The sequence below is a fragment of the Aulonocara stuartgranti genome (assembly GCF_965226115.1).
Source record: "Aulonocara stuartgranti genome assembly, chromosome: 19".
Classification (NCBI taxonomy): domain Eukaryota; kingdom Metazoa; phylum Chordata; class Actinopteri; order Cichliformes; family Cichlidae; genus Aulonocara; species Aulonocara stuartgranti.
In genome coordinates this window covers 20,955,815-21,076,463 of record NC_138955.1, presented here as the reverse complement: position 1 = coordinate 21,076,463, position 120,649 = coordinate 20,955,815, and the positions used below count along the sequence as shown (strand labels likewise).

General features: G+C 43.5%; 6 protein-coding genes and 2 long non-coding RNA genes across 13 annotated transcripts; 3 read left to right on the top strand and 5 right to left on the bottom strand.

Moving 5' to 3' along the window:
* Positions 1–3,223: 3,223 nt before the first annotated feature.
* Positions 3,224–4,088, bottom strand: LOC309694844 (interferon-gamma-inducible GTPase 10-like; the record flags this gene model as incomplete). The annotated part of the gene is made up of 2 exons (XM_082515086.1): positions 3,224–3,399; positions 3,533–4,088. 2 exons carry the CDS (start codon positions 4,086–4,088, stop codon positions 3,224–3,226), a joined length of 732 nt encoding a protein of 243 aa, XP_082371212.1.
* Positions 4,089–8,603: 4,515 nt separating this feature from the next.
* LOC309695837 (uncharacterized protein) lies at positions 8,604–63,994 on the top strand. 4 transcript variants are annotated; one of them, XM_082516751.1, is made up of 24 exons: positions 8,606–9,105; positions 33,825–33,957; positions 42,183–43,438; positions 44,802–45,820; positions 46,328–50,395; positions 50,870–53,409; positions 54,432–54,470; positions 54,545–54,663; positions 54,880–55,057; positions 55,172–55,311; positions 55,721–55,847; positions 56,155–56,190; positions 56,788–56,942; positions 57,162–57,288; positions 57,400–57,545; positions 59,631–59,757; positions 59,842–59,868; positions 59,970–60,082; positions 60,436–60,568; positions 60,651–60,790; positions 61,822–61,945; positions 62,219–62,377; positions 63,024–63,186; positions 63,393–63,994. In XM_082516751.1, the coding sequence occupies exons 1-24, from the start codon at positions 8,756–8,758 to the stop codon at positions 63,479–63,481; spliced, it is 11,508 nt and encodes a 3,835-aa protein (XP_082372877.1). In that variant the 5' UTR covers positions 8,606–8,755; the 3' UTR covers positions 63,482–63,994. The 4 variants fall into 4 exon arrangements, with proteins under 4 accessions (XP_082372876.1, XP_082372875.1, XP_082372877.1 ...); XM_082516750.1 differs by having other exon boundaries at positions 8,604–9,105; positions 46,331–53,409; XM_082516749.1 differs by having other exon boundaries at positions 8,605–9,105; positions 46,328–53,409.
* rtn4ip1 (reticulon 4 interacting protein 1) lies at positions 63,805–90,496 on the bottom strand. Of its 2 annotated transcripts, none has more exons than XM_082516805.1 (9): positions 90,017–90,496; positions 85,769–85,920; positions 84,495–84,563; positions 81,474–81,598; positions 80,096–80,144; positions 79,536–79,672; positions 79,277–79,460; positions 74,609–74,701; positions 63,805–64,381 (listed from the first exon to the last, which is right to left on the bottom strand). In XM_082516805.1, exons 1-9 carry the CDS (start codon positions 90,297–90,299, stop codon positions 64,256–64,258), a joined length of 1,218 nt encoding a protein of 405 aa, XP_082372931.1. In that variant the 5' UTR covers positions 90,300–90,496; the 3' UTR covers positions 63,805–64,255. The 2 variants fall into 2 exon arrangements, with proteins under 2 accessions (XP_082372931.1, XP_082372932.1); XM_082516806.1 differs by having other exon boundaries at positions 90,379–90,493.
* LOC309695854 (nucleic acid dioxygenase ALKBH1-like) lies at positions 64,404–69,349 on the top strand. The gene is given in 7 exon segments (XM_082516809.1): positions 64,404–65,363; positions 65,829–65,937; positions 66,421–66,583; positions 67,530–67,549; positions 67,552–67,613; positions 67,746–67,939; positions 68,017–69,349. Coding segments are annotated over 7 exon segments (1,146 nt in total). The 5' UTR covers positions 64,404–65,207; the 3' UTR covers positions 68,459–69,349.
* A 44-nt stretch (positions 90,497–90,540) lies between the features above and the next one.
* Positions 90,541–95,452, top strand: qrsl1 (glutaminyl-tRNA amidotransferase subunit QRSL1). Its single transcript, XM_082516799.1, has 11 exons — positions 90,541–90,662; positions 91,999–92,158; positions 92,235–92,333; positions 92,418–92,514; positions 93,353–93,514; positions 93,595–93,770; positions 93,938–94,050; positions 94,246–94,438; positions 94,514–94,631; positions 94,738–94,943; positions 95,175–95,452. The coding sequence occupies exons 1-11, from the start codon at positions 90,639–90,641 to the stop codon at positions 95,369–95,371; spliced, it is 1,545 nt and encodes a 514-aa protein (XP_082372925.1). The 5' UTR covers positions 90,541–90,638; the 3' UTR covers positions 95,372–95,452.
* Positions 95,453–104,002: 8,550 nt separating this feature from the next.
* On the bottom strand, positions 104,003–105,506 carry LOC309695983. The gene is made up of 3 exons (XR_014273284.1): positions 105,492–105,506; positions 104,903–105,113; positions 104,003–104,555 (listed from the first exon to the last, which is right to left on the bottom strand). It is a non-coding gene; the product is annotated as an uncharacterized lncRNA (long non-coding RNA).
* A 10,291-nt stretch (positions 105,507–115,797) lies between these two features.
* LOC309695025 lies at positions 115,798–116,857 on the bottom strand. The gene is made up of 2 exons (XR_014273023.1): positions 116,729–116,857; positions 115,798–116,224 (listed from the first exon to the last, which is right to left on the bottom strand). It is a non-coding gene; the product is annotated as an uncharacterized lncRNA (long non-coding RNA).
* A 1,762-nt stretch (positions 116,858–118,619) lies between these two features.
* On the bottom strand, positions 118,620–119,540 carry LOC309695031 (uncharacterized protein). Of its 2 annotated transcripts, XM_082515390.1 has the most exons (3): positions 119,432–119,540; positions 119,150–119,196; positions 118,620–119,119 (listed from the first exon to the last, which is right to left on the bottom strand). In XM_082515390.1, the coding sequence occupies exons 1-3, from the start codon at positions 119,492–119,494 to the stop codon at positions 118,828–118,830; spliced, it is 402 nt and encodes a 133-aa protein (XP_082371516.1). In that variant the 5' UTR covers positions 119,495–119,540; the 3' UTR covers positions 118,620–118,827. The 2 variants fall into 2 exon arrangements, with proteins under 2 accessions (XP_082371516.1, XP_082371515.1); XM_082515389.1 differs by having other exon boundaries at positions 118,620–119,196.
* Between the last annotated feature and the right edge of the window lie 1,109 nt (positions 119,541–120,649).

Below are 120,649 nucleotides of genomic sequence, written 5' to 3'. Positions count from 1 at the left end.
TTTTAAATGAAATATATTTTAACATAGAGAGTTCTTCAGCTCTCTCAGCATTGGTGAGTTGGACACACTGTTATCTCTGAACAGTCTTTGAGCAAATTAGTGAAAATTCATGAATCTGCAGTCTGTCACAACTTTGTTTTTTTTTAATGTTTCTAAATTCTCATTCTTTGGTTTACATAAAAATATAAAACAATTTTACTGAGATCTGAAACATTTGGACCTCAAACTATGTCCTGTTCCAGGATAATAATTGCTGAGTTTATTCTGTTATTTGATATTTTTGTTATTTAATTATTAGTTTTAGTCTTTTTAAGAAGACTCTAAAAGAATCTGATGGCGCTTTGTGTTCACTTTAAAAATAAGATGATTTCACTTTTTCTTAATCACTTTGGCTCATTTCTCACAGCAGAAAAATAATTCTCACCACTCTTCCTGCACTTCTCCAAACAGTTTTTCATAACACAGTCACCTTTGCAAAAGACACTCCAACAATCTAAACCATTTTCAGGTTTGGCTAAACTGCAATAAAATCTGAAGTCTTTACAGTTTTCATCATCTTAATATCAAAAATGTTCTTTTACATTCTTTATGCAGAGTGTATTTAGTTACTTTGTTACCTGCCGGACCAGTGGTTGGCCACCTGGACTGTTTTGCCAAAAAACCCTCCAATATCGTTGAATTACAACACTACACAGTGCTGTAAGAGACTCATTGCCAGCAAACAGGGCTGGACTGGGACAAAAACATCGGCCCGGGCATTTTGACTAGAGACTGGCCCGCCAGGTATTATAGGACAAACCATAAAGCCTTTGAATGAAAACAAACGCTGTATATATATCTATATATATATATATACGCTGTCTTGTTGGTATATATATATATTTCTTAAACCTACACCATCCTCCCTATTCTGGTATTCTAAACAGTACTTGGCCAAAACCCAAAGACTGCTTGGTCCAGTTAACCTTCTGAACTATCTACAACACATGGTGGAAACCTGAAATTAAGACAGAGAAGACTAGAGGTGAGACATGATCATTACTGAATATTAAAAATAATAAATGACAGATTTAGATATATTTTCATAAACCATTCATTTGCCACATCAATAAACAGCATGGTAGGGCAAATATTTTTTCTAACATGGCAACCTTTAAAAAGTGAAAGGAGACAGAAAGACAGGTGAGAAAGAATAAAACTTAACTGACTTTTTGATGGCATTTTACACACAGTACTGGTACAGAATCTAGAAAATGTGGGAAAATACTGGCATCATGTACAGTACTTACTTCTGAAGAAATTATGATGGGACCCTGAAAAAAAATTACTACGTACAATAATGGATTTCTATATATTTTACACCAGATAAAAACTTTGGTTGTAAGATCCAGATAGTTATTTATTAAAGCTAGACATTTCAAATGCGAATAAGAAAATAAAGTATTTCTTTGTGCCCCCCTCTCCCTGTTAATGCCCCACCTGCCCCCTGGCAAAACTTTGCTAGATCCGCCCCTGTACAGTTACCAGCTGTCAGCTACAAAAGGATCCTGGTGTTCTCTAGCAAATCGAGACTATCTCTCCTGGGGATGGGTATCGAAACCTTGTTGAGAACCGGTTCCCATTGATTTAATTCCTTGGAATTGTTTGCCATTTTTGCAAACGATTCACTTATCGATTCCAGTCGCCCCGAATGATGTCACCACGTTGCATCATTTACCTGGCAGGAAAGCGGCTCAAACGCTCAAATGTTTGGTTATACTTTATGAGAACGGATGACAACAGGGCAGCTTGCAATACTTGCAAAGTAGATATTTCATCGCGTGTTTTGACCTTAAATGAATGTCGTGTTTTTAAATCGCTCCGGACTCGTGAATCTCAACCCAGCAGCAGCGGTAACGTTTGCACGTCCTCTCCCGTTAATGCGACAGGTAAATAATCAACTAACAGTGCATATTATGTTAGCGCGATCTGCCTTATTACAAAACCTGCCATTACTGTGCATTTAGGTGACCATGATGAGACAGACAGACAGAGTCTGGCTCAGATGCTGGCAGTTCTCGCTGCAGTCTACCGGTAGCGTCTCCTTTCAAGCCAGGATAGACGAATGTCACCAAGCAGTGACTAAGTTTGTGGTAAAAGGCTTGCACCCATTTGCCACAGCAGATGATTTTCAGTAAGTGAATGTGTTTAATTGTAGGCAGGGACATTACTGGATATTCTTGTGTAATTGCTACAGAAGAATATTTATTTTATTATTTTACATTTACAATTTTTTTCCTGGGGACCCTGTGATAGGGAGCTGAGTGTAAAAGCGAAGCTCTCAATTTACCGGTCGATCTACGTCCCTACCCTCACCTATGGCCATGAGCTGTGGGTAGTGACCGAAAGAACGAGATCGCGGATACAAGCGGCAGAAATGAGCTTCCTCCGAAGGGTGGCTGGCCTCTCCCTTAGAGATAGGGTGAGAAGTTCGGCCATCCGGGAGGGGCTCAGAGTAGAGCAGCTGCTGCTCCACATCGAAAGGAGCCAGCTGAGGTGGTTCGGGCATCTGACAAGGATGCCCCCTGGGCGCCTCCTGGGTGAGGTGTTCCAGGCATGTCCCACCGGGAGGAGGCCCCGGGGCAGACCCAGGACACGCTGGAGAGATTATATCTCTCGGCTGGCCTGGGAACGCCTTGGTGTTCCCCCGGACAAGCTGGAGGAGGTGGCTGGGGAGAGGGAGGTCTGGGCCTCTTTGCTTAGGCTGCTGCCCCCGCGACCCGGCCTCGGATAAAGCGGATGAAGATGGATGGATGGATGGATGGATGGATGGACCCTGTGATACCCCATTGAAGAGCCGTAGGCTGGATCTCTTAAGATCTCACTGTTGGGTTTGTAAGGCCATGTTACTCCTACATTTCTGTCTTGTTCAAAGAGAAGATATAAAACAAAGTTCTGAGCTAATCGACCTTAGTGTTCTCCTTTTTTAAAAAGAATCGATAAAGAATCGAATCATTAAACAGAATCAAAAATGGAATCGGAATCGTGAAAATCTTATCAATACCCATCCCTAATCTCTCCACACCGTTACATATTCCATATCTACGGGGTACAACCCCCCTTGGTTGTGGCGTGTGGATATTTCTTTAAGACAGTATGACTTGAGTATGAGTATTGAGTATATTAAGACTTGAGTATGCTGAACAGACTCCAGTAAAGCTGTAGACAATGGCTGACAGTACAATCATACCTTGAAAGCTTCTTTCTTCTTGTTGATGATCTCGCGGCTGATACTGGGCGTGGCCAACAGCAGAGCATCTCTCTTGACTTCAGGAAGGCCGCTCTCTAAGGCTTTGTGTAAGAGGGAGAAGTCATACTGGCGGAGCTGAAACCTGGACACTAGCAGCATCCTCCAGCATCCTGCAGCCACACAGTCATAAAACTAACAGAGTTTAACTGTCCAACCGTGGCCTGAACTCTCCAACAACTGCATCACCATCATTAAATCCAGAAACTGGTCTCACTCACATAAATGATCTCATGTGACACTCACCTTGAATGCTGTCTTGTCTGATTTGCGAAAGAGTCTTCTCCACCTTAAACTCTCTCTGACTTCTTTCTTCAGCTCGTAAATCGTTGTCAATCTTTGAGCGAACAAAGTAGAACTTCTTCTCCATCCTCTGAATCTCCTGAGCGAGTTTCACGTCATTTTCTCTGAAGCGAACAGCTGAGATGATGATGAAGAAGTCAAACTTCTCAAATCCAACAAGCTCCAGGTACTCATCAGCTGGAAACTTGGTGGTGCCGATTCCAGGGAGATCCCAAAAAGTAACATTGGGATAGTTTGGATGGGGGTACGGTGCGACCTCTGAGGTGGTTTCTGTAACACCAGTAGGAGCAGCTCCCTTGTCACCATCGGACAGGTCTCTGAGAGCGTTAACAAAGGTGGATTTACCAGAGCCAGATTCTCCTGTGATGGTGATATTTAGATGGGTGTTGTTGTCCTGTAGTGACTCCATGATCTTTCCAACATCTGATGGTCTGTCGGTGTGTTGCAGAGCTTTCTTCATTTCTCTTGTAACTGATTCACGCTCAGGCTGAAGACTCATGCTGGTCCCTGATGGCTGTAGAGAAGAAACTACCCGTGTTACATTTTTGTTTTCTACAAACAGTCTAATGTAAAGACTGAAGACTGTTTCAGTGAAACATGATTTAAACTTTGTGTTTTTCCTTATTTTATTAAAACTATAATTTCCAATCTCTGTTAATCACAATATTATTTCCTTTGATCTGAAAGGTGATGTAAAATAGTTTTGTGGTCAGATTGTTTCGTATTTGTGTGTGGATTGAAGCACGCGCTTGTGAGTCCTCAACAGTTACACACAAATGATTGTACACATCGTACCTATTTGAGACAAACACGACATGTTCAGAGTAAGAACAGGTGAGATGATATCACAGTCTGTGAGGCAGACTGTGTGGAGATGAGAGAGGAGGCACAGACACACGGCGATGAGGTGGGTATTGACGAAAGGCGAGCCTTTACATTGGCTAAACAGAAATACTACAAAGCAACAACGACGGGGGGGACGGAAAAGCTAAACTAAAGAACATGAGGAAAATATAAAACATTATAAAAGCCTGGAGGAAAGCAGAGGACGAAGAACGGGATGATGAACAGATGAACCAGCAATAAACAAAGTAGACATAGGGCCGCAGAGAAGCAAAACTCAATACACTGAACGCAGGACAGGGACTATCACAATAAAACAGGAAGCATGAGACTTTCAAGATGGCGCAGACTAGACACTGAGACATGGAAACATGAGGCGAGGCACAGAGACAGAACAGAAACCAGGAACAATAAATATAATACAACAGAAAACCATCATTCAAAGAGTAAAACGTAAACTGACCGAGGACCGTCACAGTAGATACTGCAGACAGAACTTGGAAAGTTGATGGAGGTTTACCTGCGTGCTGTGCTGATGAGAAGTACTGCATGCAGCAGTGAGTCTGATGGTGGAGGTCAGTCTGTTATAGAGCTTTAGAGTGAACTCTGTTCCCACCTGTACATGTGACCTGTAGCTCCGCCCCCTGAAAACAGCTCACGATGATCTTTGCTCGTCTCTGTAGCTGTCAGCGGTTCTAAAATGATCACTGTTCTAAAACAAACATACAAACATACTGCAAACACGATCCTGCAGGGCCTGAAACACTGAAAGTGACCTGTTAGATGCTGATGGATGAGCAGCAGCTACAGGTGGAGCACAAAGAGCTGCAGAGTGACGCTGCTCATGTCAAACAGCAGAGGCCTCCTCCTGTGCTCTTCATTCCTCAGTACAACTTTGTTCACTTTCTGATGAAGAGCAGCTTCATCACAAAGTGAACAAAGTTGGAACTTTTGTGTTAGACTTGAGTTAGACACTGAATTTATTCTTTACCAACATAAAGGTATAGACCAGCATGCTGCACTCAGCCAATGATTAACAATTAATAACTGCAGTAAAACCAGGTTTTACAGCCATCTGTGTAAAGGCCATTTAGATACTTATCATAGCTTGTAGTGTGTCAGACCAACATCTATATGACAGCTGTATCACAGACAAACAGCACCACAAGCAGGGCAGAAGCATATTTACACAGAGCACCCAACAACGCTGCTCAACAACGCTGAGTGCAGGGAGTTTGAGTAAATAGGAATGACTTGTCCATAAATAAGTCACGTCCACTCTGAGGCTGGAGGATACAGAGTGTCTCCTCCGTCTATCGCTGACCAACAAGGACACATTTAATGACATTTACATTTGATTCAGTTTGATTTCACGAGCTGAGACCACATCCTCGTTTAGATTTGACCGTGACTGATAGAGAAACAGGAATTGAGAAAACAATTTGGGGAAGGCCATCACTCCTCATGGCCAGGCAGGTGTCAGTTCAGACCTGTTGTTTACCTGCCAGACAATCACCTGATCTTCCTCAGCTTTGCTGCAACATCTTCCTCCTTCTACTGGATTCTGCTTCGTTACCTCTTTGTGTTACTACAGAGTCGATATTCGGTTGCACAGCATTGCCGTTTTAACCCAACTTCGTGTGGTTGTGGTTACACCTGTTCAGGCATGTGAAGATTATATGTCACACTGATCAATTTTTACTGTACTCTTGACGTTATGGTGGCAAGATTATATTTAGTACAAATTCAATAGCAGTGGCCACGATAATTACATCCACCTGTATTAAGAACATTGGTGTAACTTTGTGCTGCACATTTGGGGGGGGGGGGGGGGGGGTCAAGATCTCTGTCTAAATAAATAAGTAAATTTGGGTAAATTCCCAGATGATTAAACATGCAACTATTTTGCTGGTAATACCTGAAATGAGTAAAGAAGATCAACAGCCTAATTATGCGAGATAATTCATTATTTTATTGGGGGAGTTATATTGGTTGGGTCTGATTATTGGGGGGGTCATAACCCCCCGTAACCCCTCTGGAATGAGTTAAAGGACTGTTCCACTGTTTAATTAAACAGTTTTGCCATCATGTGCTATTTAAGGTCTACAGTGGCCTCTTGTGGACATTTTGAGTTATTGCTGGTGCCAACAAATTGACGCTGGTGTGACTGTTTCTGTAATGATCTATGACTCCGTTGACTCCATTCAACTATCTCTGCACTGAATTAAGACTGGAAAGAACTTGGATGTAACCAGTGCTTCTGTGGGACTTTATTAAAGGCAATTAGTCCAACTCCTGAACTGCCCAGTTAGACCAGACCTGCTTACCCCAGTACTCCAGCATGTTGGTGCTGTCACACACATTATGTACTTGGTCTTAATGTCTCATTTCTGCAGAGACTCTCTGACAGCATGTTGTGCTGTTCACCACTGTCTGCATCAAAAAACCTCCTGAAGGCCCCACAGCTGCACTGACGGCAGCAGAGGAAGCACACAGTGACTGCAGCATCAGTGGCCCTCTCTTCCACAGCAACCTACAAAGACTTTATGATCATCATGCCTCCTGATGATGTTCAGGAAGTGCTTTTGAAAAAGTTCTGGATCTGAACACCTCAGTGCAGTGATCAGTGTATCAGAGGCCTCGGCATCATTCTCTCTGATCAGCCCAGAAACAACAGAGTCAATCCCAGTTTTGAAATCCATCCATCTTCCGGGAATCTGTACACTCAAGTTTCAGCTGATGAGTACCTGCTGAAAAAGTCTTTTGTGTCTCAGAGACGACAGCGATGTCAGTCCTGAGGTAAGAATGAGAGAGTTCAGTACAAAATCAGAGAGGTGCGTTCAAGGTGAGCTTCTCATCTGTTCACTTGTATCTGTGTGTGATCAATATTTGGACTTAAGTGTAAAAATATTCACACTTAAGTTTAAATGTCTTCAATATAATATCTATTTATATATAATCGACCATTAAAAAGCATCTCTTGTATAACAGGTGCAGGTCGTGGACTCCTGCATTGAGTTTATTTCAGCCCCAGAGGTTGGCACTCTGACTCTTTTTGGGCTCATGCTGCTGCTGTGGAGGTCAGAGTGCGCGACACGAGGAAGCTGATGGCTTCACACTCAGTCATGAACTGTCCAAAGAGAGTTTCTTTGGCTCTCGGAGCAGGCGGACGCATCTTTCCCCTCTCTCTCCCTTATCGTCCCTGCTGCTGCTTCTATGTGTTCGTCTCGTCTCGTCTAACTCTAACCCTCAAAGAGTTTCTCAGTCTTGTTCTTTAAAACCTAAAGAATTATGGATTTGATCAACTGGTCCCGTAACGGAATTGACAGCTTCCTGGGCTTGGGAGAGCCCGATTGTCCTGCGGAGACATTTGCTGCCGGATACTCGATGCTCGGTTGGGTCGTGTGTCTGGTGACACTCTCGATGGAAGACATTGAACGACATCTACCAATTTGGAACCACAATAACAGAGTTCTGGCTGAACGGAGCTGGCTCAGACCCGGCTTATCGAAGAACAAGCAGCGGCTATAGCTGTTTGAAATCCCACAAGGCTGCCCGACATGATAGACGATTGGCTGTGAGTACTCAGACTGTGTTTTGAACGCCATATGGATACGATTGAGATATTGAGATAACTGGTGACCAGTGACGAACATTAGGCCAACTGTGGAAATTGGATGCAGTTGTTCGCACTAAACCCAAACATTCACCATCTTCACTCATGCAGCTATCCCACTGGCGCCAGCTGAAGGCCTGCCAAGGTGGAAGCTGATTGGAACAACAAACTTTCATATTTTTAATTAGCATTAAAAGTTGCACTTCCTGTAGCATCCACCGGAGGCTCCAGCAGTGAGTCAGTCCCACAGTTTAAACTTCACAGCAGAAAGAAACACGTTCAGTCTGATTTAAAAAAGAAAAACCTGATTTGGTCTCTGTAGATAATTTCTACCTTTATGACACATGTTTGTTTATTTTTTTAAAGTCATCTGTTTAAAGTTCAACTTTATTGTAAAGTTTCAAACATATAAAAATTACAGTTGGTGATGGTGCCTACTTCCATCTTTTATATACAGTCTATGATAGGCGCGCAGAGAGAGAATAACAATAAAATATGATTTTATTTGAACTGTCAAAGTCTGAGGTGCAGTCTTGTGTTTTCCTTTTGAGGATCTCTTATTGGTTCACCTTTCTACCTGATTGCGCGCACCCGGTGTGGGCACGTCCGTGCGCTCGCGGTAACCCGCTCTGCAGGTTCGCCCGGAGAGTCAGTGCCTGAGTGCTCCTGCAGCGAGCAGCTGTGCTCCTGCTCACACAGCGGACACCATGAATAAGTCCAGCACGCTCAAAGTCCGGAAACTATTCAGCCTCAAATCACCGGAGAAGGAGAAGAAGGAGCTGAAGAGGTCGGGGTCCCTCAAAGATGTAGTGGGTGCAGGGACCAACCCCGCGGACATCCCGGGGGGGCTACCCTGGAGCCCCGGCTCTCTCAGCCCGGGAGACAACCCGACTCTACCCGGGGACTCTTCACTCAATTCCCCGAAAGAAAAGAAGAAACGGCGGCTGCTGCCGTTCAAGCTGAAACGGAAGAAATCCAAAGACAAAGACCGAGGAGGAGGAGGAGGAGAGGTGTTCTTCCCTGACACCGATGAGCTGGAGAGCTTCAGCAGCTACAAGTAAGACAGGAACTTTCACTGAAGTTATTCTGAGCGTTCAGACTTCAGCTGTAAGCGGAGGTCACACAGTCCGCAGTGATGCAGCTTTGAACGCGCGCTGATGCAGGTCACAGTGCCAGACAGTGTTCTGTTTAGCCCACATGTGGCACACACGGGAGCTCCTTACCCGGGTTAGATTTGCACTGTCCCACATCCATGTTTGTTTTTGTTTTTCGTTATTTCACAGATTCACGTGTTTATATTATGATCATGTTTGTGCTTTCCAAAATAACAGACATGTCTCTGTCCCACATCTGCATCTTTGGACACATTTGGGTCAAACGTAGTGGAGATTAGGCCAAAGTATGTCTGTTATCTGGCATCTGTCTCTTTAATGTTTTTAGATTTGCTCACATTTAGACTAATTTAATCTATTTGAAGATTTAATTGTGATCCAAGGCATCAGGGCAGCCTGTTGGTAAGCAGCCTGTACTGTAAGTAATGCTTGAATATATTGATCTTCTGTATATCGATCTAAAATCTAAATAAGACCCCCGGTGCCTGGCTTTGGCCCCTCACTGTCCCAGGACCTCGCTGTTGGTAGTTACAGCTCTGTGTTTGCAGAAGCGAGGGAGCTGCTGAAGTGAGCGTCTCAGAGTGGCTGTTTACCGCCTCTGGCGCTTTTTTGAAATCAGAACGCAGCAGCTCTGAGCTGAGCTAGTTTAGTCATGCACGGCTTTGTGTGCATCACCAGAAAAATGTCGAGGGAGTTAAACAGGCACCGCAGGAGAAAGGTGGAGGTTGTGTTGTAGAAATATGCAGATTAAATGGTTAATTTGACACACGAGGTCTTCTCTGTGTGGGACTGTGATGAGTGACTGACCCGTGCCCTCAAATAACTCATTCAAACTCAAACTCTTCAGGTCAAGGTGGGCCTGGGGTGGTACTGACCCCCTTGTACTCCAGCACTCAGTGGAATAAAACTGATTTTGCTTCATTAGCTAACATTTACGGAGCAGCCACGTTTCCTAATGCATGTTTATGGAGTTATTATAACACGGACCTTTGTCTGAGAGGATGGTAGTGAATCTGTGGCACCCTGCTGGTCTAGTTCTTGCTCGCCTTGAGTAGCTCTACGAGCAGTTATCCCCTCTGAGTCACTGCTCCTGGTTAAATTAGAGTTTCAAAGATAAACCACTCGACCTCAAGTGGTTACGATGACTTTCCAGCTCTTTATTTAACCCGGATATTTCTGTTCTCTGTCTTTTCTCTTAAGCACGCTGATGGTTGGAGCTCTGAGCTGTTGTTGTTGCACATTGTCAGGTTACCTGCAGCATGTTTGTTGTGAGACAGTAATTAGAAAACATTAAAAACCTGCCGTGCAGGGCATGACACGTTTACCTGTGAAGTCCAAATATAGATGGTGCTCGCCACATTGTCTAAGAAAGTACTGAGTAACGAGACGAACTGAATAAAGCTTCATCCTGATCGTTGTTATGATGTAAACTAAATCAGGCCGTTCGTGCTGCTGAGTGTTTGGTTGGATGATCAGTAGGATCTGATTGTTCACCATCAGGAGCTGAAGTGTTAACGAAGCCTGTTTTTGTCTCTGTAGATAATCTCAGGCGATTTGTTTTATAAGTCACCTGTTTAACTTGGAATAAGACTTGGGGGCGTGGCCACATTATCTGATCAATAACATGGCAGCTGTGCTAACAGACCTGAGCTCCAGTTTGTCTCCAACAGTCTCCATAACCACACTGATGTGATAAAGATGAGCACCATCCTCTTCGTCAGACCTGGGTATGGTGCAGCATCCGGCCCTCGCGCTCCGTGTGAGGTTAAAGTGAAACTAAGGTTCAAACATAATCCAAACCACGCAGCATATTAATGACTGACCTCGTGCTATGATGGATCCTCTCAGACGTTCTTGGCTGAAGTTTGGTTTGTTTTCATTGTCTTCTTCCTGTCATGTGACGGCGTTTGTCTCGTGCTGTCAGGGACCCTCGACATGAAGTTCAACCCCGTCCTCTGTCTGCCCTGTTCTCATGTGCTTATAGCTCTGTGGCTGATAACAACTTTGCACATTATTGTGACTCAGGTTTTCTTTCTAGTTCATTTTGAATGTTTATATCATCTTTACATGGAAACTATCAAACATCCTGCGAATCTCATAATCCTCTACCATGCATGTCTAACATCTGGAGAACAGAAACACTGATCGTTTTATTAGAGCTGAAAGAATCTGGATCATTTTTAACTCAAACTTTGGCCTTTGGGAGCTGAATGTACTTGGACCCGGATATAATAATGAAGTAATTCCCCTGCCTTTAAATGAAGCCTGCACACCTGTCTCACAGGTGGATTCTGAAGAAGAGGACAGACTTTGGTATTTTTCCTCTCGACACTAAAGCTTTCCAAGTTCCTCGTGTTTCTCTCTGACTCTGAACAGGCTGCGACTTCCTGCTTCCTCCAACCAACATGAAAGTTTCAAAGTGCTGCTCTGGTTACAGATTCCAGCAGGAATTCATCAGCACTCGGATACAGGTCTCATCTGTCATCATAAACATACCAGGGTCTGCACGGTGATCTCACTGCAAGGCAATCTATCACTGACAGCTTCACATTGTTTCTGTAACAGGTGAAGAGTGCAGGTCACGTTTAGACGAAGGCTTCAGGTGTGGATGTCACGGCAATCCTTCACCCGGCTTTCCTCTCGGACTGATTCAGGGATTATATTTTATCCTCACATGCAGACATGATTCACGAGTGACCTGCATGTTTCCTCCTCATACATTCGTCTCATGTCTGTTTTGGGATGAGTTTTGAGGATCCACGAGGATCCAAAATCAGGAGAGGTTATTCAGGAAAAACAGCCACAGCACATCTAAGTTATTCCTCTGCTTCTGTCGTGTTTACATCAGAGGATAAAAATGCATCTATCCTAAAACCTGCAGCTGTGTACCTGCCGCAGTCACCACGATGTCTGTAGAGAGATTACACAGTCCTTAAGAATCGTAAACATCTCAGCTCATCACTTCCTTTCATCATGGCGGCGTTTTTGTGACAGCAGCAGAGCAGTGACATGATGACATGAAGCACCAGAGTCACACGCCGGCCTCTTCTCTGCTCTGTTTCGATGTCGCATTGATGCTGAAACCTCTGTAGGACAGATATGCATCACTGCAGTTATCCTGCTGATTCAGTCAGAAAGCTCCACCAGGTGTCTGTGAGAACTGATCTGTTCATTTCAGTTCTATGTTGGTTTACTGTGCCATACAATAGATGGACTGACTGTGAAGATCACCGATGTTGGCGTCTTGTCACTCTGGATGTGACAAATCGGCGTATCTGGCTGTGAAACTGGACACGCCTCCTTTTTGAAACAAAGCATAACCAAAACTTACTAAATGGATTCGACGTGCGGAGGCGTTTCAAACCTGCCAGACAGAAAATGTTCTCAGTCGTTTCTACAAACCAGAGAAAACCAGGGAGAAAAAGACTCTCCAAACACACTGAAAGCAGATGAGTTCTGATGGAGTCAGAAAAGCAAAGTTTAAGTTGAGTTTGATGTTTCCTTAAATATAAAAGAACAGTTTTGAAGGAATAAACCTTCTTTTATCTTTGCAGATATAAAAAGACGAGATCTAGATCCTGGAAAAGCATCAGGAATCAGAAAGAACTGAGCCTATAAACAGAATCAACAGTCGCTGAGTTATCTCTAAAATCTGATCTGTACATTTGTCTGTGTGGAGTTTCATGCTCGCAGCGTCCTGAGGCGATCTGATCTTGCAGACTGGATGAAGGCGTCACGCCCTTCAGTGGGAGCCGCTCGCACTGAGCGCACAGCTTGATGTGAGGGCGTGGAGGTTTGACGCCAGCGTGAGCGAGCCCTGTGGTCTCAGTGCAGGATTTAACAAGTAAACCAGGCCGATGCACACACTCGTAGCTGCTTGTAGATCGAGGTGAATTTTTGTGACTCATCAGTTTGTGTAGTTTTGTAATGACGACTAATCTTTCTGGGAAACGAGTTTGTTTTTTCTGTGTTTAATTCATCGTCACTGAGATGATTCTGATGTTTGTTGTTGTTTCTGAGGATAAAGATGCTTCTCATAAATCTGATCGATTTACTGGGACTAAAGATCTTTATCAAACACGACTGAGTCACCACCTCATGACTCGTGCACAGCAGGGATGTGCTCGGAGAGCTGACTACATCTTTAAATGCTGCTTTGTTTGCTCGTTGGCACCAGAAATACTCGGCTGAGTGTTTTACTGTTATTTCATTGATGTACATCAGCAGATTTGACATTAACAGCCAAGATAACCTGTGATGTAAGAAAATAAAGAGTGGTTGTGTGTCGGCTTTGTCAGAATAAACTGGAACATCGCAAAGAAACCAGAGCTGCTGCTAAGGTTAGCCTGATTCTGCAGGCTTGTGTGCGTGTTTGCAACGTCATACATGACACATGTTACAGAAACATTTACAACGATTGATGAAGAACTGATTAAAATTCCTAAATACTTTATGAAACACACAAATATTTAAAGTTTGCTAAATTTTAATGTTTCCTGAGAATTTTGTCTTTTAGTTTGATCAAAAAGTCATTTTTTTTTCTCTCTCATTTAAACAAATGAGCGTCCCTGTGTTCAGAGTTTAACACGCTGCAGCCAAATCTTTTGTTTTAAAGTTGGAAAATCAGAAGTTTGAGCTCAGTGTTTCCTTATTCTTGTTGATTTGCTGCATTTCTAGTTTGGATTTAGTTTTTCTCTCTACACATGGCACGGTCTGTTCACTGTCACTTCCTGCTCCTTCTTTTGCTGTTATTTTTCAGACTGACTGGAAGACAGAAAATCGTAGGTCCATAGATTCCCTGCAGAGGTATCGATTAAGCTTAAAGGCTGTAATGTGTGGTTTTTTTTTTTTGGTTTTTTTTCTAGAGGAAGGTAATCCAGATTAGAAACGTCAGACTATAATTCTGACTTGTAGTAAAACCATCTGAACCTCAGATTTTACGATGTGTAAACCCTCAGGTGTACCCGAGAGAGGTGAGAGCGTGATTTGTGGATTAGTCAGTACATCTCGGTTCTGAGTTTTAAGTTTCACAAAATTGCTGTATCAGCAGATAGTGTTAGGCCACACCCCCAGCGAACACAGAAACTAAAACCGCTGCTGTGGACGCAGGGTTACTCACCTCAAAGAATCAGTTTGGGGTGAAGTCTGATTAGTTTCTCATCTTTTTTTCTTCAGTGATGTTAGAAATAGTTTCATGCTGTTGTCGTCCTTCATCCAAGGACGACAACAGCATTGGGTCAGTGCAGTACAGCGGTCGTGGTAGCAGCTGTGCTGAAGGCCGCAGCGAGCACTCGATCAGTGTGCAGATGATCGTTGGTGGTTCCCTGGAAATGAATCTGTCAGACTTCTGCAGAGTTTGCTGGTTGTGAGTGAGTCATGTGAAAGGCTTTTGGATGTGTTCCCATCACATGTACTGCAGTCATGTCTCTTCAGGTTTTATCGATAGTGATAATAAATCACATATTTGCTGAGAGGGGATTTCCATCTGCTTTGAATATTAAAATTCTCACTTTGGATGAGAAAATATTTCCTCTAAAGGAGGAAGAATCAAGAGCTCACAGGTGATCAGTCGATGCTGTCAGAGGCTAAATCAGGGACTTTTTTTTTTTCTTTCTAGTAAGGTCAGAGGTCACAGACGAGTGAAGCTTGAACCGTCTCTCCAGCTGAAAAGCGTCTACATGGTTGAATTTTCAGCCCTTTTCAATTATTGTACCATAATTCAGACTCCAGCATTTGCATGTTTTTCTTATACTGCATTTTATTACCTCCGACTTAATTTGACTGAAGCAAATCTTAAAGTGGGGAAAAAGTTCATAAAGCTCTAAATTATCACTCATAAATAAATATGCAGTCCTGTACCCAAACAGAGCAGGGCGATATGACAGAAATAGTTATCACGATATACATTTGAAAATTTGCAATAACAATATAACTATTGATGTAATTGACACGAGACAAAATACTTTACAACTCCACAACTTTATTAGTGCAAAAAAACCCCATCAATGTATTTTCACTTAAACAAGCAGCTGTTTTTTATGTGCATTAAAGTTATATAAAAATTTAACAGTGCAAATGCAAATTCGTTGCTGACAGTTTAACCAAAAGGCATTTCCAGTGGAAACTGGCCGACATATCCTCAGCATAACCATGTATAATATCCACAACACTTAAAAAGAGGTTATACACACAAAATACGGTAATATTATGTTGAAGCACAGTACGTATCACTCCGCCAGGCTCCTGCCTACGATAGCCGTAATGCTCCGACAATCCATCAAGCGGTGCGGCTTCGTAGCTTAGCAAAGTCGGACTAAAACATTTTGACAGATTTTCGAGCGCCGTGTACATAAAATAGTTTTGAGGTCAGTAAACACAACCAGAGTTCATACATAAGGCACACGGGATTATAAGGGGCACTGTCGATTTTCAGAAAAATCAAAGGATTGATTTTAAGTGTGCCGTATTTTCCAAACAACACTGTAATAACGTCGGCCCGCTAGCATGGGCTACCAAAAATAGTGCTTTGTTGTGTATCTGACGGACGAAAGCTAAACCAGTTCCACACCACTGAAGTTGCAGCATTTTTACAAACCAGTTCTGGTTCATCGTTTCATTCAACGATCCGCTTTCACCCTTCTCATTCTCCATCGCCGCCACGCTTTTTCCGCCATGTGCGTATGAAAACAAAGGCACTGCGCATGCGCGTTTTACCCGTATTCTATCACAATATCTCATTTTCTTATTGTTGCCCAACATTAAACCGGTGTTACTGTGAACAGCAGGATATGGCCCAGCACTAGTCCAAATATCCAGAATATTCCTGTTATTCCTATTGACTGTCTGTCAACACTGATATTTCTGCTCTGTATTAAACCACATTTACACTAACAGTAAACTACAGCACAGTAACTTACAGGTTTTTGTCTCGTGTATTCGGCTACAGTTGAACCTTTTCAGGCTTCTCCCTTCTGTCAACTTTTAATAGGTTTTTGTTTTGTTACTGGACATTTATCGTACCAACTTAATTTTGGGTTCATTTTTAAACGAGACAAGTTGAATAAATAAAATCTGATTAAATCTCACGTTTTTTTAAAGCTTCTATTTGGTCATTATTCTGTGCAAAAAGTTAAAAAACAGAAAAGAAAACAAGATTTGGAGGCTCAGACCTGAGTTTCAGCTCGCAGCTGAATGCATGCAGCACACCTGTCCACACCTGTTCATTCATATAACACTGACGAGACACAGCAGGAAACACTCTGTCACTGCGACTGGTGCACAACAACCTGTTCACATTATAAAATGTTTATATTGATTTAGATTGCATGGTTAAATGCTGCTTGTATTCTGAAGCATCAATGGTAGAACTGACTTATATGTGATGTTAGACAGCAGAGGTGGGACCAAGTCATTGTTTTGCAAGTCTCAAGTAAGTCTCAAGTCTTTATCCTCAAGTCTCAAGTCAAGTCTCAAGTAATGTCAGGCAAGTCAGAGTCGAGTCTCAAGTCACTGGTGTAAAAGTCCGAGTCAAGTCACAAGTCTGAAACTTTGAATTTCAAGTCCTTTCGAGTCTTTAAAAAAAAAAAAAAACGAAAAAATAATGTTGCAGTTATGCTAAATGTAAATATTAGACCATGTAATTTTAAAATCTGTGTTTTTCTCAACACATGACAAAATAGTGAACTTAGAAAATATACACAAATTGTGAAATTGCACCTCTTTAAAATGCAGCTCAATTAAACCTAGCTCCAAGAATAATTTTCACCGACAGTTCTGAGATAAGCTGCATGTTATTCTTGGATGCGGTTGTAGGACTGGCTTTAAAATCGCATGACAAAAATATCATACACATTAAAAAAACTGTATCACCAACGTAGCCTGGACAACATTTGCTAGTTAGATGAAGTCAGCTATCTCATCGTAGCATATTTATATGCATATTTATAATCATACGGTTCTTGGAGTGAGTGCATACACTCATGAAGTTTAGTAACTTCAGGTCACTGCAACAAGCCCAGGTACAGTTTACCGACGGATGGGTGCAAGACCTTGAAATGCACCGTGTAGAACGAAAGACCATCGTACGTATCATAAGTTTACCAGTCTCACAAATCGTCGTCATAAATACACATTCCTTAACCGTTTATTAATAGGACCTTTGAGCTCAACGGTAATTAATTAGTAGTGGAAATAATTTCTGGTACGCGTTACAGAAATGTAGCAGTGACAATAATATTGTATGCTGTAATCGTACTGGGCAATTGGTGATACAAAAAACCTGTTTTATCCTGTGAATAAAAGTATATGTTTTTGTCAATGTACCATAATAACAGAAGCGAAACGCAATATTGTGTCAGGACAATTCACTATTTATGCACAATAAACAAAGGAGCATAGCGTGACAATTTCTGTTCAGCGCCAGACTTGCTTGTAACCTATATCACCAGTTATGTTAAGAAAAATGACGTATTAACTACAACAAAACACTGACCTTTGTGTAAATGCTTGGAGCAGACTAACCTGTGAGCTGGAGTGTTCTGGGACGTTATATTTGATCTTTGAATGGCTGCAATCCAGGCCATCCGTCGCGTCTTTGTTACTTCGGAAACATGGCTCGAACAATTTCTCTTCAACAACGTAATCCGATAACAACCGATCTCTTTACCCGTCGGCTTCCCGTGGCTGTCATGCGACCGGCTATTGCAGTTAATAATACAACAGCTTCTTGCCATTTTTGTGTTTCTTTTTATCGCTGTGTGACTGATTTTAATTGAAAGCCTGCGTGCGCTACTACCGCTTGCCACGAGTTCCCAGAATCCTTTGCGGTTCTACCCGTGAATGACGTCACATTTTCAATCTCTATATAATATGCATGTTAAATTTTATATTTGGGGTAAAATATCAAGTCTTTTCAAGTAAACCGGTTCAAGTCCAATTCAAGTCCCAAGTCATTGGTGTAAAAGTCCAAGTCAAGTCACAAGTCTTAGAACATTTTTTCAAGTCAAGTCTAAAGTCATAAAATTAATGACTCGAGTCTGACTCGAGTCCAAGTCATGTGACTCGAGTCCACACCTCTGTTAGACAGTATTGATTGGAGCCATCAGTAAATGATGTAATGACACGTGGATTTTTCTGCAGTCATCTCTACAGTTGTTGTCTTTTCGTAATGAACGTATTGATTTCTGCTTCCTTACATGCTGACTGAGCTAATCTTTGACCCAGTTCTGATAGTGCAGATTGATTGGGAGGAAGAGGGTGATGAGGCGATGACTCGGGTTAGCTGAAAACAAAAGAATCAGCTCGTATGTCGAGGACGTCGCTGCAGGGAGCAGGCAGTGAAACGTGGGGCCTGAAACAGGTTTTGAACGTTGAGTAATACGTCCTGTTTCTGCTCGTAGAAAGTCACCTCTGTCATGTTGTTCGGGCTTCTGAGGAGCTCCATAAAACATGATTTGTCTTGACATAAAACCACCTTCTTAACCACTTTTTGACGAGCCAATTAGGCGGATATTGTAACCTTTGTTCTGGCCTAATAATGCAGAAGGTTCTGAGAAACGTCTCTTGTCCTGCTGCCAAACTCTATTGTTCATGTGGGATATAGGATCTTTATTTTAACTGACACAGCTGAGAGGGAGGAACAGCCGTTTGATCCACATTACATGTTTTTACATGATAGAAGAAGAGCTCAGAGACACATATATTGACTCTTTAATTCCTTTGCTTGAGTATCTTTTTGGCCACTGGTCTGCACAACAGGTGGAAACGTTTTATTACCAACCTCGATGGTAAAGAGCTGCCGTAGCGAATCTGCTCTACAAAGACTGAATTGGTTCACCAGCAGATTGAGAACTATTACATTTCCGGGGCCGTACTGAAATATTATCACACATTTGAGGTGCGGTCAGGAAAATGAAGGCTCATCTTCTTGTCCAGGTCGGCATGATGTTCTTGTTCTCTGCACGTTTTGTTCGATTTAAAGAGCGTGGCTGCAAACACAGTGGTTCTGCAGACGTCTGTGGTAAAATGACCCTCAGCTCTGACCTCTGAATAGTTTCCTGATCAGTTTTGGGCTCAGTCACTCATTTCTGGTCATATTGAAGAAAACATGAAGCCCGTTCCCTGAAGTTTGGTGATTCTGGCTTTCAGAAAAGACGATCACCCAGAGACCAGTGGGGAACCTCACGGTGGTGATGTCCACCTTTGACAGGATTACTTGCCACAACGATCAGCTTCTCCTGCATTTTGATGCTAAACCAAACGAGCGCCCACCTCACTCGTTCTGGATGTTTGCAGGAAGCGATTTGATTGGTTAACGGTAGCGCTCGAGTGTTTGAGTGAAAGCTGACAGCTGTGGTGGCGTTTGAAAAGTCTGTCTTTTCTCAACTTTTCAAGAAAGCAAAGAAACAGAGCCACAACCACAGGAGTCGCCCCCTGCTGGACATTCAGAAGAATGCAACCCTGAGAAACTGCTATGTTGGCTTCTCTTTGTAGACACTTTTCGTTCCGACAGCTTTCAGTCTGTTTAAGCTTTTTCAGCTCTTCTGGTTGTTTCCACTGTGACTGCTCGTCTTAAACGTGTTAAACCTGAGAGCTGAATGCAGAACTACAGATCGCTGCCTTTTCCCTTGGAGGAGCATCTGTGGTTAAAAGTAAGAGCTCAAGTTTGTTTATTTTGCGTAAGCACTGACACAAAACCAGTTTTGTAAAGGATACTGGACGGGTCCTCCATGTCTCTGTTCAGTCGCTGTTTTGATTAGACTACATCACCACGCCTGTGTGCAACAAAACAACATTTTCTGGTATGCTGCAGATGATAATGGTTTAATGCAAGTGAAGAGGTGGAGGTGTGATAGACAGAAGAAGTCAGAATGAATTGTTCTCATCAAAGGGAGATGTGAGGCCATTGTTCTCCGACCATAAATATTTTCCTGTTGCTGTCAGCATGTTGGTGTTTTCACAGCTTTAGAGCTGGATGGCCAGAAACTGTGAAACGATAACTCGGTTAAAACTCAGTCAGTGGAAGTGTGATATCCTTGGAAGCAGGAAATGCACCTGAGCAGGTTCTTGTGATTGTGCATGATGATGCTGTCGAGGCCATTGAAGGAAAAGACTGTGTTAATATCATTTTCCATGTTTCACAGCTCGCTGAGCTCAGCAGCCTGTTAAAGAGTATATGCTACAATCCCTCACCTCGATACAGCATCTCTGGATCAGTCTAGTGAAGCTTATGAGACTAGTGGGATTTCTAAATATATTTATATACTGCAGTGCTCCTCGACTCAATCACAAAGTAATCTAGTATCCACAAGTTCAGTCATGTAGGAATTGCTAGCAGCTAATTCGGCGTGCTGTTATTGTTGATGGAACATGAACAGATTCAAGCTAAAAACATGCGACTGAACTTTCTGCCTCTACAGCAACACTTTTTGTTTACATCCTCCAAAATCTTCGGATTCTAGGAATCAGCACATTCCAGGTGGAAGTGCCCGTCGGACTGTAAATAAATCCAAATTACTGGATTTTGTGTGCATATTGTTGCAAAGTGCGCTGCTACATGACAAAACCAGCTCAGATTGTTACAAAGTCATCTGATAAGCTGGAAACACGCCTGCTGCCAAAGTTCCAGCTTCAATAATAACTGGATTACAGAAGAACAACAACAGCAACTGGTAAATCTGGAAATGCATCTTCACCATCAACACAACCTGCTTCTGTGAACCAGCATCAGCTTCACACTCCTTTGTTCAAGGTGTTGATAATGTTATAATGGCTCGATAAACCAGGAGGATTATTGGTGTAAATGTAATATTGTGTGGAGGATGTTTAGGTTTGTAATGTGGGATGGAGTGGAAGCTTTGCTTTTATTTTCAGCGTGTGTCTGTGTTTGTGTACCTGCAGCCACTATTGTTGTTAACATGAGCGATTAGCCTCTGAGATTGGATTAGTCGAATACTGAAAACATTCATTGTTTGTGTGATTCTGGAGGATGGATTATTTTAAGGAGGCTGAATGATGCCGTGTGTGTTTTTGTCTCTTTCTGTCACAGCTTGTGTGTGCTGTGTGTTGAAAGGCTCTCAGGTTGGCTGAGTGTAACTCCAGCACAAACACAACATTGTTGCCCTGTTTTGTGTTGTGTGAAACTGGAGTAAATATGACCGTCCTCCGTCCTGTGACACATTTGCTGTTGGACTTGTGTGACCCCGTTCATGAACACAAAGGCTTAAGTGAAGCGTGCTCTCGTGCAGCACGCCCCAGGACTGTAAAAGAAGCTGTTTCCAGCACATTTGAGATCATTTTGTACTACTGCACAAAATCTATGTCATGTTTGATTGAGAGGGCAGGATACACTCACAGGTACACAGGTACGCCTGTTTAACTACTTGTTTGCACAAATATCTAATCAGCCAGTCACATGGCAACAACTCAGTGCGTAGAGGCATGAAGGCATGGTGAAGATGACCTTTGACCTATTCGGTGAGCAGCAGTTCTGAGGAAAACCTTCCTTGTTGACGTCAGCAGTCAGATGAGAATGGGCAGACTGCTTTGAGCTGATAGGAAGGCAACAGGAACAGATAACCACTCGTTAACCACTCGCACAACACATCAAACATTATGGGCTGCAGCAGCAGACGACTGCACTGGGTACCACTGAGGGTATAACAAACCCAGACTGGGCGATGGAAGGTCTGAAAAATGTTGTGTGCTGAGTTTCTGTCTGCAGAAACGTTTGAATGGTAAAGTTTATATAAATGATGTGATGGATCCATCCTGCCTTGTTTCAATAGTTCAGGTTGCTGAAGGTTGTGCAATGATGTGGAGGATGATGGCTCAGTTTAATCTCTGCAGCCTACCTGAGTGTTGTTGCTGACCATGTCCATCCCTTTATAACCACAGTGTACCATCTGCTGATGGCTGTTTCCAGCAGGATAATGCTCACTGTCCCAAAGCTCACATCATCTCAAACTGGTTTCTTATCTCTGAACCTTTGGGATGTGGGGGAACAGGAGATTCTCACCATGCAGCTGTCAAATCAGCAGCAGCTGTGTGATGATGTCATGTCAACATGGACCAAAATCTCCGAGGAATGTTTCCAGCACTTTGTTGAATCTGTGCCATGAAGAAATGGGGCAGATCTGAAGGCAAAAAGGGCTTTAACTGATACTAGAGGTGTACCTAATAAAGTGTCCGTAGCAACTGCAAACATGAGATGAGGCTGCCCTTCCCCAAAACAGTTCCAGCTGGAACCTCCCTTTCTCTTATCGCTCTGCTGCAGCGTTACGAAAGCTCAGACACAGAATAAATTCTGACTGTGAAAAAGGTGAAATCTGCCTTTCATGCATGTCGAAGCTTCAGTAACTCTGAGTACATAACACAAGCATGTGCATGCACAAACTCCCACCAAACTAGCAGAGTAAAATGAATCCACAGCAGAGATTAATATCTGTAATGTTAAGAAATACTGATCAAACCAGCAGCAGCTACTGAATAAACTAAACAAGGGATGGACAGGATTCAGCGGCTGACTCAGCCTCTGTTTGCTGTACGAGGGCTTTAATGAGTCACCGGGAGCTGCTGATGGAAGATGGACAAAAAGTGAAAGAATACAGGCCACAGTGGAGACGAGAGCTGGGCTGGAGCCTTTCTCCAGGGTGAAGTTGCCCAATAGAAACTTTGAGCTGAATACTCAGCTAAAGTGTGGCGAATGAGCCGCCCTCTGCTGTGCTTCTGTTTGCTCAGAATAATTCATGTTAAAAGCTGATAGACGAACCCAAAGTGCTGTATAGAAATACAAACAGGCGCTTTGCTCTGAGAACCCAAACCAGCTGTTGTTTGTGAAATTGGCTGAGCGTTTAGGGAGTGCCTGGAACGACCGCTGCAGGCTGAATGTTTGCCAGACACGGGGCGGGTCTGCAGCAGCCAGTAAGCTGCAGCCGCTCTGCTTCCACTGCTGCCGTGGCGTGCAGGCAAAACCAGGCCAATTGTTTGTGAACGCATTCGAGCATTTTAAAGTGCAGACATGTTCCATGTTTGGAAAACGAATCCTGTTTTCACCCGTGCATCTCCGTCCTGCACAGGAATAAAATACAGAGAACACTTCCTCTTTGGAAGAAAAACTGTCAGTACGACGAGAACACGCTGCTAATAATGCTGACATGTTGACTTTGGAAAGGAAGGAGGAAACACATAATAATAAAAGCGTCTACGGACGTCTTTGTGTTTCTCCCCTTTCTATAGAAGGAACTCAGAAAAAGATGAAACTTTATCACACCACCGAAGAATTCAGAAAACCACAACTTCTGACTTGCTCTGTCATAAAACTAGCTTAAAAATGCAGTGCAGCATTTTTTTTATGTGGTAAATGCAGCTTATTGTCAGTGTGACGAAAAGCATAACCTAAAAAGGAAAATTATTAAATATTTTATAATGATATACTAATTTTTAATGAGTAAACACAGAAAATGTAACTATTTTTAGATAAATATCATGGCTTGTGTTAAAATACAGCTGTTTTAAAGAGGTGCAGACATGAAACATACATCAGTATCAAAGTTTTGGTGAATAATTGCAACACGACTAAATTAACTCAATTAAACAAAAAAATAATTTAAAAATGTATTATATATGATTAACAAAGTCTATCAAAACATCCTTTAAAAAATCATATCCAAAGCATCCGTGCGTTGAGGAGACGTCAACTAAAGCTGAACTAGGTCCGTGCAGTACTTCCATGTAATACCAGATTGTACCAGGAGATGGTGCTGTGGGCCAATCTAACTTTTATTTAACAAGCAAAAAGAAGAGCTTTTATTTAAAATGATGAAAAGCAGAGCCTCTCAAGAAAAAGATGAAGTTAAAAGTAAATATCAGGAGTTAAACAGCAGCAGTCTGAAAACATCTCAGACATGTACTGGAGAAACGCTGCCCCCTGCTGGTGACAGTTTCAGTTGAAATTTGCAGAGGTTGACTACAAAAAGCGTCTTTCACAGCATCAGAGTCTGTGCGCATGTAAAATTTAACCTGAAGTTTATAGAACAAGAATAGATCATTCTTGATAAGTAATTAAACTTTAAAAATAATCATTTAAAATAAGCATGTTTGCATTTCCTGTGCTGATGAAAGTCAATAATTATACTCCTCTTAAAAAACCCTCCTCGTGGGTCGGGGGGAGCACTGGTTTGAAGAATGAAGCCTTTCTACACCCGCTCGACCTCCACCCGCCTGCTGTTTAATTTCTGCTGTTAATAAAATCTGTGAATTCTAACCCTGACACACTGACATCTGTTGCCTTGGTGTATTAAAATCATAACAGCACACATTGTTTTTTAACATCAGTAACAGTAGATCTTTGTCTGCTGCAACAAAGAGAAGATTCACACAAGTCGGGGCTGGTTTGTGCCGATCGCTGACAGTGTGGGAGACGCATTTCACCCTCAAGTCATCCTTAACAGCATCAGAGGTTACACTCACTTTTTTTAAAGTAAGGATGCACATCTCACAGTTTCCCCTCTGTGTGAGGGTTCTTTGTTCTCTGACATCTGTTCACAGATTTTTCCAGCTGTGTGGAAATACAGGCAGGAGGTGGTGTTGGACTCGCAGCAGGCTGCAGAATGTGCAGGACACACAAAGCTGTCTCTGAACTCAGTCATGTGACCTGTTTTTGTTTATGGAGTCATTTTGGTTTAATTCGACTGAAGTTCAGCAGAAACAGGAGCACATCTGCAGACCGAGCTTCCACGCTGTAGAAAACGAAGATCCTTTACATGGACGAATCAAACTGTCTCAATACATAAATATGTTTGAGGAACATGCAAAGTGTTGTTAGCAAAGCTGTCATGCAGCCGCTGCATGACAGCTTTGCTCATCATATGAATCTATTTATGGAGAGGACAAATATTTGACCTGCTTCTGTTTTCCCCCTGAAGGTTTCCTTCTCTGACAGAGTGCAGAGACCGTGAACAACCCTCCTGTTCTGGTGAAACCACCTCCAAGTATGTACATGTCGCATCACTGCAGGGCACATCTATCTGCTGCCGCAGTGACGACATGACAGCCAGTGAGTGAAATCCCACCGCTCCACGTTTTAAATCAGCTCTCGTGCTGGAGGCGAGCACAGAGGGGCTGCAGAGATGCTGCTTCCTCTCTCCGTCCACATGTGCCGGCACGATCACACTCGAGGATTCGGTTCCCAAAAGGCTGATTGGAGGCGGCACGTCGATGCTTGTCTGTTGATGAGATGTTGAGACATTTCAGGAAAAATGAGGAAACCCCAGACAGGCTGAGGCGAGACTGTTCAAAGGAATCTCAGTAAGGCTGTGAAGTCTTACCTGGACATTTTACTCAGAAGACGTTTTGCCTTGTTTGTTATTCTCGTCAGCCATCTTTGTAACAGCTCTTATTTTTAATAGTGATGCACCGATCGACCGGCCAGGGACCGGAATCAGACGATTTCCAGTGTTCTCGGCCCGACCGGTGACCGGCCGGTCAGTCTCACACGTGTCCAATCACAAAATAACAAGTCGGTGACCTTTCAGTGAAACTTTATAAAAATGAAAATATTTCCTGGCAGAAGAACGTGCTGATTGGTTTGGACAGTTTGTGGTGAAATAAAGTTTTTGCAGGTTTTTCAATGATTCATCCGTTTCCCCCCCAACTACCTTAAACCTTTCTAAGGTTTATCAATAGAAAGCTCCTCACAACAGGAGTTTGGATCAGAGTGAACAGATTGTCTTCATCAGACACATGTAACATCACCTGGCGCTTATCAAGGAGCGCTATCAGCCTGTTTTATCAGGTTTCACACCACAAAGAAATAAACATGGATCAGAGTGTGAAGCACAGACGAGTCCCACCTGCACAGCTACACGATTCATTTTAACTTTATTTACAAAGACAGGAGTCTGTACGTGACGACGAGGTCACGATACAGTCAGAGGTAACTGCACAATCTGACCGACAGACAACAAACTGAGTCACGTTACCTGATGTGAGTTCCTGCAGCAAGCAACAGTCAAACTCTGCCTCCTTGTGGGTTAAGAAGGTATTACAGCCACTCGTGTCCTGCTGTTTGTGTTTGAAACCTCGCAGTGTAGCAACTTTATGAACAGTTGTTGTCATTCGTTATTGTACTGCTCATTTCCAGCTCCATGTTTTTACACTTGGACTCAACCAGAGCAGCTTTGCATGAGTCACAGTTCAAAATAATCCTTCTTTATCTTATACTGGGCTTTGGTATTGCCCCTTAGTACATCCTCTGTCTGAAACAAGCTCCTCCCACTTTAAGCCAGCTGTCTTCTAGAAGTTTATTTCATCACTTAGCAGCCATCTTGGTAACACCTTTGGGCAGCTAAAGCACAGTGTCAAACTCAGTTTGATTCAGTGAAGAAATGAACAGATTAATTTAAAAAGCAGTTGTGAGCTCAGGACAGCTGCAGGTACAGAAAGATTGTTGTGGTCAGATGATGTCGACCAGACGTTCTTTCACTGATCTAGAGCTGAACTTAAGTGTTAGACGAGACTTTGGGAGTCACATGAGGGAGCAGCTGAAGGCTCATCCCGTTCCTCCTCACACAAAGGAGCACATACCATCCTCCATCAGCATGATCCTGCTGATGGAGGAGGTCCTTTCCAGGTCCCCCCCCCGTATGATGAGCTGTCTCCTGGCATCTCCTCCTCACTCTGCAGACTGTGCTCAGAGACACAGCAAACCTCATGATGACACCCATGGATGTCCTCGCCTGTTCCACCTGAGAGGCTGCAGGTAGCGTCTCATGCTGTCAGCAGCAAAAAGCAAAGCTAGAGAAAACTCAGCAGGGATAAAGAGAGCGCACACAATGTGTAGCATCCCCGGTTGAAAAGATGGTCTCTCAAACTGATGGTTCACAATCCTTTTATTAAACAGCCGTGTATGTGAACACACCGTAAGAGCTACAACATACAGAATAAAAGACTATTAGTAAATCAAACAGTGTGTTACCTTTAACCTTTTGACTTATTCATTAATCACAAATTAATTCTCCTTACCTTACATAACAAATAACACTAAAACTTGTAAATTATTGCATATAACAGGGAAATCGTTGCATCGCTGCCTAAACATGACGAGGTACGTTAGCGCCCTCTAGTGGGTGAAAACTTAGCCTTTATGCTTAGTAGCGGTCAGCAGCTATATGCTCCGTAAAACAACAAAATACATATCTACAGGACAAACTTTGTTACAAACCTTGTTCCCTCATCAACCAGGTGCTAAGAAACTGCTTTCGACTCAGTGTTGCACCTTAATAGCCGTTCTTTTTCCCATTCCCGTCCATTAACCATAGAGCACACCTTCTCTCTGTGCATTAAAACTCGCGCTTCTGCCATATGGTTTACGCCACTTGATTTACGGCACCTTGTCGCTCTGTGACTTTCAAAATAAAAGCATTCACTCCAACAATATAATAGCCACTCATAAGTTTACAAAACACTTTACCAAATATTAATGAGGTCATTTACACTCCCACCAAATCATTAAGAGCTTAACTGGGAATTAACTGAAGCGATAATGATTTCCTAATGAAGAAATGACCCGTAACCATTAAACTGTATGATAACACATAGTTCCATTGAACCTTAAACTTTAGAATACAGTTAAACAGTCTCTAATAGCAAAACCAGTTTCTGCACTGGGCGTTCCACTATAGAACGTTTACTTGAACATTGTCCCTTCTCAGTCTTCCTTTCTCCGAAGCAAATCCTTACTTTTCTTACAAGTCCGTCTTTGTCAGTTACTGTGTCCACTACACGTGCTAATCTCCATTCATTGCGGGGTAGATCATCCATCTTCTCCATGACAACATCTCCAACTTTCAAGTTTCTCCTTGGAGTGTGCCATTTCTGTCTTGTTGCGATGTTGGATAGATACTCCCTTTTCCAACGTGACCAAAACTGTTCTGATAAGTACTGCACCTGCCGCCACCTTTTACGTGCGTAAATATCCTCTTTGATGAATGTGCCTGGAGGGGGCAGGGATATCTTTGATTTCATAGTAAGCAGGTGATTTGGCGTCAAGGGCTCTGGGCTGCTTGGGTCACTTAGGTTGTCCACCGTTAGAGGCCTGCTGTTGACAATCGCCATTGCCTCATAAAAGAATGTCCTTAACGATGCGTCATCCATTCTGCCAGATGAAAGTGAAATTGTGAAGCGCAGAATGTTTCGAACTGTCCTGATTTGTCTTTCCCATACACCTCCTGTATGGCTTGAATGAGGAGTGTGCATTTTGAAGTCACACTGCTTCTCTGCAAGAAATGTGGTAATGCGATTGGAGTCCACTTGTTTTAAAGCTTCTTGTAGCTCATTTTTGGCTCCGACAAAGTTGCTTCCTTGATCGCATCTAATCTCACTGACTGCTCCTCTTATGGCTATAAAACAGCGGAGCGCATTGATAAAGGCGTCTGTAGTCATGTTGTCCAACATTTCTATGTGCACTGCTCTGCAGCAAAGGCATGTAAAAAGAAGTCCATAACGCTTGTGCTCTTTGCGAGCTTGTTTGGTTAGAAAAGGACCAAAACAGTCCATTCCACAGAATGTAAAGGGTGGAGATGGATCTAAGCGCTGCATTGGGAGATCAGACATCTTTTGTTCCTCTGTGCCTCTTCTGAGTTTGCGACACTTCACACAGTGGTGTATAAAATTTTCTACGGCCTTGTTGATGCCTGGAATCCAAAATCCATTCACTCTGATCTCATTGATTGTAAAACCTTTCCCTTGGTGCTGCACCTTACTGTGGAAATGATCTATTATTAGTTGAGTGACATGGTGACCTTTTGGAACTATCACTGGGTGTTTCAGTATTGAGGAGAATGAAGCATCTTTAAGTCTTCCTCCCACCTTAAGGAGTCCATCAGTATCAAGAAAAGTGTCCATTTGAAACAGTTTACTTTTGTGTGGAAGTGGTTTCCCGTTCTTTAGCAACCTTATCTCCTCTGCATATTCACTTGCTTGTGTGTCTCTTAGAATAACACATTGTGCATTTTGTCTTTCTTGTACTGTACTGTGGCCTGTTGTTTTGTCTCCCTTGGCACAGCGAATGAGTCGAGCTATGGCTTGGGTGGCTTTGTACCATGAGGAAAACTTTGTTAACTTGTCTGATAAACCTTTTTTCTCTGTTTTGAGCGTGTTCAGTGCCTGCACCTTCTTAACCTCTGGGTCTCCAAGTGGTATGTTCATGTCGATGTCAGCAGGTGGAGGTATTTCCTTAAATGGAAGTGGCATTTCATAATGGCCTTCAGTGTTTTTGTAAATTCCTTCCTTTAACATGTTCAGAAAGAGAATGTCATCTTGAGACACTGACTTGTTATCCTTGTCGTTATCCTTAAAGTCAGAGTCAAGGACCTTGATTACATCAGCTGGAGTCACTAGGGGAAGCTCTTTAACTGCAACTCTGTGACACACAGTAGACATGCTAGAAGAGTCACCATAAGATGATGTCGGGCCTACAATACTCCAGCCCAATGCTGTGCGAACTGCATAGGGTTCGTTCTCGCCTCCTAAGATTACCTGCTTTGGAGCTAGTGCCTTAGAGCAACTGTAGCCAATTAAAAGGCCGACTTCACATTCTAGCTGTGGAGGAATCTCGTTCCTTATTTCCTTGAGATGATTCCACCGCCTTGCCGTTTCACAGGTAGGAATGTGAGAGCGGTTAACTGGTATACATTCTTTAGTGTAAGCAGGAGGGAGTTCAATCATTTCTGAGGAGTTATAGCCTCTTACCTTGAGACCTGAGATGCGTTCGCTTGGCACAACAACATCCTTACCAAGCAGTGTAGTGAGCTTCAACCTTATTGGGGTAGCCTTAGCTTGGAGGTTATTAGACACATCTTGGTCAATGAACACGGTGTCACTTTGCGTGTCTAGGAGGGCATAAACAAGCCTTTCTGTACCTGGATGTTGCTCTGAAGAAACCCATACTGGTAGAATCATGGAGGTGCTCACGCACTGTTCACTGGCTTCTGCATTCAGAGACAGGGTGGTTGCAGCCTGTTCTGTGCTGATCTGAGTTTGTGGCTGGTTTGAGGCTGATTTATCATTGTTATAGTTGAAGTCGTGCAGACAGGTAGGATGTTTTTTCTTACACACTTCACATACAAGTCTGTAATTACAGTTCTTTGCGCTGTGTCCGGGTTTAAGACAACCATAACAGAGTTTTTTCTCCTTTATATATTTCCTTCGTTCCTCAAGCAATATTCCATTGAACTGTGGACAACTGTGAAGTTTATGTCCGTTGTTTTGACAGAACATGCATGGGGCCTTAACATTTGGACCTTTATTTTCAGTCTCAGTTATCGCCTGGGTATGGAGAACACTAGAGGTGGGCCTTTTGTCCTTTTGGCAGCCCTTACCAGTGTCTGTGGTGAAGTTTACAGAGTGGAGAGCCTGAAATGATGTAATCGGGTTGCACATGATCTCTGCTTCAGAAGACATGAACTTGGCAAAGTCCTTTAAACCTGGAAACTTCCCACTTTCTTTCATAAACTGAGTGGCCTGACGATTCCAACTTGCAGCCGCCCAGTTTGGCAACTTTTGAACGAGTTTTTGGTTCTCCTCACAATCGTTGAGAATGCTTAAGCCTTCAATGTGGGGCATGGCCTCGTGACATGTTTGAATGAAATCAGCAAATGCCCTGAATCCTGTGGAGTCATTTGTTTGGATCTTTGGCCATTTTGCCAGTCTTTCTCTGAAAGCCCTCTGTACCACAAATGGATGTCCATACCTGTGGTTGAGACGCTCCCATGCATCTCTGTATGCTTCACTGTCGTTTCTATAGAAGATGCCATCAAGCGTTTGTCGAACTGGACCTCCTATGTATTTCTTTAAGTAGTGCAGTTTGTCAGCAGGTGAGATGTTCCTTTTATCAATGAGAGCAGTAAAGGAAGCTTTCCACTCTATGAATTGTATTGGGTCACCTGTGAACGTGGAGGGCTCTGGCACTGGCAGTCTGTTCAATGCAACACTATCCAGTACTGCTTGTGCTAAGTAGAGGACATCTGTTTGTGGAAGTGAGGCAGACACTACATTGTTGTCAGGGACTTTACTGAGATTAGAAACTGTGGGGGCTTTCTGAGCAGTGTTTCTATAGTCAACATCAGAGGCACTGATTTCACTCTTTATCTCAGTGTCATAGGTCCTTAGTCTAGCTCGTGCAGCCTTTAACTCCTTTTCAGCCTTCAGTTTCTCTAGCTCACGCCTTTGAGATTCGAGCTCCTTTCTTTGCCTTTCTTCTAAAAGCTGAATCTTTTCCTTTTGTTTTTCCTCCTCTAATAACACCTCATACTCTGCTTCTTTGGCTGCTAACTCTGCTGCAGCCTCTGCTCTTTTAACAGCTACTACTGACATTGCAGAGTATGACTTACTGGCAGAAGAGTTTTTACTTGAGTGCGTGACTGAGGAACTGTAAATGGACTGAGCATAGTCTGGCTCAAGAAGCTCACGGAGACGTATCTTTACCTTGTCCCTATCATAGTCATCTATGCCTGAGAGTCTTTCATGAGCAATCTTGATAATGTCTCTGGTGACTGCTTCACATGCGTCTATGAGTCGCCTTGTGCCACTCGAGGGAGTAATGTTTTCTCTAATTTCCATATACAACTTTATGACATTCTCCTTTTCATTCTCTAACATGCCCATGAGTGAAGCAATTTGATTGCTTGTTAAGTCTCCTTTTAATTGCTCTCGTGTTTTACGTACTTGTTTTTTCCATTCATCATAAACTTTGAGAAGCCGTTTTTCTTTCTTGTGGGCCTCCTCCTCCTGATACGCTTGCATTTTTTCAGTAGGCCTCCTTCGACGAACAGAGTGTGGAGGCTCCTCTTCCTCATTGGCCTTGGGATCCTCCGCAAACTCTGTCTCTTCTTCAGATGCTTCCATGCTGAGGACGGGGCAATTTAGTTGACCATCAGATCCCAGAAGACTTTGTGTGGAGCTGTGGAACTGGGACCTCGATGCTGAGCGTGGGATGGAGCTCTTCTCAGCTGGGGTCAAGCTCTTACTGTAGCATCCCCGGTTGAAAAGATGGTCTCTCAAACTGATGGTTCACAATCCTTTTATTAAACAGCCGTGTATGTGAACACACCGTAAGAGCTACAACATACAGAATAAAAGACTATTAGTAAATCAAACAGTGTGTTACCTTTAACCTTTTGACTTATTCATTAATCACAAATTAATTCTCCTTACCTTACATAACAAATAACACTAAAACTTGTAAATTATTGCATATAACAGGGAAATCGTTGCATCGCTGCCTAAACATGACGAGGTACGTTAGCGCCCTCTAGTGGGTGAAAACTTAGCCTTTATGCTTAGTAGCGGTCAGCAGCTATATGCTCCGTAAAACAACAAAATACATATCTACAGGACAAACTTTGTTACAAACCTTGTTCCCTCATCAACCAGGTGCTAAGAAACTGCTTTCGACTCAGTGTTGCACCTTAATAGCCGTTCTTTTTCCCATTCCCGTCCATTAACCATAGAGCACACCTTCTCTCTGTGCATTAAAACTCGCGCTTCTGCCATATGGTTTACGCCACTTGATTTACGGCACCTTGTCGCTCTGTGACTTTCAAAATAAAAGCATTCACTCCAACAATATAATAGCCACTCATAAGTTTACAAAACACTTTACCAAATATTAATGAGGTCATTTACACAATGGTTTCTGCCTCACTGTCCAGTTAGGAACAGTTTAACTGCCTTTGTGTTGCACTCTGATGATGGAGTCAAACTCTAAATGAAGACGAGCACAACACATGGAGGCCTGCTGACGTCCTGCACGACTGCAGCAGCGTTCAGTCTGTAAACGCTGCATGAAACCGCTCCTCCTTGAAGTACTTACATCTCCTCATGCCTCACACGTGCTCTACAATCCTCTGCGGCGCTCTAATTGCTCGGTCTGAGCGGCGTGCATGCAGGGAGCGAGCGTTCCTCGTCAGGTGTCATTTTTCTGGCTCGCCTGTTCGTTTGTTTAACCTCTAAAACAATCAGAGGTGTGAGAAGAAAACCAACACAGCAGCTTTGACGTGAAGCAGCACGTGTGTTTGCGTGTGTGTGTGCGCGCGTGCATGGGTGTGTGTTTGCACTTGAGGACATTAAGTAAAATATGCATACATGCTAGTCTAATATGGTGCTTTATCTGTAGTGTGGTGTTAGCAGGAGAGCTGTCATTATAATGACAGATGTAGTCACCGTGAGGTTTTATGCAGAACTTTGATTTTAGGCGGGAAATTAATTTTAATCCTTCATGTTTTTAAAGTCCATCATTTTTCAGAGTAATTGGAAATCTTACCAGTGATAATGGGAAAGAGAGAAAGTGCAGCTGCTGTGCACAGCTGTTCATGTTTCTGTGGTGTTGTGTGTTTCAGGAGGAGGACAGCAGGACGTGATGGCTGGGTGGTGTTTCTATCACTGCGGCATGTTTGTGTTTACTTCAGCTAACTGCTGAGTTTGGGGTTCAGATTGGAGGATTTGAGGATGTGCTTTGCTTAGTGGTTCATCTCCTGGGACGTTGTTGTGTTTTTCTGTTGTGAACTGTGTGTTTTAATGAACACACACACACAAGCACAATGAGAGCAGAAACAAAGGTCGGTGACATAACATCCTCTCCCCTCTGTTTCCTGCCTCTGTGCACCAGGAGCCTCGACCCCGACCAGATGAGCGTTTCCACAGAGTTCAGCTACCAGACCGAGTCTGACTGGACGTCCGTGATCAGCCTCGACATGAACGCGGCGCCGGGACGCCCGATGTCACCCTCCAAACACTCCAAGGTGGGTCTGAGTTAATCATCAGAGATTACAGATGCATACCTACGTGTGCATAACGTCAGAGCAGCTTATATTCCACCCTGAGAGGAGAAGCAGATCAATATTAAACAAATATACAAAATGAATTTATCTTCACGTCTTTATTGAACTCTGTGAGTGCAGAAACTCTTAGCTGCTGACAATCACTCGGATTCTGGGTGATATTGATCGATCAGCTGTCGGCTCATAGGTCAGGGGTTTGTTCTTGTTGCTTCCTTTGGATCATCAGTTAATCCTCTCTGTGTAGTTTGAGCTCAGAGATGCTTCAGAGCTGGAATGAAGGTTTTAGTGTTTAGTTTTTTTGTCTCATCAGTTAGAACATGTGGAACATCCTGGTGATCGATGGAAAATCTGGGAGTCAGATCATTAGGACCTCTGCCGTCTCTCACAGGAGAGTGATCTTCTACACTTTCACTCCAGATGTTGTCAAATCTGCTTTTTTTTTTTTCTTCAGATTTTTATTTTTAGCCGTTTTGAGATTTTCTGGTTTGTTTCTCGGGCGCCTCGTCCATGAGGTCCAGATGAAAGCAGAGAAGAGATTATGTGTCGTGGTTTCAGCTTCAGCTCTGTTTGCATTACTTTACTGGTCCAGTTATTTAGTTTTTGATTTCTTGAGGCCTGGTTCTTAGTTTTTATTGTTTGTCCATAACTGTGATTTAGATGAAAATTAGTGGCTAAATCTGACATATTTACACACTGAATTTAAGTCTATTCATAGTCCTTTTTAAATAAACAGAAACATGAAGATGGTTCAGAGTTTATGTGACTCGATCAGCTGATTGATCACATTGTTTCATGAGCCATCATGTTTGCTGCCAGCTGACCGTGTCATCGTATTCAAACACGAGCAGATGTCTTTATAAATCGTCACTGTTGGTTTAATAAACGGCAGCACTGACGGCTCTGCGAGGGCATTTCCTCCAAATCTACCTGTGCAGCACTTCTTTGTTAGACACTGTTTTATTTAAAAATCTGCAAGACGTCAGAAAGTTTGAGACTTTGGAAACATAAAAACGGCAAGTTCAGACGCGCGAAGTGGAAGAAATGGATCAGAAGTGCATCCGGAGCAGATTAGCTGCATTAGCCGTGTTAGGCGGTCAGATTTCCTATGATTTTATCTTCATTGAAGCAGCAAACGGCGCTCGGCTGGATTTGACTGACTAACGAGTTCAACCTGCTGACATTGTTCACTTGGTAAAAACACAGCTCCAGTTTCCTGCAGAACATTTGCTGAGTCAGCAGCTGTGATAGTGGGAAAAGGAAGTGAGGTCGTTATTCAGAGCATCAAGGCGGCACTGCGTGGAAACACTGTGCATCCAAACATTCAATTCAATTCAATTCAATTTTATTTATATAGCGCCAAATCACAACATAAGTCGCCTCAAGGCGCTTCATAGATACAGAGAAAAACCCAACAATCATATGACCCCCTATGAGCAAGCACTTTGGCAATAGTGGGAAGGAAAAACTCCCTTTTAACAGGAAGAAACCTCCGGCAGAACCAGGCTCAGGGAGGGGCGGGGCCATCTGCTGCGACCGGTTGGGGTGAGAGAAGGAAGACAGGATAAAGACATGCTGTGGAAGAGAGACAGAGGTTAATAACAGATATGATTCAATGCAGAGAGGTCTATTAACACATAGTGAGTGAGAAAGGTGACTGGAAAGGAAAAACTCAATGCATCATGGGAATCCCCGGCAGCCTACGTCTATTGCAGCATAACTAAGGGAGGATTCAGGGTCACCTGGTCCAGCCCTAACTATATGCTTTAGCAAAAAGGAAAGTTTGAAGCCTAATCTTAAAAGTAGAGATAGTGTCTGTCTCCTAAATCCAAACTGGAAGCTGGTTCTACAGAAGAGGGGCCTGAAAACTGAAGGCTCTCCCTCCCATTCTACTTTTAAATACTCTAGGAACAACAAGTAAGCCTGCAGAGCGAGAGCGAAGTGCTCTAATAGGGTGATATGGTACTACAAGGTCATTGAGATAAGATGGGGCCTGATTATTTAAGACCTTGTATGTGAGGAGCAGGATTTTGAATTCAATTCTGGATTTAACAGGAAGCCAATGAAGGGAAGCCAAAACAGGAGAAATATGCTCTCTCTTTCTAGTCCCTGTCAGCACTCTTGCTGCAGCATTTTGGATTAACTGAAGGCTTTTCAGCGAGTTTTTAGGACATCCTGATAATAATGAATTACAGTCGTCCAGCCTGGAAGTAATAAATGCATGAACTAGTTTTTCAGCGTCACTCTGAGACAGGATATTTCTAATTTTAGAGATGTTGCGCAAATGGAAGAACGCAGTCTTACATATTTGTTTAATATGTGCGTTGAAGGACATGTCCTGGTCAAAAATGACTCCAAGGTTCCTCACAGCATTACTGGAGGCCAAGGTAATGCCATCCAGAGTAAGAATCTGGTTAGATACCATATTCCTAGGCTTTTCAGGGCCGAGTACAATAACCTCAGTTTTATCTGAATTAAGAAGCAGAAAGTTAGCAGCCATCCAGGTCTTTATGTCTTTAAGACATTCCTGCAGTTTAACTAATTAGTGTGTGTTATCTGGCTTCATGGACAGATAGAGCTGGGTGTCATCTGCATAGCAGTGAAAATGTATGCTATGTCTTCTAATGATGCTGCCTAAGGGAAGCATGTATAATGTAAACAGAATTGGTCCTAGCACTGAACCCTGTGGAACTCCATAATTAACCTCAGTGTGTGAAGAGGACTCTCCATTTACATGCACAAACTGGAGTCTATTAGATAGATATGATACAAACCACTGCAGTGCAGTACCTGTAATACCTACAGCATGTTCTAATCGCTCTAATAGGATATTATGGTCGACAGTATCGAACGTTGATGGTTTGGAGGAAGTAATTATTGAAGTTAACTCAGAAAGATCAATTAGAGAAAAAGAGTCTAACTTAACATCGATGGTACTAAGAGTAGCTGTAGATAATATTACATCTGTGGGATGATTATTGGTAATTTTTTCTCTAATGATAAAAATTTTATTTGTGAAGAAGTTCATGAAGTCATTAATAGTTAACGTTAAAGGGATTGTTGGCTCAAAAGAGCTCTGACTTTTTGTCAGCCTGGCTACAGTGCTGAAGAGAAACCTGGGGTTGTTCTTATTTTCTTCAATCAGTGATGAATAGTAAGATGTTCTGGCTTTGCGGAGGGCTTTCTTATAAAGCAGCAAACTATTTCTCCAGACTAAATGATGATCCTCTAGATTTGTGACACGCCATTTCCTCTCCAGATTACGAGTCATCTGCTTTAGGGTACGTGTTTGAGAATTATACCACGGAGTCAGGTACTTCTGATTAGAGACCTTAGTTTTCACAGGAGCTACAGTATCCAGAGTCGTACATAGTGAGGAGGTGAAATTATTAACAAGATGATCGACCTCTGTTGGAGTAGTGTTCAGATAGCTGCTCTGCTCTGTGTTGGTACAGGGCATTGAAGATGATAACAGTGGGTGGATTATATTCTTAAACTTAGTTACAGCGCTTTCAGAAAGACATCTACTGTGATAAAGTCTACTCTCCACCGCTGTGTAATCAAATATTGTAAATGTAAATGTTATCAGGAAATGATCAGATAGGAGAGGGTTTTCAGGAAACACTGTTAAATGTTCAGTTTCTATGCCATATGTTAAAACAAGATCTAGAGTGTGATTAAAGTGGTGGGTGGGTTCTTTTACATTTTGAGAGAAACCAATTGAGTCTAATAACAGATTAAATGCCATGTTGAGGCTGTCATTTTTAGCATCTACATGGATGTTAAAATCACCCACAATAATTATTTTATCTGAGCTGAGAACTAAATCAGATAAAAAGTCTGAGAAATCAGACAGAAACTCTGTGTAAGGCCCAGGTGGACGATAGATGAACATCACGACAAAGATGGACGCTGTGGTCTCAGAGGACGAGGAGTCTCTCAACTTCTCAGAGATGTTGATTTAGGACTGAACCGAAAGCTTGCAGCTCATCAGAGATACACAACCAAGAAAGTTCACAAAACTGGATCAACAAAGCCTCCGAGTCTGAGATGATCTCGATACCACGATGGTTATTAACGTTCTCTGTTACACCGGGCTTGCAGATTCAGGATCTATGCACGCTTGTGGGTCACGTGACCTTTGTCCTGCACAAAATGCTGCTTTACTCCAATCAGAGACATATGCAGATGGTGATGATGAAAAGATGATGATTAAAAGTCACAAAAACGTTTAAAGAACAGAGAAGATCAAACGGTAAAATAAAACACTGAGAGATGAATGTTGCAGAAAATCATTAATCTGCTGATTTCGTGCTCGCAGCAGTAAAATAAGCATTTACATTCAAGCGGATGAATTTATGTCTGAGCGCGCTCAGTGCTGCTGTTTATTGGTGACAGGTGAAGCTTACAGCTGTGAGACTGGATCCATGTAAAGCAACAGTCACTGCTGTTTGTTTCAGGTAAAACAAACAGTGACTGAGCTGCTGTGTGTTCTGTGTTTCCAGCATAATAACATTTAGACTTCTGCACAGGTTGTTTACGGCCTAACATCTCACACACACACACACACACACACACACACACACACACACACACACACACACACACCAGATGATCTATATCAAACTTCAAACATGCTGTAAATAAAAGAATCTGTGGAAGTCCAATTTTAAAATCCTGATCATAGCCTGCTCCCGACTTAGTGATGTGTTCAGTATCAGTTACCATGGTGATTAAGTCAGGTAGCAACTCTGAGTTTAACCTTGACGCCATTAATCTGACCTGGTGTTACACCCTCTGATCTCTGCGCTCAGTAAACTGATGACTTCATGTTCTCAGCTGCTTTCAAGTCGTATAGAGTCAAACAGGAAGTGACAAAAACACAGTTGGATATGTGTTCATTACTGTGGAAGACCAAAAATGCTAAAATCATCAAATAAATGCAGATATTACTCAGCTCTGATTGTGACTTATTAGGTGTTGTTGCGTTTAATGACACATTCGTTCATTTGGGACTTTGTTCCTCCATAGATCATTTTCCTGATGTCAGTCCGGACAAATATTTTATTACAGACTTAAAGAATATGAAGAATGTTGTTTGTGGACATAGTTTTTAAAAACAGTTACTGTAACAATGTGCTTCTCCTTTAAAATGACATGCATATAATCCTGTTGGATCCTATTGGCCCGGAGCTACTTCCCATAAACAGAAACCTGCCAAACCCGTCCTCCTGTGCTATTTGTGTCTGTGGGAGGACCAAAACCTATGGGGGACATAAAATGCCAAAATTACTAACAATAAAAGCCCTCAGTAAATAAATGACGTTGGGTTAAATGCATAAGATTCATATAAAATAAATGCCTTCATTAATATACAGTATAATGTATATTTATAAGGCTTTTCATATGTAGTGTGTGAAACGATTGCAGTTCATTTCTAACTATAAGAAGCTTTAATTAGCTCGTGTGTAAAAGCTGAAGCTCAGGCGTCCTGCGCTCTTTCATTTTGATCTCCGTTATCTTTCCCGCGTGTTTTTATTACAGTCTAAGAGATAAGGACGTGGGGCATAATTCACACTGATATGGAGCTCAGTCCCCACCTACCTGACATTTGTCCCTGCTTTGGGTAAACAGAAGGGCAGCGGTTGGTGGACTAATACATGGCGGGCAAAGGTGGAAGGAGAGTAATCCCTCCGGGTTTCGACACACTCTGGATTTCAGGCCCTTAAAGTAGGTAAAGTAGCCGCACTTCCACTTTGTTTTCCGTGGTTTGTTTCTGTTTGGATATGAACTGGAAAAACTGAGCCTGAGGCGGCCTCAGCTGCTGTTTGCTCAGTGAAAATATGGAAATGCTGGAAAGCAGAGTGAGGGTGTTGAAATGGGTTTGTCTCCCAGAGAAATGCTCCTCCGTCACAGCCGTGTGGTTCCTCTACACGACACTGAGACCTAAATGATCTGTTCGTGAAGCCGGCAGCAGATAACAGGCGTCCCATTCACACGCACGCTTTAGAATGAGGAAGGGTGTGCTGCTCTGCGCCAGCCTCGTCCACACCCTCTCATTTTTTACTGGATTGAGAATTCCAGCTGGCTTTCACAATATTGTTTTTTTTCACACACTGTCTGTGATGTAGGAGGCAAAGCCCACGTCTCAGAGCCGTGACACGCTCAGGTAGAGGCAGTCAGTGCTGCCCGAGGAGGAGGAAGCTTTAAGCGTTTGAATTCTTCTACAAGGTGTGATTAGTCGTCGGTTCTCGGCGCAGTTTTGTGTGATTTTGGGGACTAACTTTGACACAGAACTTGGATTTCTGCAGTTTGGACTCCAGGAAGTCAGGATGGTGCGTAGCTGCTGTGGCTCCTGCTTCTTGTTCTAACATGTGCTCTTTGTTTTTTGTGACAACTGCCAGCTTTAGTTTTGCAGTGCGTGCATTATGAGCATCCGGGCTTCAAACTGGACTGTGGACGTCTCTGCTGTTCTTCCACCTGCTCCGATATTCCATGTTTGTTTTCCGGGTTTGTTCTGAGCCGTTTGAATCTGTGAGCTGTGGGAATGAAAGTGTTTGTGTCTTAGTTAGTCATTCAGTTTTACTGCTGCGTGTCATTCACTGCAGGGTGTCTGCGTTTAGTTCAGCTTTTCACTCTTTACACAAAAAATGGTGAAAAATATTTCATAATAAGAGAGAATAAAGATTTTAAGAGAGGATTTGCTTTAACAATGCTTCTGCTTTTGTTTGACCTTCCCGTATTTCCCAACTTTTGTTATAAGCAAAGTAAATAAGCTCAAAATAAAACAAATATCCAAAGTAAAGGAACTCAGGTGGTTAAAATGTAACAAAATGCTGTTTTAAACATGAGTATGAGTGAAAAATGAAAGTGAGGTAACGATAAGCTGTTATAAGAGCTTGTGTTCACAGTGTGGCCGTGCTGACTGTACAGCTTACCTCACATTACACAGAGAGCTGCTCCTGTTCAGAGTCACTCAGCCAGTCCATCCATGTGTTTGTGAGTAAATGAAGCTGATAAGATCAACCAAATCTGAAACGTTTCAGCTGATGATTTTAGTTTCTACATTTTGGGCAAACCTTCAAAGCTCATGTGGGATAACTGGCTGCTTAAAACCAGTTAGTTTATGAAAGATCTGTTTTTACCTGCGTCTGTGTATCAGGATCATATTCTGTCCAAATTATAAAACATGTTTTCAGCTGAAATTGAAAGAACTCTTATTGATTGCAGTCGCACCTTTTAAAGGAAGGTAAATTCCAACGATTTGCATTTCTGACTGAGGAAGAATATTTATCTAGAAAATCTTTCAGGTATTCTCGTCTGTGACTCAAAGGCATGTCGATGAAGGCACCTGCCAGTTTTCATTTCTACAGAAAAGCCGGCTCGTCTCGTCTCAGCTCGACTGAGAGATGAATCCGAGTCTGATTTTCACTTATTAAAGCATCAGGATGAAAGAATCGGCTGTTCGATTTTTATAAACACACCGTATGAACAAACACATCCATCAGTCTTCTCACAGGGAAAAAATACAGAAATACATTTAAAGTCTAATTGCATGTAATCATGTAGAGAAAGTCAAAAGCTCAGAGCGTAATTATCTGTTCAGTGCTTCTGCAGAAATATCAAACTCAGTCTGTTACTGTTAATCCTGCTGCGACAGTTACTTTACATTTATTTCCAATGAATGGCTGCTGTTTGTTTTTGATGATGTTTCCCCATCGCCGCCTCCTCTCTGGCTGCCATGTTGCAGTTCCTGCTGCTCAGCAGTGATTTGGATTAGTTGGAGCTTCTGACAAACACTCGCTCCTTCTCATCTTCTCAGTTTGCCTGACGAGGATCGACAAACATTTAAAGCTTCAGTTTTTACTTGGAGCCAAATAACCTGCAGACTCTTCTTTCTTGTTCTTGGCTCTGATTATATAACAGGATCTGTTTTCAGGGGATTTCCTTGAACTTCAAAAATGATTCAAATGTATAAAAATAGATGAAAAGGAAAAATGAGGTGATGGTGGTGGGATAACTTTAGGCCCAGACTGTATTTGTGTTTCAAGGAGTCCAGGACAGGCAGAGCGCACGATGCAGCTCAACCTCAGAGGAAGTACACCAGGTTGTTTTTGTGCACATTTCATTCTTAATGCAGTCTTACATCTCAGTGTTCATCTTTCCTGCCTGTCCTCTTTTCTTTTTAGAGTTCGGAGGAGAAGAAATCAGTGTTCGGCCGTCTCACCAACTTCTTCAGCTCCAAGAGGAAGAAGAGCAGCAGCCGGAATCATTCGAGCACCTCCACCGACAGCTCCCCGGCATCCCCCTTGTCTCCACGTTCGGCCCAATCTGAGCCAGAAAATGGGTTAAATGCTGAGCACAGCGACACTGTGAGCCAGAGCTCCAGCCGGAGCGCCTCCAGCAGGGCCTCGCAGGTCACAGTAGAGGCGGACTTGCCGTTTGCAGACAGTAACAGCACCGGGAGAAGCAGCGTGAAGGAGCTGGATGCAATCATGACTTCCACAGACCCTGCATCTGCCACCGAGCCAGATCCAGATCCCGGTTTGAAGTCAGAAGTGGGCTTCGCTGAATCCGTGGTGGAGGAAGTGAGCAAACGGCTGCAGGTGAATTTGGAACAAAAAGTACTGAAGAGACCAGAGAGCAGCAGTGAGGATGATATCATCAGCCCGACCACACTGACGTCACTTCAGATCCCACTTTCCAAGGCTGTGGAGTCCCCAAAGTCTCCTAACCTAACCTCCATAAGCTTAGCATCAAAGAAAGCATCGGTGAAGGTTGGAGAGAAGGGCCACAGCACGGCGCTGAGAGGAATAACTTTGTTCAAACAGGAGGGAAAGCCTCCGGACCGGAAGAGGGAAAACTCAGGAGGACCCAGGACGAGCACTCTAATATCCACCAGCAGCCTGTCGGGAGAAAGTGCAACCACAAGAGAGGAAAAACCCCGAGGCGAGTCTCCTGTCTTGTTCCACAAAGCCATATGGGTGGAGACACACCTGGGAGAGGAGGAGGTGGAGTGGGAGAAAGAAAGGGATGTAATGAAAAAGGAGGAGGGCTTTAGAGCAGACTCGCCTCCTCTTTTGGCCGTACCTGCCACAGTAATTCCAGAGGACGACTCAGAGAATGAGGGAGCACCAGAGAGCCCTCCCACCCCCTCAGAGACTCCTCCGCTCAGTGGCAGCCTGCCACATTCACTCTCCTCCCTGTCACAGACTGTGGGGGAGGTCCAGACCCCCACGGAGCAGCCGGAGGGGCCGGACACAGACTCAACAAGGAGTTCTCCTCCGGTTCAGGAGCGACACCGGACAAGATCAAGCCGGGTCACACGCAGGACTGTGAGTCTGCCTTCGAAGAGCAAAGCTGTTGCCGAGGTGCACACCGGCCCCGAGCCGAGTGTGGACGAAGGCTCAACTTCAAAGAGCTCAAACACAACAGAGGCGAAACCGTGAGTGTCTGTCTGTTTTCATTTTCCTCTGCTTTTACAGCCTCTTTGATCCAGAGAAACAGAGCTCAGCCTGCATGCAACCCGAGCTCCGAGTTCCCATGGTGCTTTGTGCCAGGGCTGAACAATGGGGCTAAAACCTGCAGGGAGGCGCTGAAATATTCATCCACCCAACATCCAGCCACTCAGAAACACCTTCTTTAAGCTTCTGACACTTTACTAGATTTATCAAATGTAGGTCAGCTGTTCTGTGTTAACCTTTGGTGTTCGTTCACTACCTCCAGTTAGTCATTACAACCAGCAGGTCTCATGTTTGACCTCAGGATGCCGTGGAAACGCTCAGCCTCGGGAGGAGTGCTTAAAGTTTCTACACACGGTTGATTCTGCAGGTGGTTTTACAGACGGCACAGTTCATCCAGGTTTACCGTCATCGTGCAGGAGAACAGTGGAAACTCTGCATGTGTGAAGCATTTTTATGGCATGATTAGAAAAGAGACACAAAATGTTTGAGCGATATTTGAACTTAATCAGGTCAGAAAACACTACAACATGTGACCTTTCACATGAAGACTCGCAGATGCAGTTTTTCCCTTTGGTCGTGTTGTGCAGGTGTAAACTGAGGAAAACATTTGGCATTTACAGCTGCTGCTCTGATGTTCGGCTGAAATCTCCCTGCTAAGCGTCTGATTTATAATTTTAAGGACAACACAGAGTTTTAAAAGTAGTTTTCTTATTTGCTGTCTTAAAAGTGGAAGCTCAGTCAGGCAGAGGCTCAGAAATTCCATCCATGTATTGGACAGTCAGGTGGATTTACCCACTCTGGGAGGGGAGAAGGGCTTGTGAGCTCAGCTCCAGGTCTTCCTTTGTCCTCGTCTTGTGTTGCTGTAATTTTGGCTGTTTTTCTTTTCTCTGCTTCATGGCTGCTTTGTTCTTTCTCATGTCTGTTGCGTCAGCAGCTCGTTGGATCTGTGGATTTAGAGCCAGTTGGCAGTAAACTCTTCTTTGGACTCGTGCTTCACTGTAATAGTGCTAGCATTAGCTATCTGAGGACCCTGAGGATTCAAGTTGTAACAGTGACTTCACCGGGGGGCTGTAATATCCAGGATATCTTTTCCTTCTCTGGATTTTTAGCCATAAATTTATCTTAATGGCCTCCAAAGGCACAACTGATGGTCTAAATATGCTGCATTTAATTCTTTTTCAAACATTTTTTTTTTTTTATCATTTATGCAACAAAGTATTACAAAGCCAGAATCTATTTTGCTATAACACTTGGTGGTTTTCACAGCGTAGGATCTATCTACTTGTGTGGATACATAAGGTGTGTCTACAGCTGTCATTAAATGTTTTCTGTGTTTTCTGACAGACGGCTGATCCTCCAAAACAACAACGATGCTGATTTTAAGGACACAACCCTCGATCGGCCCACACGAGAAGACGAGTCTTCACCCTCTGAGGCAATTACTCCGGAAGCCATAGTTAAAGGTAAAACAGACTTGGAGGCCTCAGACTTCGATGACACTTCTGCAGCGTCAGACATGTACAAAAAGAAGCCAGCAGCTGCAGAATCAGCGGCGAGAGGCCAAGCAGCCGACCAGGCTGCAGCCCAGAAACGAGGAGTTATAGGAGCAGCAGAAAGCCGACATACCACGGCGAGTGGAACAAAGACCCCGACCTCTGCAGCTGGAAACAAGGCCAAGAATGTCCCAACAAAGGCAAAGGGCTCCACAGAGGGCACAAAAGTGGAAACTTTGTTGCCAGCATTAAAAGACCAAACCCGCGCTCCCTCCGGTGCTGCGGGTTCAAAGTCTAAAATCCCCAAAAGATCAACATCAGACGCAGACGTGAAATCGCCAGTGACACCAGATAAGACATCGGCGCCGGACACCTCAGGGCCCAAACTACAAAAACAACCTAGGACCAAAGAGACTCTGAAATCTCCAACAACTGCAGCCAGACCTGGAAGGAAACCAAGCTTTGAGGAAACCAAAGGAGGAAAATCGGTGTCGGGGAACATTTCTCCCACGAAAACTAGGACCGGAACAAAACTCAGTAAGGACAAATCAGATGAGGACTTTGAGTCTGTGAACTTGCTAAATGACGTGGAAAATGAGGAGAGAAGCGGTAAAAGTGGACACCCACCACATGGGGAAAGTCCGGACGTCAAAAAAACACAGCAGCAGAACGATGTGGAGAGCCGGCTGCCCGTTTCATCTCCGACGAGAAAGAAGGTTGATATAACCCATAGAAGGGTTTCATCGGGTCAGATGGACTCGGACAGACCTAAAACAGTCCAGAAGACAAGTCGAGAGCAGAAAGATGCAACAGCTGACGAGAGTCCTGGGAGTGAGACGCCGCCACCGCTACCCGAAAGTCCAAAGAAAGGTAAGAAAGCTCGAATAGCATGTCGGACCAGGCGACATGAGGGGCGGTGAAGGAGGACATATGAAACCCAGGGGCAACTAAAATGAACAAGCGGGGTTTCATACAGAGATCTTGATGAAAATACAGACTGTTTTTCATCTGTTGGATCTGGACAAACATCTGGTTTGCAGATGTTTCTGCAGAAAAACCAAATATTTAGGTTATTATTATTATCTGAAAAACAGTTGCCTAAATATGGAATAATTGCCAATAAAATGCAATCAAATAAAACATATAAAGTTAATAATAGACATGCATGTATTACACACAGTTTTCCATTATCCTGTCCCACCTGTTCCTGAAATTACAAAGTTATTTTTGTGTTAAAAATATCACTGTAAAGCTCTGATACAGTTACTGGTATTTACTCCTAATATTTTAACCTGTTTATTTTTTATTTTGGCGGTGTCTCTGCTCCATCATAAGATCCATAATTTCCTGTCTGTCTGTGTTTTTTGTTTTTCCCAGCAGGAAATGTCCCACCAGTGAAACCACCCAAAACCTTTTCTAAAAGAATCCATGGTGAGAGCGATACTCCGACCTCCAGCATCTCTCCACCTCCCACCAAACAAGAGAAAACCGTCTCATCAAGGATCTTTAAATGGAACGAAAACATCAAACAGCACCAAAAAATGCCTGCAAAAGATTCCCCTGAGACTTCGTCGTCTGTGAGCAAACTTCCCACAAGAGGCCAGAGAAGCTCCAATAAACTAAAACCCAGACAACGTTCCCAAAGTGGGAATTCTGAGGACTCAAATCACAACACAGAGACGGATGTAAAAGCACCTGAAAGCGTCACGGCGAAAGAGCGTGACAGTAAAGACGTATTTAAATTCAAGTCGGAGGGAGAGGAATGTATTATAAAACACACCGATGAAACCAAAGTGAAAGAAAAAGAGATCGGAACCAGTACAGCAACTGAAGACATTTCAAACATCCAGTGGTTGCAAAACAGCGACGCAGTTATTACAGAAAGTGCTCCGGACACAGGAGCCGAGGTGCAGTCGAACTGCGAGATCGACAAAGCAATTCAGTCTCAAGTTACTGATGGAAGTCGAGCGGAAAACGTGTCTGTTATTCAAAATAAAAACACAACACGAGAACCGAAATCCCCGTCACTGAAAACACTGAAGCTAACAGGAAACATAAATAAAAACACGGCACCACGAACTCACGACACAAAACAAGCTCCTGAGGATGAAGCTGACATGCTAAGCAAACCCGCTGAGGGTGACAGCGTTCAAAGGGAGATACGTGGACGTATTCCTGGTAATAAAATAAAAGCATTCACTTCCAAGCAAAAGATAAACAGCAGCAGTTTTCCTGCTAAACTGATGTCAAAGGATGACTCAGATCAGTCTAAACCAGCCAATACAGAGCAGCAAAAGGATTTATCAAGGGAGGATCAATTAACAAACGATAGGGACACGTCCCTGACATTAAACAGGGCCTTAGCAAAAGATGTTGAAGTAGAGGAGAAAAGCAAAGAGGAGGGTGGCAGGAAACCAGCAGAGAGGTTGGGCATTCAAACAGAGGCTGTGACTGTTGGTGAATTGTCCAAGAATGTTGAAAATCAGTTGCACAAAGAGGCTCTTTTACTCGCAGGAGGATCTGAAGGGAAAGGCTCAAAACCAAATGAAACGCTCAGTGACACAGCAGTGGAAAGCACTGAGTCACAGAATAGTTGCAAAGAGGCGCTCAAGGGCATAACCGCAGAGAGAGCCATAAGAAATTCAGAGAAATCAGCACATCTGTCATCAGAGGACAGAGGTTTATCAGCTGAATCCAAGGAAGAAACACAGACAGGGATTACAAACGCTCTGAAAGAACAAACGAGGGAGGAGCGAGCAATACTCCATGAAACTACAAAACAGCAGCCTGAGATGTCTTTGAAAGAAAACACCGAGAGCAGCGGTGTGAAAACAAAAGCATCAGAAGTGAAAAATGAATCCAAACTGCTTCTGACAAAAAATGAGGAAGTCGGAGGTGAAGACACAAGTCTGGACGACAAACGTGACAGAGATGTAAAAGAAAAACGAACTCCAGAAGTAAACGACATGAACATGTTCGATGCTGAAGCTGATAAAGAAAAGAAGACTTTATTGAACGTGGCTCAAGAAAACAAGAAGGCGGCCGCTGCTAAAGACCAAGGTGAGGACATTACAACAAAGGCTAATCTAAATCAGGACCTTGCAGAGGTGAAAGCCTCAAAGAAGACATCAGAAAAACATATTTTAAAATCAGATACAACTAAAGAAGTAAAAGCTGCCAGCACTGAAGCTACAGAGGATTTGTCAATGCATAGCTTGGTGAGTGTGACTGAAGCTGTGAATGCTGACATTAAATCTAACATCCAGGAAGACCAAAAGTCCATAATTGTTGGAGACCTGGATAAGGACACAACAAAACCAGTCAAAGATCCAGATGATAAAATAGACCAGAAACCAGAAATGGTAAAAACTGGAGGTCAGGAGAAGATGCTGAAGAGCCGGATTATGGATGTTATTCAAGACCAGACTTCTCTAAGTACTGAAGACACCAAAGAAAAAACCAAAACCAGTGACCTGTCAGTGGACAGTCTGGGGAATGATGCAGTGACTGCAGATAATGAAGTTGAACTTCGAGGTGAAAGTATAACAAAACCAGCCCAAGAAAAATCACTTCAAGAGAAGACATTGGAGAGCCAAGAAAAGGTGATAGTTCAAGAACTGATCTCAGTAAACACTAGTACAGAAGGTACCAGAGAAAAGACAGAAGTCAGTGATTCATCAGTAGAAAGCCTGAAAAAGGAGATGGGCGATATGAATGCTAATATGAATGCTAATAGTGTTAGCAAACAACAGACTGACCAAGATGGAAATGTTACCAAACCAGAGATTAACCAATCAACAGGTTCAAAAACCAAAGAAAAGACAGAAAACAAGGATGGTAACAAATCTGGTCTAAAATCTGGTCTGAAAAAGCGAGTGGGAATAGTACAACCAGAGTCTGTCGTGCAGGCAGAAATCCAGATTCAAGACCTAAAGGCTGTCTGTGTGGAACCTAAAGACAAGAATGAGACCAAGGATTCATCAGCAGAAAGCTTGGTGAACAAGCCAAGAACTTTGGGTACTAACAGTGATGCTGGAATCCAACAGGACCTGAAGTCTGTAAAGGTTGAAGTTGACAACAAAGAGGAACTGACCGAATCTAAACTTTATGAATCTGAACAGAAACCAGAGACGGTCAGAGGACAAGTTGAGGTTAAAACAACAGAGATCCAAAATACAGACGCAACCCAAGAACTGACCTCGGGTGGCTCTGAAGGTGCCAATGAAAAGACTGAAGTCAAAGTTGCATCAACTGCAAATGCTGATAATGATGTTAGCAAACAGCAGGTCCAGGCTCCTGTAACCCTTAACAACCAAGATGGGAGCATAACGAAACAAGAGAGTGACAAATCAGCAGAATCCACAAGTCCAACATCTGCTCTAAAAGCAGAATCTCTGCAGGAGGCAGCAGAAAGTCAAAATCAGGACCTAAAGGATGCGGATGAAGCTGAAGAGAAAGGTGACACCAAGGATTCATCAGCAGAGAGCCTCGTGAGTGAGAAAGAAACTTTGCAGACTCATAGTGATGCTGGAATCCAACAGGATTTGAAGCCTGTAGAGGAAACGAGCTCAACCACATCTGAAATTCAAGATCATGAAGTTAAACAAAAACCAGAGACAGTCAGAGCTGAAAGTCAGCAGAAGACAGAGATCCAAAATACAGATGCAACCCACGAACTGACCTCGGGTGGCTCTAGTGCTGAAGGTGCCAATGAAAAGACTGAAGTCAAAGTTGCATCAACTGCAAATGCTGATAATGATGTTAGCAACCAGCAGGTCCAGGCTCCTGTAACCGTTAACAACCAAGATGGGAGCATAACAAAACAAGAGGGTGACAAATCAGCAGAATCCACGAGTCAAGCATCTGTTCTAAAATCAGAATCTCCACAGGAAGCAACAGAAAGCCAAATTAGAGGCCTAAAGGATGCTGATGGAGCTAAAAAGAATTCATTTGCAGAAAGCTCAGTAAATAAGACAGCGGCTTTGCAGACTCATAGTGATGCTGGAATCCAACAGGACTTGAAACCTGTAAAGGCTGAAGTCCAAGACCAAAAAGAGCTGACTGAATCTAAACTTTATGAATCTGAACAGAAACCAGAGACGGTCGGAGCAGAAGTTCAGCTTAAGACAACAGAGATCCAAAATACAGACGCAACCCAAGAACTGACCTCGGGTGGCTCTGAAGGTGCCAATGAAAAAACTGAAGTCAAAGTTGCATCAACTGCAAATGCTAATAATGATGTTAGCAAACAGGAGGTCCAGGCTCCTGTAACTGTTAGCAACCAAGATGGGAGCATAACGAAACAAGAGAGTGACAAATCGGCAGAATCCACAAGTCCAACATCTGCTCTAAAAGCAGAATCTCTGCAGGAGGCAGCAGAAAGTCAAAATCAAGACCTAAAGAATGCTGATGAAGCTGAAGAGAAAGGTGACACCAAGGATTCATCAGCAGAGAGCCTCGTGAGTGAGAAAGAAACTTGGCAACCTCATAGTGATGCTGGAATCCAACAGGATTTGAAGCCTGTAGAGGAAACGAGCTCAACCACATCTGAAATTCAAGATCATAAAGTTAAACAGAAACCAGAGACAGTCAGAGCTGAAAGTCAGCAGAAGACAGAGATCCAAAATACAGATGCAACCCAAGAACTGACCTCGGGTGGCTCTAGTGCTGAAGGTGCTAATGAAAAGACTGAAGTCAAAGTTGCATCAACTGCAAATGCTGATAATGATGTTAGCAACCAGCGGGTCCAGGCTCCTGTAACCCTTAACAACCAAGATGGGAGCATAACGAAACAAGAGGGTGACAAATCAGCAGAATCCACAAGTCAAGCATCTGTTCTAAAATCAGAATCTCCACAGGAAGCAACAGAAAGCCAAATTAGAGGCCTAAAGGATGCTGATGGAGCTAAAAAGAATTCATTTGCAGAAAGCTCAGTAAATAAGACGGCGGCTTTGCAGACTCATAGTGATGCTGGAATCCAACAGGACTTGAAACCTGTAAAGGCTGAAGTCCAAGACCAAAAAGAGCTGACTGAATCTAAACTTTATGAATCTGAACAGAAACCAGAGACGGTCAGAGCACAAGTTCGGGTTAAGACAACAGAGATCCAAAATACAGATGCAACCCAAGAACTGACCTCAGGTGGCTCTGAAGGTGCCAATGAAAAAACCGAAGTCAAAGTTGCATCAACTGCAAATGCTGATAATGATGTTAGCAACCAGCAGATCCAGGCTCCTGTAACCGTTAACAATCAAGATGGGAGCATAACAAAAAAAGAGGGTGACAAATCAGCAGAATCCACAAGTCCAACATCTGCTCTAAAAGCAGAATCTCTGCAGGAGGCAGCAGAAAGTCAAAATCAGGACCTAAAGGATGCTGATGAAGCTGAAGAGAAAGGTGACACCAAGGATTCATCAGCAGAGAGCCTCGTGAGTGAGAAAGAAACTTTGCAGACTCATAGTGATGCTGGAATCCAACCTGTAAAGGCTGAAGTCCAAGACCAGAAAGAACTGACAGAATCTAAACTTCATGAATCTGAACAGAAACCAGAGACGGTCAGAGCACAAGTTCAGGTTAAGACAACAGAGATCCAAAATACAGACGCAACCCAAGAACTGACCTCAGGTGGCTCTGAAGGTGCCAATGAAAAAACCGAAGTCAAAGTTGCGACAACTGCAAGTGCTGATAATAATGTTAGCAAACAGCAGGTCCAGGCTCCTGAAACCAAGGATTCATTAGCAGAGAGCCTGGTGAGTGAGGTGGCAACTAAAGTTAGCGACAAGCAGAATGCAGACATGACAATACCAGAACTGAATAAGTCAACAGAATCCAAATGTCCACAACCTGGTCTACAACAGGGACCAGAGACTGCAAAGACAGAATCTACAGATGACATGGAAAGCAAAACTCAGGGTTCTGTGGAAAATAAAGGGAGTCCTGACTCCAAGATCTCATCAGCAGAGAGTTTGGAAAATGAAAAGGCTAACAGTGAAATTAGCAGTCAAAAGGACCAGAAGAGCACACCTGTCAAAGTTGTGCAAATAAAGAAACCAGAGACAATTACTGAACCTCACACAGCTCCAGGTACTAACCAGGAACCGGAATCAAAGGCTGTAGCAACAAAGGATCTGAAGAAAACAACTAAAGATCCTGAATTAACTGTAACATCAAGTGTTTCCATGGCTGGAGCAGCTGGCAAACAGGAACAGAAAAACCTCATTAAAGAGGTTGTTGGAGTGGATGAGAAACTAAAGGCTTCAAAGATGAATGCCAAGAAAGAATCACCCACGGTTGGTTCCAGCGAGGTGTTCCTGAAGGACAAAGACACAAAAGAAAAAAGAGAAACAGATGTTCTAGGTAGTGCTTTCAAAAAAGGACTACAGACTGCAGAGAAATCATCCACTTCATCCCCAAGTCTGCAATCAAATGCAGACTTTCCTTCCAGCTGGTTAGATGTGGAATCTCATCAGAAGAAGAGAAGGGTCCACAAAAGAAGATTTAACACGTCCGCTAGTGTGGATGACCCTCTTGATGCCGATGATTTTATCAGGAACATTAAGGAAGGTGGGATGCCTTTCGCACTGCCTCCAAAGAAGCATGTTCATAAAAAGTCTCAACCTCCACATTTTGTCTTGCCGGCCATTAAGGAGGACCACTTCGAGAAAACGTTCGATCCTGAGGAATTCCAGTTTGGCTTAAGGAAAAATGGACGAACCTTTATTGACCTTTTACCTACGACAATTCTTAAACAAAAGGGAAATCAAAGGAATGGCCAAACTCTGGAAAAAAATGCCACACCCACTCTTGAACAGCAAGCAAAAACACTTGATGAGGTTGAAGGTAAATCTGCACTCCAGGAGGGGGCCAAAGCTGAAGCAGGAAAAGAGGGGCAAGACAATGGAGAAGAGCCTGTGAAGCTTACGTCAAGACTTAATAAGATTTCCATCCTCTCCAGCTTACTTACCACTCGTTCCACCAGGAAGAGTACAGAGGAAGTTTCCTCTGCCTCAAATAGCACACCTTCCTCTGACCAGCAGCAGGGCATGCCCTCACTCAGAAACGTGGAAGCTGCTGATTCATCAAAGCCTGAGGCCACACACATGGGTGGGATGGGCGTAGATCAAAGCCCGGTCACAGGAGGTGGTACAGGAAGAGTTAGTGAGTCAGTCTTTAGCTCCTCCTCTCCTCCTCCTCTTGTGCTGCCCTCGTTCTCTGACATAAAGCTGCCTGAACATTTAGAGAAATTACTGAAGAAGAACAAAAAAGAAACGGAGACCTCCACAGCGCAGACAATTCAAACTAACCAGAATACAAAGGAGAGCATCGCTATGGACCAGGACCTGATAGCAGGTCTATCTAAAGTGGATCTGAACCTGAAGAGCCCTGAAGAACTTCCAATCACCAATTACATCCAGCAGCGCCCTCCAAATGGATTTCAAAAGACAACTTCAAAGCCAAAGGTAGGCACGAGACTTTAAATGATATCTTTGCCTGTTAGCAGGAAGGATTCTCAAAGCCTGAATGGGTTTTAATCAGCTAAGAAAATCTGCAAAGCACTCATAAGTTCCTAGTTTATATCCATGGCCACACACGCCCCACCTTCACACTGTTATGTGATGCTGTTGCAACCAAACTGTGAATCATTTACAAGTAAGGACAGGAAAGATGAACGTGTCCTCAATGTGGAATTCTCAGAGGAAGTTTCTTCCAAGATCGGCTCGTCTTCCAGGCTGAGATGAAGTATTTGCATCTACAGGCAAATAAAGCAGACCTATAAAAAGAAATGTGTCTTTAAATAATCACACTGTTTGTTTCTCTGCCGCGGGCATGAAAGGAAACAGGAGCACTGGAAACTGATCAAAACAAATTAATGTTTGCTGTTGACTTTAAGGTAGAACAAAATGAGGCAAAAACATTTACTGCACAGATGATTAAAATACCAAACTAACAGTAACTTTAACAGACTGCTAAGAGTACACTTTACACTAATCTTGCTAAAAATGTAGCACGTTTACATCTTTTATTTCTGTTGACGTCTCTTAGCATGCACTGCTCCTGTTAGGAAGTCTAAAATAAAACCTGAACTAGGGAAAGAAAGAAGCTCTTGGGTAAAAGTATTATTGTAACTGTAACTGTTAAATGAATGGGACTTCACTAAAAGTAATGAATTAATACTTAAAGTTGCTGTGTGAGCACTCCGGTAACTGACAGCAGGTTACTCCAGGGTAACCAGGGTTAAAATAAGGAGGACTACCATCCCAAACCTGACGTGGAAACCAACGACTGCCTTAAAACTAAAAACTAGAGGTGTCAGCAACGTGTTTACTGAGGTCACACAGACAAAACGGTTCTAGAATAAAAAAGCATTCGACTCACATGGCCAGGGCCATCAGGACACACTCAGTTCAGATGACCACTCAAAGTAATATTTAAAATTCAGCTTTAAGTTTGTAACCTAAATCTTTTCCAACTCTTCTTGCAGATTCCTGCAGTAAGAGGGTTCCACAAAAGACCTGGAAAGGTACTGCAGTGTATATCTAAACATAGATTGAATTTCTAATGATGGATTCCAGTGACATGTCTGTCTTGATCTAGATCATCATACACGAGCATGCTCAGTTTGGAGGAGAGGCCTTTGAGCTCTACTCTGATGTAGAAGATGCCACCACCATGAAGCTGTCCCCCATCATATCAGTCAGAGTCATCAGAGGATGGTACGCATTAGCATGCATCCACGCTTCAGTGTGATGATCACACGTTGACATAGTTAATGGAAAAACACTCCGTTTTGATTTAACCCCAAACAAACTTTACCATTGTAACGTAGCAGCACATTTTAACTTATCCAGGTGATGTGACTGAACTTTCCTCTGAAACCTTTGGTGCTTGTTCTGTGAAAAGTGTAGAATTACGTGATTGTGTCTCTTTAGCTGGGTCCTGTATGAGAAGCCTGGTTTCCAGGGCCGTATCATCGCTCTGGAAGAAGGTCCTACAGATGGCATCGTGAATGTCTGGGCAGAGGAGGAAACTCCTGCAACGCTAGATGAGATAGGTGAACCTATTCCCACAGCGCCTGTGGTCATCGGCTCCATTCGACTGGCAGTGAGGGTGAGTTGGGTTTCATTTAACCTGATTCAAAAAGCTCAGTTTTCCAGGCTTATTGTAAATGAAGAAATGAACTGTCAAAGCTCTCACACAGTGTTATTTTTGTGTGTTTCATAGGACTACAGCATGCCCCAGATTGACCTGTTTTCGGAGGTGAACGGCTTGGGCAGGATGGCGTCCTACTTTGATGACACCGTAGAGGTCAGCTCCTATGGCATCCCACAGACCACCGGCTCCATTAAGGTCCATTCTGGAGTGTAAGTGGAGCCTTAAATGTCCTTAAATGGGAATTTGCTGTTGTTGGTGGTACAGGCTCATTACAAATCTGAGATTAAATGCCAGAAAAAGAATGTTTTAATTTGTTTACATTATTAGTTATGATGTCTGAACCGGAGCAGGAACGCTGTGGAGGTTCAAGAGCACAGAAAGATAAAGTTTGATGGGAAATCATCCATCTGAGTTCTGTGTGTGAAGGAATGCAGGCAGCAGGCCGGAGCTTGTGGTTGTCCCAGTTAACTGCAGCAGATTCCTGATGGGTGGAGGGAGTAGTGAGAGTGCTCATTATTCCCTCCATTGTGTCAAAGATTAACGTTTTCTTTCAGGAAAGTAACCCTTAAATGTTGAAATCCTGCTCAACTTTCCTCCCCGTCTCGTGTCTGTCTGCAGCTGGCTGGTGTACACCGATCCAGGGTTTGGAGGGTTCATGGGCGTGCTGGAGGTGGGAGAGTATCCCTGCCCGGAGGCCTGGGGCTTCCCTGAGCCCTTCGTAGGCTCGCTCCGACCCCTCCGAATGGTAAAGTACAGGAAATACACAATATGATGCTATGCAGTCTGATCAGCCACAACATTAAAACCGGTGAAGTTTATTACAGTGGAGTGTGTCAGGGTCGGATACATCAGGAAGCAAACTTGATTTCAAACATAAAAGGTCAGAAAATCATCTGTTAGCAGAAACATCGCTGTGTTTATTTTAGTCATAGAACAATGTTTAATCTCAGTTAGCACAGGTGGTTCTAATGTTGTGGCTGACCTGTGAACGTTTGCACTTTACTGTAATTCTTTGAGTTACCTGAGTCTGATAGAGTGCGTCTTTATTACAGGGGCCGATAAAAGTGGAGCGTCCCAATGAAGTCAAGGTTTGTTCTGTTCTACGTCACATCTGTAAATACCTGCTGCACACATCAGCTGTGTTTCCTGAGAATCTCAGTCGGACCTAAAGTGACGAGCTTAGTTCAGTCCAGACATGTTTGGCTGACACGATTCATTATGTTTGATGACTTGGCTCAGATTCAGTGGCCTGGGGAAGAATTCAAAGGAAAAAAGATGAATTTCCTGTTACAGATCTCACTGTGGTTGAGATGAGGCTGAATTCCTGTGAAGCTGTTGGTTGAAGGAGAATGTGCTATGAAAAAACACCAAAAAATAGTCCAATGATGTCTTCACATCATGTTTCCCCAAAATGTATTTCTTTTCCTACGAGTTTAGTTGCGATACCTTTAGGAACAAGCCAAAGAAAGACCTCCTGTAACGAGCATGCTCAGGCATTTTCCCCCATCAGCTCCTTGTACGCTGACAGCTCCAAGCCTACAGCCTGAACTTTAGCCTGTTTCCACTGACGGATGTGAAATATGTTACACTACTAATCTGTGGAATGAATGGGATTGTACCTTTAGGCAGGAGTGGGGTAAAAACACACAGAGGTAAAAACTCCTGCTTGTGTGTCTGTCGTGCAGGCCTTACTGTACGAGAAGCCCAACTTTGACGGCGAGTGTTTAGAGGTTCACAACGACATCTACAACGTACAAGAGCCGGACGAAGAATCCGACGAACCTGCTGTGAACAAGAAGACGCTGTGTGCAGTCGGGTCTCTGAAGATCCTCGGCGGCCTGTGAGTATTTATCAGGGGCATCGTCATCATTCCAAATCCTAAATGTCACATTCTTAGAAGCTGGCTCACTTTGTCAGGTTACAGTCGTGTTGCACATCGAACACATGGAAAAGCTGCACAGTGCACTTTAAACAGGGATCTTTAAAAGGCTTTACTGTTATACGTGCTACAAATATCAGTTGGAAAGGTCTGTAATGTGTCTTTGTATCAACGTTGAAGCTGGGTGGGCTACCAGGAGGCAGATTTTGAAGGCCAGCAGTATATCCTGGAGGAGGGGGAGTACCCTCACTGCAGCCACTGGGGGGGATCTGAGGATGGGCTGCAGTCACTTCGGCCTGTAATCGCAGTACGTATCACCTGAGACGCTAACCCGCAGGCTCCTGGTTGGAGGGCGTTTCCATCTGATGCACTGATTTCTCTTTTTTAAACTTTTTGTCTGTGTCGCCTTCTTCGTCAGGACTTCCTGTCCCCGCACGTTAAGCTGTTCAGCGAGCAGGACTTCGGTGAGCGGAGCCTCAGCACCAACCTGCTGGGACCCGTCGTCAACCTGGAGGAGACCGGCCACGGTGCAAAGACCCAGTCTGTCGATGTCACTGGTGGAGTGTAAGTCAGACACACAAGAAGAAAGAAATGAACACAAAGCTCAAACTCATGTTCTCTCTCTCAGGTTTCGGGCGTGTGCTTCTCACGTTACAGTGTTTTATCACAGCGCACGCAAACATACACGCCTACAGCCTCAGAGGATGGATTATGGACGAGCCTGTGAAACGGATCCATTCATGGAATTGATGAAAGGAAGCTTCCCGAGGGCGGAGCTTTACAAAAACAGAATTTAGTTACTGTCAGAGGGCGTTAGAGGCAACTCGTAGGATGTGAAAGTTTAGAGTTCATGAGTTCGTGATTACAGTATAAAGCACTTTAGGTGACTGTTGTTGTGATTTAGTGATGCATAAATAACTCTAGTGATAACTTAATAACTTTAGTGATACATAAATAAATGGAATCAAATTGAACTGAAGATAAAAGTAGCGTGGTATGTGCTGATAATCAGTAATGAATATCTGTGGGTTTCTCTTTTTCCAACACTTTAAAGGGCCAGTTCACCCAAACCACTCCCACAGTTTCTCTCCAGCTGATCGTTGAGATGTGCCAGCGCCAGAGATGGGCAGTAACGCGTTACTTGTAACGCGTTACTTGTAACGCGTTACTGTAATCCAATTACTTTTTTCAAGTAACGAGTAAAGTAAGGGATTACTATTGCAAAAACGGTAATTAGATTACCTTTACTTTCCCGTAGGAACGCTGCGTTACTGCGTTACTAAAACCGTGATTTTTTTTTTGCGAGAATGTCTCACGACAGTGACGTAAGCGAGTGCGCCGTTAGTGACAACAGCTGTGTGCAGATCAACAGTGGATCATATATCAAGTACGGGAGAGAGTATGAGCGTGCAGCATTTAAAGCGTGGAAGTACTGACCTTACTTTGAGTTTGATTCCATAAAAAGTGACAAAAACATTAGCGTCCATCGTGCGTGGGAAGAAAACATCTTTTTACAGCGAAAAAAAACCCTAAACTTCCAAGCAAGCACCGAGTAGCTACGACGTAATGGGAAACTCACAGAGAAACTGCCGTATCCTTCCACTGACTGCTGCGGCACACCTGCACCAGGGTAAACCTCCGTCTACCCAACTCCTGCTTTACAGGTGAAAATAGAGCAACAGGACCGCTGAGTCTTTGACTTTATTTATTTTCTGCTGTGTTTTACTTGCATCTATTTGAAAGACTGAGTGTAAACACAAAAAAAAATATTTTATGTGCTGGAATGTGCAGAAAATAGGTTTAAATATTAAACAAATTTCTTCCAGTCAGAGAATGTTGCATATAATTAAATTTTTGCTTGATGCATAAAGTTAAAAGATTAAAACTAATGAAACAAGTTAAAAAGAGACTTTTCCATTTGATTACATTTTGTATGATGGATTATGTAGAAAAAGTAGAATTGGGCTGAAAGATCTATCACTTTATCACCTCTTCAGGTTGTAAATCGTGTTTTTAAAAAGTAACTAAGTAACTAAGTAATTAATTACTTTTGAAAATAAGTAATCAGTAAAGTAACGGGATTACTTTTGGGGGGAGGTAATCAGTAATTAGTTACTGATTACTTTTTTTCAAGTAACTTGACCAACACTGGCCAGCGCTGATTAAATATTCAAAACTCGTGCGATACAGGGCTAAAAAACTCTAAAGCAAGTCTGTTAGTTTTTACAGGGAAGATTTCTTTGTTGGTTTTCAGAGCTGGTTGGATTTGTTTGCCCAACACTCTGCTGTTAGCTCTGCGACGGCCTCGCCTGTCATTTTACAGCCTCTGAGACGAGACTCAGCCTGTTTATACAGATAATGCTGCAGCTCAAGTCATTATTCAGAGAAACCTGAAGATGTGCTGTTTGCAAGCACTTCCTTGATTTTAGAGCAACAATGGCTTTTGTTTTGGTTTCTTTGGAGTTAGGTGGTTTCCAGTTTCAGCAGACATCCCTGTAAGAGTATCCTAAACATAAACTTCATCCATGTAATGAGTGGGTAAATCGTGGCTCGTGTGCTTCTCACGGTTACAGGATTCACTGCATAGCTTGTGATGCAGATGAAAACATGGAGGCTGTGGTTTCATTTCTTAGCTGGTTGTCGTTGCAGGTGGGTGGCCTTTGAGAAGCCTGGGTTCAGCGGAGAACTCTACGTCCTGGAGAAAGGCATGTACGCAAACCCGGAGGACTGGGGAGCTCAGAACTTCAGGATCGCATCCATACAGCCCGTGTTCCACGTAAGAAACCATCAGCATCCGTTAATCACACAAAGGCTTAACGTCATAAAAGGTGCATCTCTAACAACTCTGTTTGTTCTGCAGGACAGCATGGGAACCACAAAATTCAAGGTATCGCTCGTTCGTGTGCAGCTCGGCATCAATCAGAAATGATGAGGAGTCTCTGTTAGTGTGTGCTGCTGGGTCGCTGAGGCTGTTTGGATGTGTTACAGGTCCAGCTCTACTCTGAGGAGCACTTCCAGGGACGGCTGGTGTGTCTGGAGGACAGCGCGGCAGCTCTGGATGAAGACTTCACACCCAGGTCCTGTAAGGTGCTGGCTGGCAGGTAAACAACCACCACAAGCCTGTTTTAGGGAATCTTTGTCCTTTTCAGAGTACTCTCCTGTAAGACGTTCTCATATAGAACAATGTTTGTTTCTGTTCCTCAGGAACGTCAGGAATTAAACTCTTATCTTCTGATTTTAATGCTCAGAGTTTGTTAAACAAAAAAGATTGACTCTTGGAGTGGGTGGAAAATTGATTTGGTTGCAGTTTATCGAACTTCAAATGTGTTTTTATCAGAATTGAAGTCATGTGGTTATCGTCTGTACTTATGAAGTCATGAGGGGTCAGAAATGCTGCTGCACGAGGTAACATTTTTGCATGGCTTCATTCAATATACTGCATATTTGTTGTCAGCTGGGTGGCACATGAGGGATCCCAGTTCACGGAGAACATGTACATCCTGGAGGAGGGGGAGTACCCCAGCACAGAGGCCATGGGCTTCTTGTCCTCAGACTCGAGCTTCCGGTCCATCCGGACTGCAGGACATGTGAGTGTTTGTTCTCCCTGGACGTGTCTTCAGCCCTCTGTGGTGCTCTGTGTGAACTCAACCCTCTGCTCTCCACCTCCAGGAGTTCTCTCTGCCGTCCATCACCCTGTTCACGAAGGTGGGCTGCAGAGGTCGCAGGGTGGTGCTGACACACGAAGCTGTGAACCTGCATCAGGCCGGCCTGGACGCTCGCATACGCTCCCTGGTGGTGGACGGAGGAATGTAAGTGACAGAGATGAACGTTTGAGCCTCTGCTGGTTTAAAAATGTGACAGACACCTGCCATCGGCACCAAGGTTTTATATGCAGCAGGTTCTGGTTCAGAATGGACCTTTCAGGTGTGTCTGCACACCTGGTCATAGAAGCGTAATTATGCAACAGTGAATGAAAATATTGTTATCTTATAACAGTATTCAGCAGTTCACCACAAAGTACTGAACTTGAATTATAAGTCAGCCCAGTGAATGTTTTGTTTCATCCAAATAATTGGACGCATTTTATTAGCAGCCTTTTGTATGTAAAGTCATCACTTCCTGTGACCTGGAGGCTTTCAAACTGTGTGATGGGGCCCCCAGCTGGAGCAATACAGCCACTGCAGGGAGCTGACAATGAGGGGACAATATAGAGTGAAGCTAATTGAAATGAATGGGATTTATGATGAATAAACAGCTGAGATTTGTTTCACTAAAAGTAGATTTAGATCTGTTTTTGTAGGTTTTCTTTATATTCTTCATTTTCTAGAAGCCTCAGTATTGTGATATTATCCTGACTACCGCTTGTGTCTGTGCTGCCAATAGACCTGTGCATGTATTAGACTGATTATAACTGATAACCAGCTTCGTGTGACCTCTTAGCCTGATCCATAATGGTGGGACAAGAAAAGCCAGATGATAAACGGATATCCTCGATATGCTGATTTTCCCGATTTCCCAGTTATTGCCATTACTGCCAGCTTTTAATCGACCGCTTTTATATCTGCACATATTTTAATAACTATAGCTTTGCATGAATTTTGAAGTTTCACCACCAGGTGTTAGCATTGTACCAGTTTTAGTGTAGTTACACACCCCAGCCGGCTTTACATTAAATTTTCCCTTTTGCCACAAAGTGTTTATTTCAGCGCTTTAATTAAAACTTTCAGTCACGATTGGATCATAGAAAGGTCCATAAACAGTGCTTCGTGGCTTGTTTGGTGGACTGAATGAAACGATGGATAAAATCTGGCGAGCTAAAACGATGTCCGTCTGTCTCCAGGTGGGTGTTGTATGAGGGCAGTAACTACAGAGGTCGACAGCTGATCCTCCAACCAAGCCAAGAGGCTGATTTATTTCAGCATAGCGGCTTTCAGCGGATTGGATCCCTCCGGCCTTTACTGCAGGTAAGTCCTGACTGGCCCATTTAACGCCAGCACCTGAGATGTTTTTGGATTGGTGTTATTTGAGACTTTGGTCATGTTTAACATGAACATCTACCACAGGAACAGGAGAGGCAGAGTAGGTCCTCTTTAAGTGAGAGCGACTTCTATTTATTTCAGTAGAAATGTTAAATGTGTTTGTCTTTGCATCGAATGCCAGACTGATGCTTCGTGAATCTCTTCCTGACGTCCACTGTGACTAACATCTGTATTTTGTACTTGTTGCTCCTAACACAGAAACCGATGTACTTCCGCCTGAGGAACAGGGAGACGGGATGCATGATGTCTCTGACGGGAACGCTGGATGACATCAAGCTGATGAGAGTGCAGGCCGTGGAGGAGTCGGGGGGAGAGGAGCAGGTGTGGCTCTATCGGGACGGATATCTCACCTGCAAGGTACGCCGGCGAAAACTGCTGAAACTGACAGCTGCACAGTGCGTTTATCCTGCGATGGACGGGTTCTCACATGAGCTTATTTACTCTGAACCTCATTCACACAAGCACGTTTTCCATGCTCATTCCCTGCAAGTGCTTCTAACATTCACACACATTCAGACTCCAATTGAAGTATCTTGGCGTTAGTATCCTGCCCAGACCGCATGCCAAGGATGTTTGGCGTGCAGATTAGTAGGAGACCTGCTCTACCACCTGAGCTACAGCCACGGTAGCACTACGTACAGCTAGATTCGGGCTTTTAATTCGGTGCTAAATTCTGAATTTCTCGTACTTACCTGCACTTGGGTTCAGTTTGATAATCCGTCCTACTTCTGCTTCTGTTTATAAATCTTTGGGTTTAAGGGTGCGTCTCAAATGTTTTCGGGTCTCTTTGTTCTGCACTTGTTGGCTCTTCTCTTTTTTGCTTCCTCACTTTGTAAAAACTCAGCGTCTCCCATTGAAAGAGCCTTTATCCTCCACCCCTTCCCACCTGCTGGTTCATGTTACAGAGGGAGAGTAGAGCATGTTCAGCAAGTTCATTTTAATCATTTTCAATATGAACTTGTTTCCTTGTTAATGCTGACCACTTCCTCCTCTGCGTCCTCAGGAGGTTGAGGACTGTTTCCTGGAGTCCTCGGGCAGCGTGATGATGGCGGGCAGCCGTATCTGCGTTTCTCCCGAGCGAGGCAAAGATAGCCAGCTGTGGAACATCAGACCGGACGGTGTGGTTCACAGCAACCTCAAACCAGACCTCATCCTGGAGGTCAAAGGTCAGACACCTCTATTTTTACACCTTCAGTTCACGTTACTTTTTTTTCCCTTTGCTGTTCATTTTACGTTGAGCTGATTAAAAAGTGATAACTAATTTTTTAAGAAAACTAAAACGCAAAATTAAAAGTTGACTGAAATAATCTGAGCGCGTGAGCGTCACGTGCTGCAGTGATGACTGAACTCGAGCTGTGTCGTCTGTTTCCAGGTGGGCATCAGTACGATAAAAACCAGGTGATCCTCAACACGTTTGATGAGCGAAAGCTGAACCAGAGGTGGAGTCTGGAGCTGCTGTGACGACTCTCACGGCCTCCTGACGGAGCTCCGTCACGCTGGGCCCTCAGACGCAGCTCAGCCGTGGAGCCCACACCGATGTTCGCTGTCGTGTTTGCTTGGAAAGACGATGCGCTGGATTACGAGCTCACGTTGATGAACAAAATGTTTTTAGCTGACCTTTAACCCAAAGACTGTTTACTTCAGCGAGACCTCTGCCCTGTTTCAATGCTGCACCTTTTCCTGTACGGTACTTCTCTTACACTCCAGAAGCTGTTTGTAGATCAAAGTGATCCGCTGTAAAGTTTTTAATTTTTTTACACACACACACACACACACACACACACACACACACACACACACACTGTCGTTTGTACAGAACCACTGAGTGTAAAGACCTTGAGTTTAACTCTGCTGCCCTCTGCTGGTTGTAAATGTGAGAATATTGTTACACATTAAAGTAATAATGTGATGTCTTTATTTTAGTGAAGAGTTTCCTTTGAGTCACTGAAAAATAAAAGCTTTTTTTTAAGCTGACAGCAGTTTTAGTGCTTGTTATTATTATTATTAACCTTTATTTAACCGGGAAAATCCCATTGAGATTAAAAACCTCTTTTTCAAGGGAGACCTGCTCAGATCCTCAGCAAACAGTGGAAAAGAAACAGCCACACAAACCTGATGAAAAGGTAAACAATGTACTTTGGATAGAAAACAAAGTGCAATGTGTCTTTGGTTTTGTGGGCGGAGTCTATAAAAGCATTGACAGCACTCAATAAGAAAAGCCCACGATGTGCAGAGCTATACGTCGTCGCCCCCTTTGCTGATCTGGACTACCGTCTTTCCTCGGGCGTGACCCTTCTCCACCTTCTCAAAGGCCTGAGGCACTTGTGAAAAGCTGAAGGTCTCCTCCACCACGGGCCGGATCTGAGAGGGAGGAGACAAATAAGTGAGCAAGTTCTCTTAAAGTGTGTTTCTCCTTATAGTCACAGCTCCTGTTCCAGTGAGGATGTTCACATTAAACGTGGCCAAGTCAGTATATGGCTGTATCCCAATTCAGGGTCTGCAGCCTTAAAGGCCGCATTTTAAGGCCGATTACGTCACCGCGACGCGACGAAGGCTGTCCCAATTCAAAGGCTGCTCGAAATGCGGCCCTGAAATGCGTCCTTCATTTCCCTGAATTTTAAGGCTGTGGCGGTGTAGACTTCGTGGCCCAACATATCCCAGAATGCATAGCGCGGCGGTGGTGTGGATAATTTTGCCGAAAAAAAACGGCGGATGAGGGGCGCCCGAAGAGTAAACTTTAAGTACTGAATATTATGTCACTTATTTATGTGCAAATGTTTAATAACGAAGAACATTAAAACATTACTGTTGGCCACATGTCGGCAAAGTTATGTGACATTAGTGACGTTTGTACTAACTTGGTTTTAAAGCCTTTACTTTAAAATATACGCCGTTCAATAGCTGAGCTTAATCTTACAGAGAATGATCAAAGCTCATGTAGAAACAAACAAACAAATGAACAAAAGATTTTCACAAGCCTCGCACTTCCGGCCTTAGCGGTCTTTAAGTACGCGGCCCTTGAGGATCGTTGAGGCTGCGCACTTTAAGGCTGCAGACCCTGAATTGGGATACAGCCATAGAAACATGTTACAGTTAGTCTCTCCCCGCTCGCGCTGTTAACTGTTTAAATATCTGTTTGTTTGTTTTGTTCTTTCATTTTTGTTAGTTTTTACTTCCGGAGCAGGGCATGCAAGACAGTGACGTCATGGCTAAGATGGCAGCCTCCATGGTGGAGGGTGGAGAGGATTCGTTTCGGAAGATATTCAAGTTTTACAGGAGAAGGAACCCCCCGCCGGACCTTAGCGACGTCATCGACTTTTCCAGGTGTGCGCCCGGTGAACAGGTGAGAGCAAAGCGCGCTCCCGGCGTTTAGCAGCCATCTTTCTCCTTGTTCTTCTTCATGGGTCAGTTTGAAGTTTGACTTCTCTGACCAACAAAGTGAACAGTTCCACAGGTTACCTCCACCTTCCCTCACCTGTCCACTTTCATTTCTGATCAAACTCACCTGGATCGATCATTTCATCGATCATACCGATGACTGTGTGTCACAGAGGGAAGTTTGAAGGTGATCGAAGCAGCAGACAGGTGTGAGGGTCAGAGTTCAAACACGAACAGTCTGAATCTGCAGATCACCTGAATCCACCTGACTAACGTCACAGTGGACTGGGTGTCACCTGACTGGTTCAGGTCTGCTGAAGAACAGGTGCAGACAGCACCTGAGTGAAAATGATTTTACAATCCTGACGTCTGCTAATGGTGTGTGTGTGTGTGTGTGTGTGTGTGTGTGTGTGTGTGTGTGTGTGTGTAGATTGTTCCAGTTAACCTCGACGCCGCCGCGGTGAGCGATGTAGAAGCCACTAGAGTCGGATTACAGCCCGTCAGAGAGTGGCGAGCCTTCGGCCTGCGAGGACACCCAGGTACACGCGCACGTCAGAGTTTAAATAAAGTTTGGATGCGTGCGGTCTGGTTCAATTCAGTCCGGCTGTAAAGAACCAAATAACAGCGACAGTTGCCTCGCGGCGCCTCGTACTGTGAGGTAAAGCGTAGGGAGAAGCCGGCTCTGAGGCAGGTTACTGAGAGTTGGTCTCATTTTTCCATGTTTCAGGAACTGAAGTGTTTTTAGTTTAGCTCAGCAGAATGGTCTCGACTGTAATGGACAGTTCTGATTGGCTGTCCACTGGGAACGTAATGTCAGCATCATCTTCATCCAGCGACGACTCGCTGGATGAAGACGATGCTCTGCATTCACTCTGCTGTGGCCTGCTGCTGAACACACGAGCTGCTTTATGTCTTTGTTACCTGCTTCATCTGAAGATGGCCCATGAACTGGACCGAGTTTAGTGCTCTGGGTACACGATGATGATGATGATGATGATGATTCTGCGCTCTTCCTCGTCCAGGGTTCATCTTCATCTCCGATCCGTTCCTGCGCGGCACGCAGCCGTTTTGGCTCCGACAGTGTCTGAAGATTTACCCTCAGAAACCAAACATCTGCAACCTGGACAAGCACATGTCCCCCTTAGAGACTCAGGACATCTGGGGACAGAGCGTGCACAGCCTGAGGTGAGACTCACAGGTGTGTACAGGTACGTGCTGCACAGGTCACAGCAGGAGGAGCTCGACCTCCCGATGAAGGTAAACAGTCTACTACCAGCAGGGGTCACTGCGACACCACCACAGCCACCAGCTGCTCAGGTGTATCTGCGCCTGGTCATGCGTGCGTGTTTGGAGGTGGCGGTCTGAGCATGGCTAAAGACCATCAGAGCTCTGAGTTTACAGCTGATTTTCAAACCGTTTCGCTTCTTCCAAATCCTCAAATTATGCAAATGACCCAGTTTAAAATGCCGCTTTTTCTCCCCCAACATTCCTCTAACATTCCTCTGATCTTCCCTAAATGTTCCTCAGACATTTCTCCAATGTTCCTCAGATTTTTCCCAAATGTTCCTCTGATGTTCCCCCGACAATTCTGACATTCGCCTGACGTTCCGCTAATGTTGACAGGAGCGCAGATTGTTTCTTTAACCTGATGTTCGTATTGCCATCGTTGGTGTTGAGCAGCTGCTTTTTGTGACCTTCTGCTGTGAAAGCTGAGAGTGAAGTGAAAAAGTGAGGAAGGGTTAGTGTTTATGAGAGTGCAAACAAAACCTCGGAGCCTCTGTTTCCTATTTTATGCAAGAAAAAGCAACTCAAGTGTTTAATTACTGAAAATCCTCGGTGCTCGACTGCTGCAGTGTCTAATGAATTCAGTGCCACCAGGTGGCGCTGTTTTAAAGTCTGCTGTTGTTTGCAGGTTTGGGGAGCTCAGCTGCTGTCGGATCTTTGAACAAACTGTGTGCCCTCGTCTTCCTCTTTAACCTATTTCAGAATCAGCATACTTTACTGATCCCTAACGAAATTATGTGGTTACAGTTGCTCCAGTACAGTAACAGACCAGACTATTTAACAATGCAATGTGTTCCAGATCTACAGATTTAAGAAATAACACAATATGTAAAACTTTGATCCGCAGATCTTCTGCGGCTGGAAAACGAGAACTCTCCTGGAGAGGCTGCGCTGGGTCACACTGGGCTATCATTACAACTGGGACACAAAGGTGAGCATCTGCTTCACCTCTTTACTGCTGCTCCTCCAGCAGCACAGGCGGGGACGGTTTCAGAGCAAACGTTTGCCACGGTCTGTTGTGGCGCCCTTTCTCTTCATCTCACTCCTCCCCTCCTGTTTGCAGACGTACTCTCCCAGCAGTCACACTCCTTTCGCACGTGACCTCCACCTCCTCTCCGCTCACGTGACAGCTGCCTGCGGCTTCCCTGGCTTTATCTCGGAAGCGGGAATCCTCAACTATTACCGATCAGACTCTTCTCTGGGAATCCACGTGGACGAGTCGGAGCTGGACCACACTCGACCGCTGCTGTCGTTTAGGTGGGACGCTTGTTTTTTCACCGTCGTTATGCGAAGGACATGTTTGAATTCCCTGTTTTTCCGTGTTGTCTTTACAGTTTTGGTCAGTCAGCCATCTTTCTCCTGGGCGGCCCCCACAGACAGGACCCCCCCAGAGCCATGCTCATGCACAGTGGGGACGTGATGGTGATGTCAGGGCCCAGCCGCCTTCTGTACCACGCAGTCCCACGAATCCTCCCCGCACCTCCGGGGCGTCTGGCATTAGAGACGGGGGGAAGCATCCAGACCCCCCCACCACAGGAAGGCTCCGTGGTGGAGCCGGTGTCCGAGGAGGAATGGGCTGTCTGCTCCAGGTACATCCAGAGCTCCAGAGTGAATGTGACTGTCAGACAGGTGCTGGCACCTGGACAGAAATTTCCAGAAACTCCCCGTTCTCACCAAACCACGGACACTGGACAGACGGACGGATACGATGATGGAGAGAGCGGAAAGAGGAAGAGGAGCAGCAGTGACTCTCCTTATGCTGCAGAGACTCACTGAGGGCACTTACAGCACGGGCCTCCATGAAGGACGGCTTCTGCTTGGTTACTGGGTTTATTTGTTAAAGGATTTATGTGGGTCAGTGTGTAGATGCTGCCAGAGACGGGACGAGACCCGATCTAAAGATGAACTCTTAGGAGTCGGTGCTAATCTGGATCTGTTAATCTGTTAAAATGATTGTTTAACGATTGTGTGAATACAGTCCATGATTCAGTGAGCAGTAGTCATGAAGAAAGAAGATATAATCCAGTACCCAGATCGAGCTCTATGTATGTATGCAATGTTCCCTCTAAGCTGCGCACATGCGCACTGCTGGCACGTCTCTGCGCACAGAACATCTGCGTTGCGCACAAAAAAATCTAACCTGAATTGAAATTAAAACTTTAACAATTCTGTTTTGCAGTGTGAGTCAGTGACTGGCTGCTCCCATATGGGATCAGAACGATGCCACCGTATCCCATAGTCCAGCCAATGATGCGATTCACATTCGTATATACGCAGCTAACCAACGTGGTTGACAGGCTATGACACGTTAATGACAACGTGTACAACCATTGGAGACGTGAGCAGGACAGACGGAACAACTGACGGGAAAAGTGTGGACTTTATACCAGTTTTTAAATTGTGTTGATCGTTGTTTATATTTACTGCAGGAAGAAACGGTAAAAACATTGTTTTATAAGGAAAACGCTCGAAAGCCTGTGAGCAAAAACAAAACCAAAAACACCCTCACTGTGAGAGATTTGCACCATAGTTAGTGTGTAGTGTAGTCAATAGTTTTGTTGTGTGTGTCAGAACAATGATGCAGAACAGCTGATTGTGCTGTAAATAGTTTGAGACACCTTTAAAAAGAAAATAGCTGCAAAAAAAATAAATACCTGAATTACTTTTTTGAAGAAGTTTTTAATTCTTCTTTTTTTTTTTTTTAATAGAAGATGTGAGATAGATATATATATATATAGATATATATAGATATAGATATATAGATATATATAGATATAGATATATAGATATTTATTTTGATGCTCATGTCGCTATCAGCTGGATAGTGTAGTGGTAAGACTCTACGCCTTTGGAGTGAGAGTCACAAGTTCAAGTCCTGCTTGAATCCAGTGCTTATCTCTCATGGTGATGAGGTACAACACATGTGCTACGGCAAGGAGGAGTCAGGACGCCAAGACAGGGGGGAGGTCGGCAACGTCAGGAAGAAGCAACATTTAGCTTAGGATGTGAGGTTTGTTGAGAGAGTTACAGAGTACTGAACTGGTGGCATCCTTCAAAGGCTACGTCGTGTTAAGAGACGTTACTCATAAAGCAACAGCAGGCTAAGATAATCAAATTACCTGTCGTAGGATGTTAACACTTGGAACTGGAAGTAAAAGTAGTAAAAAAAAAAAAACTACTTACTTGAACAAAGATTAAACTTTTATAGTATTTAGTTAAAAGGAAGAATAAATAGTTTTAACTTCCTAGTTTCCTACACAGGAGGAAATTTGATCATCTTAGCCTGCTGTTAGCTTTTAGAGTAATGTCTCCTAACACCACGTAGCCTTTGAAGGATGCCACCAGTTCAAGTACTCTTAGAACTCTCATTGCGCTCTCAGTACTTGATCTCTCTCTCAACAAACCTCACATCCTAAGCTAAATGTTGCTCCTTCCTGACGTTGCCGACCTCGGGGAGGACGATATCCCCCCGTCTTGGCGTCCTGACTCCTCCTTGCCGTAGCACATGTGTTGTACCTCATCACCATGAGAAATAAGCACTGAATGCAGAGGCTCAAGCAGGACTTGAACTTGTGACTGTCACTCTAAAGGCGTAGAGTCTTACCACTACACTATCCAGCTGATATCGACAGGAACATCAATATATGTATATATCACATCTTGTATTAAAAAAAAAAAGAAGAATAAATACTTCTTCAAAAAAGTAATTAAGCTATTTTCTTTTTTTGCAGCTATTTTCTTTTTAAAGGTGTTTCAAACTATTTACAGCACAATCAGCTGTTCTGCATCATTGTTATGACACACACAACAAAGCTGTGGACTACACTACACACTAACTATGAGATAAGCACTGGATGCAGAGGCTCAAGTAGGACTTGAACTTGTGACTCCCACTCCAAAGGCGTAGAGTCTTACCACTACACTATCCAGCTGATATCGATATGAACATCAATGTATGTATGTATGCTCAGTCCCAGGAGGAGTCGTTTGGATGTCGTTGGTGTCAGTGAGCTTGCACTGAGGAAGGGAGTCAAAGAAATACTTGAGGATGTCTTTGTCATCAGACACCTGCACACTGCTTTGCTGGGGAGACCTGCCATTAGCAAGCTGGAGCTTGTGGCTCGTCTTGAGAGCATAACTATAGAGACCCTTAAAAAGTGCTACCCAAAGCTGTGCAGTGGTCTCGGTGAAGTACGTCAGCCGTACGACATCAAACTGAAACCTGGAGCTCAACCTTTTTCCTTGAAGACGCCACGGAGAATCCCGTTGCCTCTGATGGACAAAGTTAAGCAGGAGCTGGCCCGTATGGAAGAACTAGGGGTGATCAGCAGGATTGAGGAGCCAACTGATTGGTGCTCAGGCATGGTGGTGGTACCGAAGAAGACAGAAGATGTACGCATATGTGTCGACCTTACACACCTCAATGAGTCTGTGTGTCGAGAGAAGTACATACTGCCATCGCTGGAGGAAACATTGGGCAGATTGGCTGGTGCCAGCATATTCAGCAAGCTGGACGCTAATATGGGGTTTTGGCAGATACCTCTGACGGAAAGCTCAGCCAAATACACCACTTTCATCACTTCTTGACGTAAGGGAAAGGGAAAATGCTTATGAACTTGCAAATTAAAAACATGATGCATTTAAAGTAGCCCTTTTTCATTTTTATTTAAGAAGAGAATTTGTTCTAGTGTGTGATGGCCGAACCTGTTCCTTTTCATGGAGATCATTTCTCCTGCATTAAGGAAATTCCCTTCACATGGCACAGAAGAGGCTGGAGTGCAGAGAAACTGGTAGAGATGCAGTTATACATTCTACCTGGGCCCCACAAACTATCAGCTAAAGAGAATAAATAGATTAAATTGCTGCACATTTGGCAGACTAACATTTTCAGATTAATTAAACAATAAAATATATATTTTTATAACATTACATGTAAAGAGTCAAGTGGAAGTTTTTCTAAAGTTATTTAATGATATTTATATTATGGAAGCAGATTTTTTGACATTTTAAGTTTTTTCCCATTATAAGATAAAATAAACACGCACAAAACAAAAGCAAACGGCCACAACACAAAGCTGGAAAACCCACCCGACTGACCAAAATCAACTCAAAATACTCCCACACAACAGAACCTCCTCTATTCCTCGCTGGTTTCAAATCTCTCAGTGGAATGATCAGTGGTTCGCTATCTGTCACCATCAAAACACTCCACAAATCCCGCAAATGATTCACTTCCTTTTAAACCATTCGGACGTCACTGATCACGTGACTCTGGCCAAACGAATCAAGCTTCGATACAGTGCTTCTGAAGCAGTGTGTTGATTTTTTTGACACACGCACCGGAGCGTCAGCTTCAAGCGGGCCATCACTAGTGTCTAATATAAAGAGAGCATAAACAGCGTACTGTCAGTGTAGAGGATGAAATCAGCCAGGACAACTCATGAAACATCTGCTCACATCTGGATGAATCCAGGTGTGTACATCCACAGAGAGCAGCAGGTCAGCTGATCACAGCCTGTACACTAAGAAAATCTACTGGAGCTTTTAATTATTGTGAGCTTGATTCTTTTCCCCACACTGAGACATTATAACCACTTTTAGTGTTCCCCCACCTGAATCCACTTTAACCCCTGACTGCACACATTTCCTGTTTAGAGGCAAAGCCCCCTCTACAATGGAGGCAACAGGAAATAGAAACATATTTTTACTTTCCTTCTTTTTCTCTGCTCATGTTCAACTGAACTGATTCAAGATGAGTAGAATTATTAGACTGAAAATTTAGACTGAAATAAAGTTTGTATTCCTTTCAAATAATATTATTTTACCATTACATTAATATAGCACATGGTTCAGGCAGCTTTGGTCACAAACAGCTGGAGCCACAGCTGTGGTTGTGATTTGACATTGTATAAATAATTGTATTGAATTGAATAGAAATGTCCTCCAAAGAGGTGCTTTTTACTTTCAGTACATTTCTGAGCCTGTACTTTTTTACTTGAGTAAAAGTTGAATCAGTACTTCGACTTTACTGGAGTATTTTTCAACACTAGTATCTGTACTTCTACTTAAGTACAGAATGTCTGTACTGTTGGCACCTCTGAACTTGGCAGAATAAACCTGTTTTCATCTACAAACAATGTCACCAAAACCTGTCACAGCCACCATACTGTCCTTCTACTGCTGCCACCACTGGTGTAAGCTACATTTTCAGAAGAGTAGTTTTAGTTTTAGAAAGGTGAGAAATAAAATGTGCATGTTACTCTACTCTGAACCGTGTTTTCAGCTTTATTTTTATTATGTGGCTATTTTAGGAGACTCGACCTGTTGTTATTGACCTCTGGATTTCTGAAGCATTCAAATAACAAGTCACACGAACATGCTAATGCGACCTTCATCTCTGTACCTGACGAAGGTCACACAGACCAAAATGCTATAATATAAATAAGGACAGCGAGTGAAAGAAAGCATTGAGTTTCCAGCTAATCTAAGCTTCACGCTAGCTCCATAGTCAGCATAGTAATGACCTGTCCATCGTTTCATTTTGTAAACATCATGCACAGCATTTAGAAAGCTGCTCACTTCTTGATGGACCCACACCTTCCACCATTTTAGTGTTAAACTGTTATTACTGGTAAATCACTCGCACTGAGTTTGTTACAATAAAAGTCCTGCCAGCTACAGCTTAGAGTAGGTTTACTTTTGGTTTTTCTAACGTTCCTAATACAAAGATCCTTTCTTCTTTTTGCTATATAGATCCCTGGTGTTGGTCATGCCATAACATGTTCCTCCAGAGTGCGTACATGCCAACCCTCCCGATTTTTGCAGGAGAATCCCGAATTTCAGTGCCCCTCCCGAAAATCTCCCGGAGCCACCATTACTCTTGTTACTCTTTCTGGGTCGCAAAATAAACTTTTAACATATTTTCAGGCGAGAATGTAGCTGAGTAAACTTCAAATAACTTAAACATGTTATTGTTTGGCCTTTTTCAGTGTTTTATTTGTTCGTGAGTAAATCGGTTTGGCTGAGATTAAAGTTATTAGATTAGATTAAATAAAAACTTTATTAATCCCTCGGGGGGGTTCCTCCGGGATTTTCACACAGCTGACTAAACGTCAAACAGAAAACTGATTAAACAGAAGTGTGAGATGGTCGAGAATCTACGTCAGCGTCTGATTATATTTTAGACAGCAAGGAGCAGACGGCTGAGTTTCACTCCACTGAGAGAGCTCATGACTTAATTCTGAAGGCTAGACCGTCCCATTTCACAAGCCTAGTACTTCCGGCCTTAGCGGTCTTTAAGTACGCGGCCCTTGAGGAACGTTGAGGCTGCGTACTTTAAGGCTGCAGACCCTGAATTGACAAGTTACCCTGTAAGCCAAAAGCACAGGCTGCTCTGAACACACAATTTATCAGTTTTTTCAACTCTTAGAACTCTATGATGTCAGAGGCACAGAAGCCACACCCACCCACTACAAATAACAGGTTTTGATTCCTCAACACAGGAGTCTTCCATGAAAAGAGGCAGCTATGATGGACTTCCAGGTGAAAGAGAATGAGGCGGAGCTAACAAGCAACGGGTGCCGTTGATGGAAACAGCCAAACAGAAGAAGGTTTGCACAAGGGCACGTTTCAGATAGAGGGTCAAGTGGGGAACTGGAGATATGAAGTTGTGAGCTGGGTAGTGTAGTGGTAAGACTACACACCTTTGGAGTGGGAGTCAGCTGTATATGTGTATATGTGTATATATACGAGGCCATGACGTCTCCAGAAACATCCAACCAGGGGGGCTATTAAGGAAAACAAGGCAGAGTTGAAGTAGCTATGCTCATTTTTACATACAGTCTGTGGTATTTAACGTGCTAACAGTGTTAAACCACGATGGAACAGCATCCATGTTCAGCTCGCAGGGTAAATACAGCGTCATACCTGTTTTGCATCCACCATGTCCCTGATTTCATCCAAGGCACAGCCGCTGGGTGCAAAGAATCCCCAGCGGTAATGAACTCCTTTCATCAGGTGCTGCACGAAAACAGCAGAAAAAAAATGAATCAGCACAAACACAGAACACTGAAATACTTTAATACATTTAAAATAAAAGACAATCATAATGTAAAGATATATTTCAAAAAACAGAAACATGATGACTTATTTTGATATTATTGTTGTTGTCTTTATGAAACTTTCTTTTAATTTAAATCGTGTTCCCATTGACATATTTTCTAGTTCCATTTATTTTTAATATTTGTGCTGATTCAATCTCATCAAACACAAAGGGAGAAATATATTTGATGTAATGACCAAAATATGAATAAATAAAAGATAAAAACGTGGATAAGGACAGATTCGCACCAGTTTCGGTTTGTTTGTTTTTAAAGCTCGTGTTGCTTAAATACATCTGTGAGTCGATAACAACCCACAAAACTCAAGTCACCGAACACCCAAACTATGAATCAGCTGCTGGAAAACCTGCGCCGTCACAGATCTGAGTTCAGATTACACAGATTCTGTAGGCGCAAAATAATAAGACAATGCTGTGAATCAAATCGTCTGATATTCAACAAACACAGTGTGCGACAAAAGCAGATTACCCCATTTCAACCCTTACACTTCTGTGGAAATGGAAACAGTCACTGTGTGGTTATATGCAGGATGAAGGTGGTAAAGAAGGCCAGGGTGTGTGTGTGTGTGTGTGTGGGCAGGGGGGGATTGGAAACTTAGTCTCTGTGTTAAAGGAAGCGAAAACACAAAGTGCACAAACACACAGTTTCATTTGTTTCCTGTAGATTTGCTCCAGGTATACCTCCATCCTGCTTCACCTTCAAATCTTCAAAACTGATGTTATTCTGGAATAAGTTAGCGTGAGTAGAATATGTGCCAGCCTGCAACCCCCACAGTCTGACATCAACTCAGTAACTTTACATTTAACAAGAAAAACAATGGAAGGTTTGTGGGGCAGTCCCGCCCTGTTACCGCCATCCACGCTCTTCTTCCGCCTCCTTCCTGATGCAAAGATTAAATTTACTTTAAAATGAGAAACCAGAACAAACACGACACTGATAGAAAATTTTGAAAAATGACAATAAATTTGTGTTTTTTCCCTTTTTTGGCAAATTAACTCGAGTCTTATAAACAACAACTGTATACAAGAGATGGATACGGCCACTGTGACCCAGCTGTGCCTTTTGCAGTCAAGCTACCATAACAGGAGCCAGAGTCCTGAGTTTCCAGCCTCTTGGATGGTCTGTTAGCACAACAACGTCACAGCTGCCACAGTATTAGTCACACAACTGCATAAAAACATGCAAACAGCACAAATACAGGTGCAGATCCGGGTCTGCAATAGCTGAGGTGGAGCTGAGCAGACTGCTAGCATGTATAGCATCCACCTGTCAGTCAAAGAGGCCACACCCCCAAAATACTGCAAACTTTAAGTCTTAATAAAGTTTTAAACGGGTGCATTACAAAAACATCCTCCCCCTGTGCAGCTGATATGAAGAGAGACTTTCTGTATCAGGCCGTAAACAGGCCGAACCTCACTGCTGGAGCCTCTAGTGGATCTCAGAGGAACTGCAGCTTCTTTTTCTTTTTTCTTAATTCGTAAACATTTATGATCGGGAACAAAACAGAGCTGACAATATTTCAGCCTTGAACATGACACTTAGAAACCTGTAAAAACAAAACAAAACAAAACAAAAAGATTCATTTGTTTGAAAAAGCCAACGATGAACGTTTGGACGCCTGGAACGAGCTGAACATGAACCTCTTCTGTCCTGAATGCCAGCATCTTGTTCTCGCTCAGTTTTGGTTTCATTTCAGCCTCTTTCTCTTTTGTCTTTTAGTCCATGAGTCATTCCTGATTAAACTCTCCTCCCTGCTTCAAAGTTGTGCTGATTGCTTAAATCTAAGAGCTTTTCATAAATGAGGATCAGATCTGCAGGTCGCAGATGAGCTAAAAAACATCCTTAAACACTAAATGCACCACGAATTATCATTCAATGTGAATTTGATATTGTAAAATCATTCGTGCACGGTTACCTGTGTGTGTAACTACATGCAGAATTTGGTTGCTACTACAAACTTTGTGTTGGGGAATTTCAGTTACAGTGGTTTATGCCGCCGTGGAAAATGAGACTAACCTGAAACTCTGAACTACTTCTGAAGTTACCCACACTTGCCTGACCTCAGACGATGTTTCAGATACAAATACTTTCCTTTTTAATTTGAAAAAATTTGACACGAATCCTCTCCACACATGCAGCACATGGTACTGCTGTTTATTTTCCATTCCCCACCTACACTGAGCCCACAGGTTTCTGGACAATTATTCATTTTTATGTAATTTCCACAAGAATGACTAGTTTGACAGAACTGCAGCTATTTTTACAAACAGCTCCCCATTTTGAGACGCTCAAAAGTAAGTGGACAACTGACTGACGAGCAGTTTCAGGACCGGGCGAGGCCTAAACCTTTGCTAGTTAATGATAATAAAAGCAAACTATTTTTGAAGTTGACTCAAAGTGTTGAACTTATATTTGGTAAGTGTTCGTTCAGACTGAAGCGAAGATCCAAAGATGTCACTGCTCAAATCAACAGTCTGGGACATGTTTTAACTGTACATATAAATAACAGCCTGAGACAAGTGAAGTGTATGATGACAGAATCATTTCCATGATTTACACAAACATCATCACCACATCGAATCAGGTCAAGAACGCACTGAAGGACGTAGGCGTTATTTTTTCATGTCAACAATAAAGAGACGGCTCCATAAATGGAAATATTGAGTTACGACCACAGTGCGCAGCCACTGGTTACGCTAAAGAGCAGGAAGGCCACATTATGCTTCAAATACATTTATGTGCAGGGTTCAGGAAACCAGTTTGGAAAGATTAAACCCAAATGAAGTTAGACCAGAATGATAGAAGCAGGATGAGTGTGATGTGTTCGAGGCTGTACTCTCTGCTCAGATTCAGACACAGCTCCACAGCAGGTGGATACGATACTACAAAAACAACCCAAGAAATGAGAGATTCTACAACGAGCAAATCAGTCACCGGATCTCAACCTAACAGAGAAGCTTATCAGTGCCTGAATCCAACACTGAAGGCAGAGAGACCCACCGGCAGGTCTGCAGAGCATTGTGGAAACACCGAATCAGCCAGTGCCCGTGACTTCTACACTTCATTTGCTGACAGCAAATGAAGTTCATGCTGTTAAACTGGAATTAAAGTTTCCATTTCAATCATATATTTATTTATTACTGAATTGAAAAAAAGAAAAAGATGTGGCTTAATGTGTAACCGCTCATATTTCCACAAAGACTGAAGGGTGTAACTTATTGTTCTAAAACTCTAGATTATCTCCTTGCATCTTGATTCTGCATCCTTTGCTGTGCAGAGCAGAGCACAGCTGTGGATTCTGTGGTCGGGCGAGTGCACTGCATGCAAAGTGCAGGCTGTTACTATAACACCCACAGAGGATGTGAGTGCTTGTGCGTGCGTCTGTGTATAGGTGGACGATGTCATCTGCTCCGACAGAGAGTTTAGGAGTTCAGGACTGTTTTCTTTATCTGCCTTGCAGCAGGGGGCGGGGCCTCAGCCACCAGAAAGTAACCTGCTGCATTTTCACATTTTTTCCACCTGTTTCTTCAGGTACCATGTCTGATTTTTAGGGACCTGGAAGAAATGCGCAGAGTATAAAAGGAACACAAACCTAAATTTATCTGCAGAAAGTCCACAACTGCACATATTATGACACAAGTCAGAGCTACTACTGGAATAAATCTGTTCTAATTCTAACTTAGATTCCATACTTGGCAATTGGGAGAGAAAAAATATATTATTTTGTAAGAACAACTCGGCAGACAGTCAAAAATGGAACGTAAAGGACAAAGTTAAACATCTGTATGAATTATTGTGTGGATTTGTTCATTAATAGCCAAACATTAGTCCCGTGTCTGGCCCAGGAGCTCCTCCCAACAAGGCATGTCCAAAACAGCATCTGGATCAGATGCCAAACAACCTCGGCTCTTCACCGTCAGCTCTCACAGAGGAGCTCGATCGTCTTCCTTCGCTCTACCGCAGGTTGCAGTCACATGGTGAGAGTAGGCGTGTAGAACAACCACAACATCAGCACCTTCAGGGTCATCACAGCGTGCAACACTGCACCTCGCACTCCTGAAACACAGACTTCTGCATTCAGGGCAGAAATTCCTCCCCAACCCAGAGTGAGCACTCCACCCTTTTTCTGGTGGAGAATCATGACCTTAAACTTCAAGGTGCAACTTTTCATCCCTGCAAACTACCACGAGATTCTGAGACCACTGCACCTACAACCTTTGCTCATGAACATTATGAACAGAACTCCAAGGGCAGGCGTGGTGGAGTACAAACCCCACCAGGAACAAGGGCAGTGATACGAGCCAACCTTCCACTATAGCTGTACCCAAACCCAGGTGTTAAAATTGAAAATAAACACCACTGAATGTGTCTGTCGCTGGTTTAATATTCCGACCCTACAACCGAGAAAACAAAGTGTAAAAAACCTCCTGTTTCTATGAAAGTTAGAAAACTAAACAACTCCATCTAAGCTTACTTTTAAGGCCTTGCTGGCCACTGTAGCGGCGGACTGCATCATGCCGTCAGCTACACCCAGCCTGTCGGTGTTCTGCATGAACGGCGTCACCAGGGTGACGTACTTGGCGCCGCTCCACGGCTTCAGCAGCTTCAACGCCCAACTCTCCGTGTCACCCCCGACATTATCCAGGATCAGGTCGAACCTTAAAGATAACAAAGTAAATCAGACCAAGATGACAAACGGAGGCAGAGATTCAGTCGGAGTGTGGCCTGCTTACTTCTCCAGAGCGCTGAGCGGCTCTTCGACAGGCCCAGCGGTGTAGTCCACCACGTGGTCCGCCCCGAGCCCCCTTAAGAACCGCTCGGCGTTCTGGGAGCAGGTAACGGTCACGTGGGCGCCCCACGCCTTCACCATCTGAGCAGGAACAACACCAGACTTTTATACAAGTTTCATTTCGGTTAAATCAAATGTTTAGTTTTTCATTTTAACCATGATGAAGAAAAAATGTAAGAATTTGTTCTTTTTAAGCTAAAGAAGTGCGGTTGTTTTTTTTTCTCTAATATTTAAAGAGAGATGGTGTTGAAGCTGATTTTAAGGATATTTTACATGTTTAGCTTTAATGTGTTTTTACCTAGTGGAAAAACTCCGGCTGTTTTTTAACGGTTTACGTCTGCGATCAGACGTCAGAGTTAACTGTGCTTAAATCAAATATTAAATGTGAGACCAGGTGAGCGTCTAACCTGTGAGCGTTTTTCAGATCAAACGTTACTTCATTGTGACATGTCGAGTGTTTAGGTGACCACAAGTGGTCATTATTGTCCAGCTTTTCATGCGTACCTGTACAGCAAACGTTCCCACTCCTCCAGATCCTCCAAGGATCAAAATCCTGCAACAGAAAAGCCAAAACAATGAAGGAGACAACCGCAGCAATCACCTGGTCAACTGAAGGGAAACCCGGCGACTTTTCCCCCCAAAAAAGAAAAAAACAACTACAAGGAAAAAAAAACTTATTTTTTCTCCTTTCAGCTTGCAGGTACTTTCAAAATAAGGGCGAGAAAACTGTCTTTTATCAAACCGATTAATAAAGGCAAACATTAAAAAGCAGCTGGTTGTGTTGGTTGGAGGCGACTGTTATACAAGTGTGTTCATGTTAGCAGGTAAGCTAACATTAAGCAGAAGAAACCTTTGGTCAAATAGAAACATAGCTGCGATGGGATAAAGTCAATGCAATGCAGCTAATATGAGAAATATAAGACAATAATTCTAAATTACTGTAGTATCTGCATCATGTATTAAAACAGGACTTTATTTACCTGAAGTTAAAAAATACTCTCCATGCTTCCATGTTGTGTAACATGAGATCCGAGGTTCAATCCTGCTGCTCGTATTTGTATTGTATTTCTAAGTTGGTGGTTTTTGTCCTCGTGATTGTCACATGAGGGTTTCAGGTAAGTGTCAGCAGGTGCCTGGTGGATATGGCCATCACTCAGTCACCTGTGTTGCACTGTTGGTACTTGGTACACGAAGCAGCGCAGGCACTGATACAGCTGTTTATTATAGCTCAATCTGCACTGTCCACAACGCTTTGACTTTTCTCCACTCAGCAGTTGCTCGTCTTCCTCCCCTCACCCCCAACAAAGGCCTCTTTGGTGAAACAAGCGTCAGGTTAGTTACATCGCTGTAGCTGGTTTATTGGTATGTTTCCGGTGGCCCATTTTATTTACACTGAGACTGATGTGGGGTAAGGACATTTTTCCCTCTGTTTTGTCTTGCAGGTAAATTAGTGCAAATTGTAAACACACTGGTCAGGGCTCATTACCCGGTCCAATCTCAGGACTTAATAAAAAATATCTGTATAATTATCAGGTTCTAAGATGAGGTTAGTACAACCTCAGATGAGCCACAGCACCTGACAGATTAAACCGTGTCGTTATTTATGCCACAAAAAGCACAGATGCAGAAGCAGTTTGTGAGGAATGAAGTAATATTTGATGAAATGGCTAAATGTTATTAACTAATCGTTAGGGTGGCGGTGGCATGACTTTGGCCTCGTCTGATTGGTCAATTAATCAATTATATTGTTTCACTCATCATATTATTTGCATCTAGAGTTTACGAGGCTCCTTTTAGATCCCGCCTTAAGCGAGCTAAAAGGGGCTCAGGAGGAACAGTTGGCGAGCTTCACTGGGATGGATTAAACTTTCCATGTCCTCACCTCTTGTTGGCACAGTTGTCCTTTCTCAGACCGCCAGTATTAACCAGCGCTGACCAGGTGGTGGTTGCCACGTAGGGAATGGCAGCAGCCTCGATGTGGCTCAGACACTTTGGTTTGTGGGACACCTAAACAGGACAAACAGTAATAATAGCAGCAGTTAATAAGAGCAGCAGCTTCCTGTAGTCATCATGAAAACAGCTCATCTCTACATTTTAGAGGAAGTGAAGCAGTAAAAAGGAGTATTGGTGTCATTCAAAATAATTAAGGTGGGGGTGACTGGGCTAAAAAAAAGTCAGGATTACAGTATTAAAATATATTACAGGGAAAAAAAGGAAATTTGATAAAAAAGCATCACAGTTCATAGCTTATCGTCTATACAGTGACAAATGGGACCTTGAACTTGAGTAGGATTCAGATTAAGACCAATCAGAGATCGTTATGTAAAATCTGACTGAGTTATAGTTCTTGTGAACTGTGACAGGACAAACAGACAGAGGCTCAGTAAACCTTCACCTGTATGAGCTAAAAACCCAGAACATTTACAAGAAAATAGACTCAGAGTAAATTAAACTTTAAAAAAGTAGAAGCCCCTCCACGTATCGCTACCTTATCGTGGTGGAGGGGTTTGTGTGTCCCAGGGATCCCAGGGGCTACGTTGTCTGGGGGCTTTTGCCCCCCGGTAGGGTCTCCCATGGCAAATTGGTCCTGGGTGAGGGACCACACAAAGAGCGATTCAGAAGACCACTATGACAAGACCATCGAGGGAACAGTTCATCCTGCCCGGGACAGAGTTAGGGAGCACCGGGTTTACCGCTGAACCCGAGCGGTGTTTTGTTATTGGACTTCTGTGCAAACCACCATGTTCAAACATAAGAGTGTCCATAAGTGCACGTAGCACCAGGACGCTCTAGGCCACAGGTCGATGATGTATTTTAATCGTATCACCAGACCTGAGGCCATATGTTTTGGACACTTGGGTAAAGAGATGGGCTGAGCTGTCAACTGCTCACCACCTGGTGGTGAGTTGGATCAGGTGAGGGAGGACGCTGGACAGACCTGGCGTGTGCTGGGAAAGGCTAGCAGAGGCTCCAGTCTTTGAGAGCTTCAACACACACCTCAGGCAGAGCTTCAACAGCATTCCAAGACTGGGGACATTGAGTCCGAATGGACCGTGTTCAGCACCTCCATTGCTGAAGCCGCTGCACTAAGCTGCGCCCGCAAGGTGGTTGGTGCCTGTCGTGGTGGACAACAGAGGTGAGGGGAGTCAACGAGCTCAGGCTTGGTTAGCCTGTGGGACTCCGGAGGCAGCTGGTAGGTACCGACAGGCTAAGCAGAAGGTGGCTCGGGCGGTGCCTGAAGCAAAAACTCGGGTGTGGGAGGAGTTCGGAGAGGCCATGGAAAAAGCAACCCGTCATGTGACTCAGGAGGGGAAAATGGTGTTCTACCTGCACTGTGTATAGTGCGGGTGGAGTTCTGCTGACTTCGACTGAGAAAATTGTCGGGCGGTGGAAGGACTACTTCGAGGACCTCCTCAATCCCACTGACACATCTTCCGAGGTGGAAGCAGAGTCTGGGGACGAAGGGGATGACCTGCCAATCTCTGGGGGCGAGGTCACGGAGGCAGTTAAACAACTCCTTGGTGGCAGAGCCTCTGGTGTGGACAAGGTCCACACAGAGTTCCTGAAGGCTCTGGATGTTGTAGGGCTGTCTTGGTTGACACGCCTCTACAATGTTGCGTGGAGATCAGGGGCAGTACCCCTGGATTGGCAGACCGGGGTGGTGGTCCCCATCTTTAAGAAAGGGGACCGGAGGGTGTGTTCCAACTACAGGGGAATCACACTCCTCAGCCTCCCTGGGAAAGTCTATGCCAGGGTGCTGGAGAGGAGAGTCCGTATGTTAGTCAAACCTTGAATACAGGAGGAACAATGCGGTTTTCGTCCTGGCCGTGGAACACTGGATCAGCTTTGATCACGGTTCGCAGCAGAGTGTGAAACGGTGTGAATGACAATTAGCACCTCCAAATCTGAGGCCATGGTCCTCAGCCGGAAAAGGGTGGAGTGCCCACTCTGGGTCAGGGATGAGTGCTTGCCACAAGTGGAGGAGTTTATGTATCTCGCCTTACTTAAACCCCTCCAGGGAGAAGGACAGATTGGTGCTGCTGACGCTGTACGGGTCTGTTGTGGTGCTTTTACACTAAGCTCCCAATTTACTGGTCGATCTATGTCCCTAACTTCACCTATGGTCACGAACTGTGGGTAGTGACCGAAAGAACGAGATCACGGATACAAGCGGCGGAAATGAGCTTCCTCCGAAGGGTGGCCTCTCCCTTAGAAATAGGGTGAGAAGTTCAGCCATCCGGGAGGGGCTCAGAGTAGAACCGCTGCTCCTCCACATCGAAAGGAGCCAGTTGAGATGAATGGTAAATGGTATTTGTATAGCGCTTTACTAGTCCCTAAGGACCCCAAAGCGCTTTACACAGTCATCCACACACACACTCACACACTGGTGATGGCAAGCTATGTTGTAGCCACCCTGGGGCGCACTGACAGAGGCGAGGCTGCGCCACCGGGCCCTCTGACCACCACCAGTAGGCAACGGGTGAAGTTGCCTACTGGTGGAGATCAAAACTCCAGACATCGGGAGGCCCTCAGAACACAAGAGACCAAGGAAGACCAACAGAGGGGCAGCTGCGCCACTATCCCCGAAAGAGCTGACGAGAGTCCCAGATGAGGGGTCACTCAGCAGCCGTGGAGCAGAAGCCAGGGGGGGTTGCAGTGACGTGCCCGTGAGTTTATCTAAAAACCTTCAGTTTAACTTTCACTGACCATCACCGTCTGTCAGTTTAGTTTATTTTGTTTGTTTGTTTTCACACTGATGTTGAAACTTAAACTGTGTAACAAACAAAAATCTAAATAAATAAGGAAACTGTTTCTGCAGAACTGACACTGATGAAAGTTTCCACTTCACAAACAGGAGAAATGAGACATTTATGTATTTTAAATACATAACGCTGAGCATTACCTCGTTGGCGCTCAGCAACACAAACTCCGCCAGGCTGCCCTGCTTCCACGGCGGGATCGCCGCCCAAACCTGAGGACGACACACAAACGGCTCAAATCTGCATTTCTGTGCAGCTAGTTCAGAGAAACTTCACACATGTGCTCCTCTGGGAAACGGTTACGGATGTAGTAAAAAAAGCAGAATGACTTCATGGGTGTTAAAAAATACAGTACATTTAAAGTCACAGCGCACACACACCTACACACACACACAAACATACACACTAAACTAAGTAATAAAGTAACTAATTACTTTTGAACCCTAACCTTACTTTTGAAGTAATGAAATACCTTCTTTGAGACGTAATCAATAATTAGTAAATAATTACTTTTTTCAAGTAACTTGACCAACACGGGTGGTGATAAGATAATAATGGAGCTGTGAACTGAAAGGTCCCAGAAGGAAATAAAAGCACATTTTTTAAAAATGCAGCATTTAAAGAGCATTTGTGACCTTTTGAGGTCTTGTTACCAAAATGGAGAACAAGCCAGATGTTATGACTGATAACAGTTTAACCTCACAAAGTTATGAAGGTGTGACGTTTCCTCTCATTTCCTTTGTGATATTTGTGGGGCAGCGCAGTGTGAAGATGAAAGTAAAATATATTTCACACGCCAGGAGCCTCATGAGGGCTGATGCCAGCCGGATGCTGACTAAAACTAATAATTAGTTGTTGTTTCTTTCCAAACTAGAAAAACTTGAATCGCATACATGGATGTCCCTCACCAGGATTCATCCGCTTGCATTTGAACACCGTTTGCTGTGGAGCCAATGTTATGTTACTCTTTCAAAGAGAGGGGAAGAAAAAAAGCGAGAGATGAAAACAACTGTGTTCGCGTTAAGGTATGAATGCCGTAAGTGCAGAACCAAATGTTCGACCAATAAAAGTCTATTGGGATCAAGTTGTACTGGTTTCTCTGAAGGTGGATGTAGCCAATCACACGGGCTCTGCCACGCCCACTGAGATTGTTAGCACCATTAGCAAGTGCAACACTGTCAGATTAAATTAACACAGAAACAAAAACACTGACTTCAGCAGATCAGGGAATTGTTTCCGGGTCAGCAATGTTGCCAACTTGTAGGAAGGTTGTATTCTTTCTGAGAGCAGCAGCACAGCGTAGAGGAAAACCTGAGGCCTTCTGAATTTTCTCTCTTAAAAGGGTTTGTTGACGGCAGCCGTGAAGAATCACAGTTAATTGGATTCTGCTCTCTGTGCGTACACCTCTTGTCTTTACCTCGTCCCCCTCTCTGAAGTGCTTCACGTCCAGGCCGCACTCCATGATGACCCCGGACACATCCCGGCCCAGAACGAGAGGAAACTCACTGCCCGACTGCTTGATGTTCAAAGGATCTCTCTTCATGGACAATGTAGCTGCGCCGTAGCCACCTGACGGGGAAAGAGTTTATGATTATTACATAAAGATTTAATGCTGTTTATGAATGTTTGTACTGGGACGTCAAAGTAATTCACCAACTGTAATTTTCAGCTCCACATTTTCATTCTTGGACAGTTCAAATTAATCCTTTATCCTGCCCCTCAGTCCTAAAGTGTCTCTTAAAGTAACTTAGCAACATAATTAAAAGGAGCATGAATCCAAAACTTCCTCTTCAAACTTCCTATAATTATTACTACTTTCAAATTCACGCGTGCAGCTCCTCAAGGATCCGTTCTCGGTCCTCTTCTACTTCACAGAGCGTTTTGAAAGTACAGAGGTCACAGATGAAGTTTATCATACTGAAGCTTTACTCAGATACAGCAGATAGAGTAGACGGTTGGCTGGAGTGTTTACATCAGCGGTCCCCAACCCCCGTGCCTCGGACCGGTACCGGTCCGTGAGTTGTTTGGTACCGGGCCGCGAGAGTTGAGGCTCAGGTGTGAAATGTATGGTTTTCAGGGTTTTTATCGGTTTTCAGCGTTATTTTGTTATCGTTTTTATCGTTAACTCTGTTTTCCTGGGTCTTTTCACGTGTATTATGAATAAATCTTCTTTTTTTCGGTACCGGTACTAGTTTTATTTTGTTGTATTTATCCGCGACACCTTAAAGACCGGTCCGTGAAAATATTAAAAGGTTGGGGACCGCTGGTTTACATACTACACTACATACTGCCCTGTCACACCTGGAGAAGAGAGACACGTATGTGAGAATGCTGTTTGTAGATTACAGCTCAGCATTCAATACCATCGTTCCCTCGAAGCTGGACAGGAAACTGCAGGATCTAGGACTGAGCAGCTCCCTCTGCAGCTGGATCCTTAGCTTCCTGTCTGACAGACGCCAAGTGGTCAGACTGGGCAGCATCACCTCATCCCCCATCACACTGAACACTGGTGCTCACTAGGGCTGCCACAAACGATTATTTTGATAGTTGACTAGTCACCGATTATTTTTGCGATTAGTCGACTAATCAGATCATGCATCCATACAGCTTATTGCACCAGCAGCATCTGCTCTTATATAACCATCATTAGCTTACAGCTTGAAGTGTTTGTGCTAACTAAAAATAAAGACAAGATGATAGTTTATTAAATTTTAATGAAATTTGCAGATTGTTTCGGTGAAGTTTAATAAACTCCTTGCTATCTAAAATATAACAGGACACCGGAGTAAATTCTCCAGCATCTCACACTTCTGATAATCAGCTGTCTGCTTGACGTTTATTCAGCTGTGTAAAAACTTTAATCTCAGCCAAACCGATTTACTCAGGAACAAATAAAATACTAAAAAAAAGCCAAACAATAACATTTTTAAGTTACGGTATCTAAGTGACTTATATATGTTTAACCTGAGTAGCGAAAGATGGCGGTGGGTTTGAAAATGATTTGCCCGGAGTCCGCTGTTCTCACGGCTCTAGTGAGCCTTGCCTCCGGCTAGCTATCGGAGCGCTTTTGAAAATATGTGGTGTCTTGATAAACTGAGCAGATATTTGAGGTTTACACAGCTACATTCTCGCCTGAATATATGTTAAACGTTTATTTTGTGACCCAGAAAGAATAATAAGAGTAATATTAAAACTAACTAGCTGCTGCCATTGTTGGAAACTGAGCTGGGCTGCGCTATGAATTCTGGGACAGAGCTACTTCTTCTTCAGGGTTTAACGGCAGCTGGCATCCTTGTACATGCAGTGCTGCCATCTTCTGTTTCAGTCCGTTATTACACTCTTAAATCCTACTACTTATTCCTGCGTCTTTTGTGATCTTACAAAGCTTCAAACGAGCGTCGACTATTAAATCAGTTGTTGACGATTGTGATAGTCGACTAATCGTGGCAGCCCTAGTGCTCAGTGTGTACTGAGCCCTCTCCTGTACTCACTCTACACCTACGACTGCACGGCCACTAACAGCTCCAACATCATTGTAAAGTTTGCGGACGACACTACAGTGGTGGGTCTTATTACCAACGGTGATGAGACAGCTTATAGGGAGGAGGTCAGCGCCCTGACCCACTGGTGTCAAGACAACCATCTCACCCTCAACGTCGCAAAGACAAAGGAGTTGATAGTGGACTTCCGGAGGTGCAGAGAAGTACACACCCCCATCACCATCAACAGCGCTGCTGTGGAGAGAGTGAGCAGCTTCCGGTTCCTTGGCGTACATCTGGCTGAGGATCTTACGTGGTCAGTACACACAAACAAAACAGTGAAGAAGGCGCAGCAGCGCCTCTTCTTTCTCAGGAGACTGAAAAGATTCGGCACAAGCCCCCGCATCCTCAGGACCTTCTATCGCTGTGCCATTGAGAGCATCCTCACTGGATGCATCACCACCTGGTACGGCAACAGCACCGCTTACAATCGCAAAGCTCTCCAGAGAGTAGTGCGGTGCTCTGAACGGATAATTGGCGGTGAGCTTCCCTCCCTCCAGGACATCTACAGGAAGCGCTGCCTGAGGAAAGCGGGGAGGATCATCAAGGACTCCAGTCACCCCAGCCATAAACTGTTCAGACTACTTCCATCAGGAAGGAGGTTCTGCAGCATCCGGTCCCGTACCAGCAGACTGAGAGACAGCTTTTTCCATCAGGCCATCAGACTGCTGAACACTTCATAGACACCTCAGCTTCACTACTGGAACTTCAACATTATGCACTCAACACTGTACAGTAATGCCACTGTTTTGCACAATATCCAACTACCAACCTCTGTAAATTTTATCTATTTATTTTACTCTATTTAATTTGTAAAATATGTATACACACACACACATATGTACACACACGTAGACATACATATTTAGTATACGCATTCAGTAATATGCATACACTCTTATATTGTACATATATTTATTCATATAATTCTCAGATTTAGCCATTCTTATATTTGCTTGTTCTTATGTTATTGCACACCTCTGTTGCTCGTGAAGCTCGCACACAAGAATTTCACTCACATGTACTGTACCAGTGTACCTGCACATGTAACGTGACAATAAAAGTGATTTGATTAGATTTGAAAACAACCAAAAGAACAGTTTCCCATCAACCCCCTCAGAATCACATGTTTTATTACACCGTTGTTTGTATATTTTATCCATGCAGGCATGTGGTTGATAATATGATATCTCTAATAATGCTGGTGCTCAGAGTAGGTCAAAAGAATCATGCTGTGCAAAAACAGGTGGTTGAGGTGCACCACACACATCCCAGTGACATGTTTCAGAAAGACTTTCAGCTGAAATGATCTAAACCAGGGGTGTCAAACTGAAATACACAGTGGGCCAAAATTCAAAATGGAACAAAGTCGCGGGCTAACGTTAATATTTATTGAAAAAAAAAAAATCTTCCTCCAGATATAAGAATGAATCTTTTCTTATGGACTCAAACAAGTTTAGCTGAAAAACTGAATATGGAACAGCAAAGCTTAATACTAAACAATATATATATTAGCTGTATAATACCAGTAGGTCAGCTCTGATAGTAATTTGGTATGGCTTCGCGGGCCAAATGTAATTAGGCTGCGGGCCAAATTTGGCCCGCGGGCCAGAGTTTGACACCTGTGATCTAAACTAACAGCTCTGTGATAATCACAGTTTTTATATCATCACAGTGAGTCATGCACATTTTATTCCTCTTTTAAATTATTCCACTCTTAAAAGTTTTAATTTATTCATTCATCTTCTTCCTTTTGTGCACTTTTCCATTACTGAGCTTCTTTTTTTCACCTGTTATAGGCTGTGTTTATTGTTTTGGCTACAGTGATTTTCAGATAAGTAAATGATATCTTATCTAACGGTGCCTATAAGAGCTGCCCCGGGGGACCCTGGAGCTGGGCCCGGGCCCGGGCCTCTGGCTCATCCTGATAAGAACCACGGATTTATCACAATGTGTTTTCTTGCACCTGCGTGCAAAAATTTAAACTGTGAAACAGACTTTCCACAGTGATATGCTGCGGTTTGTGGAGGAGAGGCCACTCTCATTCTGACTCTTTTCGACCACAGAGCAGAAAACAACCGCTGTGCGGCTGCTGTTCTCGTTTGCCAGCCTTGAATCGCGCTCACCTCTCATGGCGACGTCGATGGGGCTGAGTCCTGCTGCAAACACCTTGACAATCACCTCATTGGGATAGTTGATGATGGGAAAGCTGGCGTTCTTGGTGAACCGTAAGACCTCATTGCTTCCGTATTTATCAATGACCCAGGCGGGCATGACAGTCCTGCACCTGCTGGAGGTGCTGAGCAGCCTGGCGCACCTGGGCAGGGAGCTGTGCACACCTGGAGACTCGCTCAGGTGGAGCAGCACCCTGCTGTGCACCAAACGTCTCAGAGAAGTCATCTTTAGCATCTCACAAATACAAATGGACGCGCAGGCGCATTCAACGTGTGCAGATTAGAGGGTGAAGCTGGTTGAAATCTGCCGCTACCTGCTCTCTCTGTCATGTAAACACACGTGGAAGTCTCACATTCATCTAAACGAAGTGGAAATGCTTAAAATCCTCATGTGGAAACGTCCTTCCGCTCTTCCCTAACACCGGCTGCCTCCTCCGGTGTCTCCGCCAATCAGAGCGCAAGTTACTAAACCGCTGTCGAATCACAGGCAAGCGTGTTAGAGGAAACAAACATGGCGGCTCGCAGAGGCCGTTCGCTGCAGGAAGGTTGTTTGTAAAGTGAAAGGTGCTCCGAGATGCTGAGCCAGACGATAAAACAGGTCAGTGACGGCAGTGTCTGTGCCGCGCAGCGACTCACCGACACACGAAGTCTTCATCAGACAGACGACGAATCATCGTCATCAGACAGCACGCAGTGACGCGTTAGCAGCCACTAAAACGCGTACAGGTAGCATGAAGGCATAGCTGAGAATAGCGGCGGTTTCATATTGAGATATGCAACATGTTTATAACGAATGAAGCCCGTTTGTGCCGCTTTGTAATGACGTCTTTATTTCATGAGAAAGCTGCAGGAACAACAGAGAGGTGGTCAGCGAGCATCATGTTGATGGAGAAGCGCAGAGCACTGTGGATCACAGACAGCAGTGGGGGTCAGAGCACATTTGTGAAGTGAAGGCATGCTATGGTGTATGATTTGGAGACGATGGCAATGACAAAAAGACAGCTGAAGATGTTTAGATGTTCTCTGGGAGTGAGCAGGATGGCGAAGATTAGATGCGAGTCCATCAGAGGGACTCAGAGTTAGAGGGGAGAGGCTGAGAGGGTTTGGACATCTGCCGAGGAGGGAGAGAGGATATCTTGGAGAAAGGAAGATGAAGATGGAGCTGCAGGCAGGAGGAAAAGCGGAAAACCTCAGATGATGATGGATGTCGTGAAGGACATTTTCAATTCAACTTTATTTTTACAGCAGAAAATCACAACAACAGTTGCCTCAAGCTGCTTTATACTGTAAGGTCGAGACCATACAGTTATACAGAGGAAACAGAAACCCCAACAGTCACATGACACCTGTGAGCAAGCGCTCACCTCCGGCATCTCCAAGCTTAGGGAGAGGCAGCCATCTGCTGTGACTGGTTGGGGTGAGACGTGCTGTGGAAGAGAGCCAGAGATTATTAATAACTCATGGTTAAATTCAGTGAGGTGTAAAAACACATGGTGAGTGAAAAAGCAGAAGAAGAGGAAACACTAACAGATTCTAATTTGTTCATGTAAATGGAGAGTCTGGAGTTCCACAGGGTTCAGTGCTGGGACCAATTCTGTTTACATTATACATGCTTCCCTTAGGCAGTATCATTAGCATACATTCTCACTGCTATGCATCTTTCTCCTATATATCGACTGCAATATATAAGAAACACGGGAGTCTCCCAGTCCATCTGTCCCCCACAGAACAGCAGTCTGCTGTGTCTGCACTGTGTTGTGTCTGTATCGGCCTGTTCTGTCTGCTGTTGAATGTGCAGTCCTGCGTTGATTCTTTTTGCTGCTTCACTGTCACAGTTAAAAAAGCTTCGATGTAGTTTCTTTGTGATACTGTAATGTTATTAATAAAATGCACGAGTTTGATTCCAGCTCTGCTGTTTCATCGTCGTTCTTCAGGTGTCTTTAGCGCTGCGGGAGGGACGAATCTCTCCGACAGAGCTCTGCAGAAAATGCCTGAATCGCATCAGGAAAACGCAGCACCTGAACGCTTACATCACGGTGACAGAGGAGCGTGCTCTGGAGCAGGCTCAGCAGGCAGAACGCAGACTGCAGCGAGGTGAGGACATCTCGAGTCGGGCTCGATTTCGTTCCGTGTGACTCGGGTGTCACTGCTTGATCTCTTCTACCTTCAGGTGTGCCCAAAGGTCCTCTGGATGGAATCCCGTTTGCTGTCAAGGATAATTTCTGCACGGAGAATATCAGGACCACATGTGCCTCCAGGATGCTTAAAGGTCTGTGTGAAGTGGGGTAATAAAAACAACTTGTTTTTCCACTCCATTGCAGCCCAGTACTTATATATCCTGCTTTTCCTGCAGACTACACTCCTCCTTATAACGCCACAGTGGTCCAGAAACTCCTCGACCAGGGGGCAGTTTTAATGGGGAAGACCAACATGGATGAGTTTGCAATGGGGTAACTGAGTTTTTGCAGTATTTTTGATTAAAGTAGAAGAGATGTCAGGACTGAACATTTAAGTGTTGTTAAAATCTGCAACCAAATCCGTTCACACCTACATCAAGTGTTGCAGTCTAAGCGCAGAGTCAGACTAACGAACTGGTCGTCTGTGCGATGGATCGACCACAGTGTGAACAAACTGCAGCAGTTTAATGTTTCTGATGTAGAGGAACAGAAACCAGCACTGGGAGGTTAAACTGGATCTTTGATCTGGAGGAAATGTGACAAAGTGCATTCTGGGTAAACTTTGCAGGCTCATATCAGCATGTGAGATAAGTGGCTGCTCAGAACAAGTTAGAGCAGATGAAAGGTGACCTTTGTGCCTACATGTGATGCCTCCTGGCTCATTTTCTAGTCATTGTGGAGTTGCATGTGGATCCTTCTGTCCTGTCGGTCTGTATTGTTAAGCTGTTTGCATCATCAGATTATGTAAAATGAGGGTTATGATGGGAAAAATCTTCATATCCAACACTAAACTACATACCAGGAAAATTACTGTTTGGGAATTGTCAGAGTCATGAAGCCTGAATGACTGCAAGGCGCCGTGCATTGTCATGCATGTTGCCCCGCTGGTGTTGTTCAGGTTCTTTGGACATGATTCAAAATGTTCATCCCCGTTCCATCTAAGTTATACTTGCAAACTCCATCTTTGTGTAGCGCTGACTCACAGCATTCTCGTGTGAGGAGGAATCAAAATGTGGTTAAAAAGATAAATTCACTGAACAAACAAAGGTTACAAAAAAGATTTCTGTAGGCTGCAGTTTTTCTCATATGGATCCGTTTGTTTTCCTCGCAGTGCGGGCAGTACTGATGGTGCTTTCGGCGCCGTAAAGAACCCCTGGGGTTACGCCGCGCCCTACAGAGAGCGGACGAAGGCAGACCCGGACTCGGACTGGGTCGTCACTGGAGGCAGTTCAGGTGGAAGCGCCGCAGCTGTGGCCTCGCTCACCAGCTACCTGTGAGGAGACTTGTTCGGGCTCTCGTCTTCAGTAAGACTGTCAGGATCTCCGTGTTTACATGTGATGCTCTTCTTGGCAGAGCTTTGGGTTCAGACACGGGCGGATCCACACGAAACCCCGGGTCGTTGTGTGGCGTCGTGGCCCTGAAGCCCACTTATGGTCTGCTGTCCAGACACGGTCTCATCCCCCTCGTTAACTCCATGGACGTCCCGGGCATAATGACACGCAGCGTGAACGATGCGGCCGTCGTCTTAGGTGAGAATCCCCCAGGTGACCCTGGACATCAACACGCAGCAGCTCTATGATTAAGAATGTCTGAATAAGAATGTCTGCCGCTCTAAAGGAAACTGCAGCTGTCTCATTTCGCAGCACATCGGCCAAACGGCACGACTCACCTGGGATTATGTTGTCGTGTCGTGCAGGTATCCTCCAAGGCCTCGACGTCAGAGATTCAACAACAGTTCCCGCCCCTTCATCACTAACAGAGCTTCCTGAAGACTTTGATGTTAAGAACATCTGTGTGGGCATCCCTAAGGTGACACTACAAACTACCTCAGCATTACACGCCAACATATTACTTTGCAGGAGTGAATATTGAGGTCAGCACTGAGATGAACCTTAACATGGAAGCTGCTGAGATGATTGCATTGATTGCAAAGGCAGGTAGATGAAAGTCGAGTATGAACAACATGTTGAGCTGTTGTTCCGTCTCTCCTGTGCTGCACGTCAGGAGTATCACGCCCCGGGCCTCTCCGAGGAGACTCTGGCCCAGTGGAGCAGCGTGGCCGACTTGTTTGAGGAAGCTGGAGCGCGGGTGGAGCGAGTGTCGCTCCCCCATACGCAGTACTCCATCGTGTGCTACCACGTCCTGTGCCACGCCGAGGTGGCGTCCAACATGGCCCGGTTTGACGGCCTGGAATACGGTAATGAATCGTGCTGTGGTGTGTGGGTTTGGCACTTCTTATAGCGGATGTGATGAAGTCTGACTCTGCCAGCAGGCCACCGCAGCCAGATGGACACCTCGACAGAGGTCATGTACGCCTCGAGCAGGCACGAGGGCTTCAACGACGTCGTCAGAGGGAGGATTCTGTCTGGGAACTACTTCCTGCTAAAACGGTGAGACTGAGCCGTCGTGTTTCCGAGCCATGGAGGGATCCTGTGATCCTCTCCATCTCTCGATCTTTTTCTAAAGAATAATTGTGTCCTTTTATTTTCCCCCTAGGAATTACCAGCACTACTTTGTGAAGGCTCAGAAAGTTCGCCGGCTCATTGCGAATGACTTCCAGCGCGTGTTCAGCTCTGGTGTCGATGTACTGCTGACGCCCACCACGCTGACGGATGCGGCTCGTTACCACGACTTCACTCAGGAAGATAACCGAACGCGCAGCGCACAGGAAGACGTCTTCACGCAGCCCGCCAACATGGCAGGTAGGCACTGAAGCTGCATGCAGAGGAAGTGTGGGAGGAGCATTTAAATATGTTGGGGATAAGCACACCATGCACACCTGTAACTGAGGAGCTTAAGAAGCTGCTTCTCGTTTCCCTCCTGCACATGAAGTGAAATGAAACTGGTGTTTTTGAGCCGAAGCGGCGTTCTCTGTTCACTCTGTGACTTAGAGCATCCAGCTTCTCTCAACTCTCTCTCTCTCTGCACACCAGGTCTCCCTGCTGTCTCTGTGCCGACGGCTTTGTCGAGACGGGGCCTTCCCATTGGCCTACAGCTCATAGCTCCCGCTCTCCAAGACCGAAAGCTGCTCAGCGTGGCCCAGTGGATCGAGCAGAGGGTTGGTTTCCCCTCGATCAGTGACTTTGAGGACTCGGGAATGACGAGACGGGAGCAGACGGGAGCTGCGTGAGGAGCTTGAAGCTTCTCCGTTACCTTGACTGTCTGTCACAGCTGACTTTATTTGTCGTGCTAATAAACACATGCATTTGTTCTAAGGTCTTTTTTTTACTCCTCAGCCTTTCAGGACATTCTTAGGATCCATAGGGACGCTCAGTTTAAACAGCTTGGATCTCGTATCTGTATGAGTGGCTGCCTAATATGGCCATGTCTGGTATCTCAAGCCCCTCTCACCTGCTCTTTATATCTTCTATAGCCAATCAGAGGAAAGTTGGCTAACAGCCACACGAGAGTAAAAATAGAGAAGCAATATCTAACTCCTAAGAAACAACGGTTGCCCAGCATGTTGCAAGTAGCTTTGGTGACCAAATGGTTACCCAGAGGCTGAGCGAGCAGTGCCATGAGGCTTTGTTCACACAGCGATCGTCTCCACACAGATGTTGCCCAGTTTGGACCTTCTGCAGTCACTCTGAAGGTTTTCACATCATTTCCATCTAATTTATAAACGGGCAGATTCAAATATACTCACAACTCATTTGTGACGAGTCTCTTTGCCAAAGAGCACTCAAGCCAACTGGTCGCTAACTGGTTTCTTCTGGTTTCCTGTTTAACAGCGAGGTTGTAGAACCTCTGTGTCACGTTGCAGTCCTGGAGCAACTACATCACGAACCAGGCACAGCCTTCTCCCACGACCCTTTAGTCTGAAGGCAGAGAGACGTGACAAAAGCCAGAGATTAATCTTAACTAACACATAAACACAGAATGACGAGGAAAAGCTCAATGCATCATGGGAATCCTCCCGCAGCATAACTAAGGGAGGATTCAGGGTCACCTGGTCCAGCCCTAACTGTATGCTTCAGCAAAAAGGAAAGTTTGAAGCCTAATCTTAAAAGTAGAGATAGTGTCTGTCTCCTGAATCCAAACTGGAAGCTGGTTCCACAGAAGAGGGGCCTGAAAACTGAAGGCTCTCCCTCCCATTCTACTTTTAAATACTCTAGGAACAACAAGTAGGCCTGCAGAGCGAGAGCGAAGTGCTCTAATAGGGTGATATGGTACTACAAGGTCATTAAGATAAGATGGGGCCTGATTATTTAAGACCTTGTATGTGAGGAGCAGGATTTTGAATTCTGGATTTAACAGGAAGCCAATATAGGAGAAATCTGCTCTCTCTTTCTAGCCCCTGTCAGGACTCTTGCTGCAGCATTTTTATGGAGTTTTTTGGGACATCCTGATAATAATGATTCATAATAGTTCAGTGTAGCAGTGAGAGAAGTACGTGCAGGCTGTAAGTCTATCGCAGTGTCGTCATAATTCTGTGATGCCACAGATCTCAGACTGCTGTTGTCTCTGCGGCATCAAACAGAGGCTGGTCTTAAAGGGACAGGAGCCAACTACGTCAGTACAAACAGGAAGGAAATTAATAAACAAAGATTTCATAATCAGCCTAGTATGCATGCGTGTACTGATCAATGCTCTTCGGGCTCTTTGTGCATCACAAATGACTGTCTCAGAATTACTTAGAGTTTGCACTCAAATGCTGGAATTAACCCAGAGTGAAATCTGTCCCGTCAGCCACTTAGTGCTGAGAGCTGGAGGAGCATCCCCCGTCTTCTTCACCTGATCCTGACCAGTTTTCCTGGAGTTCTTTGGTGATTGTTAGACATAATGAATCCAGACACTGTAATTCTATATCAGTGCACTTCTATTACATCCAGATCTGGTTGTTTTCTACCTTAGATGTGTGATGAGTTATGTTACTTTTAGTGTTTCTGAGAATAAGAAGAAGCAGTTTACACGTTTATCTCATGACACTGCAGCAGAAACACTGATAATATAATTCTCTATTGTCATGCCTATCTTTATCGTTGCCTTTATCGCAGCTATATGCAAATGTGTGTGCATGTGAAGTTTTTTGTGGGGAGATAAGGTTTCATAAATCTTCTGTATCAGCTGACAGAAGCAGCAACACATTGACTCTGCGCTGGTTTAAAGGTGCCGTGTTTACCTCAGCAGGCCACAATAAGACAGTTAAGAAAAGGATGACGACTTCTGTTTGAGGTTTTGGCCTCTGTTCACAAACAGGGTCCTGATCTTTAAAGCAGTCTTTATAAGGCCGGACAGATCTGGGCTCTGACTGCTCTCACAGTGTACGCTGATTATATTAGCAAAGTCGGTTTTATTTCTATAACACTCGTCATTACATGAAAACTCAATGTGCTTACTGCAGTTCGAGGATCTGTGAGATCAGGGAGGAAGTATTTGAAAGGTAACTTAATTATAAGATCCTTAAAATGTCAAACTGTTCATCAAACAAGGTCTGTGATACATGAAAACTTCACTTCAAGTTGCAGTTATGAAACATCAACAATATTTCAGACGGTCACATGTTCTTGGGAACATCGAGACGATGCGTCTCCGTTTTCCTTACTTCAGATTAATATTAATTTTTACCTGAATTGTCTCATTTTGTCTTATCTGATCATGTAAGTTAGGAAAACTTCAGCTTATGCTTTCATTTTTGCGCAAAACCCTTTGAGACGTTCTTTAATGTCATTAGAAGTCAGATATGTGAATTTTCTTAATTTTTGTAAGGAGGTTAAAACGGATTCCCAACTGAAATACAAGCTGAGAACGTTTGGAGATTTTTGTCATTTTTGCAGCATTTTGAGCCCTCGTGACTTCATAAACACGAGTACAAATATCCACAAGAACTTTCAGGAGTGCAAAACACATTTAAGCTCAACGAATCAAGTGTCAGAGTCTAAAGCCTGATCCTTTGTTCATCTTCCTGCTGTGGCTGCCTCTGACAGCTGGAACAAATAATGGCAGGGTCTGCACCCAGCAACATGTTGATCGTGTTGGAGCTATTTGTTCTTTATTTTTATTATTCTGAAATTTGTAAAAGTTTGTTGTTAGTTTACTTATATTTTGGGGATTATTTACAAGTTTTATTTGTAGGTCATTATTTGTTTAAATGTTTTGTTTGCTTGGCGTTTACCTTGTTAAGTCAGTCATTAAGCGCTGTAGGGCCATGTTTTCTATAAATAAAGAGACTGGTATAGGACCAGCATGCACTGGGGGGGTGGGGGGGGGGGGGTGATCTTGTTATTGCCAAACTGGATGAATAAACCATAAAAACGCAACTTTTAAGTTTGGACAGTGGACTTCTTTTGCCTGCGTACAAAATATGATCTCAGTGCAGCAGGGGCTTGTTGACTTTTAATTGTGGGATGTTTGGTTTGTCAAACAAAAGAAATTGTCACTACAGATAGTATGAAGGTAAAAATGCGCCATTGTTTCTCACGTTGTCCCCTGCAGACGTGAGGATTTATTTGACCCCTCCCACCTGCCCGACTCTTTCCATCGCTCCTCATCTGATCCCGGTCTTCATTACAAAGTCGCCCACATGAGGAGGACGTGCAAGCGAAGAGCAGAGGAGTGGTTCCTGTTATGCTTGATAATAGCATGCAGGCGCCGGTCTGCAGCTGTCAGACTGAAAGCTGATGTGTAAAAGGCTTTGAAAGCTTTTTTTCACGCCACACAAACATTGTGTTTTCCTGGACTCGTGTCACATGTCAGGATGTAAACAACAGTCTGCTGCACTCTACACAGCTCAGCCTCTGCTGTCACGAGCTGCTCGTTCTTCAGCTGAGAGCTTATTTCTGAATCCAAACATCACCGGGGTGCTTTAGTTTTATTGCTAACATGCTAACATGTCTGTGACCAGGCTGGATCATGAAGTCTCGTCTTTTTATTTTCTGATTCGTATAGTTGCCTCCTTTGGTCACTGTTAGAGTCAGAGACACTAAATCAGTCTTCCTCAGTAGGAACCACTTCAGACTTCAACTCTGTGCTGGTTTGACCCAGGCTGTGTTTACCTCATCTAACCAGTGGTGATATCACAATGGTGACATCCATCTTTGACATACAGTCTGTCAAAGGTTCTTCTTGCCTGTGATTTGTCCATTAGATCTGATTCCACATTCATGTTTCCCTGTGGGTCCAAAGCTGCAGCTCTGAAGTGCTGGAGATCGATGTCACTCCATCATCGCACCAGTTTCCCAGCAGGACGCTCGCTTCACCCGACAGCTCTGAGGGGGAAGTGAAATGAAAAGCTGATGTTGTTCTCATGCGAAGGCCGTATCACTGAGAACACTTCCCATTAAGATGTCATCATCTGCTCCAAGACTTCACAGCATAACCTGAAATGTTTTCCTCTGTTAGTCCAGACTGAAATATCCCAACGTGTGTCGTCTTCATGAGTTTCAGAGACTGCAAGAAATCCTAACGGGTAGCACAGATACTTTCTGCATTATCAACATCCTTTATTTAATGCAGATTTTCAACATGTTTACAAGAGTACGACTGGAAATGGAAAAATCAAAAACAATCCTCACTTCAGCCACTGCAGTGTTAACACACTGTAAACGTGTTATTCACACTGTGACAAACTACAACAGAAACGAGGTGAGTGAGAGGAAAAGCTGACTTTTATGCAGAGTAAGCAGTGAAGATGTGAACAGAGTGCGTGGGCCTGCGAGGATGAAGCAGCCAGTCTCAAAATAATGCTGCACGTTTCCTTTACCGTTTGAAACTGCTGCTGCTTTCTGCAGGTTTCCTCTTCCTCTGCAAAGATGTTCTGAAACATAACGGCCCCTAACTCCTGCTGTTCACCTGATGCTGGTGGATTTAAAAAAAAATTTAAAAAGATGATAAACTTGTCTTGAAGCTCGTGTTTCAGCTGGTATCTGTGTCTGTGTGATGAAGCCCTGCAGTCTATGGATGCAGCCGGGTATCCAAGCTAGCTGAGGACTCAACTGTCCAAAAACATCCAACACAGCATGAGCCAAACTATCAGTGCTTCAAAATGCAGAGGTTATACACCGACTGGAGATGTCAGGGTAACTAGCTCCATCTTTTACATACAGTCTATGGTTTAACCAGTGTTAATGCATCCCAACTCGCTGTCACTCAGCTGGTGTGTGCATACTGGGTTGAGCCCTGAGTTCTGTTATTTACCTGAAGGAGTCCTTAAAGCAAATGTGTGATGCACACATTAAGGTTTTGTGATTGTGTGAAAGAGAGGAAATGAAATGAGGATGTGTGAGAGGATGCATTTGCATGCATTAATGCTTAAACCTCTGGGAATCTGAGATCACTGTAGTAAGTCCCTGTAGTACAACAGGAATACTACAAACAACAAATGTTTCATCTCGAGCGGTGAAATCAATTAAAATCATACATGCTGGTTTCTGTTGTCTTTCTACCTTATCTTCCATTTTTCTACAGGATGTGGTGATGGGCTCAAATGAGCCTCCTTGTCATGGTGCTGCATGCCCAGTTGTTTCCAAGAGTACAGTATGTTTTTAATGATATGGTTCTACACATCATAAAATTATTAAAATCATCGTTCTGCCTCTGCTGAAGTGTGACGGAGGCGCCGTTTCTGTTCCTCAGTTTGAAGGAATCTGCATGCTCTTAACTAATGAGGCATGAGCTTAAAACCGCACATAACAGTCAATACGATCCTTTAAGGTGATAAACATTACACCGAGCCTAGCTTCCTTTGTGCTGTTGCTTTGCACTGTTGCACTGAGCAAATGGGGTTAAAATATGCTGAAGACGACTGAAAACGTCAATGAACATGCAAGACCAGAGCTCTGCTCTCTGCATTTAACCCTCCTCAGGTACAACGAGCGGAGGGCGGCTCCACAGAAGAACAAAGACTATATAAAAGACAAGAAAACATCATCACCCACTGGTTTCTGGGTTTTCATTTTAAACCTCCAACAACTGTGACCACGTTTGGATGGAGCGCTAAGTTATCTTTACTCCGAAACTGGAGTATAGTTAAGCAAACAGCATGCATAATAATAATAATAATAATAATAATAATAATAATAATAATAATTATCATTATCATTATTATTATTATTATTATGACACCTCATAAAAAAGCTTCCAACAGCACAAACAGTCCAGAGGTCCACTTCAGGTCAAGCCTAGCAGACAGCTAGCAACTACAGCTGCCTGTGTCACCAACCACCATCAGTCAAAGAAGCCACGCCCCCAATAATGCAAACTTTAAGCTTCAATATAATTAAAAAAAGGTGAGTTATGAGTCATTCTCCACCTATACAGTTGTTATGAAGGGGGAATTTTTATAGAGACCAAAACCTGGTTTTATAGCAAGATTTCAATCGATTGTGGGGAAATAAAGTTAATCAGAGAGATCCAAGGGAAAAAAACAACTAAGAAAAACAGGATTTACCAACCAGACACTGACAGAGTACAGATACTTTTAATGCACCGCCATCAGGTCAAGAGCAGGATGTAAGTCAGGGGAAGAGGAAACCAGCACGAGTCTCAAACATACACACAGTATTATTTCACTGAAGGTTACGTCATCCTCACAGTCACACACACACTCACGTCTTCATCCCTTAGCATGCACGGATGTCATCTTCTTCTCACTCAGCCTGTTTGTGTTGTCATTTGGCACTTTATCCACCGCAGCCAAGTGTGAAGAGCATGTGTACAGTATCGGCACAGACACGAATGTGGAATTAGATTTATGAGATAAAACTGGTTCAGAGTGCACGAAGCATGAAATAAGCAGGGCCTTCAAAACTCACTCGTTTTGTTACATTCAGCTGCTTATTAACACAAACGTCAAAACAGCCAATCACATGGCAGCATTCAGGCAAGGGGATATGGCAAAGAAGCCTTGCTGAAGGTCAAACAGAGCATCAGAATGAGGAACAAAGGGATCTGCTGGGATGTTTAGGCACCACGACCTCTGAAGTTCACAGAGTGAGACACTGCATGAGCAGCAGTTCTCCGTTGATGCCAGAGGTCAGAGGTCAGAATGACAGACTACTCTGAGTTGACAGGAAGGCAACAAGCTCAAATATCTACTCGGTATAACCACAGCCACAACAGGTGGAACCTTGGAGCAGATGGGTTGCAGCAGCAGAAGACCACACCAGGTGCTCCTCCTGTCGGCTAAGACCAGGAGCCCGAGGCAGATGGTTTAAAAGAGAAGTGAAAGAAGCCATCACCCAAAACTTGGCTGATTGGGACACACACCCGTTTTCACACCTTGGCTTTGTGATTAAGTAGAAGATCAACGGGGGTCCAAATCTGGGACTCTTCACTATTTGAAACTGAAAAAAGCATAGAAAAAATAACATTTAAAAAATAAAAACCCCAAAACAGACAATTACAGATACATCCTGCTCGTGTGCACGTTATAAATAAGTGAGGGGAAGAGGAGACCAGCACGAGTCTCAAACATACACAGTATTATTTCACTGGAGGTTACGTCATCCTCACAGGCACACACACACTCATCTCTTCATCACTTAGCATGCACGGATGTCATCCTCTCACTCAGCCTGTTTGTGTGTCGTTCGGCACTTTACTCACCGCAGCCAAGTGTGAAGAGCATGTGTACAGTATCGGCACTGCATACACTAAACTGAGGATTGGTTTCCATTTCCAGTCCGGCCCGCATTCAAAAAGGTCGCTGTGTCTGTGCACATGTTATTTTTTGGAAGTCACTGAGAGTCTCAAAGCATGATGAGATACTTGAGTCTGCACTAACAGAGCAAACCACTGCACTCTTCAGCCTTCACATGAGAACAACAGCAGCTTTTCCGAGCTCAGAGCTTCCAGGTGAAACCACAGCTATGGTGGAGGGACCTCCGTATCCAGCATGTCAGAGCTGTTATTGATGAGCAGCAGAGTCTGAGCTCGTGTTTTAGACCCAGACATGAATGTGGGATTAGATCTAACAGATACAATTGGTTCCGAGTGCACGAAACATGAAGCAACCAAGGCCTTCAAAGCCCATTCAGCCGCCCATCCTCACACAGGGGCGTCCTTTGAAGGCGGCAGGTGGAGGAGGAAGGGCATCAGTTCTTCACTCAGTCTCGGTCAATTACTTCTATTTGTCTTGACCTCACAGCCCTTTGTGTTCACAACATTGAGTCAGAGGGGTGATGTGGTTTCTGCTCGTCAACGGAAGGGAGAATTTTTCACGTGTTTCAGATTTTTTCAAACTTGTTTTCCCATCAAAGCAAACGAAAGTAGTTTATTTTTCATCTTATTTTCAATGGTGGAGGTTTTCTTCAACCAGCCCGTCTTCAAAAAGTAGTGACGTCACGGGTTCCATTCAGCCGCTTGGATCAGCCAATTAAAAAAGAAAAAGAAACGTAAGCATGTGTGACGGTGCATGCAGAAGTAGCGCAAAGAAATCCATGAAATTACAGCACAGAGGATTTAAAGACGTGGGGGGGGGGGGGGGGGGGGTTGTTTCCTATTTATTCTTTTTAAATAAAAACATCCATGAATTGTAGCTTTTAAGGCAACGTCCGTTACAAGCTGATAACGTGCATACAGAACTTCCGACAGAAACTCCGTTTAATGCTCATGTTTAACCTGTAAAAACAGGATTACACGTTTACCTTCACCTGGAACCAAATTTAGAGTCTGATACACCCCCGCACCTGATCCAGATGTGATGTTCTGCTCTTGGCTCACGTTTGAGGCTTCTGCACATTTTTCCTCTTATACGTCATGAAATCCAGGAAATTACACAAAAACAAACAAAACCCCACCACAAATAAAACACTGGACTATATATTTTTTACAATTTAAAGTTTAATTTCACAGCATTCACATGTCAAACATCAGATTTGCATCATTCTGAAAGTACAGAACTCATTTACATACAGTCGTTGTCAGACACATGAATACACGTTTTCCACAGGGTTCAATATTTCTGAATTATCATCGAGCATGTTCCGTTACTGGCGGGAGGATTGGTTGCGTTTCAGAGTTGATGAAGAGCAGGATGCGGAAAGGAGCAGGGCGCGCCCCGGGCCCCGCCGCGCCCCGGGCCGCGTCGCGCTCGTTTCGCCCGCTCAACAGTAAATAGTTAAGCTCCCTACTTTATGTGATTTCCTTTTTCTGCCTTTTATTAAACACTAACGTTGTGTCCCCTGCCGGCTTCCGAACGTCCAGCGCGGATCAGATCATCCGGACCAGCCGTGCAGGAGAACCGTGGACAGAAGCAGCGGAGCGACGAGCAGCGTGAAGGCGGCGGCACTCCCGCTGGCGCTCGACGGTGCGGCTGTAGTCGAGTTCTGGGTGTTGGTGCCTCCGGTTCCGCTTTTACCTTGTGCCTCGGCCACCTGCAAAACATGAGATAACCACATGAGTTTAACGAATAGACACTGCACCAGGACACAGGAGTCACTCTCATCATCACCGCCTTCAGCTCAAATTGAATTATTCACGCACTTCACTCCAGGCTCCCCCCCCCCCCCTTCAGGTTTTGAATCAAAGTCTGTCAGAGAATCTTTCGTCTCCATTTCTGCCAAACACTGAACTAAATTCTGAGCTGAAGCTGCAGACAGCTGCTGCTCTGGCAGTTGTGCATTTAATTATGCGCAAACAAGCTGCGTTAAGCACGGCAGTTTGCGCCTCTTCTGTGAGGGAAAATGTGCAAAAAGATGCTTTAAACACGGGCTGAACTGACCTGGGAGGTGAGATTGAGAGCCAGCAGCAGGACTGCGACGAAAACGATGCTTAGCTTCTTCATGCTGATGTGATGGGAAACTGCTGCGCTCGGTGGAGGAAAGGCAATTGAAACAGGAGGCGCGCAGTCGCACCTTTTATAGCCCCCACCCAACCGACACAGAAACCGCCTTCATCATGCTGCTTTCAGGCGCTTTCAGGCGGAGATAGAGCTGCTCAAGGAGCAGAAGACAGCATAATATAATGCTATATAATGTTTAATTAAAACAGTATTTTAAGCACCCTGGGATCGTCTTTCACACCAAATCCCCCGAATAACTCAAGACAATTATGCAATGGTTCTCAGTTGTTTTTTGCTTTTCCCCGCCATTATAACTACATGTTTGTTCCGTGTGTTCTTTTGTTTGTTTGTCAAACAGCTTATTCTGCATTGTGAGCATCATTGTCTGTAGCCTGCTCCTGTTAGGTGACGGCTGTGTGCAAACAGGAATAGGACCCAAGGTGCAGACTCCGGAGACAGACGTGAACTCAAAAAGGCTTTAATGCTGAACGCAACATGACATAACTAGAAAAACTCAAAATAAACTTACACCGGTGGACAGGCAAAACACACAGCAAAATAAACGGTAGATCGCGACACAGACACAGAGAAACACAGGGCTTAAATACACAGAGGGAGCAATCAGGGAATGGGTAACAGGAGGGAAACACAGCTGGGACAAATCAGAACTGACGAGACCAAAGAAGCGTAAACTGAACACACTGAGAAAAGACAGAGACCTTCAAAGTAAAACAGGAAACACATAACACAGACTGAACAAAGACACAGCCTCACATGTAGGCACTACAGAGGGAACAGAGACGTGGGACCAGGGCAGACACAAACACTGAGTGGACACGGGGATATAGGAACTAAGGATACACATAGACGCGAACTAGACAAGGGGATGCAGGTGATAGGGGAGACAGAGCAACTAAAGAAGACAGAGACATAAACCATGAGACAGAACTCAAAGAAACCAAAAAACTAGAAAATATAAATAATATCATACACTCAAAAACCCTGGGTCAACGACCCAGGCATCCTAACAGCTCCATTGTAAAGCGCTTTGAGTGCTCAGATGAGTAGAAAAGCGCTGTATAAGAACCAGTCTATTTACCATTATACACTGGTAAAAAATAATAATAATAACTAGAAAAATTTGCATTTCCTGCGAAAATGCTGTGTGGATGCCTTAACGCTGAAGATGTCTGCAGAAAAAAGCTGAAAAAGTTGAAAAAAAAAAAAAAGGTTGCCCTGAGCAGGATTCAAACCTGGCCCTCCTGGTCTAAGGGCAGCTATTTAGCTCACTGAGCCAAAGTCATTCTCACAAAGAAGAGGTGGAGAGATTGACAATTGTGCTGAAATGAGCAGAAGCTGCTGAGAATTGTGCTGATAAGAGGTGGAAAGGCTGAAAATGTTTCAGAAGAGGTGAATAAGCAGAATTTGGGCAGAAAAGAGTTCAATCAGAAGAATTTTGCTGAAAAGAGTTTTTTTCTGAAAACAGCAGAAAAAACTGAAAATTTTGCTGAAAAGAGTTGAATGAGCAGAATTTGTGCTGAAAAGAATTCAATGAGCAGAATTCTGCTGAAAAGAGGTTTTTGCTGAAAACAGCTGAAAAAGCTGGTATTTGTGCTGAAAAGTGGTGAAAAAAACGAAAATTGTGTTGAAAAGGGGTGAAAAAGCTTAAATTTGTGTTGAAAAGAGTTAACAAAGTTTAACTGTTGACTGAAAGAAATGTTGCCATAAGCGGGATTTGAACCCAGGCCTCCCAGTCTGAGAACGGACGCTTATCTCACTGAGCTAAAACACAGCTCAGTCCAGCATGCAAAATCAGTGAGGCCATTGATAATGTGTTCCATTCATTTCAATGGTCAAAAGTCATAACAAACATCAGCAGAAATAGCAGAATATTTTAAAGTTTAAACATAGTATTTCTTCTAAAACTTAGTATTTATACTAAATAATATTTTTTTTCCTGCCAAATCATAGCATTTGTGCTGGAACATAGAATATTCTGCCAAATCCTACAATTTGTGCTAAAACATTATTTATGATTTAGCAGAAACACTGGGACTTGGTAGAAATACTATGATTTACATGAAATACTTTGACTTAGCAGAAGTACTACAATCTAGGAAAAAAGTACTACAGCATAGCAGAAATTCTATCATTGAGCAGAATTACTAGGATTTAGAGGAAATACTAAGATTTGGCACAAACACTGATGTGGCTCAAGAACCTTTATTGTGCAGTTATACTATGATTTGGAAGAAATACTATGCTTTGGCACAAATACTATGATTTGGAAGAAATACTATGTTTTAGCACAAATACTATGATTTGGCTCAAATACTATGATTTACCAGTAATACTATGTTTTGGAACAAATACTACACTTTGTCACAAATACTGTAATTTAGTACAAGTACTATAAGTTGAAAGAAATACTATGATTTAGCAGAAATGCAGTGTTTTTGCAGAAACACTGTAATTTCGCTTAAATAGTATAAAATAGCAGTAATACTATGATTTGGCAGAAATACTACTTTTTAGCACAAATACTATTGTACAGAATGGTGTACGTCAGTTTAATGCTGGGTGGTGCTGCAATAGTAACTATCCTTGGTCAGAAGGAGAGGCTGACATCCAGAGATTAGATTACCACAGGTGGAGTTTATTGCGGTCAGATGGATGGTACAGGGAGGTATGGCATACAGTAGGAGGATGTGGAGAGGTGATATGGTGTGGTTTCTATGATTAAGAACAGGGTATGCATTACAACATGCATACAGATTAAAGATTAAGAAAACTGGCAACAAATTCCTCCACTACAAATCAGTCTGATGCCACTTTTTACAGGGTTCACGTTTACTAAGGCACTACCCAAAAGGCGCCACAAGAGGGCACTCCAACACAAGAGATGACCTATTTACACTGTAATCACTCCCTACTTAGCCACTACATACTACAGTGATATTACAGTATACAAATTCACACAAATACTATGATTTGGTAGAAATACTATGACTTAGTAGTAATACTATAACATAACAGATTTCCTAAAAAAACTATGAAATTGCAGTAATTCTATGACTTGGCAGAGATACTACGTTTTAGCACAAATACTATAACAACGCAGAAATACTATGACTTAGTAGTAATACTATAACATAACAGTTCAATGTTCTTGCACAAATGCCACAATATGGCAGAAATACTATGTTTTAGCACAAATACTGTGATTTGGTATAAATACTACGATTTGGCACAAATACTATATTCCGCAGATACACTATAACATAACAGATATTCTACGACTTAGTAGTAATACTATAACATAACAGAATTATTAATTGGGCACAAATACCACGATTTGGCAAAAATACTATGATTGGGTACAAATACTATGATTTGGCAATAATACTGCATTTTAACACAACTACTGAGATTTGATTGAAATACTATGATTTTGAAGAAATACTATGACTCCATACAAATACGATGCTTTGGGACAAATACTATGTTTTGGTTCCAATACTATGAAGTGCAACAAATACTATGATTTAGCACAAGTACTATGATTTAGTACAAATACTATGATTTAGCAATAATACTCTGATTTAGCAGAAGTACTATCTTTTGGTAGAAAATCCTGCTAAAAGGTAGTATTTCTGCGTTTTAGCAGAAATACTGTAATTTGGCATAAATACTATGATTTGGCATAAATACTATGCCTTAGTAGTAATACTATAACACAACAGAATTATTAATTGGGCACAAATACCACGATTTGGCAAAAATACTATGATTGGGTACAACTACTATGATTTGGCAATAATACTGCATTTTAACACAACTACTGAGATTTGATTGAAATACTATGATTTAGAAGAAATACTATTACTCCATACAAATACGATGCTTTGGGACAAATACTATGTTTTGGTTCCAATACTATGATGTGCAACAAATACTATGATTTGGCACAAGTACTATGATTTAGTACAAATACTATGATTTGGCAGAAATACTATGCCTTAGTAGTAATACTATAACATAAGGGATATACTATGGTTTTGCAGACATACTATGTTTTTGCACAAATACCATGATTTGGCACAAATGCTATTATTTAGCAGAAATACTATGAATGGGTACAAATACTATGATTTTGCAATAATACTGCGTTTTAACAACAACTACTGAGATTTGATTGAAATACTATGATTTAGAAGAAATACTATGACTCCATACAAATACGATGCTTTGGCACAAATACTATGATTTGGCACAAGTACTATCATTTAGTACAAATAATATGATTGGGCAGAAGTACTATGTTTCAGTACAAATACTATGATTTGGCAGGAATACTCTGATTTAGCAGAAATACTATGTTTTAACATAAATACTATATTTTGGCAGACATTCCTGCTAAAAAGGACTATTTCTGCTTTTTAGCAGAAATACTGTAATTTGGCATAAATACTATAATTTGGTATAAATACTGTGATTTGGCACATATAATATATTCAGCACATATATTATAAAATAACAGAAATATTATGATTTGGCCCCAAAACCATGATTTTGCACAAATACCATGATTTGGCAAATATACTATGATTTTTCAAAAAATACTATGATTTAGCAGAAGTACTAAGATGTAGTAGAAGTACTTTGCTTTAGCAGAAATACTATGATTGAGGAGTAATACCTAAACATAGGAGAAATATTGATACACAGACACACATACACAGAGAGTAAAGGGAACAGGAGCTGTTGAGAGTCTGGGCTTGGTATATGTAGGTCAGTTAAATTAGCTGCACCTGCTGTAGTCAGCCCTTACACACGCAGACACAGAGAGAGGTGTGAGTTTTCTTCAGTGTATTTCTGACATTCAGGATTCCCCTCGAACAAATGGCCATAATTTCCTAACCGTAGAGGCTAGAACGGTCATTCAGACATCGTTTTATTCAGAAGAGATGGGGGAATCTTCAGGTCTTCATAATTCAGAGATAAACTATAAATTATTAAAGATATATGACTTGTAATACACTGTAACTGTGTAGAGGCGAAGCAAAAACTGCCTTGACTTGCTCTCAAACAACCTTTGGTAACTATAAATCTATATGGAGCATCAAAATCATTCTTTCACCGTAAGAAACAGCAGGCTTTGGTGAACAGTCATGGAAATTTTCAGGGCTCTGTGGAAATCCATCAAAAAGATATCATGAGAGAAAAAAGTGGCTCATTTCCAGAATTTGAAATCTCATGAAATCTGAGCGAGGGACAAATTTCCTACCCTCAAACAAGTCTAACTCATCTCCTAACGGTAATAGGTGAGAAAATAATTCTTGAATTGTGAGCATCAGAAGTGTCTGACGATATATTGGGACAAGCCTTATGTCTTAACTTTGTGAAAGTATGAGGCAGTAGTTAAGTTTCAAAGACAAGAAAGTTTTAGCAAAATTGTGGAAGTTTCCCATTCATTTCAATGGGACAAATTAAAGGAAAAAAGTGTAATATTTTAAAAAGTATAATAGTAATAAACACCAAAAGTCATAGCCGGCATTAGCAGAAAGAGCAGAACAGTTTAGAGTTTGAACGGTGAAAATAGCACAAAAATTGTGGAAGTAGTTCTGTGGCGAAAAGTGTACGGAAACACCCGGAATAATAAAGAATAAAGAGAAACAGGAACTCAATAGTGTGGATGCCCATTGAGGGCATCCACACAATAATAATTAAAGTAGCGTTCAAAGTTCATCAGATTTCAGTGGGGTATAAATCATGCTGAATACCTGCACTGATGTGCACTGGGTCATGTGTCAGGAGTGAAAGGATGCCAAGAAATTAAAGTAGCCTGCAGAGGGCACATACCTACAGACACCTGAAAATCAGAGTGAAAACACACGGAGGGACAATGTCAGTGGCCTCCGTCTGTAAAATCATTCCCGACTCGGAGGTTGTCTCACTTTTAGCCCTCTGGTGCACTTGTTGTTAATTTCATTAGCACCAAAGCAGCTTAAACTGATTAGCATCCTCCTCTGCTACTTGACAGCCCAGATCTATATCCTAGAAGTTTAACTTGATGCTCTGATCGGAAAATGCTTCTTTAATTTGATTGTATTACCCTTTAATAAGCAGGGATATAGGTTTTGAATTTTTCCTTTAATTTGTCATCTAAGGCTTCGATTTAACTAACGATAGATAAATGACGACCTCTAGTGGTCAGTCGCTGTCATTGCCGCTTCAGATTCTCCTACGACATGCGTTTAAAGCTGGAGGGTGCTGAGGTGTCTCCGTGTATCACAGGGACCGCTCAGACCCAATGGTTTGGAGGTCAAGTTAGAGAGAAAAGGTCAAGATGGTTGGTATCATCATCATCATCATCATCATCACCATGGTTGAAAACCAGGAAGCTGACAGTCCAGTTTCCAAACATGTCAGAGTACTGGCTTCTGAAGTGTGTGAGCCGCCTGAAAGCATTTTAAACACTTTGATTTCTAGTTGTTATTACTAATAATTACTGGTAGTAGCCATTGTAGTATTATCCAGTTAAAATAAAGGTTACATAAATAACCTTTATTGTTATAATAGAAAAAAACCCGCATCTTTACGTTTAAATAAGGAAATACAGTCTTAGAGTATGTCTGATAGAGCCTTGTGGAACTCCAGATGCAGAAATTTAACTGAGAAATTCCTTTAAAAATCACATTTACACCAACTTAAAGCCAAACTCAACTCTTGCACAATATGACAGAAAGTGTCCTGTAGGTTTCACACTACATTTATTCTTTTACAAATGTCTTCAAGAGTTCAGCTAAGCACAGATCTCCACTTGTTTTCTACAACGCAGGGAAACAATATTCCACATTTTTATCCAGTCGCTCAGATTTATTTTGCACAAACATGTAAATCCAGCAGACTGAGCTGTCATGTATTAGTGAACTTCATCAAAATTTCACAACCGAAAATTAAGAAACTTTGGCCACAAACATCTGAATGTACAGAAACACAAAAGCTTCAAAGAACCATTTTAAACAAGTACAGGAAGTACATTTTATTTAAACTCTCAAGTCTGTATCTGCACAGAGCCTTCGACATGCATGTTTGTACATTACAACCTTTTTTGTAAAAGAAATAACCAGAATAAATAAACGAATTAAACTTGTCATGTTTTTCTAAACTGGTTAAATAATTTAGTAGTAGTAAGTACGCCTGAGTATTTAGAGCAGTACAAACAAACGTTTGCTCGTGCCTGACTAGCAGCAAGCTCAGTCTAAAACAATCCACACTGTGTACTTTAGAGTTTTTGTTTAAAATGTCTGAACCGTCTCAGGTTCCAGTTTTTACAGGATGTAGTGACAGGCTGAACATGTTGCATCAGTGCAGCATGTTTAAAAAGGGAACTTTATGATCGTATAGACAACAAATTACTCATCATGGCTGAGGTGCTGCTTCTCTTTTTGTTCTTATTCTTGGTGAAATCTCTACATCATCTACTGTAATTTTGCTGGCTAACCCCGTTTCTTCTTCAGAGCCATCACCATATATAAGGTCAAATACGAGTCCTGACAGTGCTGACCCTGTAACAGCTGGGATGGGCGCCAGCAACGCTGAATTAGACAAGGAAGGAAACGAATGGATGGAATTCCGAGTTTTTCGTGTAATCTAGTGGTAGGACACACCTGAGGGAAGAATCATGACACAGAGTGCATACTGTGTTCCCACTGCACCCCTTAGTGTCACCACTGTGGATCCTCTGCCATCATCTCATTGGATGCTCAGCATCAGAGATGATAGATAATCAGGTTGGCACAGTTTTTGGGTTATGTCTTTGTTGTACTGCAGCATGTTGAACAATAATTAAAAGCTACACTTTCACTGAGTGTAGGCCCTCCAGACCGGCCCATCACTCCAAAGTGGGTCGACCCACCGGGAAAACCCCCAGTATGTCAGATTGCATCCTCCTCTGCACAGTTTCCACTGGTGACCAACACCAGGTCTCTTTAACCCCGACTGATCCAGCACGGAGATGTTATTATTGATGATCCACGTTTGATGTGAATGCCCGACTGCCTCAGTTAAGGTCAGAGGTCATGATTCAACTGTTAAAAAAAAATAAAAAAGACTGTGGGAGAGTCCAAGAAAACCACTGCTGACCAAAAAGATCACAAAAGCTCATCTCACATCTGCTAACAAACATCTGGATGATACCCGAGACTTCAGTGAAATATTCTGTGGACTGATAGCAGAGGCTGAACCATTTCCTGTTAGATTTGCGTCAGACTCACAGCGTTTCATAAAGGGAACATCCCAGCAGCAGGCAGACACTGTGGTGGTTTGGGATGCAGTGTGACTGAGGGAATTGTGCTCTCCACCAGGAAACCCTGAAGGAGGATGTCTGCCCATCAGCTCAGTCATTGTCCTGGTGTATATTCATTTCACACAGCACTGGCAGGTTTGAACAACTTTGTTTTAACAAAGAAAATCTGCATTAAAACAAAAACACCACGTTGTATTCACTGACTTTCTCCAACACTGTACATCATGCGGGTTTATTAGCAGGACTGATTTCTGAATGTTACGATACTGACTTTACCCACAGCCTCACAGTAACATCCTCGTACCCTTATCATCATATCTCCAGGTTTTTGAGGGAAATGCAACCTCAGATAAACACCATTTACAAAATGCAGAAGCACCATCTGAAACACTGAGTCTGCACCATCATCAGCTCAGAAAACCACTTTCAGCAGCAATAGCTTGAAGTACTGGTTTTCTGTGTTACTTTATAAGGCTCGCACATCATTCTGGAGGAAATTTGACTTCTGCTTTACATCATTGCTTCAGTCGAGGTCGGTGGTTTGGGCTAGTGCAACCCAGGCTTCAGCTGCCGCCAACACTTTAGTACACAGGAGCTCACGGCCCGCACCACTGCAAGGTGCCCACATCATCAGCTGTGCTGAGTTTGGTTTTTCTTGAAACACGCGCTCTGCATTACGGGCAAACGCCTCCACTGTGTGTGAAAGGACAGATTTCTTTCTCTTCTCAGTTTTTACAGAGAAGAGAAAGACTTTTTTTTAGAGAGAGGGGAAGTGCTGATTGGGCCGTATCATTAGCAAATTATCTTAAAAGTCTTTCTTTGGCTCGTGACTTCGTTTACTTCATCTTGGGTTTGATTATTTATTTTAATTAACTGCTAAACTAACTGTTGGTTATGTTACTTACCAGATGATTTTTTGAATATTTATTTCCCCCCATTGTATTGAACCGGTGTGATCAGCTACCATTTAAGTTTCCTTTATTTCCTGTGTGTTAGGCTGCTGTTATTCTGTCGAGCAGTCAGTTTGGAGGCTTGAGTTCAGGGGCTGCTGTTGTTAGTTTACTTTGGATATTTCTACATTTTGGGGGTAAATAAAACCCACTTTTTCCCTAATCACCACTAACTCACACTCACACAGACCTTGAGGTGAATTTCCTGGGAGTTTTGAGAAAACTGTGAGCCTCTTGAACGTCTTCCACTCATGGATAATCTCTCACTGCAGAATGATGATCTTTGTTCTTATGAACAGACTGAGTGTTGGTCTCTAACATCACTACTGACGTTGTGTCAACACACCTAAATGTTGCAGATCTGCTAACTGGTCTGACAGAGGTGCTCACACCTGATGAGGATCAGTTAAGTGTGTGTTTGATTAGCAGCACCTGGCTCATAGTTACTCTCATAATGAAGCAGCAAGGCTGGATTTTGGCTTCATGTTTGTGAAATAATGGTGACACATCATGTAATATATTGTTCATTTGAAGCTGTATTTACTTAACTGATCAAACCTTTAAACCACCACATATTAAATAATCAGCATCGTCACATTTATCAAACTTCTCATACTGTTTTCAGCGCTGTGACTGAAACCTGCTTTATTTTTTCAGTTCATCCTCATTGGGTCTTACTTTCACCTGTGATCTACACCTGTCCATTATTCCCCAGCATCCTGTCACAGTGTACACACTCCGTGTAGCCTACTTTACTAGATAGTCTTCCTCAGTTTGTCAGTCTTTCCTACTGTTTCCAGTTTTCACTTCCTTTTCATCTGTTTGTGTTTGAGCTTGTTTACTGATTCTGACTTCAGCTCCTCGTATTTTCCCTCTTCTTCCTCTGCGTGTCTCCCTTTTGAGTTCTTTCCCTCCAAGTTATCACAGATTCACTTTGCAAATATTATTTCATCTCTTGGATCTCTGAGCTCATACTGAAAATATAATATAAAGAAAGTTGGTATAATTTTACATTCCGCTCCACTTTTAAAAGTGATCCGTGCTTTTAACACATCCAGGCCGAGTTACTGCAGTTTTGTGTCAGATGGGCCAAAACGCTCCTGGCGATGCGTCTACATGTTAGAATTCACTTCATAGTTTTCATACTGGTACTTTCAGCAAGTCTGCAAAGGTTAAACAAGCTGAACGTAAAAAAGCGATTCAGCTTTTGTGATGAGGTTCAAATTAAAAATAAAAGTTTTTTCAAGCGGGATGTTTGACCATCACACCTCTACTGTACAACCAACGGTTCTATGCAACAGAATAAATGCAAGCAGCTGCGTAAATGTGCATAATTACACATCTAGAGCAGAGCAGGCTTTAAAATAGCTGCTTTTCGATTCTATCAGCCGCACGTTTATTTACAGTCAACCGAAACCAGATTAAGCTGAGCCCGATAATCCGCCTGTGCGGCTGACACGGACACCAAACCTGATTATCAGTGTTCTCAGTTCACCTGCTCAACCTCTTCCAGCATCTATACTTCACATACCGTGACGCTCCACGGGGGAAAAAAACAACAGCTCAGTCACGTGTTCCTACAATTTACAGTTTTATTCTTTTTATAAAATTCGAGAAATCTGGTCTAAAGTACAAAACTCGTTCGTGTACAATCACTTGAAACGGATTGTCTTCTTCACGGGTGCGTAAAGACAGCCAATCGGGGCGGCGCGCGCTCCTTTCAAAACATTTCCCATCAACACTGAAAACGATTTCACTTCAAAGAAAAAATACATTGAATCTGGAATAAAACTAAAGATGCGTCTCCAGTCCACGCGTGACGGCTGTGCCGTGTCCGCTCGCTCAGGCGTGAAACAGAAGAGCCGCGAGCAGCAGCGGGGACAGCAGCAGCGTGGAGAGGGCGGGACCTCCGCAGCCACTCTTAGTGGGTTCACTGGTGGAGATGGAGGTGGAGCTGGTGGTGTTGGTGCTGGGGAGGGCGGTGCTGGCTGCCTCGGCCCTCTGAAACACACAAAAGCGAACTGCGATCACGGAGGGTCACGACAAACTCCTGATCCCGTGAAAACTTTAAACACCACGCGAGCGAAAATCTTCATTTTAATCATTTCATCAAAATTCCACAAAAACAGAATTTCCCCTCACGTTTACTTCTACCCTCAAATCTGGTGTAAGGAATCTTCCACTCGGGATTCTTTGCGCTCCCACGATAAATGTTACTCATTCCACATTTTAACACTGACGTTGTTTTTTACTCATCAGGCCCGGGGGCACGAAAAACCCGCCGGTCTTTATTTCTGCCCAACGTTATTTCCACAGCTCTAAACTCGGAGTTTGTGGAAGTTTGGAGTTTCTCCTTCAGTCTCGGATGCTCCTCAACATAAGCCTTAAAGCTCCTTATGTCCGCATTTAATTAGGCGCAAACAAACTGCGTTTCCGCCGCATCTTTAAAAGAAAAGGTGCTGAAAGATTTAGTTTTTATTAAAAAGATGCAATGGTGAAACTGACCTGAGAGCTGAGACGGAGAGCCAGCAGCAGAACTGCGAGGGAAACGATGCTCAGCGTCTTCATGCTGGAGGTGATGGAGGCTCGTTTTCTCTGTCGGGTGGAGGAACAGTGAATGAACGGGAGGCGCAGGTCGGGCTTTTATAGGCTTTGAATTTACCGCTGATGTATATATGGTGACATCTAGCGGCCGCTCGCTGACTCACAGACGCTGCTCTGGAGTGTGTGTGTGTGTGTGTGTGTGTGTGTGTGTGTGTGTGTGTGTGTCTGTCTGTGTGTCTTTAACTCCATTCCAGCCACATGACTAGATGAGCACCGCACTATTCTCATTGTCATTGGCCTGTCAGTCAAAGCTGGAAAGGAATGACTTCTATTGACTTTATATTGATCATGTGTCATTGTTCTATTGAGGAAACGTTATTTTGACATCATTAACATGTCATCAGCTAAACAGCTGTAAAGACTGTGAACACACTGATTTCTGCTGGATGTTTTGGTGCACGACTCTGTGGGGACGTGTTTGCTGGGCAGCGAGCAGGAAACCCGTCCTCCAGCCTGCTGATTTAACCTCACAGTGCAACGGCCAGCTGGAGGTTACCTCATCAATGTGGATTGTTTACCTGCAAGCCAGTAAGACTCCCGTTACTAAAAAAAAAGTCCCCTGCAAGTCCCCAGCTTGTACACAATAACCTGCAGAAAGTGTTTTGTGAGATAAGGTGGGCCGTGCATACCTGCAGGCCGTGTCGACAGGAGTCCGAACTGTTAGAAGTGATTCAGGCTTTTAACTGGCTGAGAAGAATCGAGGTGGCTGGCGGGACATGTTTGTACCAAATTTCAGTCCATTGTGCAGAAATAAAGAAACCTCAGAGGTCATATAGAAGAAACACTAACAGGCTACTCAGCTCTGCATCATATTTAGAAAATTACAGAGTGAATTATGGAGGTTTTAATGCAGCACCATCAGGTGAACAGCGTGAGAAAGAGGAAACTAGCACCCGTCTCAAACAGTAAAGGAAATACGCAGTTTTATTTTGAGGAAGATTACATCATCCTCACAGACCCACACACCTCGCTCACGTCTTCATCACTTTGCATAACCGTCCTCTTCTCACTCGGCCCGTTTCTGTTGTAGTTTATCTCTAACCAACATGTTTCCAATGTTAACAGGTCTGATGTGCAAGTCTGAATAAACTAAAGGTTGTTAATAATTCAGAAAGTATCTGTGCAGGGAGGGATCTCTGCCTCCAGCATGCCTGTGGAGCTATGAGCTGTTATTGATGAGCAGAGTGAGCTGGTGTGACTCACAGGGAGACTAGCAAACAGAGGCTGGATCCTTTGATTTTGGACAGTAGAGTCAGACTTCGGTGTAAACATGCGAGCACCAATCCATCCTGCTTTATACCAGCAGCACATGTTTGTCAAGGTGTGGGTAGATTTTCTTTAGACACTTCAGGCCCCTCAGAAAAAAACTGAGCCACGGTGCGTCCTGCTGGTAAAAGTGCACCTTCTAGAATACACTGTATATAAGATGGACACAGTCACGTCTCAGTCCCGAAGCAGTTTTACATTTATGTTAGCTGTAAATTTGAGTTCCAAATTAAAACCTTTCTGCATGTACACACAGAAACTTCTGAATCTGGAGGCTTAGACCTAAGTTCACCACATGTGAGGCAGCAGGTGTGCCCTGTGTTGACTAGCATTACCACAGGAAGCTCAGATTTTCTCGTCAGGGTTAGGGTGCCAATTTAAAATAGCTGAAACCAGATTAAGAGGCTGAAGGAGCCTGATAATCAGACCTGGTGTGACTGAGCCACAGCGGGTCAGACCATCGGGGCTCTGAACTCACTCATGCAGCTTCACTTTTCCCGCACAGGAAGGAAACAGTCACGTGGTCTTAGATTTTAAGTTTTATTCAGTTGACATCAAAGCACAGCCTTTCAGTCCCAAATGTTTTACAGCATTTAGACAAACTTCATAGTCAGTGACACCGGAAACAGGAGCACCTCCATGACTCACTCCTGTTCTCAGAGTTCAGGAGGAAACAGCTTTTTATTAAACCTCCTTTCCAAGTTTCCACGGAGTCCAGGCCGATCCGGATCCAGTCATCCGGACCAGCTGTGGAGGAGAGCCAACAGAGCCAGCAGCGGAGTGCAGGCGGCGGGTCCCCGGGAGCCGGTCCCTGTCGGAGGCCTGCTTCTTGGAGAAGTCGCAGTCTTCACAGTGGAAAGTGTGGACGCCGTGGCAGAGACTGCCTTCACCGTGGAGGACTTTACTGTGGACGCCGCGGTCATAGTGGACAACGTAGATGCGCTGAGCGTGGAGGACTTGACCGTGGACGCCGTGGAATGGCTGACCGTGGAGGACTTGATCGTGGACGACTTGATCGTGGACGGGCTGACCGTGGAGGACTTGATCGTGGACGACTTGATCGTGGACGCTGGGGACGCCGTGGACACGTGCCCCCGGGCCATCTGCAACACAAGAGACGCCATGAAGCTGAGGAAGTGCGGCTGCACACCGTGGGGAGGCTGAGAGGCCCTTAGAGTTACCTCCACCTTTGATCAGGTGTTTAAATTTAACGTTTGACAAAAAGTTTGTCCCGCAGCCTCTCCTGCCCCTCCACGCGACATTTAAAGCTTCTTAACGTAATGCAACTCCTCAGCACGAACACGACACTCACGACACTTGGACAAAAACGTAACTCACCTGTGAGCTGAGCTGGAGAATCAGCAGCAGCGATGCGAGGACGACCACACGCAGCGTCTTCATGTCGGCTGTGCTCTGCTGGGGGGAGGAAAGGTGATTGATCACAGAGGCGCACAGCCCACCTTTTATAGCCCCCACGCCTCGACACACCCCTATCTGCTGCGTTCACGGGATGTCGCAGATGTCGCTTCTCAAGTCAACCGTGATCATGTTTAACACCTAATGTTGTTTTTATTTGTAAACACATATTTAACCAATGATGATCCAGAACAACCAAACAAACCGAAAAGTACAACAAATTGTAAAAAAAAAAAGTACATTTTTTGCAGTTATTTATTGCATGTGATGAAATTTATGTCTGCATGCTTCTATCTGTCTGAGTCGTTGGCTATGTCCCAATTCAGGGTCTGCACGCTTGAAGTACGCGCACTACGCGTACTACGTACGGTGCGTACTATGAGTACGAGAAGTGCGGAAGTGAGAGGCTTGTAAAATGGGACGGTATACGCTTCGTCGCGCTGTTCAGGTTGCCTAGCAACCATGATACTAACCGCGAGACACGTTACATACAGCTTTGTTTGACAGAAATGAAGGAGAAAAATGTTTTGTTGGTCATTCATTTTTGTCATGACATCACTTTGATTAGTTGAGTATCTGAGGCTGAGACCACGGGACTGTAAAACATGATTGTTGGGCTTCATTTCTGTGCTGAACAGTCATTTAAGATTAGTTAGTAAATAATAATTAGTTAATGTTGTTCATGAGACTAAAGTCAACTCACTGTGGTAATGTAAATATATATATATATATATATATATATATATATATATATATATATATATATATATATATATATATATATATATACAGGGAGTGCAGAATTATTAGGCAAATGAGTATTTTGTCCACATCGTCCTCTTCATGCATGTTGTCTTACTCCAAGCTGTATAGGCTCGAAAGCCTACTACCAATTAAGCATATTAGGTGATGTGCATCTCTGTAATGAGAAGGGTGTGGTCTAACGACATCAACACCCTATATCAGGTGAGCATAATTATTAGGCAACGTCCTTTCCTTTGGCAAAATGGGTCAAAAGAAGGACTTGACAGGCTCAGAAAAGTCTAAAATAGTGAGATATCTTGCAGAGGGATGCAGCAGTCTCAAAATTGCAAAGCTTCTGAAGCGTGATCATCGAACAATCAAGCGTTTCATTCAAAA

Bases quoted from the DNA above. Each gene is read 5' to 3' on its own strand.
- LOC309695031 (XM_082515389.1), bottom strand. From the start codon at position 119,494: ATGAAGACGCTGCGTGTGGTCGTCCTCGCATCGCTGCTGCTGATTCTC. The intron at 119,197-119,431 runs GTGAGTTACGTT...CTTGTGTTGCAG, and splicing joins TTCTCCAGCTCAGCTCACAG to ATGGCCCGGGGGCACGTGTC.
- qrsl1 (XM_082516799.1), top strand. From the start codon at position 90,639: ATGCTGAGCCAGACGATAAAACAG. The intron at 92,159-92,234 runs GTGAGGACATCT...TTCTACCTTCAG, and splicing joins AGAACGCAGACTGCAGCGAG to GTGTGCCCAAAGGTCCTCTG. The intron at 93,771-93,937 runs GTGAGAATCCCC...CGTGTCGTGCAG, and splicing joins CGATGCGGCCGTCGTCTTAG to GTATCCTCCAAGGCCTCGAC.
- LOC309695837 (XM_082516749.1), top strand. From the start codon at position 8,756: ATGAATAAGTCCAGCACGCTCAAAGTCCGGAAACTATTCAGCCTCAAA. The intron at 33,958-42,182 runs GTGGGTCTGAGT...TTTTCTTTTTAG, and splicing joins CACCCTCCAAACACTCCAAG to AGTTCGGAGGAGAAGAAATC. The intron at 53,410-54,431 runs GTAGGCACGAGA...CTCTTCTTGCAG, and splicing joins AGACAACTTCAAAGCCAAAG to ATTCCTGCAGTAAGAGGGTT.
- rtn4ip1 (XM_082516805.1), bottom strand. From the start codon at position 90,299: ATGCTAAAGATGACTTCTCTGAGACGTTTGGTGCACAGCAGGGTGCTG. The intron at 80,145-81,473 runs GTGAGGACATGG...TTTCTGTTGCAG, and splicing joins GACAACTGTGCCAACAAGAG to GATTTTGATCCTTGGAGGAT. The intron at 74,702-79,276 runs GTAAGCTTAGAT...GTTTTCGTGCAG, and splicing joins TGGCCAGCAAGGCCTTAAAA to CACCTGATGAAAGGAGTTCA.